The sequence below is a fragment of the Balearica regulorum genome, chromosome 26 (assembly GCF_011004875.1).
Source record: "Balearica regulorum gibbericeps isolate bBalReg1 chromosome 26, bBalReg1.pri, whole genome shotgun sequence".
In the NCBI taxonomy this organism is placed as follows: domain Eukaryota; kingdom Metazoa; phylum Chordata; class Aves; order Gruiformes; family Gruidae; genus Balearica; species Balearica regulorum.
The window spans coordinates 1,426-117,599 of record NC_046209.1 but is presented as its reverse complement, the minus strand read 5'-3'; the positions used below and the strand labels follow the sequence as shown (position 1 = coordinate 117,599).

General features: G+C 49.4%; 8 protein-coding genes across 16 annotated transcripts; 5 read left to right on the top strand and 3 right to left on the bottom strand.

Annotated features, from left to right (window-relative positions):
• Nucleotides 1-6,103: 6,103 nt before the first annotated feature.
• Nucleotides 6,104-10,309, bottom strand: LOC104633749 (chymase). The gene is made up of 5 exons (XM_010300051.2): nucleotides 10,123-10,309; nucleotides 9,862-10,009; nucleotides 7,878-8,019; nucleotides 7,509-7,742; nucleotides 6,104-6,804 (listed from the first exon to the last, which is right to left on the bottom strand). Exons 1-5 carry the CDS (start codon nucleotides 10,307-10,309, stop codon nucleotides 6,667-6,669), a joined length of 849 nt encoding a protein of 282 aa, XP_010298353.2. The 3' UTR covers nucleotides 6,104-6,666.
• A 3,003-nt stretch (nucleotides 10,310-13,312) lies between these two features.
• LOC104633746 (mast cell protease 1A-like) lies at nucleotides 13,313-15,382 on the bottom strand. The gene is made up of 5 exons (XM_075776521.1): nucleotides 15,301-15,382; nucleotides 15,059-15,203; nucleotides 14,731-14,866; nucleotides 14,156-14,407; nucleotides 13,313-13,792 (listed from the first exon to the last, which is right to left on the bottom strand). The coding sequence occupies exons 1-5, from the start codon at nucleotides 15,356-15,358 to the stop codon at nucleotides 13,658-13,660; spliced, it is 726 nt and encodes a 241-aa protein (XP_075632636.1). The 5' UTR covers nucleotides 15,359-15,382; the 3' UTR covers nucleotides 13,313-13,657.
• Nucleotides 15,383-22,864: 7,482 nt separating this feature from the next.
• S1PR4 (sphingosine-1-phosphate receptor 4) lies at nucleotides 22,865-27,702 on the top strand. Of its 2 annotated transcripts, none has more exons than XM_075776685.1 (3): nucleotides 22,865-22,971; nucleotides 23,304-23,426; nucleotides 23,899-27,702. In XM_075776685.1, the coding sequence occupies exon 3, from the start codon at nucleotides 24,089-24,091 to the stop codon at nucleotides 25,313-25,315; it is 1,227 nt and encodes a 408-aa protein (XP_075632800.1). In that variant the 5' UTR covers nucleotides 22,865-22,971; nucleotides 23,304-23,426; nucleotides 23,899-24,088; the 3' UTR covers nucleotides 25,316-27,702. The 2 variants fall into 2 exon arrangements, with proteins under 2 accessions (XP_075632800.1, XP_075632801.1); XM_075776686.1 differs by having other exon boundaries at nucleotides 23,950-26,983.
• Nucleotides 27,703-28,492: 790 nt separating this feature from the next.
• NCLN (nicalin) lies at nucleotides 28,493-42,338 on the top strand. Of its 2 annotated transcripts, none has more exons than XM_075776704.1 (16): nucleotides 28,493-28,763; nucleotides 31,644-31,834; nucleotides 32,049-32,193; nucleotides 32,832-32,926; nucleotides 33,159-33,239; nucleotides 33,455-33,558; nucleotides 33,910-33,998; nucleotides 34,177-34,316; nucleotides 34,747-34,925; nucleotides 35,125-35,212; nucleotides 35,307-35,345; nucleotides 35,461-35,621; nucleotides 36,253-36,306; nucleotides 36,397-36,475; nucleotides 37,866-37,965; nucleotides 41,502-42,338. In XM_075776704.1, the coding sequence occupies exons 1-15, from the start codon at nucleotides 28,583-28,585 to the stop codon at nucleotides 37,923-37,925; spliced, it is 1,686 nt and encodes a 561-aa protein (XP_075632819.1). In that variant the 5' UTR covers nucleotides 28,493-28,582; the 3' UTR covers nucleotides 37,926-37,965; nucleotides 41,502-42,338. The 2 variants fall into 2 exon arrangements, with proteins under 2 accessions (XP_075632819.1, XP_075632818.1); XM_075776703.1 differs by having other exon boundaries at nucleotides 28,494-28,763; nucleotides 35,458-35,621.
• A 910-nt stretch (nucleotides 42,339-43,248) lies between these two features.
• On the top strand, nucleotides 43,249-46,539 carry LOC104632656 (activated RNA polymerase II transcriptional coactivator p15-like). The gene is made up of 4 exons (XM_075776714.1): nucleotides 43,249-43,413; nucleotides 43,702-43,818; nucleotides 44,042-44,150; nucleotides 45,945-46,539. Exons 1-4 carry the CDS (start codon nucleotides 43,348-43,350, stop codon nucleotides 46,019-46,021), a joined length of 369 nt encoding a protein of 122 aa, XP_075632829.1. The 5' UTR covers nucleotides 43,249-43,347; the 3' UTR covers nucleotides 46,022-46,539.
• Nucleotides 46,540-52,014: 5,475 nt separating this feature from the next.
• CELF5 (CUGBP Elav-like family member 5) lies at nucleotides 52,015-94,747 on the top strand. Of its 4 annotated transcripts, none has more exons than XM_075776708.1 (13): nucleotides 52,015-52,399; nucleotides 59,854-59,936; nucleotides 73,481-73,529; nucleotides 81,095-81,223; nucleotides 81,819-81,898; nucleotides 82,938-83,084; nucleotides 88,650-88,794; nucleotides 89,467-89,613; nucleotides 89,844-89,906; nucleotides 89,994-90,077; nucleotides 91,171-91,314; nucleotides 91,428-91,592; nucleotides 92,632-94,747. In XM_075776708.1, exons 1-12 carry the CDS (start codon nucleotides 52,126-52,128, stop codon nucleotides 91,553-91,555), a joined length of 1,473 nt encoding a protein of 490 aa, XP_075632823.1. In that variant the 5' UTR covers nucleotides 52,015-52,125; the 3' UTR covers nucleotides 91,556-91,592; nucleotides 92,632-94,747. The 4 variants fall into 4 exon arrangements, with proteins under 4 accessions (XP_075632823.1, XP_075632822.1, XP_075632821.1 ...); XM_075776707.1 differs by having other exon boundaries at nucleotides 73,481-73,532; nucleotides 93,091-94,747; XM_075776706.1 differs by having other exon boundaries at nucleotides 73,481-73,532.
• Nucleotides 94,748-96,504: 1,757 nt separating this feature from the next.
• On the bottom strand, nucleotides 96,505-106,247 carry HSD11B1L (hydroxysteroid 11-beta dehydrogenase 1 like). 4 transcript variants are annotated; one of them, XM_075776713.1, is made up of 9 exons: nucleotides 105,876-105,959; nucleotides 105,131-105,178; nucleotides 103,691-103,786; nucleotides 102,301-102,431; nucleotides 100,768-100,879; nucleotides 99,739-99,830; nucleotides 98,449-98,542; nucleotides 97,442-97,607; nucleotides 96,505-97,140 (listed from the first exon to the last, which is right to left on the bottom strand). In XM_075776713.1, exons 3-9 carry the CDS (start codon nucleotides 103,773-103,775, stop codon nucleotides 96,954-96,956), a joined length of 867 nt encoding a protein of 288 aa, XP_075632828.1. In that variant the 5' UTR covers nucleotides 103,776-103,786; nucleotides 105,131-105,178; nucleotides 105,876-105,959; the 3' UTR covers nucleotides 96,505-96,953. The 4 variants fall into 4 exon arrangements, with proteins under 4 accessions (XP_075632828.1, XP_075632827.1, XP_075632826.1 ...); XM_075776712.1 differs by having other exon boundaries at nucleotides 103,691-103,869; nucleotides 105,876-105,939; XM_075776711.1 differs by lacking the exon at nucleotides 105,876-105,959 and adding an exon at nucleotides 105,538-105,867.
• MICOS13 (mitochondrial contact site and cristae organizing system subunit 13) lies at nucleotides 106,162-109,686 on the top strand. The gene is made up of 4 exons (XM_075776715.1): nucleotides 106,162-106,311; nucleotides 107,414-107,570; nucleotides 108,332-108,383; nucleotides 109,468-109,686. Exons 1-4 carry the CDS (start codon nucleotides 106,283-106,285, stop codon nucleotides 109,563-109,565), a joined length of 336 nt encoding a protein of 111 aa, XP_075632830.1. The 5' UTR covers nucleotides 106,162-106,282; the 3' UTR covers nucleotides 109,566-109,686.
• Nucleotides 109,687-116,174: the final 6,488 nt, after the last annotated feature.

Genomic DNA, 116,174 nt, shown 5'->3' with positions numbered 1-116,174 from the left:
ATAGCTCCTGGCCATGGAAATAAAATGGTGTTTGTGTCCCTCCTGCTATGCTGGTTGGTATACTCCCTCCCAGCGGCTCAGGCCTTCGATCTCATTGTAAACAGCCGACAGCTTCAATGAGGCTCTTTGCAAAGTAGAGGTGATACAGGATGAGAACATCCTTGGAATTCTTCTGGAAAGGATTTGGCGGCCTGATTAGAAAAGAAGTCTCAGCTCAACGTCAGCTTTGCAACACTCGATTCAGAGCAGATTAAATGTTGTAAAAGAACCTTAGGGGAAAGAGGTGCCTTTCTCAGTTTAGCCACGAATTTACTTCCAAACTGCAATTTTATGCTTTGCTGAAAAAGGGTTTTGCAGAGGTAAGTTTTAGGGACCAATTCAGAAGCTGTTTAGACAGAGCCCTGAAGAACACGTCCTGTTGCTAACCCGAAGAGGGCACTGTGTGCACGTAAACCACACAGGACAAATGTGTTCTCCTTGCAAAATCATCTGCAGCAAAAATCACTCATAACTTTGTTCAGTTATAGCTTTTCTTAGTCACGTGAATGACCTGGGGGGGGGGGAGGCTTTAAGAAGTTTTTAATTACTAGGTTTGGAAAGGATTTGGAATCTTAAAATCTTTGGTCTAGTGTTTTGCATCCAACGCTGCTGCAGGTATTATTTGGGCTCTAACAAGTCACTCTTAGGCAAACGTGAACATAAGGAAAGGCGAATACTCCCCAGAAGTACATCTTGTAATGCAACAAATTAAATCTTACTGCTACTTTTCAAAAACTTTGGAGATTGTGTTTCTCTAGTCATGAAAATTTTGTTGTAACCTGCAAACTGATGTGTACCTATAGACTTAAAATGGTTTAAGAACAGGAGCTGGTTGGTGAAATTGGGCTTGATTCAAACTTCCAGATCAAAAAACAAGTTTGGATTCAAAAAGACAGACGTTCTTATGAGTAGCTTGGTAAACTTTGTCCCCTAGTCTTTGATTATTAGAATTTCATTTATCAGTTCTAATCTGAAGAAATATATCGAATTCCTGCTCTTCTAACAGATTTTTTTTTTTCCTCCTCCTTTCTCTGCAGTTAGAAGAATGCAGATAGTGTCACATTCAAAAACTCTATGTGCTACAAAACTATCTGGATCCCTCTAATAACAGAGAGTCAGATTTTATCCCATTTTTCTCCAATGGTTGCTTAAATGTCTTTAGCTGTCTGACTGCTTTTTCTGTTACTGGTACATCCCCACTGCTTGGGTATGAATCAAGCTCTGCACCTCAGCTGGACAGATTTCTCTCAAATTCATCTCATCTCTGGAGACTCAAGTTCTGTTTTTCTTAGAGCTGAGTCCCTCATTCCCCAGCTGTAAGCCCGCAGCGACAGTTAAGGCCAAAGTAAATGTGGCATCGCAGTAAATGAGATGTTTGTTCTGTGGGTGCAGGCTCAGATTTTCTCCTGAGTCCGGCGGTGTCATTGCAGCACGACGCTCACCAGCGTTCCTGTGCCTCCCAGCTCTGAGGTCCTGGACCTCCAGTGGTTGGGTGGGAGCGTTATTGCAGCCAAGAGACAAACCAGGTCTGCTTACAGCTCAGGAAATCCACATAAACAGAAGATTATTATAACACTTCTCTTCTCCTCCCTGCCCTGCATTAGGCTTGGATAGACTATGAAATTCTGCCAGTTGTCCTACTTGGGATGCCAGTCAAAACTGGTATGTCTGGAAATCTGCGTGGGGAGAAAAAGCAAGTGGAGTTAGTGTTTTCCTACTTGTTTGAAGACAAGCCTCAAAGTTATAGGTCTTGGAATGCTCTTTGTCCGTATAAAATAGACTACGTTCACCTGTCCATCACGGTCCTTCCCTTGCCCTCCCCTATCAGCAGCAGTTACCTTGTGCAAGATGTCCAGCTGGCCAACATGGATTGTACAGGCTCCTTCTTCATTCTCACTTCAGCATGGTGTGCGTGTCTGGGGAAAGGCTCTCTCAAAACAGCTTTCTTCTGGCTTTTCCCCTTGCAATTCTGTAGAGAATAGAAGAGGTTCACTGTCACTTCTTACTGGTAGGAAGAGTCTGCGCTTCTGTGATCTGAAGTTTTTACTCAAAAAGTTTCTGGCTCTGTTTCTCGCTTTCAAAATCTGGGAGAGGAAAAGGTTCTCCCCGTTCATCCTGTTTGCCTGTGTTTCACTTCCATCAGATGAATGCAGAAGCTGGTTGATGGCCGTTAAGCCTGGACTGGATGCCCTGTACTTGCAGCTGGCGGACAATAGTGGGCTCTTTCAGATCGGCTGGTTTGCTGATGCGCAGATGCCTTCACCAATTAAGATTAATTCAATTAGTCTGACGTAGTTCAGGGTAGGCCAATGAGCAGCAGGTTAACCCTGAGCACCTGTGGTGACAGCGGGAGTGCCTGCACTGTGAGATCTGTTTCTCGCTCTGTGCAGTCACAGCAGGGTTTCTGCGCTGTTCTCGTGGGTGAGGAACCCCTCACGGCAGCAGGTCTTGGTGCGTGTGGGGGAACTGAAAGCACTGGCTCACGGCCATGCAGAGGAGCTTCCTTGCCTCTTGGGCTAGATGGCTCTGTTTTTAAGAGCCTGAACCTGTAGATGTCAGATTCCATTTCCCTCCCCTCCTCGGGGCAGAGGTGGTAGTGTGAAAGGTGTCAGATGAGGAAGCAAGAAGCTGGGTTTTTTTTTTTTTTTTCCTTACGGTTGTTATTTTCTGAGCTGGGGGTGGAGCAGGGAGGGATGAAGCTGGAGCCTGCCTGGAACTGTGCTCTACTCTGAAGAGCTGAGCTGCTCCAGCCACCTTCTCCCCGAATCCTGCCCCCCCCAGCCTCCATGGCTCCGTGCTCCTGCTGCCATGTTTGCCTGTGTTTCCTATTAGAGGAGGATAAAGCTGTCACTCTGATCAACAACAAAATCACCAAAATACCGAGGGAGAAGAGATGAGTCCGGCAGGAGCGGAAATTGCTGCTTCTTGGCAAGTTGCGCCGGGGGAAAGATGCCAGTTATCTGTTGAACGACAGCCTGGCAGAGGCGGGATGGAGAAGAATCAAAAAGGGCCGCAGGGTAGCAGATGTGATAGAGGGAGGAAGTCCCTCAAAGTACCAGCTGGAAGGACCTGGGAGGAGCACACGTGCCTGACTGCATGTGAGGAGAGGCACTGGCTGACTAGTGCAGAAACGCTGCTCTAGATGCTGAGGTGGTTCTCCCAGCTTCCCCGTTGTGCAGCCTCGAGCAAGTCCACGCCTCTATTGCCTTTAGTCATGTTTCTTTAGCACCTTCAGAGTGAGGACTGATTCTACTGCGTGCACATACTGCACCTTGCATGGGAGGATCATTGTCACCGGGGCCTTTGACCACTACTGTGATATGTAGCACCGAACCATCTCTGATTTTATGGGTCACCAATAGCTAATGCCTACATCTTTCACTCTTTTTTTGCAGTACGACCAGGCACAAAAATCTCTTGAATCTTTGGGTGTGATTTCTTTCCTGACGCACCAAAATTGGAGCGGACTTTGTGGGGTTTGTGCCTTAGTAACACAGTGGTTGGATGTTATCACAAGCTACAGGACCTTGTGGGAAGAGAAGGGTGGTGATATGGTTAAAGCATGGGGACAGGAGTACTACTCCCAGTTCCGTTTCCTTTATTGCCACAGATTGACTTTACCCTTGTTTTTGACTGGCACAGATCTGAGATAAAAATCATGTATTGTAGTAATGCCTTACAACCTTGGCACGAGGCCTTGGTGTGCAAGGTGCTGCTATCGTCTTGCTTACAGTGAGGGTCAGCGTTCTGCGTTCTGGCTGTCCACATTGTCTGTGGCTTGAACCAGGACCAAAGCCTTTGCTTCTAAGCCAGTTGGTGCAGCCGACTTGTGTCCAAGCTTCTCGGGGATATTCACTTCTGGAATGGACTGGTTGTATCCATGTGGCACAGCAATAGGTCTAGATCTCGTCTGCACCCTCCATTACCCATGGTCAGAAAACACACAGGGCTTTGGCTTTTGTAATTTTTTTTTCTCCTGTTGAAATCTGAAAGAAAGAATGAAATGGTGGTGTCATAGCCCTATAGGATGTTGTATTTATACTGTGACATCCAGTGGCACGAGTGTATGCCTGCTGTGGGAGATGGTGCAAAGGTGCATGTGAAGGGGGGGGGCAATTGAAGGCATGAAGCCTGCTGGACAACTCCAACACTGGCTACAGGCAGAGAAGTCAGATTTGGTGCTATCTGCCCCCACGCTGTCTATCTGGGAATGCACTTGTCTCTTTGCTGGAGGAACTGACTCCAGAAGAGAACTGGAAGTGAGCTAGTGTGTACGCTGTGGAGGACGAGGGGAACGTGGCTTGAGAATGAGCCAAACATATGATGTAGACGTGCAGCACAGCCCTGTGGGTCAAAGGGACAGACTGCCTCCTTGTACCACGGCTCCCTGCAGTTTTCTGTCCAATCTGGAGTGGATAGCTGAGGTCTCTCATATTCCCACTGTTCAGGATGTGCTGCAGAGCCAAATGCCTATAGCTGGCAACAAGGAATGACACTTCTCAGTGCAGAATGGGACGTTAAGGTGAAGCTCTTGTAAAGCAGTCAGTCTTTTGAGTGTGTCAAGTGCATGGGATTCCCCTTCTCCCAAACAACCGTCCTGCACGCTGCCTCTTCCTTCTCTTGTCCTTGGGCTGTCTCTCTTGGCTGCATCTTCCTTCCTCAGTGGGAAATAAGGCAGCGCCTACCGTAGTATCCTCTGCTTCTGCTTGGGCTGGGCAGGTGCTGTGGTTACCAGGAAGCAGAGCCTTTGCACCTCTGTGCCTTCTCTTGTTCAAAATGCTGCCTGCATCTTGAATTTCAGGTAGTTGAATTCCAGCTGGCTCTGGTGCCCTTCCTGTCCTCTGCCCAAGAGGTGGCTTGGTAAGACTTCTGCTCATTTGCCTTTGGCAGGCTAAGAGTGCATTTGGGATTACATTTAGTAACTCCCTTGATAGCTGGTAACCTGTTGAGATGTGGCAGCACAGTCCAGGGGGGGGGGGCTCCAAGTCCGTGATACCTGTCAAAGCCATGGTCCCAGGCACTGCCTGCCCGAAGGGGAAAACATCACGCTCCTGCCTCTGGCTGACCCTCCATCCTGGCAGGATCATGGATGTAGGTGGGCAGAAGTCAGAGCAGAGGAAACGGATCTGCTGCTTCAAGAGTGTGCCGAGACAGCAGTCTCTGCATGTGCCCCCTTCGCTGCAGAACGGGATGATGGAGAGCCTGGCTCTGCTCGGGGCTGCCCTGGTCCCGGAGCACACCGGTGAACCTCTTTCTGAGCAAAACAAACCTTCTGGAGAACACGATTGCTGCCTGAGACACGGCCCAGTGCTTTACCTCCTCCCGTGATAGCGCGCTCCTCCAAGGCAGCTGCACGGCTGGAGCAGCAAATACGTGTGTCATCAACGCGAGCTGCTGCTCCCTGGGTGTCTGAGGACTTGAGCGAGCTGGAGGCTGCAGGCGGCTTGGCACAGCCCCGTGACACGGCTTGTCGAGCAGAGCACTCGGGCACTGCAGGGGCTGGAGCCTCCGCTGGGTTCCTGAGTTTGCCGTGCTCTGCTGGCAGGCTGCCCTGTGATGAGATGGGCTAATTTGGCTCCTGTGCAACACAAGGGAGCCCTGGGGACCCTTTGTGCTCAGTGTCCCCTCCCCTGTGTAGTTCTTCTTTCCTGCCTGCTCACACTGCAGCAGACGAGGGGAAGATGCACTCCTGCCGGGAGACACGGCTGATTTACCCTCTTTTTCAGTTTTGTCTGAGCACTCCACGCTGGGGAGAGGAGGCCAAGAGGCTTCCCCTGCCCTGAAACCCAGGCTTGACACCTGTTCTGGAGGGTTAGGTGGGACAGAAAAATGGAGGCCACTGGTTAGGGTAGAAAGGTGGGACAGAAAAATGGAGGCCACTGGTTAGGGTAGAAACTTCCAGCTTGGGATTCAGCTGCTCGAGCAGTGACTTCTGAGCTGTGCAGGAGTGCAGCCAGGGGCGAAGAGAAATCCAAATCACAGAAGGACAAAAGCTCTCAAATGCAGATGCAATTTATTGGTTTTATGTGTTCTTACAATACTGGAGCTACAGCAAGAGGGGAAAAAGGAGGCAGCAGGTTTCAGAGGTAGGGGACAGCAGCAGCAGTAGTGAAGCAGGAGCTGAAAGTGTCCTCCTTGGAGCTGGGGCAACCTTCTCACAACATGGCTTGGGCAAAGGAGACCCAGGCATCCGGTGTCACAAATGCAAGGGGCAGGGAGGAGACTGCTCTTTGGATCCCCCCCAATCTAACTGTACTGCCTTCCCCAAAGGGTGGCAGACATCCCAACAGCTACTGTCACCTCACTCAGGGCTGTCCTGCTGCTTCCTTTCTGGAGCTGTAGCCACAAGCAGCTTGACAAAGGGGTAAATCTGAGCAGCAAAGTGTGGGAGCATGCACTGTGTAAATGGGCACTCAGTAGCTTGCACAGGGAACGAATGCATTTGAGGTGCAATCTCTGTGCCAGATCCCCCACTGCCACAGTTCGGCTTTGCCAGAGAGAAGTCCTTCCCATGTCCGTGAAGATCAGTGGAAGATGTTTCCCAGGGAGAAAGGAAGAAAAAGCAGGTGAGCACGGGGCCCTGAAGTGTGAGTTTTTCAGGGCAGCAGCTGTGGGGGGAGAGTAGGGTCATGCTGACTTCATGACGCTGTTGACCCAGGGAAGGTAAGGAGCAATGTGTGTGTAGAAACCGGGCCAATTGTTATGCCTATAAGAGAAGATGCCGTAGGCTTTGTTGTTGCAGATGAGCGGATCCCCAGCATCACCCTGTAAAATGGAGGAAGAGAGAGATCAGTGTTGATTTATGTGGGGTCTCCAGGAAAAGAGTGCATTTGCAAAGAACAGAGAGGCTGCAAATATCAGGGCAGAGCCTCCTCAGGAGAAGCTTGGACTCACAATGGGTGTGGACAGCTCTGGGTCCAAAAGGGACCGTTGGCAGTTTTGTCTGGGACTCAGCATGGGACCCAGCACAACTACGGCTGGGCAAATGCTGAAGCTTAAAGTATCGCTGCATTTCTGCCCTTCTGCTGGCTGCAGAGCACTACAAAATGCATTCAGACCAGCTGCGAGATTTAGGGCAAACCCCTCTTTGGTCAAGCTATTGTCCTGTTGTGCTGTTGCAGGCTCCTAGGTCCTCTGCTCTGGGAAGACAAGGATCCTCTTGTCCCTTCTGCTTGTCCCAGGGCTGAGCACAAGAGTGATGCCTGCAATCAGCAGGAACACTGCTGATCATCTGAGGGTCCGATCCTTGGAGATCAAGACCCAGGCCATCTCTTGTGCCAGGACAGCAGGAGAGAGGGATGCTGGTGAGGAAGCATGGACTGAAGCAGGGGAAGGAGAGTGAGGGGACAACAAGAAGCAATTTTAGACAGTACCTTTTCAATGAAGTTTTTTAGCCCAGATCAGGTTTGTGCCCAGCACCTGGCTGAAACCTCCCCTGCAGCCTTCTACTCCCTGAGTCAGAGACTGACCTTCTCAGGTACCCCAGCAGATCCACTGCGGCCACAAATCAAGTTGTCAGCAAGTCCAGGATAGTGGCTGAGGCAGTCCCTTTGTTTGATGATGGTGATGGTGGCTTCACGCAACGTGGCAGCAGGTGTTTTGTAGCCCCAGCCGGCTATACTGCATGCAGTCCCACCAGGGACTTTTGATTTTTCAAAGGAAATGGTCCTAACGTAGCTGTTGCTGGTGGCATTGCCTTTCAGCTGGGCAAGGGGACAGAAAATACAGAAATAAGTGCTTGATCTGTAAATGCTCTGTGACGAAGGCTCCCCGCCCACTCCAGGGGCCCTGCACATTGGGCAGACGGGACCATGCAGGTGCTCCAGGCAGGTAGCTACCTTCAGCAAGAGGATGTCATTTCCCTTCTTAGGACTCACGAAGCCTGGGTGGCAGTGATACTCTTGGACTTCGAATGTTTGCCAGCTTTCCTCTCTCCTCTGCATTGTGTGGGCTCCAAGGATGACAGTCAGAGGTCTGTGTCTGGTAAAATCAAGCAGTATGTCATTAGCTTTCTCCTGTCTTCCCTGGTAACACTGAGGCACATCTTCCAGGGGCATGGCCAGGAGACACTGGCTGGGCTGTAAAGAAGAATGGTGGGAGCAAGGAGCTCTGCCAGTGAATCTACCCAGCCAAGAAGCAGAGCAAGTTCCCGACTGACAGACCGGAGCTCTGCAAAGGTTACTTTACCTCTGGATCTTGAGCTGAGCAGATTTGGTCCAATCCTGCTGTTGTGTACTAAGATATGTGGACTGTTGGTGCAGGCTTCGTAGGCCCATGGAAGTCCATGGCACCAAGGAGGGATTTCTAAATCAGGACCCTGCTCTGGGCCAATGAACCTTAACTGGCCTCTACATCATCTTTAGAATCATAGAATCATAGAATCTTGAGGTTGGAAAAGACCTCTAAGATTATCAAGTCCAACTGTCAACCAAACACCACCATGTCTACTAAACTATGTTCCCAAGTGCCATGTCTACACATTTTTTAAACACCTCCAGGGATGGTGACTCCACCACCTCTCTGGGTAGCCTGTTCCAATGCCTGACTGCTCTTTCGGTGAAGAAATTTTTCCTAATTTCTAATCTAAACCTCCCCTGATGCAACTTAAGACCATTTCCTCTTGTTCTTTCGCTAGTTACTTGGGAGAACAGACCAACACCCACCTCACTACAACCTCCTTTGAGGTAGTTGTAGAGAGCAATAAGGTCTCCCCTCAGCCTCTTTCTCCAGGCTAAACAACCCCAGTTCCCTCAGCCGCTCCTCATAAGACTTGTGCTCCAGTCACTTGACCAGCTTCGTTGCCCTTCTCTGGACACGCTCCAGCATCTCAATGTCCTTCTTGTACTGAGGGCCCCAAAACTGAACACAATATTCGAGGTGCGGCCTCACCAGAGCCGAGTACAGGGGCACAATCACTTCCCTGCTCCTGCTGGCCTGCGCTACTCCTGATACAAGCCATGATGCTGTTGGCCGCCTTGGCCACCTGAGCACACTGCTGGCTTGTGTTCAGCCGGTTGTCAACCAGCACCCCCAGGTCCTTTTCTGCCAGGCAGCTTTCCAGCCACAGAAGGGGCTGCCTTAGGAAAATCGTGAGGGAGCCTGGGTATGGGTAGGAGTCCCTCTCAATCTAGCAGGTGGGACTTTGGCATCTGGGCTCCTGGGTTCTGCTGATCCTCCTTTCTGCTGCTCAGGTGACCCTGCTGAGCCTGGGTTACTGGCAGTGGGGCAGAGCTGTCAGCCCTGAGTGTACACCCACAGTCATGCACATCTAGAAAAACCCTCCTGCCTCTCCACGCCCCAGTTTTTCCAGCTGGGGGGGGGATGGAAGAGAGCTGGGCAAGCAGCTTGCTCATAAGAGATTATTAATTCTGATAACAGTCTTGGAGGTCTTTGGTGGCAGAAGGGGCAAAGCCTGACACCAGCAATCCCTGCTATGCCAGCAGGTCAGTGACAGCAAGGGAAGAAGCCGGTCTGACTTCTCGTCGTTGACATCTGGGAAGAGTAAAATGAGTCATGGAGGGGGAATAAAAAAAATAAAGGTAAATATCTGAACATGGGCTGGGGAGGGACATGGGGAGGGACACGGGGAAGGATGGCTTGAGGGAGAGCTGCGGACAGACCCCTGCTGTTTTGGGGCTACCCCCACAGCCTTGCCCGGTCCCAGCAGTGCAGCCTGCGCTCCCTGCTAGGGAAAGCGTTTGGCCACCGCCGTGAGGGAAGTGACTCAAACTGTTAGACCTCCATCTAGGCGGCGTTACTGAGATCATGGCAGTATGACAGTCCCGTTGTGCCAGGTGCTGTACGAACATAGCAAAAACTTACACGAAGCACTGAGCCGCTGTCATCACCCAGTTCGGGGCCACCAGGAAGCCTCCGCAGAAATGGTTGTTCTTTCCTTGCAGATAGGCCACGAAGGGTGTGGAGTGGGTCTTGGCTTCACCTCCTCCCTCCATCCGATTCCAGGAATAATCTGCAATGGATGAGACTGAGGATGAGGGGATCAGAGGACGCAGGGGACAGGATGTGCTATCTAGGACTCTTCCTTCCCCAGCCCTCTCCTCGCCTCCAGACCGCTCTACTTACTGGCTTTAGCTGGGGGGCATGTCACCAGCAGGAGGGACAGCAGGAATTTCTGCAGGTGCTTCATCATAGCGTCTTCGGCTTCGGTGGATCCCTTGGAGGTGAGGCTACAGCTGGGGTCTCTTCCTGCTCCCAGCAAGGTTTTATAGCCCGAGACTAGACTCCAGGAAACCACAGAAGTCAGACTCATCTGATTAATCTATCTGCAAATTGCATGCCTCAGCGATCTGAGAGGGGAATTCAGTCAGCCTTAGCCTTGGGCATCAACCCACCTTCATTTTGGGCCTGATCTGGGGTATGTGACATCCTTCTAAACCCAGAGCCAATTTTAACCCATTGCCTTTGAGCTGGAAGCTGTAAGGAGCATACCCACCCCGATCACCTTGTCTGCCAGCGCGCTCTTCCGTTGCAGCTTGTATTTGTTGTTGTGCACTTGCAAAGTCTCTTGATTTTTATCACAAACCCTGCAAGAATAAGATTTCTTTCACTCGACGTTCCAGTTCCAAAGACTGTGCAGCGGCAGTTCAGGACCCTCCAGCTCTCAGCAGGTGTAGTCCTGGATAATAGAGCAAAATTGTTGTGAGTGCATCTGTAACACCACACCGGTCATGGTTATGTGAGGGCAAGAAGTTGTTATGGCAGCTTCGTGAGCATGGCCCACAGCAGTGTCACCGCTGCTGTTGCCACAAGGTCTCTGTCCAGTACCAGCCGCTGACTTAGGACTCTGCTTTGTACAGCAAAAGATACCATTTTAAGTGTTTCTTTCTAGATGTAATTGTTCACTGTTAAATTGGGGAGTTCGGTGTCTCTACCAGCCAGTGTGAGAGAAGACAGGAGGACACTTCCTTGACCCTGGGTCAGGGGCTCACTTTCCCTCTGATGTGTTGAGGGTGGATGGAGACGGGGATGCAGGTTTGGGATTCTGCCCCTTCTCTGGTTAGAGATAACCTGGTGACACATCTCCCTGAAGCTGGTTCTGTTCCTCTGGGAAGGGTCATGTCCAGGTGTGTCACAGCCAGCGCTGCCCCCACCCTGCCAGGCACTGATTTTTAAATGCCAAACAAGTGCCAGGTGCCTTTCTGCAGTGCATGGCGGAGATCTGTCTTTCCTAGACCAGGCCCAGTGGCAACTGCACCTCCTCATCCTCCAGCCTGTGGTGAGAGGGACCGTGTTGGAGGAAGGGCTGGTGGCAAATCGCTGAAGGCACTCCCCCCACCCCTGGCCCCTGGGATGTCCCTTGCCTCCCCCGGCACCAGTGCATGGCTTCGGCAAAAGGTGGAAGCGGTTCCTTCCTTCGGCTGTGACAAAATGGGACTGATACGTCCTTGCTGCCCTCACTGACTGCCGGTAAATTTGCTTTCCTATCTGCCCCCAGTGCCACAGAGCAAACCCCATTTTTAAGCTAAAAAACCCTGCCATTCTCGTGCAAAGACTGCAGTAGCTGGAGCTTCAAGGAAAACCGTGACGTGACAAAGGTTTGTACTACTCAGATAAGCAGCTGCAGCCTTTTCACTTGCAGATCTCCTAGCTGATAGCAGCTGTCAGCAGAAGCCCAAACCATGGACCCTTCTCAGTTTCCCCAGGGTAGCATGGGTGCTGAAGGCAAGGGTGACAGTTTCCCTTTGTCCCAGGCAAGACCAGGGAGAACATAAGAGCAGACATCCAGGGCCAGACTGCAAGCAATCTCTTCCCTCTGACAGACGTGGCTAGTGAGAGCCACAGAAAGACTATGAGAACAGGGCAAGCACCTCGTTCCCTTGAATTGCATATAGTTTCTGTATGTTTAAAATTTCCCACTGGGTTTCCCCACCGCAAACCAGTCTGGTCTCCTCTTGAACTTGCACAGGCATCTGTCACCCTGCACCAGGGAGTTCTGCAGCTCAGTTATCTACCAATGCACTGTCTCTGCCCCTTGTCATCTCCTCCAGGAAAGTGTCTAGCACTCTCCTGTCTGTATATGAGCGACACCATCAGAAACTAGCTGAAACAAAGACGACTAGGGCTCAGAGTTTAGGCAGGTTGTTTTGCACCCATTGCAGGCCATGGAAGGAGGGGCTGGTGCGACTTATTCAGCCTCTAGTTCAAGGGCTGTCTGAAAATGGTGCTAGAGCATCCTTTGTGGGGAGGAGAAGCTTGCCTCTGAGCATCACCTGGCTGAGGGGAGAGTCATAAGCCCTCTTGGTTTTGTGCTACTGTTAGAACAGTCTCTGCGCACGCTGTACTGCTGGGGCTGGGCTTGCCTTTCTGAGGGACAGAAACATGCCAATAGGCTCCAAGGCAGACAGCTCCCAGCTAGGACTTGCCCTTGCCTTCTCCAGGGAAAGAGTTGGGTTCTCCCGCTATAGCTGGCATGGAAGGGAAGGAGGAAGTGGCATGGCATCAGGTGCTTTTGTGAACCCAGTTCCTTTACCAACCCTTTCAGTACAATCCTTTCAGAGACTATATCAACGTCTCTACTGAGGGCTGTTCAGGAGATGGAGGACTGTGGCTGCTGGACAATGGCAGAGGCAAAGACTGAAAGCACTGGTGCGCAACAGCTGGGATTTTGAGTATGTCTCCTCTCTGGGAGCCTAAGACCTGTCTGTGGGATCTCAGCCACCACCTGCCCTATGCCCATGGCGGGGCGGGGAGGGGGGAGCGTAGAAACAGCACAGTCCACAAAAAATCCAGCTCACTTCACTTGCTGGAGCCTCTTACAGCTAAGACAGCTGAAAAGATTAGTCTGGATTCCCCTCTGGCACAGCCTGCTGTCTTGGCTGCCCTACATCCAACATAGGTGCACACAACATCACCCAGGCACGAGGTCCCTGCAGGGGGTACAGTCGTTACTTTGCGGGGAATGGCAGCTTTTGACCCCTGGTACCCGCTGGCACACCACATCCTGGCTGTCAGCTTCTCCCAGGCAGGTGGTGACGTTGCTGAAATTGGTGAACGGAGTGCATGCACATCACTTTTCCCAGCCCATTTCTACCCAGACAGTTTCTCTTCCTGCAACACACTCATCCCCATGACCCCAGGAAGGGCAACTGTAGCTCTTGTCCTCCAAGTCTGCCAGCAATTCAGTGGATGCAGAGCTATGGCTGCCTCTGTCCCCACAGGCTGACTCCTCACTTGTGCCAGCTAGATGCTCCCTCCCTTCTCCCTGGGGCAAGGTACGAGAAAGAAGACATACGCTGGGAAATGCAGCTCCAAGTTTACTGCGGGTGTTTCAAGGGCAGCAAAGTTCAAGCAGGGACAGGGTTAGCTCTGAAGGAAACGGGGTCCGTTGTAGCACAGCCGCTTTCTGGTGCCATCTGGGACGATCCCTGGTTCTGCCAGGGCGATTTAACATGGCCCTGAAGTGGCTGCCTGAGCTGGGCAGGGGATGGGGCAGCCAGCAGCCTCAGAACAGAAAGAAGAGGACCCTTGTGTGCACGGAACAGGTCACTCAGGTTCCCAAGGAGAGAGGAGGGAGTCAGGACTTCAGCAGGGATGGGAAGAAAAACAGTGCAGTCTCCAGGGCCGCACAATGCTGGAGCGAGTGCTGCTGCTGCTGCTGCTACTTCCTCAGGGTTTTTTTGATCCAGGGCAGGTAGTTGGAGATGCGGGTGTAGACCCCGGGTGGGATGGCGTACCCAAAAGAAACGATGCCTTGTGCCACCTTATTGCATACCAGGGGCCCACCAGAATCTCCCTGAGGACAGACGAGAGACTGGTTTTAGAGGCCTAAAAGAGAGGTTCCCACTGATCTCCAGACCTGTGGGAACAGGTTTCCCCTTTGTGCCTCCCTGCCCAGGTGCCGTTGGTGGGGCCGTGTGTCTGCTCCGGATCTGTGGCTCTACCCCTGCCCCGCACACCCACCGAGCTGGAGCAGAGAAGCTGGGGCTTTACCCCGGGACTGCGCATGGACTGTGGTGTCAGGGCAGCCAGAGAGCTAGTCCACACGGGAGCTACAAATCAAAAGCTTGTCACCTCTCCTGGGAACCAGCTAAGTCTGTGCCAGCAGCAGCCCCTGCCTGCCCCGCGGCCAAGCCCCCAGCCTGTCGGCAGCCCGTACCTGGCTGGAATCTCTGAGCTCGTGGAAGCTGCCAGCACAGACCATGCCAGTGTCGAGATGAGGATAGAAGTGGATGCATTTCCTGCGGCTGTAGATGGAGACTTTGGTTTCAAAGAGCTTGTTGGTCACCTGGTCTTCATCGATCAGGCCCCACCCGGCTATGCTGCACTTGGTGCCCGTGGGGAGGTCGCTGCCAGTCTTGGGCAGCGGAATGGTCTTGATGTAGTCATTCAGAGTGGCCTTCGCTGAAAGCTGGGAGAAAGCAAGGTTTTTGGAGAAGGCTATGAGGAGAACAGCTGAAGAACACTTTGCGCACAGAGGTAAGGGAGTTCTAGCAGAACATACAGCACTGCAAGTTCTGGTGAGCTGCTGCGAATAAGGCATGTGGCTCTGAGCCCTGCCCATGTTCCCTCCCAGGTCCCTCCCATTCCTGTCTGCCTCCAGCACTCACGGGCAGAAGCAGCTGATGGTCTGCAGAAGGAGCTAACAGCAAGAATGTGCTCTGCCCAGAACCCTGCTAGACCCACAGCTCCACTCTACCCTCTGCCCCACTGCCTGCTGCAGGACTGCCTTGCCTTGAGTAGCATGATGTCGTTAGAATAGGTGTTGGGGTCGTACTCAGGATGCTGGTGGTATCTGAGAACTCCCCGGATCTGCTGGGTCGTTTCTGGTTCGTTGATGTTGTGAGCCCCCAGGATGACTGTGGCATTCCTGGCCGTGGCAGCAGAGGAGAGAAGGGGGAAAACAGGTTGGGTCTCACCTGCATCCCTCCCATTTTGCAGGCAGGTGGGGAGAGCTTCTAAGCACAGGTGGAAGAAGGACCTACTCCAAAATTGCTCCAGTGATGGACCTCACAGGTTAGGGGAGGAAGAAGGGGTTAGAGCCCCTGTATGAAGTACTCACCCCATGCAGTGTGCGGCTGTCATCACCCAGTCAGGGGCCACCAGGAAGCCTCCACAGGCAAACATCCCTACCTTCAGGTATGCCATGTAAGGGTGGGAGTGGGGCTGAGCCTCATGACCCCCCACAATCTGACCCCGTAGAGCATCTGCAAGACACCCCACCACAGGATGAGCCAGTGGTTGCTGAGGTCAGAGCCCAGACCACCAGCCTCACTCACAGCAACTTGCAGCACCCCAGCTTACTGGCATTGGCCCATGGGCAGGAAAGCAGGACCAGCAGGGCCAGCTGGGGCTGGCACATCTCTTCACACAGGTGGACACTCCTTCCAAGATGTATGGAAGTCTGAGTCTCCTAGTGCCCAAGAGCTCGTTTTATACCCTGGGACCAGCTGTACCCAGCAGCCAGGAAACCATGTGCGATGTCCTGATTGTGCTAATCAGAGCAGTGCAGCATCCCTGCAGGTCTATCTGCATCTCTGCTGCCCCAGCCTGCTCACTTCCCCCACGTGCCCTGAGGTTGTGATTGATGAGTGATAAAGCAGGACTAGAAAGGCCAGGGCAGGGAAGTCATGGTATGCCACAGTCCCAAAGCCTCAGGGATACTGACTGGGAGAGGTGTCCTAGGGTATTTTTGAGGTGTGATTTAGCCTTTCTCCCATAGTTTGGCTGCAAGACAAACCACATCCACCTGCTTCAAAGCAGAGTGTCTTCAATCAGGCTGTCTCATACTGTACTCATACAGTAGGTCATGGCACTTGCTCCTGGGGGTGGCCAGGTCACTTCAGGCTTTGTCGGCAAGCACGATGACTGCAGATGCTCTTTCACCTCTATGGTTTCCCCACTGCAGCTGGTCTGGCCATGGGCACATCTGTTCAAATGGGACCAGGGGAAGTCTTCATCTGCCCTGCTCTGGATTCTCCGCACCCTCCCTTCCCTGACCTGAAACTGCCTGCAAACCAGGCTGCAATTGGTGTCTTCACCTTGCCCCTAGCAAAGTGTGGTTTGGTTAAATGCCTAACTGGGCACCAATCCTGCTGCGCTTGTCCCTTCCTGACCTTGTGGTCCTGAACAGAAACTGCCATTGGGGTGCCACAGATGACCCTGTTTCAAAGAGGTGACCAAATCTTTGTGCCAAGGGCATGGACCTGGCGCTCAGGACACCTGCATTCTTCCTATTCCTGGCTCACACACTGCTTAGCTCGTGGCTGTCTGCTCTTTCCTTCTGACCTTTGGGCCTCCAATTGCCTAAGTGTGTCCTGCCATGGCAGCTGAGACTGTCCTTTGTAGAAAGAGCTGCCTGACTCTCAGGCTGCAAGCTCAGAGGGAGCTGTGCCATACAGTCCTTTGTTGTTTAAAGTTGTCCTTCCTGTTTGCACTTCCTAGCCCTTATCTACCTTCGTTTTCCCCACTGCCAGGTTGTCCCAGTTTGCTGCATTGTTTCTCGCTCCCTGGAGATTGTCTGGGCAGTTGTGTGCCCACAGCAAAGCGTAAATCTATTAGAATGCTGTGTGAAGTGTCTGCTCTGCACACTGCATACTGGAAGGACATCTTTTCCATGTTCACAGACTTTCAACAACTCTTGACTCTGCTCCAGCACGAGTTGTTGTCCAATGGGTTGGGGACAGCCACAGCAGAGAGGGGCCACAGAGCATGTGTCAGAGTGCCGCACTGGAGCTGTGCAGCCTCTCTACTGCCAGAAGGACACAAGCTGTCATGAGAGCGCAGTCAGGTTCTGCACTCCTCCTGCACCCAGCCTCATCCCTCCTCTTTTGAGTGTTGTTCAGGATTAAACCTTCCCTCAGATGGTCTCCAGAAATTTACTCTGAGCCTGAAGTCCAGCCCTTTCTGCTGCTTTGCCCCATCGGCACCGAAGTTTGGCTTACGGGCAAACCAGCAGGCAACGGCCCCGCCACAGCCACTGCTCATCCCCAGAGGCTGTGCTTATGTGACAGGAGGGACAGAGCCCAAGAACGTGGAAGTGCCACTGGCTCGTATGAGCACTTGCAAGGTAGGACAGCCAGGTCTCTGGCCAGCATGCTAGTTGCTAAAACTGCTCTCCTTTCATGATGCCCAGTGAAGCTGTGGGCAGCTGCTAGCTATTCTTAAGCAAAGTAGCTACTCCAAAACACCTTCCTACTGTGCAGATGAACAATTTGCTATTGAAAGGATGGGGACAGCTGGGAGGTAGGGTGTAAGGTCTCCTTTTAATCCCTGGAGTACTTTCAATCTGGTTCACCTAGGCAGGAATCCTCCCAGAAGCTCTGGCTGAGGTCAGTACAGGTTCTCTGTAGACGTCTGGTTTAAATAAGCTAATTTGGGCCTGTAACTGCAGCCACGAACTGATGAAAAAACACAACAAAGGCAACAGAACAATTAGCACTCTGAGGCTTCAGTGTTGCCCCTTTTCCCCCCCACCCCCCCAAATCCTTGGTTCTGCTATGGGGGATTTTTCTACCCAAAGACCCTGTCTGTGTGCCCATTCCCTGGGACATTTTCTGCCAACGCTCCTCAGGGGCCTGCGCATCGCTTGAAGAAAATGAGGCTTGCTTTAATCCTAAATCACCATCTCTGGAGCAGTCTCTGGTTACCTGTCCTAATGTAGGTCTGTGAGAAATGGTTTCAATTCAGCTGTGCCTGCCCAAGACATGATACCAGCTTTGCTTCCTGCTGAGTGTGATTTCAGGTTAAAATACACATACAGCTCCAAGGCTCCCAGCAACGGAGAGCGGATCAGGAGGAAGACCTGTCCTTAAAAACCCTTTTGGCACGCAGTAAGGGTGCCGCTTCGTGTAGACATGCCCTGCACGGGCAATGCTGCCGGACCTGGCACAAGCACAGTGCTTAGGTGCTGTCGTTGCCTCTGCCCTCAGCGTGCCCGGCGAGCTGGTGCTGGTTTGATTTTGCCATCTTGGGTAAGATACATCCAGCACCTGCTCACAGGTCAGAGAGGCACACCACTTGTCTCTCCCAGCCCTTCCTCCCCTGGCCAGTACTCATTGCTCCCAGCCCGTGCTCGAAGCTGGGGGACTCTGGGCAAGCTGGCAGCAGGGTACCCATGCTGGGGGCACACGGGCAAGCTGCTGGAGGGCACCAGGGAGGCAGTGAGGCTGATCTGCCGGTTAGTCTGCATTGCTGGGAGGAGGGCATTTGAGGGAGAGCTGTGGTATGAGAATGGAAAACCCCTGAAACGGTTCCTGGAAATAAAATCAGAGTATGTGTGTAGGTATAAACAAACCAATAGATAAATATATTGCTCTCTTACTTCCCAGAGCAGTCTCCAGCACACCAGAAGAGCCACTGGGCTCATGGTAGGGCTGTACTAACTCGGGCAGGGAGCGTGGACTATCCTGCATGCTAGTCCTCGGGCATCAGGATTTTTGTTTGATTAAAACCTTACTCCCAAATACAGGGCTCCCACTGCGCTCTGATCCAAAGTTTCTCTCTGTGAGCAGCAGCTCTCTCCATGAGCCTGCATCCTACAGTAGGGAGGACCTGTGCAAAGGTCTTGCTTTCTCCTTGATCCCAGTGGCGCTGAGCTGAAAGCTCCAAGCTCGGATGCCCAGAGCCATTTGAGTTTCCTTATTGCTCTGTAACAACCAGTGGGTCAGCAGTACCAGGGCCAGTCTATACTACAGACAGTAGAAACCAAACAGCAGTTCTCTGCCCCAAACCGCTTAGAATTCTTATGTATAACAAGCAGAGAGGAGAAACAGCAGGTGGAGAAAGCGATGCCCAGGATGTTAAGCAGCAGAGCTTGGGATAAATTTACGCTGTCCAGACACAGTTCAGCAAGCACCCGCCCTGCTGCCGGTAAACACATTGCCCCTGCCCCAGCCAGGCAGCACTAACCACAGGGAGGTGTGTTGCTTGTCCTTCCTCAACAGTGTTCAGATTGTTTCAAACCAGCCCGATTTCCTCTGCGTGATGCTTGGCACCACACCCCTGCCAGCTCCCCCTTGCGCAGGCATCACCCTGCGGTTTGCGCTAGCCCTCCCTGGCCCGTTTCCTGTGTGACGACTGGTTCCTCCCTGCCATCCCCTTGTGAACTTTGGAAGAAACACCTCTCAGCTCTGAGCCTGTGGGGACAAGTCTGGCATTGAGCTAGATCTTGCCCCAGAGGGTGCAAAGCAGCGTTGATGAGCTCGCGTGAGGGATTTTATGGGTCCTGCACAGGGCACCCTAAGCCAGAGGCTCCAGACAGATCTCTGGAGCAGCCTCATGGCCTTGGTCACACCATGCTGACCATGGCTGGCCATGCCACGCTGAGTGGGGGTGGCCCTCCCTCCTGGGGCCGTGTCTGCTCATTGGAGATGTGGTTACAGGGCAGAAGACGCTAGGGGAAAGCTGAGCTTGTCCCAGGAACAGTAGGACTGCCAGTGCTGGGCATGGTTTTGGAGACCAGGTGCTGAGCTGGTCCAGCTTCTCCAGCCCCTCTGAGCTACCCAGGCCAAAATCCAGCCCCAGGCAGGGGAGGAGTTGCTTCTCAGGCAATTGTCAGTGGCTGTCAGGAGCTGCATGAAATGCCATACTGTAAAGACGAAGTGAGACTCAGGAGTTTGCATTTGTGGCATGCTCGCTCTGGAGGGATGCTGAGGGCTGAGCGCCTCCAAAGCTCCCATCCTACAAGCACTGAGCACTGGAAATGCTCAGTACCTTTCACTGCAGATCAGCCAAAAGGTCAAAATCTCAAACCTGTCACAAAGGCGGGAAAGGTTTGACACCATGGGAGACAGGGTCTGGGCTGACCCACTGATGATGTGTTTTATTGGGATGACTTCCAAGTAACTATCTTTTTTTTTTTTGGGAGGGGGTGGGGGTGAGGAGGGGCATTTTATAAAGCTGTTTGCTTTCTGTTTATTATTTTTGCATTGAGGAAATGCAAGTTTCTAAAGAAAAAAAATTGACAAAACTTTGCCATTTAAGGTCATTAATATGGTCTAAAGGAGACAATCCTGTTCTCGTTTTCCTTCAAATACAGAGATGCAGTGCAGGGACTCTTTGCCTACAGAGACCCACCATCACCACCCCCCAATTTCAATGAACTGACACTCAGGCACAACAACTGTGCCTGGGACAATTTTTTGAGCGCTGTGAAGGGCCAGGTCTCCAGGGTTTGGTGTCAGCCCAAGTCAGAGAGGCTTGCTGGCTCTTCCCAGCTCCTCTGAGCCCAGAAGCATCCCGCCACGTTGGGGACTGGGATGTGCCACTGGAAAGACGACCACTTGTTGTTGCACAGTAGAAGAGACCAAAGGTAGGAAATGCAACCAACCAACTGCCAGTAGCAATCAGTCATTTTAAAACCAGCACAACTCCACCCTTCCTGGAGCAGAAAAACACCTGTGGGCAAATGGATGCCTTGGCTGATGTTGGGCTGTGCTGGGGCCACACAGCGGGGACAGGATGGGTGGGCAGGGAGGTGGGGAGGTGTGGGACAGAGATGGGGATGCCAGCTGTCTGTGAGCCAGCCTGGGAGTTACCTGGCTAGGCCCACCAGGCAGAGCTCTCCACAGAGCTTCACCCAGGGATTTTTTTTAATCAGAACGTCTGAAAATACAAGTTTTAATCAGGACTGTGCAGCAGCACAGCAGGAAAACCTCAACAGAAATCATTGATATTTTATCTTGCATTTGTAGCTTGCTGTCTTTCCCCTGCAGCTGCTCATGGCCCCCCACAATCTGGAGCTGGACATCCTCCTGGGACCAGACAATCTCAGAGCAGGAGTGACTGGGCATGCCCCTGGCCACAAACCCAGGGAGCCAGGCTCCAGGCAGCTCCTGCCCTGCTTCTCTCTGGGGGTCCCTGTCTGTGGACAAACTCTTCCCTCTGGGGCCGAGGTGCTTTTGCCTTCCCGTTGTCCTCGGTAAGAGCAGACTGTGGAGGGATCTAGGGCTTCTGCTGCTAAGGTGCCCCATCTCAGCATCCGTGAACACCTACTGTGGCCATGGCTCTGGCAGAGGGTTCAGGGGGCTGCAGCTGGCCCCCATACCTCCCCTGGTCCTTCCAAGCCCAGCACTCAGCAGCTATCAGACAGTTTCAAGTAGATTGTGGTCTTGATCTGAAGGAAAGAGATGAGAAACGCTGCAGGATGGGGTGTCCCTCCCCCGCCTCCCTTCATTTCAAAGAAAGAATGTCTGAACTGAAACGGCAGCAAAGGAGAAGTACCAAGATAAAGCTCAGCCTGTGTCTGTGCAGATAGCAATGGGGAGCTGCTGCAGAACAACAGGAACTCTGCCTTGTGTGGGTGCCCAGCTGAGGGGGAGCCTCGGTTGCCCCCAGCCATGGACCTGGGGACTCCCTGCCTCAGGCCTTGGCAGCAACAGCTCTGAGGGGACATGGGGCCGGATTTGTGCCAGCCAGCGAGGCCCTGCTCTGCCGGGCTGACTCCACGGAGCGGAGGGGACCCAAGTCCTCCCAGGCTATGAGACTGTGCCCTGACTTGCCAGTGAGATGGGAGCAGCAGTGTTGGAGGTGTGTGGCGACTGGCCGTGAGGCAGGGAGCTGGGCAGGCCGTTGGGGAGCAGAAGTGCGAGGGTGCTGGAAGGGCGGCAGCGAGGGCTGGGACATAGCTCAGGCAGCTTCCCAGAGCCGGTCCCCCTCACAACATGCTGTGAAACTGTGGTGTGCCTCACAGGTACCCAGTCCCCTCCACTGTGGAGAGCCAAATGAGCCGGGTGCTAGGACAGAGCAAGGAACAAGATTTTTGTCTCACTGGAACAGCTCTTGACAAAATAATCAGCCCTGCCTTGTAGGCTGATGTGCTTGTGGAAGGGGCATTAGGAAGAGCCTACGATGTTTTGCTGGTCCAGAGGACCTGGCACCCCATGGATGAGTGCGTTGAGCTGTCCCAGCTGCTTATCTGCCTCAAGCCTTCCTGCTATCAGAAGCATTTGCCTCCCACCTGCCACAGGCCCTCCGCAGATCTCCCTGACAAAAAGTCCGTTCCTGTCAGATATCTCTTTTCTGAGACTGCTCACATGCTGCCAGCTATTTGAAAAGCTACTTAGGGCCCCTGGAAAGGCAAGTTTCTTCATCCTCTGATCTTTTAGGGACACCCAACCAGTTCTGTCCTGAGCAAACACATTAGCTGGAGGCTCAGCCTGAAGCAAGAATAAAGCAGGGGTGATGTGCAAGAATCACATTGACTTTTGATTCCAGTGCTGTGCTGGGACCATCTGCCCAGCCCACTTGGGAGTGTGTTCTTTGTGCTAAATGCGCAACCTTGCACTCCTCTCCTCTGGATTGAGCTGCGCTCATGGCCCAGCCTTCCTGCTGATTTCCGATCCTTCAGTCTTGGGGTCATCTGCTGACTTTACCAGCATGAGTTTCTTTCCACGCTGCAGACAGAAAAGCCCAAAGCACCAGTTGAAAGGGTGAGTGTGGAGGATGGAGCCCTCGGCTTTTGATGGGAAACGCTCTTGCTTGCACACGACCTCCTGCAGCAGGAACCTGCTTTGCATTTTCCATTCGTCTATGCTGTGATCCAGACTAGGATGTCTCCACTCATCAAGCAGTGGATGGACAACTCCCTGCTTGCCATGCTGATGGAAGAAATCACTGCTCTTTGCTCTCAACCTGGGGACCTCTCCATAGCTTTGTGCCAGTCTGGAGCGAGAACGCAGATGAAAGCAGAAAGCAGGGGCATAGCTTCTGCTGTGATCCTGAGTTAAAAGGTGCTCTGTCTGTCTTTTCTCTACGCCGCTTTGCAGCTGTTTTGGGTGGGGTCCGTCCTGCACAGAAATGTGGTTGATGTTGTAACTTCCCTTTTCCCACTTCGGTAGGTAGAAGTCTCACTTATTTTGCACGAGGAGCCCTCCCCACCACCTAGTCTGTGCTGGGCTTCAGACAAAAGCTGGAGAGCACTGCTAGCTGCTGAACCTCCCTCTGGCAGCAAGAGCCTCGGGCCCACCATGACAGGTGAGTCATAAAGCAAATTCAACAGTGTTGGTTGGGAATAGCACATTGCAAGACTTTCTCTCCAGTCAAGTTTTGCAGATGCAATAGGTGAATGATAGACATTAACATTACAATCATGTCAAGACTCCTGGGTTCTGGTCTCAGTGCAGCCCCTTGTGCCTTCTGCAACACCAGACAAGAGGCAGCAGCTTTTTGCCTCTGTTTCCCTGTCTGTGACCTAGACAATGGGAAGATCCTGACCCATCTCTAGCAGGTGCTTGGAGAGCTGGAGGTGGATGGTGCAGTGTCAGGGCACATGCAGGGCTTTGACCAGCTGGTTTCCTTTGAACTAGGTGGAGCTGAGCACTAGCTTCAGACGCACAGGTGCCTGGACTTGCTGCGTTAACAGGGCAGGACTTGGATGGATGTGTCCTGAGAGACTGGCAAGAGCTGGGCCCACAGAAGAGGCCAGAGGGGTGAGTGTATGGAGCTTCCTCCTGGAGAAGGATGTGTCTGGGCGTGGGTGGTGCACAGAGCAGTTGATGAAGAGGCAGTTGGTCTCTGCCAGGCTCAGGGGTGAATTTAATGGCACAAAAGGCAAAACACTTAGTGCTTCAGGCTGTCTGGGTGCTCTTACTAGCACTTGGCTTCGTTCAGTTCAACAGACCCTTCCCATCAAGGTGGGAGGTGTGACCCCATTCGACACAGCCTGCCCTGGCTCAGAGGGGCCTGACACATTATTTCATTTATGTCCCATCTTCACAACTACAGCAAAGCTGAGAATAGCCAGACCCTTACTGAGAAATGTTGACAGCTGAGAAATGTTGACAGCTGTTAGAAACGATGTCAATGCTCTAGCTCACAACAGGAAACTTTATTAAACAACAGGAAGCCTATGCTCATGCACGGACTTACAAAACACCTCACCCTCTCCCCTTGTTCTTTCAGTGCTGCGGGGCTGGCAGGCAGGGCTCTAACTCTCATCTCCACGCTGGGCAGGGCTGCTGGGATCAGAGCCAGTCCTGTGTGGCAGAGGCTCACAGCTGTCCCCAGCCCTCAGAGGGTCTGCTCTGCTCCAAACCTCACCTCAACCCTTGCTCCATCGTGCATCCCTTGGCTACTGACCTAGACTCAGAAGATGGGTGGTCCAGAGCTGAGCTCGCTGGTGAATCGCTCCCTTCACTTTGCACTGGGCTCTGCTCAATATCCTGAGCTCAGACTTGACCTGCTCTACAGGAAAGGTTACTGCCTGCAGCTGGCTGCCATGAGGAATGTGAACATCATCCTGCAGCACTACAACTTCACAGGCAAGCTGACCAACCGGCAGTCTGGGGATGAGGGCATGGGTACCATCCGCACAACCTTTGTCATCATCAGCTGCATCATCATCCTAGAGAACCTGCTGGTGCTGCTGGCCATCCTGCGGTGTCTGCGAGCCCGCCGCTGGGTCTACTCCTGCATTGCCAGCATCACCGTGAGTGACCTGCTTGCAGGAATTGCCTACCTTTCCAATCTCTGCCTCTCAGGCAAGAAAACCTTCCAGCTTTCACCTCAGCTTTGGTTCCTGCGGGAAGGTATCCTCTTCATCGCACTAGCTGCCTCCACCTTCAGCTTGCTTGTGACTGCCATCGAGCGCTACAGTGCCATGGTAAGGCCGATTGCTGAGAATGAAGCCAGCAAGACCCTGCGCTTACGCAGCCTGATCATTTCCTGCTGGCTGCTGGCCTTCATCATTGGACTGCTTCCGCTGCTGGGCTGGAATTGTCTGTGCAACTTCAATGCCTGCTCTGTCCTCCTGCCTCTCTACTCCAAGAACTACATCCTTTTCTCCGTAGTCATGTTCAGCATCATCCTCCTGGGGATCATAGGCCTCTACATCTCCATCTTCCAGCTGGTCCAGGCCAGTTCTAAGCAAACCAGTTCGCGGCACAGCCGCAAACGGTCCCTGCGCTTGCTCAAGACTGTGCTGATGATACTGGGTGCCTTCATCATCTGCTGGAGCCCCCTCTTCGTCCTGTTGCTCTTTGATGTCTTCTGTGAGACCCAGACCTGCGCACACCTCCACAGCCTGCACTGGACCTTGGCTCTGGCCATGCTTAACTCAGGCATTAATCCCATCATTTACTCCCTCCGGAGCGTGGAGGTGCGCCGTGCTGTGGGAAGCCTGCTGTGCTGCTGCTGTGTCAGGGTTGGGCTTTGCAAGCCTGGGAACTGCTTGGTCATCACAGATATCAACTCTGGCTCATCCACCGAGAGCTCCCTGCGCTACCGGGAGAGCTTCCGCAGCTCTGTAGCATTGAACGCCCGGCCCAGAGCACCTCTCTCCAGCAACTCCAGCATGATGAGCAATCTCCCCAGCCTCTGAGAGGCCACGGGGAGTGCAAGAGATGCCAGACAGCCCACCAGGACCTCATGCTGCTGGTGGCCTGGCAGAATCGTAGCCTACATGCAGCTCAGGCTGACCAGGTGCAGTTGTTAACTGTGGCCAGGCTTTCCAGTCCCTTCAGACTGGGATGTTGCTTCATTGTGGGTGCAGCATGGGCATTGGCATTGCTCCTGAGATGGAAGTGAACGATATGAGAACATTTTGGGATCGATGCTCTGCTGAGACAACTGCTGTGCCTAGGTTATAAGTGGACCCTGCTCTGTGTGTGCGTGTATATAAATGCTGTACTTGCCCAGATGAGGGTATTTTGCCCCAGGGCACAGTGACAAATAGGGTCAAATATCCCCAACAAATAGACAAATATCCCCAGATAGACAAATATCCCCAACCAGACTGCCCCCAACCCCTTGGGATCAGGCTGGGCTGGCAGCGCTGCCACTGAATGTCCATGCAGGGCTGGAGGCAATACTTGAGTCTTCTCCTGCAGTTTACAGCCTTCTGGAACTGCTGTGATGGGCACAGCCGCTGGGAAAGGATGCAGGCTTGATGGCTTGCCGGGAGTCAAGAACAACTGGGGTTGCAAATGCAAGTGTGTGCAGCTGTGGGGCAGCTCAGAGCCCCCTGGCCAGGAACCAAGTGCCCACCTGTAGTAAGGCACAAACCAGCCACAGGATGGCAGAGGGCTCCAGCAACAGCCGGGTCCCTCACCAGAGTGCAGAGACTGGGCGCTGTGCCTGGGCAAATGCTGTGACAAATGATGACAGCCTGGCAACAAGAAGTAACAGCCCTGCCGTGCCTCTGGACGTGGGGCTGCACCTGCAGTGACAGCCCTGGCACCACCACGGGCTAAGGGAGGTACCCTCAAGTGACTGAGGACTCTGGTGCCATCCTGCACGGCAGAGCTACCTGCTCCCATCTGGCTGAACCTCTCAGGTGACATACGCCTGTACAGCAGAGGCTTCGCAGGGCTGTGCCCTCCCAGAAAAGTGGGTCATGCTCTGGCAAATCTGCCAACTTGTAAGGTCCCTGCACAGGAGGAGGTGCCCATTGCAGTGGGCACTGGAAGGTTGAGCAGCAGCTTCTAGGTGGCTTTGCGTTCTGTTGTCTCCGATGGGGTTTGGCTCACACCTGAACAGATGCGGCATGAATTGTTTCCTCTTCCTTTTTGGGCCAAAAAGGCTGCATCCTTCCAGAAACCTTTCTAAAAACAGTGTTTGCCGCAGAACAGACTTGCAAGAATCACTTCAACAGCCTGGAACAGAGTCATCACCCAGAGGCAAGAGTGGGGTGGAGGCTGCCCCCAGCCCTTTGGAAGTTCGGCATGGCTGGGAAAAGGAATGGAGGGGTCTGATCCTAGCATGTTTGCTCTAAGTGCTAGCACATTTGGAGAAGGGGGGGGCACCCACGCTCTGCCAGGGAAATGTGCTGAGGGTCTCCACCTCCCTGTGAGCCAGGCAGCATCAACAGCAGAGAAGGTACCTAAGGACCCCAGGAGCTCACGGTAGTGACACAGCGATTCTCCCTGCTGCCCCAGGGCTGCACACTGCTGCCCTGGCCTCTTTGAAAGCCATGCCTTCTCTCCCCTGAGCCTGCAGGTCAGTGACTGCCTGGCGGCAGCTTCCAGCCCTGTCACTTTGCCGGTTGGTATCTCTGAAGCAGCAGGAGAGATCCCAAGTTGCTGCAGCTTCCTGGGCAGGAAGCTTAAGAGGCCGCCAAATTGTGGATGGACACAGCCCAGCTGGCAGCAGAAATGGACGTTTCCGTGGTGAGGCAGATAGCTGTGCTGCACGAGGTTGGGGAGGGGGGGGGGAACTGCTCCGGGGGCAAGGCTGGGGCTGGGGCCAGCAGAGGCTTTTGCAGGGCTTGGGGACCTTTGCGGCAGGGCTGGCAAGGCTGGGGCTGTGACTGGGGGTCAAGCAGCTCCCGAGGAACCAACAGAACACGCAGAATGCCCGCTGGCACAGGGAAGGGGAGACGGAGGGGCACAACGACACCCATGTGCCAGGCCTGCAGGATGCAGAAGTTCACTGGGGCCAGGCTTCATCCCTGGTACCGAGAGGACTGTTCTGTGCTACGGGAAACGGCTGGCTCCAAAATAGCCCCGTTCCTGCCTGGGTCTGATAGAGACGCAGTGGGGCCCAGAAGGCAGCTTCCACCTCAGATTCCTGCTCTTCTATTCCCTAACCAAGTGAAAAATCAGAGCAGCACCCAAATGCCTCCTCTCACCATGCAAGGAGGCCAAAGCCACCCAAGCACCGGGGAGGAGAATCTCCTGACGACTTAAAACCCGCTGGCCCAGCCCCTCAGCAGGAGGTGATGAGCTTCCAGCCCGTTTGTTTTGCAATAAATCTAGATGATAAGAAAGCCTCCGTTCGATTTGCTCTGATTTTATCTTCCTGCAGGTCAGGTACCAACGGCTGGTCCCGTAGGCGAAGGGCCTCCAATGCAGCTACCTGGAGGTCTGGTACCGCCAAGGGAGGCACCAAGGCGGCCGGTACGGGACAGGGCTCCGAGCTGGGGCAGGGCCAGCTGCGGGCTCCGGGCTGCCCTCGGCAGGGCCCCAGCTCACTGCTTGGTGCAGACCCTCGCCCGCTGCCCCCCTCCACGTTCAAGCGTGCGGGCAGGAGCACGCAGACATTCCCCGTAGGCCCGGGACAGCCGGAACCCGCCGTCCTGTTCTCGGTGTAACGGGATCACCCCACTCCCGTGGGCGGCGGGACACACCCCCGTCCCCGTCCCGTTCCCGGGGCGGCAGAGCCGGAAGCAGCACTGCCCGGGGAGGTGCTGTGCCGCGCCCCGCACACGTGCCGGCACCGGGCACTTTTTGGCCGCCGTTTTTTTCAGCGACGCGCGTGACGTGGCCCCCGCGGGTTGTCCGCCCAGTTCCCGCTGCCGCGGGCGCTCAGCAAGCTGCGGCGGGCGCGAGCTGCCTTACCGGTCAGCCCCGCGCGGGATCCTGCGGGAGGCAGCGCGCGCCCCGGGGCGAGGGGCGGGGCCTGGCGGGCCGCCGGATCGCGGCTGCGAAATCCCAGCGCCCTCTGCGGGTCAGGCAGGGCGGCAGCGGCGCTGCACAGGCCGCCGCGACTACAGCTCCCAGCGCCCCTTGCGGCGGCGCCCGAACTACAGTTCCCGGCAGCCTGCGGGAGACGCAGGCGGTACGTGCCGCGTCGCGTGTGCCTCGTCGCGCCGCGTCGCGTCGTGCGTGCCGGTGGAGCAGGCCGCAGCGGCGGGGCCGGGGCCGCGGCGATGCTGGAGGAGGCGGGCGAGGTGCTCGAGTCGGTGTTGAAGGCCTCGTGCCTGCCGCTCAGCTTCCTGCTCTTCGTCCCCGCCGTGCTCCTGCTCCTGGGCCCGCCGCCCGCCGCTGAGGCCGCCCACGAGTTCACGGTCTACCGCATGCAGCAGTACGAGCTGGGCGGGCAGCCCTACGGTGAGAGACTGCACGGCCCAGCCGGCCTCGGTTCGGCCACCGGCCTTCGCCAGGCCTCGGTCCTCTGGGAGGGCGAATCCCGGCAGCGGCCCCCTTCAGAGCCGATGGGGAGGAGCCCAGGATAGGCGGCGAAGCTGCAGGCGGCCCGGGGAGGGCGACTCGGCCCAGGGGGGAGGCTGCAGGGGAGGTCGGAGGGCCCCGAGAGGCTGCGGCTGGGCCCGGCCCAGGGGAGGCCGCAGGCAGGCCCCGTCTGGCTGAGTTTTACTGCTCAGTCTCAGCACGAGCAGGAGGGTGCTGGGAGCTCCCACATGGTGACCTAGAGGTGGGCAGGGACCCTGCTGTGTCCTTGCAGGCTCCTGTCTGTGGCCAGAACTCCCTGTGTTTCCAGTAGTCCAGCTGCAGCCCTCTTGTGTACTGGGGAACTTGGTCATGAGCTTGGTTTTGTTCTCTTGCATTTGACTCCTTCATTGACAGGTTGATTCTTCTTCGCTCTTCAGCCTCAATTAGCAGTGGTTCTTGCTCCAGTGTCTCCTCATGTGAGAGTCCTTTCTTTTACAGTTCTTCCTTTATGTTATGATTGACCTTCAGTTCCTCTGTTCTGTTGCTTCCAGGCTGCTGATTGTGCAACACCTTTCTTTGAGTCAGAAACATAACCTGTTCTGCGAATCATTGAAGTGTTGTAACCCGCAGCCTCCACACCGCCCCCCCCGCCCCGTACTCACTAACCCAGAATCAAGTGTTGTTCCTGAATCTTCCATGGATATTTTATTCTAGATCAGGGCATGTGTTCTGTCCGTGAGTGACTCTTCCTGCTGTTTTGTGGTCTAAGTTTCAGACTTATGTTAACAGTCTGACATTACAGCCCCACATTTATTCTGTACTGTCCATGAGATTCGATCTCTAAATCTTTCAGATCTTCATAAGATCAAACATCAGAAGAAGTTATGAAATGCCAGCTATGCCTGCACACTTTGTAAATATTACATATGCTACTGGTGGCTTCTGAATATCTGAAATTATTTCTATGTTCTTCCATCGCAGTTTCTCAAAATGTGCCCACATCTTGAGACCTCTATTGTTGAGAACCTCAGCAGAGCTGAGGTAGTCTCATGGTATCTCTTGTCTCATGTGATGGTACATATTTGTTGGCAGGCTTACTGGGGGCAGGAGGCATGTGTTTCAGCTGGCTTTGATTGCCTGAGTGTTGTCTCTAGCCAAGTACTCACAACATATTTTGGAATATTTTGTGAACTCCTGAAAAGCCACACATTGTTTTTTAAGATGCTTGCAATTAACTTTTTATGCTGTTTCTTTTTCTGGAGCCTTTTAGCTCAGTGGAGTATGTGTTCCCTTTCTCCTTGCCAGCCCCTTTGGGCAGCTGATGTTCATGTTCCATGTGTGTTCTGAGGCCAGATCTCCTTCAGGATAAAAGCTATTTGTTCTTCCAGATTCTCATATTCTTTTCCAAAAAGACCAAATAGAGATTGCTGCTGAGCTTTTTCTTGCAGAGGGGAGAAGAGCTTTTTGTCAACATCAGTCACAGGGCAATTTAAACTTGGACTTCCTTTAATGCTGTTAGAGTTCTTTAGATTGTAAATGAACGATTATTAAACAGTTGTCTATAGAGAAACTGCAGAAAATCAACTTGTCTTGCTGTGTTATCAGAAAATACTGGGAGGGGGTGGGTCTGCTCTGCTTAGATGTCAGAGGGTTGTGCTGGGAGCAGAACTCTGGATCCACAGTTTGCTCTGTGTACACATCAGTGTTTTGGGAGTAGTGGAGGGATTATCCTCGCAATGGATTATTTGTCTCTGATCAGGGGGTGGTGCTGCTGTTAATATTTGTTTGTTATGCAGTGTAGGAGCTCTATGTGGAGAATTTAAATTGTGAATTGTGCCTTAACTCTGTTTGGGTGTATGGCCTTCACTGATACTATGCAGTGGAAGTACATATTTTTCTTGGTTAGGTGATTTCACCTTTGATGAGACCAAACTAATGTTAGAGTTAAGTTAAGCCAGGTTTAAATCTAACCTTTAGCAACGCACCTGTTTGGCATAGGCTGAGATGCCTTCTAGAGCACCTTGCTCCTTCCCTGGCTGCATGGGGACCCAGTATGATGAAATCTTCAATGTAGGTGTCAGAGTTATAGGAGAAGAAATTGGTTTTGGAGCATTACAAATTGTAAGGTGGATTTGAGTGCCTTTATTTATACAAGATGTCCTTGTGGTCCTCTCTTGGAGAATTCTGGAGCTGCTGGCAAGCCTCCAGACTGCTGTTCTCCCAGAGGACTGCATTTTCCTGTGGGGGATTTAATATGCTGAAACTGAGAGTAGGAGAGAGTGAGCAGTTAGAAGCAGCCTGCTCATTTGTAATTTTCTCAGCCACAGAAACATCTCAGTGGGTGAGCTAGAACAGCCCTTTGGAGGGACATGGGATATAGCCTTGTGCCCTTTCACAAAGGGGTTCTGCACAGCTTGTGTCCTCTGCTTACAGACACAATCCTACAGCTGGAGGATGCAGTAGGCTGCATTGCAAGAAGCAAGGCTTTCTCCAGATGTATTGCTGTCTGCATGTATTAGGAGCAAACAGGTAGCCCGCATGGTTGCGGTGGGGGGGAAGACTGGAAGGTGGTCCGAGCTGCGTAGTGCTGGAGTAAGGGGAGCCTGGCAGGACACGTTGCTCTAATGGATGCAAGTTAAAAACACAGATCTCTGTTCCTTCTTGGGCAAGGGGGAAGAGGCAAACTTAGCTTTCTGGAGGTCCTGGCTGCTCTGAAGTTCTTCAGACTGCCACCATGACTGTTCTGAGAAGGAGCTAGGCTCAAGCAAAGGGGCTGCGATGAAATCATTTACAAAACCTCTTGCTGTTCTCTCCTCACAGGCACCAGGAGTGCAGTGCTTAACACAGAAGCCCGCACTGTAGAAGCAGATGTCCTGAGCCGCCGTTGCGTCATGATGCGGCTGGTGGATTTCTCCTATGAGCAGTACCAGAAGGCTCTCCGCCAATCAGCTGGTGCTGTGGTGATCATCTTGCCACGATCTATCTCTTCTGTCCCACAGGATGTTGTAAGGGTAAAATAACATTCCCTTTCTCTTCCGATGGGAGATGCATTTGAGAGGGAGAGAGGCTTGGGTTGCTACAGAACTGAAAGTTCCTGTTGTAATGCACAACAAATCATATTCTAATTTTAAAACTTGCCTTTCTCTCTCTGCTTTGGTTGTTAATTTTTTCTGCTGTCTTGCTTGGTTAGCAGATGCTAAGTTTGCGTCTCACTTAAATCCTCAGCAATTCATGGAGATAGAGCCAGAAATGCTTGCTATGGAAACCATTGTGCCAGTCTACTTTGCAGTGGAAGATGAAGAGCTGCTGTCTATCTATGAACAAACGCGGGCTGCTTCTGCATCGCAGGGTTCTGCATCAGCTGCAGAAGGTGAGTTCTAACAAGTGGGGGAAAGATTTAGAGGAAGACAGGCCTGATCCCACCTCTGGGAGCAGTCTGCTGTGTCATATGCACTCTGAACCAGTGTTTTGTTGCCTTCATGTTTATTCTGTCTTTGTTAAAGTGCTTTGAGATTTAATGGAAGAAAAACACAGTATGAGAGTATTACATGACTATATTTGGAAATATAGTTGCACGGAGTTGAGTTCTCAGCTTCACACTGTTGCAAGATAGAAAGCAAAACTCAGGTTAAAAAAAAAAAACATTGAAAATGTTAAGCGACTACAGTGTGTTGGTGGAAGCTGAAGCCTTTTGTCTGATCACAAGTCAGTACAGTGCTTCTGTGTATTGCCCTGTAAATAACTTTACTGTCTTACCGACCTGCTGCTCATGATTAACTTTAGGACTGCTGGAGAAAAGTTTTTTGCTCTAGCCAACTCGATATTTTGATATTTCAGGACAGGATGAAAATGCATGGTCACCATGATTCTGTGTCAGTGCATATACACAAGCAACAAGTGAGAAGGCTTAAATGGTTTATAGCTTGGTTTCTCCAAAGCACACTTAGCAAGGGAAATAAAAGGATGAACCTTCCCCAGGTGTACTTTTTTTTTTTTTTTTGATTCTAGTTCTGCTGCACACGGCAACTGCCAATGGCTTCCAGATGGTGACCAGCGGGGTTCAAAGCAAAGCTATCAATGACTGGCTCATACCCAGTGTGGAGGTAAGTTGTATATGGATTCAAACTGGCAGCATTTGTGGGATGCCTTCTTTTATTGGGACTTCATCAGACATTTGGGCTGATTGAGACTCCCCTGACTTTCCCTGCCAGGTAAGTATCTGAAGTCCCCAGAACCGAGGCCACTGCAGACTCAGTGAGCATGTAGAAATCAGGCTGTCTTTGTACAGGTGCACAAGAGGCGATGCTGAGTGACTCTGATCTCTTTCCTCTGCAGGGAAGGCTAACGGGGCTGGGTGGAGAAGACCTACCCACTGTTGTGATAGTTGCCCACTATGATTCTTTTGGAGTGGCTCCAGTGAGTATTCTTTCTTCCTGCAGCTCTCTGTTCCTCTCTGTGTGTTCCTGTCTATTTTCCCATGTGGCTTCTGCCCCTATGTTTTTTTTTCTTGGCCCTAGAGACGTGGGGCAGTTACAAGTAGAGCACGGTGGTGTGCTATCTGGAAGGCTGTCCTGATATGTAAGATTAAGTGTAGAGTTGTCATCTTGTCTCTGTCCCACTTCATCCTGCAGTGGCTGTCACATGGTGCTGACTCCAATGGCAGTGGTATCTCAGTGCTACTGGAACTAGCCAGGCTGTTTTCCCGACTCTACACCTACAGACGTACCCATGCTGGGTAAGAAATTGCCGTATTCTTGGCTGAATGTGTGTAGCTGAGGTCAGATAAGGGCTTTGGCTCCAGACCTGTAGAGCATCCTGTGGTTTCTTTGCTGTAGCTCTGCTCAAGCCTGGGGACAAGTGGAGGGAATGATGTGGGAAGTAGATTCCATCCTCAAGCACTGGGAACTCCCCTGTTTTTACCCCGTCCTGCTGTTACCTTAGTATGTGGCATGTAGGAAGTGTTTGTTAAGGGAGAGTTTGCCTTGAATGTCAGGTGCTGGCTTTTGCGATTTCACCACACCTCCAAGGCTGAGTTCTGTAGCCATGGAGTGCAACATGCTAACACTTTTCTGTCTTCTTTGGGCAGGTATAACTTGCTGTTCTTTGCATCTGGAGGTGGCAAGTTTAATTATCAAGGAACCAAGCGGTGGCTGGAAGACAATTTGGACCACACTGGTGAGTAAGGGGCTGGCATTCCAGCATATTCTGTGGCAAGGCCTCTGTTAATACCATTGTGTTAAGTGTCTTGTATGTCAGCCCTCCTGTGAGAATCTCCTTGTGTGGGCCTTGCTTTTTTGGGATGGAAGTCCCAGCACAAAACATAGCAATAAAGGTCTGGATTTTTCTGTTCCAGATTCCAGCCTGCTGCAGGACAATGTAGCATTTGTTCTCTGCCTTGATACTCTGGGCCGAGGCAATAGCCTTCATCTCCACGTCTCAAAGCCTCCCAAGGAAGGGACCTTGCAGCATGCGTTTCTGAGAGAACTGGAGATGGTAATGAAAAGCATTTTAGGTAGATGGGAACTTGGGACTTACTATGGGGAGCTGCAGCTCTCTAAGAGAGGAAGGAAGGAAGATGTGAAGAAAAGGTGTGCCATTGAAATGTTTCATGTATTGTTTATAGTTACTTGATTTGAAGTGCAGTCAAATCCTCATGCCACAGTCCCAAATGAAGTGGACTAGATCTGCTGCATTTTCCACTGCACTTCCTTAAGGCTTGTTGCTTGCAAAAGCTACCCTATAGTGACATTAAAAAAAGCTTTTTTTTGACATTAAAACAACTTTTTAATGCCAGTAACTGCACCTTAGAGGTGAAAGTGTATTTAGCTGCTGGAACACAAAAAAATTGGGTCTAGGTGGCAGTGCAAGATGGGACTATGCAGTGGGCAGCATGACACCCTGGATGGCTTGTCCTTTCCCTCAGGTTGTTGCCGGCCAGTTCCCAGAGGTGAAGTTTTCCATGGTGCACAAGAAGATAAACTTGGCTGAGGACATGCTGGCATGGGAGCATGAACGTTTTGCAATCCGACGCTTGCCAGCATTCACCATCTCCCATCTGGAAAGCCACCGGGACAGCCTGCGCAACAGCATCATGGATAGGAGGTTAGAGGCCGTAGGGAAGGCTGCAGTTGAAATCCAGCCTATACACAAAGTGGCCTCATGACTGCTTATGCTGTTCTGATTGAAAAAACACTGGTAGTTGGGCTCTGGATTCAGGCTCCTGCTTGATGCAGTCATTAAAGGTGTTTTCTAGAGGAAACTGATCCCGTTGACAAGTCCATAATCCTCTATTTTGCTTTAGGGCACGAATAGACACAAAGGCACTAACGAGGAATACTAGGATCATTGCTGAGGCTTTGACAAGGGTCATCTACAACCTAACTGACAAGGTAAGAGCTGCCCATCGTGCAGTGCTAGCCAGATTTGTCCTGCCCAACAAAGCTTGCCCTTGCCAATAGCCTGTTGCTTTTTTTTTCCTTGCAGGGAGCACCTGCAGATCTGCAGATCTTCACGGATCAGATGGTGAGCACAGTGCATTTTTGTAATCTGTGGGAAGAAGGAATCAAGAGTCTGGGAGAGAGGTCCTGTCTCAGCATATGTGTGGTTGACTCTCTTTGGTGGTATTTTTCTGCAGCAGATCCAGCAGGAGCAACTAGAATCAGTGATGGACTGGCTGAGCAGTCAGCCCAGGGCTGCCCAGCTGATTGATAAAGACAGCACCTTCCTCAACACCTTAGAATATTATATGGGTCGCTACCTGAAGGATGTCAAACAGCATCATGTAAAGGCAGACAAACGGTGAGAAAAGAGATTAAAGAACCAGCCAGAACGTGCAAACCGGCTTCCCCCTCCAATGAATTTTGTCTCTGAGCTGCAGCTTTTCTGGCTTCTTGGCATGTCGCTGGAAGTGATTGCGCTTTTCTGCTCTTCTGTCACTTTGGTTCGTGCTCTCTGTTCTCCCAGAGAAAGCTCTTTATCATTTCTCACAGCACAGTAACAAGTCCCAGAAGCTCCCTCTTTCTGAAGAGCTTGTTTTTTCACTGTTTTGCTTCCACCCTTCCCACTCTTGAGAGCTGCTTCTCTCTGAATGCAGGAAAATACTATGGTCCCCTAGAAAGCTCTCTTAATTGCAAAAAGGCAGCTTCGATCCTGTCTAACCTGCTCGGGTTGAAGCAGTTTAATGAACCTAGTGAGGATCTTCTGTGTGTCTCAGAAGAGACAGCTGAACAGCATGTGTTCTGAAGTGTATCCTTAGACTTCTGATTGTAGGAGAAGAAAGACTTGACTCAAATCAGTTCAAAACTGGTATGCATCGTGGTCGTGTGTACGTGTCTTTTGTTGGATGAACTCCTCGGGAAGGGAGATCTGGGCAGTCCTTACTGCACTGTCAAGGTGTAATACAACCTGAAGAATTTCTGTTTTTTCACAGAGACCCTGAGTTTGTTTTCTATGACCAGCTGAAACAGGTGATGAATGCATACAGGTATGGAATTCCCTTGAGCACGTTGGACTATTGGCTCACTCTGTGGCAGTACCTGCTGCAGCAATTTCATGTGTTCCTTCTTTGTCACAGGGTCAAGCCAGCGATCTTTGACCTGCTTCTGGCTGTCTGTATCGCAGCCTACCTTGGTGTTGCCTATGTTGCAGTGCAGGTAAGAGAAGCAGGAGACAGATGTATTATTTTCCTCATAAATCACGTTAGCTACGGTAACTTGTGTTCACACAGTCCCAGCACCAAAGTTGGAACAGTAATGCCACCTCACTCTAAAAGTAGTAATCCAAAATGGTGGCTGTTTTGATGTGTATGTTTTTGAGTATCTCAGTTGGCTGTGCTGAAGGCGAGCTTTTGCTATTCTAGTGAAAAACTATTTTATAGAGCTTCTTTTGGTCAAGGACATACACAGTTGTTAAGCTATTTTGGCTGAGAGTTTCAGACTGAACTTTCTCAAGGTAACTAAAATCTGCTGTAGTGTTAAAGGTTTGCAGCTTGTAGTAAGTTGTGAGTGTTAGGAGATCTTTCCAGTATCTGAAGTTGGGATGCAGCTTAGAAATGCACCTTTGGGGTTTAGGTGTTTCGTTTGTTTGGGGGTTTTGTTTGTTTTAAATGAAGCCATAAATACATCGTCTGTCCCTACTCCTGGAAATGTGATACTCCATGCTTTGGCCAGCCAGCTTAAATTTAGTGGTTTTGTTTAAGTGTTAACAAAACCACTGTGAGCTAGGCTTCTGATCCTGGCTGGGTTCTGTGAAGAACATGAATGAAAGGGAAGCATTTTAGGTCAATCTAAATTTTGATCTCTTCATGATATTTGTGTTTGTTTGAGGAAACAACAAGCATTTAAAAATCCAATGTAACAACATGAACAGGAGGGAAAGCATATACTTTGACTTCTGTCAGCTATCTTCATTACGCTTGTTATTACAAATTATTTGAAGCCTGGATCTTGTTATATCTGTCAAATATCTGAAGTAGCTGTTATCAAATCAAAATGCAATTAATCAAAGAAGAATCAAAAGAGGAATTATGTGAATTTCTAAGTCACTGGTGAAATGGTGAAAGAGAAGATCCAGTTAAAGGACTGTGAAATACTGGGAATCTCAGTGTTTGCTTGGTTCATTTTTACATTCCTGAAACTGCTAGCAGTAGTGTTTCTGTAGTGACCAGTATCATGCAGGTGTTGAAATCTGAAGCTTCATCCTCCCCTTCAGAAGGCACAGAATTGCTTCAAAAAATGTAACATCTTTAACAAGTCTTTGCATCTTCACGATGAGGGTGATACAGGCCTGCACAAACACTTCTGTAAGCTGTCGCTTTCTGAACAACTTCCAAGCAACTGGCTTCATTGTAATAATTCCTCCTAATTCACTAAGTCCCACGCTGTCTTCAGGATGAGGGTGCTAGTATATGATCCAAACAAGGTATTGCATTTGCACATTAGTATTGTTTTAAGCCTTCTCATAAGTTTTCTCTCTGTGTAGAGCACAGTCATTTTATTAGCATTTATAAGGACACATGGTTATTGATATTCCTTCTGTTTCCAGCACTTTGGCCTCCTGTACAAGATGATACAGAGATTATCCCTTAAAACCAAGCAGCAGTGAAGCAACAAGTCATCCCTCATACAGCAGCACTGAGCCATCGGTGAGCCCATCAGGAACCTTCTGCCTTCCATTGAATCCTGCTGTTTCTCTTCCTCTGCCTCCTCTTTGCTACTCTATAGAGGGAAGGAAGGTGGAAGGAAAATGAAATTTTAACTCTTGTGCACCTTTTAAGTGCTTTTCTTCACCTTCTTCCCCTGACTTGCATCATGTCTGTTTTCCTTTGCTTTTTTGCGAGGGAGAGGCTCAGAGACTTCAGTAGTTCCTGCAGGTTGTTTAAAAGCTGAGCAGCTGATTCTGAGCAGCTTCTGTGAGCGTAAAACCGAGTCCAGCACCTTCACGGACACATGTGCCATACAGCCAACCTGGAAACTGAAACTACAGAGTAGAGTGATGTGTTATCTCTCCCCAGCAAACAAGGACTCAGAGCAGTTGTTAAAAAAAAAAAAGTGCACGTGCAAATTAAAGAGAATACTATTAGCATGTTTTCTTATGACACCTTTTCCTTAAGTTCACTGCCTGGCTTTAGGAAGGTGTGCTGAGCAAGCAGTGTCTGCAGCAAGCATCTTCTTGCATTTTGTTTAGACTGTGAAATTACTCATTCCCTTTTAGGAGGTGCACTGTAAATAATCTTGACTGTTGTTGACAGAATGAGAAAAGATTGTTAGAACGGGTTCCTTGCATTAGTGTTCTTGCCAGGACAGGTTCTCTCCTGAGAGATGCTGAGTTGGAGGATGCATTTTGCTGTGTACTTGATTTCTCTTAAAGATTGTGGTCCTGGAACAGTTCATGGCTGCCACCACTCTGTGCTAAACTCTTGCTTGGTTTTTAAAGGGCGTTCTACAGTCCCAACTCCTGCAGGATCATGTTCTGGGCTGTTCCATGTATTTAAATGAGCTGGTTATATTAATAGCAACAGCAGCCCAGCTCCTGCTAAGCTCTTGTCTGTAATCCCTTCAATCTTCATTCCTCGGTTTTCACTTCCAGATGGGTTCTGGATTTTGGGGTGTTTTCCCATGTTCACCTGCATCTCAGGGTCTCCATTCACATTTTTCAGCTCTATTATTTCTGGAAACACTGTTCCTGGCCTGCACGTATGAGCAAGTTCCTAAAGTGTTTGTTGCTATCCTTTCATGTGCTGCCCCCAGTATGTATTAAGGGAAGCAGGTCACTTAGCCATTAAAAAGCAAAACAAAACAAAAAACTGAAGTTTTATGAATGTCTTTTCAAACATGGCTGTTTCTAGAACTGTACCTAAGAGAGTGTATCTTGGAACACATGCTCTCTGTTACTTTTATCCTTTAGTAAGCCTTATTTTTAGTTTGCTGATGCTTCTGGATGGAGAGAGCTATGTAGTTGCCCAAAATAGTTGCCAGTGTTGTGCAATGATCAGGAGAGCCAGGTAACCAGTTGCTCAAGCATTGTCATCATCTTAAGTTTAAGTCTTTCCTGAATTCCAACATCCGAGGTAAGCAGGATACTTGTCACCACTTTCTGGTGAGAGCTGAATGCCCTTTCTGGGCAGCGTTGCACTTTGATTACCCTCCAGTTCTTCTGGAAAATGTATCAAGATACTGACTACAAGTCCTAGGCTAGTTGTAGTTCTAGAAGATGTCCTGATTGAATACTGCTGTCCTGCCACTCAGCAATGTTTGAATCCTGTCTTAATCTGTTCTATGCATATGAGGTCTCTTCACAGGCCATGGTGACTACCTTTTTTTTTTTTTTTTTTTAAAAATGACTACTTGTATTTAAAATAGCATCTTTTACTAGGCTGAAAAGCTCTTGTGGGTTTGAATGAAGGTGTACTCTCTTTTTGTATGCAAGGAAGATTCAAGCTGTGCATCCTTGTCCGCACCACAGCTGCGTTGTTGTGGCCAGTTACTGTCCTAGTCCTTTGGATGGGAAGTAAAGCACTGATTTCTATCCATCTTTCTTTATTTCACTGTAGTCTCCTTCTCAGAGTACCCTTACCCCATGATGTGTGCTTTTTGCTACTTTAAATATGTAGCAACTTGTTCTTTAAAGGGTCTTGTCTTTTCCAGGAGAACGTGCTGATTGATGTCAGTGGCTCACTGTCATATCAGCAGGTGGCATGGTACCAAGCACTCCTGAAATACCAGCCCTACAGAGAAACTTGCCTTTTTTCTGCTCCTTTGAGTGCTTATTTAAAATACATCTCTCTGCATGCCTGAAGTGTTCATGCCACTCCTCTGCCAAATGAATTCATAATGACTTCAGAAATTGTTGGGAGTAGCTTGAAAACAAGCCTTGATTGTTTTCCACTGGCTTTTATGCTCTGCCTTTAAGAGACCGCATACATTGTGCTATGGGAAGGTGCGTGCTCTGGACTGTGTAGGTTCAGAACATGCACAGTACAATGGGTATCTGAAGAACTTCTCTGTGGGTTCTGAATATCTGGGAGTAGTTTCAGAGGCCTCCAGTGCATCATGGATTTCTAGTGCGTTACACTTGGAGAGAGGATCTTCCCTCCAATCCAGCAGATTACTTAACCAGGCTTAACGAAACTCTGTTACTTCACTGAGAAAAATAGAAAAACCAAAATCATTGGCAATCCTGCTGCAGCATGATTTGATGCATATAAAATTTGCAAGTTGTGGGCAAGAGAGAACAGAACAGGCCTGGAGCATTCTTCCTTGCAGTGGAGACCGTCAACCTTCAGTCTTCCAGATGAGGAGCTCAAAGTTCGGAGTCAAAAACTTCCACCAAGGCAACCCAGTGTGGTTGCAGCTATGTCCCTGTCAAGGTTGTAGTGTTAAAGCAAACACTTTAGTTCCTTGTGGTCTCAGCAGGAAACTGCTAACGCTCTTGATGCAGTGCCAGAAGCCAGTGGCAGCTATCTAAAAGAAAGGTGGGTAGAGGTAAATGAGGAGAGTTCATAAACGTGAAGGGCAGTTGGGATAGTACATCGCGCTCTCCCACACGAGGGTAACTTGTCCTATAATCTGATTGGATGCATTTTGTGTATCTCCAACTGGCTGCCATAGAAAGTAGTTTTTACTCCAGATAAGGGTTTATGCTTTTGATCAAAGTGCATGTGCACTGAAATACTCAAATCTGAGATAGTCAGATTCCACCTTTCTCACAGCTGGAATAGAGTGCCCATCCTGGGAATGAATTTAGTTCCCACATTGCTGTTTCCTTTGGGAAGATGACAGAGAAGCTTGTAAATAGACCTTGCTATTCTGTTAGCTTTTGAAAAAACAAGAAAAGTGGTGCTCATCCATACTACAGCATATCTGATCAATGCTGTCACCAATACAACACACAAAGGCAGAAAGCCAACTGCTGTTCTGGTAAAATAAAAGTTCTCCGCAACATTGCAGAAGAGCTCTGTGTAGCTGATTCTTGTTGCCCCTATTTTTACTTACCCTTTTTATCAGGAGTTTGCCTGGCCTGGAAGGAAGAAGCATGGAAAGCATATGTCCACATATACACAAGGGGCTAGCAGTTGATGCTTCTAACCATAAAACAATTTTCTTTGCTATCTGTCTGACTTAATGTGTTGTCCTGGTGCTGTCAAAATCTGCAGCTCCCAAAAATCTGTTTTTTCAACAGGATTTAAGCACTGGAGCTGTTGGTTCCTTCTGTCCACTCCCACCCACACAGGCCTAACGGGGATTGTCTGCGAGTAGTTTGGACTATTGTAGTTTATCTCCCAAGTAACAGAGGTTGGTTTATTGTTATAAGTACTACTGTGCAATATGAACTCCACCCTTGTACTCAGTGCTAAGAGGAAAGACCCTGAAGCCAAAATGGAACGAGGTACCCCACTATCTGTGGCTGGAGGAGTCATGACAATCTATTTAGGCATTTAAAACCACAGATACCCAAAATTGTTGTGGGGCTTGGTTTGGTGGGGTTTTTTTTGTTGTTTGTTTGTTTTAAATTGTGCCCTCTCGTGTTGTTCATAGCACAAGCCAAAATCCTGAGTTTCTCCTGCACCTTGTGGTCAAACTGGGTTTTACATTTAAGAGCCATTCAGTTTTCACTTACTGATCTGAAATAATAGAGGTGCTACTATATGCCTCAGTAAATTGGGCCTCTGGGTACTCAAACGTGGGCTCCTGCTTGCTCATTTTGATTTGTTTAGTTTCTGTTTGTAGTTATTGGATAGCAACTTCAAAGTTATAATCTGGAATATTTGCAGCTCAGGAAAAAGAGTTGATTTATCTAGTAATGTTAACTCAATTATTTATCTCTTGTGTGTCCTAAAGAACAAATGTATATCGAGGTGGATATTTAAAACCTAATAGAAAATTCAATGCAGTTGATTTACATATTTTTTCTGACTATAAATGTAATAATATTTAAGTATTTTAACATTTTTCATTTCTTTATTTGTTTGTCCTTTTTTCCCTTGGAAAAATAAACCGAGTGAGTAGGTTTGATGAACAGATTTGTTGGAGAACTATTTGCTGCCGCAAGCTCAAAAAAACTGGAATCTCTTTGCGTTATTTGAAGGAATAGACCTGCTCCAAAAAGGGAGAAAATGCACGTGTTTTAAGAGCTTACATCATCCCTTCTATATAGTCAAAAGTAAAGTAGTATGACAGAAAACATTTACAAATCCTAAGCAAATTTCCAGCACCTTGAGGTGAGCAAATTCCCATTTATTTGAAAGGTTCACGCTGATCTGAAGCAATTAAAGTTTCTATGCAAGGCATCTTCAGTACCGTGAAAAACCAACGCAGCGTACGCTAGTGGTAGATTGTTGTGCCTCTTGCCATTACCAAATGACTTCTCGAACACTTACACGCTATCGCTTCCCATTGTAAACACTGCAAGACGTCAGTCCGGGTCTTACAAACCGCGGTGCTCACAGCTGTAGAGTGGGAAACTCGAGCTAACCACAACAGGAGGGGAGAGACGAGGTTATCCTTTACCTTCTGCCGCCTCGTAGTGGCCGAGCCTCTGCTGCCGAGGCCCCGGGAACGCCGTTCCCTGATGGTGATTTGGGGCAGGGCTGGTTCCGAGGCGGCTGGAGCACGTTCTGGTGCCTGCGGGCAGTACAGCTACACGCGCCCTGGGCTCAGCCCGGTGGCGGTTGCCTGCAGTCCGGGGCCCCGCGGGCCTCCGGGGTACCGGCCCGGAACGGCGCCCTCGGAAACCCAAATCGAGCCCGGGGTGGGGGGGCCGCGGCCGGGCCGGCCGCAGGGGGTGGGCGGGTGGGCGGGTAGCGCCGCTGCGATTGGCCGGATTGGGAGAGGGGGCAAGAGCAGCCAGGCACGGGATTGGCGGGGCTCGGCTCTTCGAGAAGGCCGCGGGCCGGCTGCTTGCTGCAGGCGCCGCGCGCTGTCAGATAAGAGCAGCGCCAGGGAGGGCTGGCCCCGCCCCTCTCCTCTCCTCTCCTCAGGCGGGCCCGGCGGTGAGGCGCGGCTCTTCCCGCGGCTGTTCCCTCAGGATGCCCAAGGCCGAGGAGTTGGCGGGGACTAGCGGTTCCGAGAGCGGCCCGGAGGGAGAGGGGAAGGTACTGCCATGCCGCGGAGAAAGGGAGAGCCGCCAGCAGAGCTTCCTGGTCGGGTCTTGGTCCTGAGGGCAGCCCCGCACCGCGGGGCAGGCAGGGCGGTGGCCTGGTGGTGCCCCTTCTCCCAGCCACCGGCAGCAGAGGTGCCTGGCAGTTGCGGTGCGCCCGGTAGCACGCGTGTCTCACCCGTGGACCCTGAAACTGGTGTGCTGTGGAGGCTCAGGCACGGCCCAGGAGAAAGGCTGTGACTTCTCAGACCAGGCTGTTCAAACTGGTGGTCTCTCTTTCTAGAAAAGAAAGAAAGAAATGTCTTCTAAGTCAGAGAAAAGGCTGAAAACAGAGGCTAAACCTTCAAAAGTGGCAGAAAAACCTCTGGAACGAGGCAGTGAAGAGGAGGGTATGTTCCAGGTATGGAGGGCAGGGAGTCGCTCTAGGGTCTTCCTCCTTTCACAGGGCTCCCCTCTACCTGCTCTCCTTGTAGCAGAGCATTTTTGTAGCTGAGCTGGCTGCCTGGGGTGCCCTGCTGTTCCTTCGCTAGGCCTCTGGCACATTGAGTGACCCAACTGGCCCTATGGGCTGAGGAGCAGCTTGTTGCAGGGCTGGGTTTAACTCAGGCTCTGTGTTGCCACAGATTGGGAAGATGCGTTATGTCAGAGTGTCCTGCTTCAAGGGGAAGGTTCTTGTGGACATCAGGGAGTTCTACGCTGACAAGGAGGGCAACATGAAACCGGGGAGGAAAGGTACAACTGCGTTCGCTAGGCAGCAACTGGGGGCCGTGCTGGCCTCTCTGACTCGGCTGCTGGCTCTCCAGCTCTTGCTTAGTGTGTCTCCCTTGGTGGCAGGGAGACCTGTGCATGCCACACTGAGGGACTGGGGAGCTGAGCAAACTGCATGGGATGGGTTTAGCGCTTTCTCAGCTTGGGTGGCAACCACTGAAGAAAAGCACAAAGAACAAGTGAGTGTGAGCCTCTGGTGAGATCTGGAGCTTGGCAGGACTGCTCTGAGAACCTGCTGTGCAGGACTGCTTCCACCTCTGATCACCGGTCCTTTCTCTGGCTGTTGGCAGGGGCAGAGCTGCAAGGTGGAGGAGTGGTGGCTGAAAACACTGGCTCTGATGTTGCTTCCTTGTGTCCTAGCTGACAAACTTGTGTTTTGGTACTGGTGATGCCTAGGGCAAAAAGGTGGCATTCTGTGTGTTTGCCCCTAATCTGTAATGGTGGAGCTGTGCTTGGCAGGGAGAGCATCCCAGAAGTAAATCCATCCTTCCCTATCTAAGTGGGGACAGGAAGGTTAAGACCCTTCTGGATCCCTACCAAGACACACTTTTCTCCAGAGCTCTTCAACTGATGAGTCAACTTAGGCCTTTTGCTTTGGGACTTTGACAGTGACTTGCCAGCTTGCCTCATAGGTCACAGGCCCTGGACTCTTTTCACCTGTCCTGTGTGTTGTGCCCAGCAAATATTCAGTTAATGTGGGGTTTCTTGAGACACCTTTTGATCCTTGCTATAGATTTTTGTGTCAGGGCAGACGAATTTCTTTCAGCTTGGTTTGCTTTGTAACCACTAAGCATGGTTTTCCTTCCAGAAATTAATTTTCTCCAGAGCAGTTACACGTATAAATTACTCACTTAAAGGGAACTATGTACACTGTAATGAAAATGGGAAGCAAAGCCCTGAAGCTTTTCTGTGCCATTGGGGGGCAGAGAGGGAAAGGAGCATTGTGGACTCCTTCCAGGCTGGAAGAAGCACACCCACAATGTAAGACCAAAGATCTGTCAGTTAAAACAGAGATCATGAAGAAATGTTTTTTCATTTAAATACTGCCTCTGCTGTTTTTCTCAGGAGTCCTTGGTCCCTGATCTTTATCTAGAGAATTTAAGAATCACATTAAAGAACTAGGGCCGAAGTTTTATTAACAAAGCCAAAAGGAACAGGTTGACAACATCTGGCTGGAACCTGTACAGCAATTTGACTACTGTCTTTGTTTTGTAAAGGAGAGGAACAGGACATCAAGACCTTCTCTGCTGGATCTGAAAAGAAGCCAGTTCTTCTCTAGTGTTTAAGCCACACTGATGATTTCTTGTTAGCAGCAGGGGATTTTTTGGGTTTTCTTTGGGTTTGGGTTGTTTGTATTTTTTTTTTTTTTTTAAATAGAGCTAGAGTTGGCATTATTTCTTTTGGGCAGTTGAAAGGATGATGTCCTAACTGCTGTGTGGAGTAAGGTTCTCCTAAAATTTCTTCCCAGCTCATGTGGGTGGGAATTTGTACTAGGAAATAGGCTATAAGGGGACTCTTGAAAGGCAGTTTGAGCTTATATTCTCACATTGTGCTTCAGTGATAGCATTGAGTACTTCTCAATATGGACGCTGAAGTGCTGGCACAACTGCCATGCCTTTTAGGCTGCTTCTGTTTCTGGTCCGTGCCTCTGCTTCAGATTCTAACTTTTCCTTCTGTAGCTAGTCTGAAGGAGCCAGTCTGGTGTGCTACTCAATGCTTACCAAGCGCCTCCTCTGAAACCTCTCCCACTGTTTCTAGGGATTGCCCTGTCTGCAGAACAGTGGAACCAGCTGAAGGAGATCATTCCTGAGATCGATGCTGTGGTCAAGAAATAATAAGATGAAGAATCTTGGACACCTTTGATCTGTTTCCTTTCCCTTAAGTGCACTGACAACTATAAAGCTAAGGATTCTCATCTGGAGCCTTCCCCTCACCTTGCTGGGGTTTCCTCACTGAGCTGGCGATCATGCTGAAAAGACCAGAGACTCTTCTATTTTCAAGAAGTAGCCTGTAATGAGCACCTGGAACTAGAGCCAGTGCTGTGAAATGAGGCAGCAGCACCTCTGATCTCAAGCAGACTTGGTCTGTGCTGGTGGGGGACATGACCTTGACCTGACTTTCCAGGGGTGGCTGGCTTCAGTCTGCCTTGTGGGATGCTTTAACTGCTCTGCATCTGTTACTGCCTTTCATTTGGTTGACTGTTGAGTAAGATGGTTGTATACCTCCCGTTGACATCCTCTATGTTTCCTCCACATGTCATTCTGGCTATATCAAGTACTTTATGTGTTGGTGAGGGTGGTTTGGTCGGTTTTGGGTTTGGTTTTTTTTAAGGGGAGAGGGGGTGTTGTGGGTTTTTTTTTTTGTTTGTTTTGAGGGGGTTTTGTGGGATTCTGGGGGGGTGCTGGGGGGGTTGGGATTTTTTGAATGAAGAAAGGGATTATTATACTTGAGCAACTGGTTTGTCTGTAGAGGTGAATATGCACAATAAATGTGTTTGCATTATAAAAAGGAGAGGCATAGTGTTTCGCAGGCTGGCACCTCAACTCGTTGTTTCAGGCACCCTTCTTTGTAGGTTGCTGTTGGCTTTCCCTTTCAGAAGGAGAGTGCTGTGTAGATATGTTCCCAGTAATCCTGCTATACAGAAGCAGTCAGACAGTGGACTACTCCAGGTCATGGAAAGGGCAAGCTAGAATGTGAATCATTCAAAGGAACTGGTAATTAGGAAGCCTGTTAAATAGAGGGGAAATTAAAGACCTAAGGAGGAAAAAGAATATTCCTTTCCCTGTGGCAGAGAAAAATGAGAAGCTAAGGAAAGAGTGGAGAGAGGATATTTTATGCTTGAGCTCTAAATGGATCCCACTCTGGGATCAGCTGCAGCGAGCACAGCCTTCCTCAGCAAGACTTTTCCAGACTTTTCAACAGCTTGCGTCTTCCGTCTATTTTTGGTTTTTCTCTTGCCCTGGTTTCCATAGTATTTGAATGCTTCATGCTCTTAAATATATCTGACACTTGCAACACCTTGGTGAAGTAGGAGGTACTAAGGCCCTTGCTATAGAGGTGCTGGGGCTGTAACAGCTCAGGGTGGTGTGGAAGATGTGGGGTGGAGCAGTGAATTGAAACTAGGCTTTCCTAAATGCTGAATTTGTAACTGTTGGATTAACCTTTCATTAGGGATAGCAGGAGGGGGGGAAAAAAAAATCTTTCTTCATAAAACTGTCTCTTAAACAAAATTTGAAGGGCTCAGTGCTGTAGCTGCTTGGAGCAGGGTTGGAGATGGGTCGACTTGATGACTGAAGCCTTCTTCTCTAATCCTGTGTTCAGCTATTTTTTAGTCAAGTGTCACATCTCTCTCTCTCAAGTGAGAAAGCATGAGGATACTAGACTGTGTCCCGAAGCCAGGTTGCTCACGCTGTAAGCTTATTCCCATGGAATGTTTATCACATAATGTCTTAATACAGTGTTCAGAGACTAGAGGTAATGGGAAGATAACTTACAAAAAAGAAAGATGTGCAAGAGAAGCAGATGGTGTAGGTATGAACCCAAGATGCTGGGATGCTCAGTCCTTTTATTTTGTCCCAGCCCTGGGGTAGCCAGGCTAAAGCATGTGACAGAAACAACCATCTCTGTGCATGATGCGTGCTCCAGGAGTGTTTGGGGGGCAGAGGGAGAAGCCAGATCAAATCAGCAGGGCTTAATATCTTTGCTGATTTAAAAACAAGACCAAAATGAACTTGATAAGCTCAATTGAATGTCGCATGGTTCTAGAGCTGATGAGTGGTCTCCCCTTAATTGGGAAAGGAAGGCCATGTTCCATTGTTTTCTGACTAGCTTGCTTTCAAGTGTTGGAAGAAACAGTTTGCAAATAACACAAACTTTTTGTGTAACAGGCAACAAGGTGTTGTTTGTTTGTTTTTTAAATCCTCAAAGAACAGCTGCTCTTGATCAGGAAAGTAGCTGGAATCTTTGATGTTCATTTCCAATCTACCCACTGTTATAGACAGCTTCTGGTCATAAAATGCACAAGCCTTTAAAACTTTGTTAATTTTTGGTTGCAAAGTTAAAATATTTAAAAAACTTAATCTTAAATTGGTTGGGATAACAGATATCCAATGAAAGGTAAACAGCAAGGCCTTGGTAAAGAAAAGAGGATGAAAGCTTATAGCAAGTTGTACTCTTTTACACAGAGAGGGTGGTTTTTCCCTTAAGCTGTTAATCTGGCTGTCTTGGAGCAGTTTTCTCCGCAGAACCTTTTGCTCCAGACCAGAAACAGTCACATTACAGGAATGAACTTTTATCTTCTTGAGATACTACATTGTTGCTTGGATATTTTCTGCCAGGACTCTCTTCACTTTGGCTCTTCAGCCTGGGGAGCAAATACATAAGGGAAGGCAGATTGTTTTGAAGGATCCTTGAAAGATCATTCCCCCTCCTCTTTGGGCCGTTGTGAGGATTTCCTGCCTCAAGTGCAGTCGCCTAGGTGATGTGGAAATTCAGAGCTCCAGCTTGTATTTTCTCCATCCCTCAATTCCTTTAGGAGCTGGAAGGAAAGGGCAGGCATTCCTAATGCAAAGTGTATCTTGCTGTTCCTCTGTCCTTTGTTTGAGCCTTTCTCAAATTTGGGCTACTGGACTAGACCTCTTCACCTTTTATGTTAAGCTGCCCCCCCGTCTAAATACAAACACTCATATGCCACAAGAAGCCAGGACAGTACAGATGTGCTTAAAGAAAACACCCTGGTTTGTGGGGGTTTTTTTCACTAGCAAGTGTCTCTCTGCAGAAGAGAAACTTCCTGGGCACACAATGTAGTTTTCTTTTAACAGTTCTTTTTTGAAGCAGCATCTCCAGTTTGGGCAGAATCCGTTCCTTCATCCTCTGGGAATCATACATCTGAGCTCTGCTGTGCCCCTTCTAGCTCCCTCTTGCAGTCTCCTCAGTGACAGATGCAACATGTTTCTTAATCTGCAAAGGTGACCTGTCATTTCCCTTTTTCATTCTCTCTTAGTGCTATGACTATCTTTTATCTACCCCTTAATCCTGTTACTGTGGTATATAATTCTCTGTCTGGCTCTGTAAACTCTTTCCAGGTGCTGATTGACAGCTGTTCCAGTTTTCATTTACCAGCAGTATCTTCATGTCTGTTTTTCTCTACTGCAGTTGGGGTGATTATAATATGTCCATTCGTGGACTCTAAAAGATACTGGATATATCTTTCCTTCTAAATAGACACTTTCCACCTGAGGCACTGGGTGCCTCAAGCTGCAACAAAAGCCTAGAGCAGCTTGTGCTGCAGCAGCTGACATGAAAAAGCAGGCTAGGTATAGAAAGGTGCTTGAAAACATTAATTGCTTAGCCATGATTCATCCAAGGTGAGGTTTGCTGCTGTTATGGTAAAGGTCTCTTGTTTCTAAGATTGCCTTATCTGTTTGCAGCTGTTAAAAAATGAGAACAGCTTGACTTGTCATGGGCTTCCCAGCTGATGCATCTGTGGCTTCCAAATAGATGGCAGAACCCCGCAGTCTCTGCAAGAGATGTAAAAAGAAAGTTTGACCAGTGTGGGGAGTTCTGTTTCTTTAGGGTGATTTTTTTTTTTTTTAGGAGTGGTAACATCCTCAAACACGAAGCAGCTCTACAGTAAGAGTCTTGAGACACCTTGCAATGGCCCATGGGTTCAGGCAAGGCTGCAGAAAGCTGAGGGCCTTTTGAGTCCATTTCAGTGAAAAGCTGATGCAAACTGCAGGCTCTTGTACCTGCTGGCCCTGAATAAGTGTTCTGGCAGCTCCACACACAGGTAGAAACAATAGCCAGGGCTAGAGAAAGAAGGGTGCAAAACTGTAGCTTGGAGAAGGGTTGAGATTCTCTGCCGAGCACAAGAGAGGAGGAATGAATCCAGAGTGCTTTCCTGCTGAGGGCCAGCAGGTGCCTCTGGTTCTGCAGGGGCATCTGTCATTCTTGCCATGACTTTAGTCTGGGAACCAGGTGGGTGCTCATACAGTGAACAGTATTCTCAGTTCCTCCCTCCGCTCCCTAGGATTGGGACCCCTCTTCTTCCTCTAATAACCCACCCCCTTTTTCCTAACCTTTCCTGCAGATATCAGCATTGAAACCTGCTGCAAGTAGCTCCTGTTGCAGGGCCCTGGAGTCAGCCCTCTACCTTTCTGGGTAAAAATCAAGCGTAATAGATCTGGGTAGTGTTTGAGCCAGTGCTCTGGGAGGTGAGCTGTGTGAGCTAGTATGCGGGGAGGGGGTAGGAAGGAGGATGGGACTTGGGGAGCAGGCAAGAGGGCAGTCTGCTGAATTGGGCTGCAGTGTGGGAGCACGGAGCTGTTGTTGCACTGGGTATATGTGTTGGATAGCAGGGTCCCTTCCTCCACTCACTGCCTCCACCTATCTGTGGGATCCAGGGCATGAGTAGTGACTGGGAGGTGGCAGAAAGCTCCTAGCGGAGCGATAAACAAGGGGAAGAGAGGCCGGGTTGTGCCTGCACCACAGTCCTTTGTAACGCCTCAGGCCTGGCACGCTCAGCAGAGCACCTGGCTCTGCCAAAGCTATCTCTGCAAACAATCCATCAAACACACCCCTTCCCTCCTTCCAGCACGAGGGCACAGAAGTCCATTCATCAGGGGCACCGGGGCAGGATGACAGGCCAAAATGTATGGCGTGATGACAAGAGCTGTGCATGCAGCAGAGGAAATGCCCTGTGGGATGTGCAGACGGTGCGTGGCTGTGGGCGGCAGAGCTGAGTTGGGCTGTGTCCCTGCAGCTGTCCTGCTGAGGGCAGCCGCTCCTTGAGGAGTGTGAGCTTTGGGTGCGCTGTGCCTCAGCATCACCCTGTCGTAACAGAGGTGGAGTAGAGAGATGAGGTGGCCTGGGCCACCTGGACTGCGCTGCTCAGAGCACTGACATCCCCTGCTGCCTCGCCTTGTCTGTCAGGACTGGACAAGCTGGTGGGAGAGCAATCTGCATCCTTGTGTGAAGAGTCAGATTGGACCCTGGTAGCAATAATGGCTGCTTCAATGTGGATACGCGGCCAGCTTCTGACCATCTGGCACAGTCTGAATGGGACCTAGCTGGAAATGCCTCTGCCAAGCCACAGTTAGGAGGGAGCTGAGCTTCTCAAAAGAAAGGGGGCTTTGCCCCACGAGGGCCTGGGGCAGAGAGACCTGGCCAGGGTTGTAGACCTGGGGCCGTATATTGCTTCCCGTGGCAGCTAAGCCCCCTCCAGGACTGGTGCTCACTGCCCTGTCACTTTGGGGGAGGACTGTGTTAGAAAATGTTGTGCTTTAAATATTTTTTTTTTTTTCCTCCAGACCCTGGTGCTGAGATACTGAGAAAAAGGGGCCAAACACTGATTTCTGATATGGATGCCTTGTCTCTTGTTAGCTGTACAAGAGCAAGCTTTTATTTTGGAAGAAGTTCTAATGCCTAATTTCCTGACAGCTGATGACAATTTGTCCTTCTGAGATAAGTACCAGGTCCTACAAATAATGCCTCCCAGTCCTGCTCAGCACACATGGCCTATTGCTCCCAGGGCCTCAGTGTTTCTGGAACCTAGGTCCTAGACATACGCCTCTTCTCTTGCCCCAGAGATGGGCGTTGTGTCTCCTCCTCGGCCCTCAGGATGCAGGCGAAGCTGCCTTGCCCCTTCATCCATGGCTGCAAGCGCTTCCGTAGCGCTCCCCGCCAAGGGGACCCCCTCTTGTCTCCCTCCCCCCCCCCCCCCCCCCCCCCCGCGCCCCTCTTTCGGGGGTCCCTCCGCCCCTCCCCTGGGCCCCGCGCCCCGCCTTGGCCCCGCGCTGTCGCCCGCGGGCCGGCAGGGGGCGCTGCGGAGCGGCTCTTTGTGGCGCCGCGGCGGCGGCGCTGGCGGCGGGGCCGTTCCCAGCCGCGGGGCCGTTCCCAGCCGCGCTGCCTCCCCCGTCCGCAGCCGCGCCGGGCGCGGGGCATGGCCAGACTCACCGAGGGCGAGGCGAGGAGGCAGCCGCCGCCGCTCCCGCCAGCGCCGCAGCCGCCGCGCCGAGCCTCCCCCATGAGCAGCAGCGGCGGCGCGGAGCCCCCCGCGCAGCCCGACAGCATGAAGGACCTGGATGCCATCAAGCTCTTCGTGGGGCAGATCCCGCGCAACCTGGAGGAAAAGGACCTCAAGCCGCTCTTCGAGCAGTTCGGCAAGATCTACGAGCTCACCGTGCTCAAGGACCGCTACACCGGCATGCACAAGGGTGAGCCCGGCCCCGCACGGCACGGCCCGCTCCCCGGGGCGCGCACAAAGGGCGGCGGGTCCCACCGGCCCCCGCCCGCCCTCGGGTCGGTTCACGCGTGACCCACCGCGGCGTGCTACCTCTGCTCCCCCCCGCCCCCCTTCCCCCTGATCCGCTGCCCGGGAAAGAGTCTGCATCCCCGGCGCCCCCGGGCGGGGGGTCGGCACCGGGGCCCGGGTACGATTCGGCATCCTGGTGCCGGGGCCCGGCGGTGCCCGCGCAGCCTTCCTGCCCCGGTCCCGGCACCCCGCTGGTAGCCCGGGGCCTGGCGCCGGTCGCGCCGGTGCGTGGGGTGCTGTGACAAAGGCGCCGATGGTGCGGAGTGGGGCGGACTGAGGATGCTGCAGGTCGCAGCAGCTGGGGCTGAAACGGGAGCTCTCGGTGAGCGGCCAGCCGTCCTCCCTGTGGGCTCAGACCTCTTCCCAGGCAGGAATACGGCGCTACGGTTTTAAAATCCGCGTAACAAAGAATATCGGCCGCAAATCTGCTGTTGCCAGTGGCATTTGGGATAGAGAGGGGCCTTCTTGATGACAGATTGGGGTAGATGAGGGGGCTTTCTTCGCTGAAAGACCTTTAGTGTGTGCTAAAAAGTTTGAGGAGGCTTGTTTAGCTGCACTTATTGTTGTATTTGAAAGCTGTATTTTGAAAAGCTGTCGCGTTCGGGATGTGGAGCGGCTCCTGCTCACCCCCAGCAGGTGTTTGGGATCTTGTGATCACCACAGCTCCAGCCGTGAATGGGAATTCATGGAGCCCATTTGCTGTGAGATCTGAGAGAGCGATCGCAGCATCGTTCCCTGGCACATGTAGAGCAAGCCTGCGGGGAACCTTCAGTAAGTGCCTTGAAAGCTGTCAGTGCTCAGGCTGGGCCTGTGTGCCCCAAAATGCTTCGTGATGGGGACATGTGTTGGTGCACGCTGGAGGGAGTATAGGTTGCATTCACTCCTGATGCCTCTGGTTTCAGACTTAGGAGGAAAGGTAAGAGAAACTGTGAGTGCTGTGGCAGCTTGAACCGTTCTAGACTGAACGGAGAGGGAAGGGGACAATAGAAAAATAAGTTTCTTTTCAAACAAAAGGCCAAATCTAACCCCAACACAAAAGGAAGACGCTTCCTCGTGGAGCCTGTGGGAGCTGGGCTGGCTTGAATGTAGCTGAAGAAGTATGTCTGGTTGGGACTTCAGAACCAAAATGCCATGTGCTTATGTGTCTATGTGTGTGGGGGACTGACTCCAGACCTGCTGCCATCTGACAGTGAGTTGCCAGGTTTCAAACCCAGTGAGAAGGAGAATGGGCCTGAGGCAAGAGGCAATTGCACTTTTCATTTCAGTTGACATATTAAATATAGACTGTGTGGTCTGAGGTCAGGTTCCAGGCAGGAGACATATTCTAGGGATCTGCCACTTAGATATGGAAATTAGAGGGGGCAGCACTGGTATTAGCCAGATCTGTGTGACATTAACTTGCTGCTAAATGCAGGATTCCTGCAGCAAAAAAAAAAAAAAAATCCCTTTGGTTTTGACATTTTTGAGCGGATGCAGGTGTTGGTCAGGGGTTGTTGGTGCTCTGTTCTGTCCAGAAAAGGCCATAGAGATGTGTAGGTTCTTCTGGTGGCTATTGTACAGTCATTTCCACCCATCTTAATTTTTCTCTGTGTCGTTCCCCCCCCATTTTGTACTAAAGAAAGATTAGGATTACTTTCCTGGTGGCATGGGTTTACATGTAAACCCTCAACCTGGTTTGGGAATAGGCAATATACCTCTCAAAAGAAGTCATTCCTCCACAAGGATGTGGGGAGTGTTTAGCATGCAGCGAAGAAATTAAACCCATAATCCAGCCAGCCCTGATCCTAGCCGTCCCCTCCCATCTGATCAGGTCTGGCTGTGGTGGCTTAGGCTCCAGGCAAGAAGGCCAGCCTGGCGAGGAGCTGCTGCTCCTGTTAGCATCAGCAGGCCTGGAGGGTGCCGGACCTGACTCAGAAGCCACAGCGGCCTGAAGCACTGCCACAGGAGCTGGCCAGGGCTTCACAGCCCCTGGTCAGGGGAAGGCTTCGGCAAGTCTGGGTAGCTATGCGCTCGTTCCTGCGCCATACTGAAGCTGTAATGTTTCTGGGGCAGTTGTAATAGCAGATTCAGTTTTCTCTCCCCATGTTCCCTGATCTGCAGCGAGATCCAATTGACAGCTCACATGCAGCTTCCATCTGCTTTTTCCCTTTCTTTCCCTAAATGGGGAGAAACAGTTGTGTGAGAAGTCAGCACTGCTGGTAAAGCCCAGAAGCTCCTCTTGCAGTCCCTTGCAGCTTGACATGGAGCTGAGCCACTGCCTCTGCCCCCAGGGAGGAAGGAAGGGTGGAAAAGGCTGGCCAGGGGCAGGAGGGGGTGAGTTGGGCTGCAGAGTCTGAGAGCCCAAGACTAGCTAGGGCTGTCCTGTACAGGTGCTGAGAACTGATGAATTCACTGGAGGCAGAGGGGGATCTTACAGGCCTGCCAGAAACATGAGCACCGTTATGAAATGGTTTTGTTAGTGCCCGACTATTCATGTCTCAGCAACCTGACTACTGGTAGTTGATACTGTTTCAGCCTCCTAATATTGTTCACGAGGCAGTTTTTCTATTTATGTTAATCACAGATACATTTGCATGTTAATGGCAGTGTTTGTCTTAAAGCTAATATTTTCATGGGAAGAGGCATTTGAGCAGGCTTTTGGAGGAGGAGACCGAGCAGGGAGAATCAAGTGGAAATTTTTGGCCTTGTGTTCCAGGATTGGGCAGAAGGCAGTTCCTCCACGAGTGTCAGCTGTGCACTCCTGCATGGGTTTCCTATCAATGCCCGTGGCAGGGAGAGATTCTGGAAAGTGAGATACTATACTGAACTGCAGGGGGGTGGCAGGGACAGGAGCAGCCTTCTTGCAGGGCGTGTGGAGAAGCGTACAGCGTGTAGGCAGATGGGTGGCTTTTCCAAAGGGCAAGGAGGCAATAACGACCTCAGCCTAACTTGCCTCACTGGCAGCTGAGTTTTGACTCAGCTTCTGCAGGCTTGTAGATAAGCTCACCGCTGACTCCATGCTTCCCCTGCTGAAGTATTTGATGTGGTTTCTAATGCTAAGCTGAATCTAGAGACCCCTCTCTTCTGCAAACCGACAGCCTTTTCTTGCTCAAGGCTTTAGACTGCTGATATCTGGAGTAATGTTTAGGATCTGAAGGGACTGTAAATCCCAGAGTCAGTGTGTGGTTTGTAGGGAGGATCAGGCACAGATTTATTTTTTTTTTTTCCCCTGCAGTCTCTTGCAAGTGGAACTAGGCTGGGTTCTGCTTATAGGGACTTGGAAACTCTCCTGGAGCCAGTGGGAGTAGGGTGGTATCACCCAACATTAAGGAGACATACCAGTTCTTTTAGGGATCCTTGGCAGAATTATGATGGCACTAAGTCATAGTTGCACTTAAAGCTTTATTTTCTTAACAGAATGTTATGATTAGTATAGCACAGAATTTATTATTAGAATGGCACAGTATTTCTACAAGCAGAATCACTATAGTACAATCTCTAAGTAGTGTAATACAGAATTTATAATACAACTTATGATTTCTAATCACTTGGGCCTCCTGCAGATCGGGTCAGATTTTAATATTGGTTTGCTGTATCAATACAACAATCATAATCTAGACTCGAAAATCATATCAAAGAAGTCCTCGGAGAAAGCAGACAGTGGTGGAGGTGTCCCTGGCCAGTGGCACTCGCAGCTCTCACTGTCCAGCAGCAGCTCTGATTCAAGTTCCCCCACGCAGGACTTGTAACAGCTTGATTTTATAGACAGTGCTCTGGGTGCTGTTGTGCTTCCCTGTTCCGTGACTGGATCATCAACAGCACCCAGGCTGGGTGCCTGGGACCTTCAAGGCTGGCACTTTTTAACACCCTGAGCGCTTTTTAACACCATGTCCTATGTCTCAGCAGGCATAACTGACTTGGTGTTAGAAGTGCCCAAAGGGGCATGAGCCTGTTGACCTGAGTTTGCTGTTAACTAAAGCAGGAAATGCGGACGTGAGAAAACCTAGTGAGAGTGACTGGACCCTTTGCACCTCTGTGGACATCTCACTGTTGAGTGAATCCCTGGGTGACTCTGTCAGGCTCAAAGTTGTAGAAGCCTGAAGAACCCATGAGAGACATGGTAAGCAGGGTCCTATCACAGCATGGAAATCCTTCTTAGCTGGGAAAAATGTGGCTTTCCTTGAGCCTCTGGTACTTCTGTATGCTTTAGGCACCTGGGCAAAGGCAGGGGACAAGAGGAGGCTGTGGAAAAATGCCTCGTGCTTCACTTGCTGCATCCTAAGGAGTAGCTGAAGAGTTAGTTTGCAAGAGAGAACGTCCCTTCAGGAAGGAAGATTCTTTTTCCCAAATATTTGTTTACACAGGCTTAGAGTGTAGTGTTTCTGCAAAACCCCTTTCTGTATTGCTGACCAGCACTTTGCAAAGAGAATAGAATTGACTTCTGCATCTTACCTCCAAAACATCTGGCTGTGGAGGACAGTAATCATGTTTTCCAAAGGACATAGGTGACCTCTTTAGCTCCTTCCTTTCCACAGCCAATACAGCCTCCCAAATTCCTGCCATTTGGGAAGCAGGAATGAGATTAAATGAATGAGCTGAAAGTCCTGAAAGCTTAAAGACATGGAGAGCTCAGGGATGGAGAAGTGGACAAGGCTGTCCTGTGCCCATAGGCTTGCTTGTCCAGCCCAGACACAGCCTGGTGTTAGAGACTGCCCAAGTGCTGTTTATGCCTGAGTAAAAGGAGGAAGTACAAGCTGTCTCCTGGTGAACAAATGTCCACATCACTGAAAAGCAGGACAGCAGCAAGGATTGCCCTGGGAGTGAGACAGGAGGTTTGAGTGAGGCATCTTCAGACCCCATAGCTGCAGGATGCTTCTGTCTCCAGAGGCTGCTACCTCTTGGTACAGATACCCGAGCACCTAAAAGATGAACAATATTTTAGGCTGCTTTTGCTGGAGGGTTCTAGGGAGAGAGGATTCATGGCACTTTTTGGATTGGTGCTGATGTGTGTAGGTGTTGCTGGGCTTTACAAATCCGTGATCTGGCATGATGACAGTACCTTGCAAAATAACTCTCCCTGCGTGAAGAGTGTCTCTCCTTTATCCCCACTAAATGGTGCACCTCTGTCCAACCCTCATTTTATCCTTGTCCTACCATGGCTTGAGGTTTTTGAGCCTGCCAGTGTGCATTACCTCAGTTTTGATGTTCCCGAGCCCTGGAATTGGGACTCAAGGACTGGGTTTTAGTGCTCAGCAGGTAGATTCATGCAGACTTATTCCTCTCCTATCCTTAGTTTTCTTAGGTTTGATAGCTATTTCTCCTAAGGCAAGGATGGTGTCTTTGTTGCACGTGGACATGGTACCAATGCATTGAAGCTCTCGGTGGAATAAATTGCTTATTCCAATCTCCTGACTTGAAATTTTTGTGTGCTAAACCTGACCCTGATTATCTTAGAATGGGTCTTGTGTGACTTGCAAAGTAGCAGACTGGAGCAGCAGGTGGAATCAGGCAAGCATCTGCATTTGGGACTTCGGTGACCAGGCCTCCAAATCTGTTAGAATTAGGGTTTGGGCTTTCTGGCTATACAGGTGCTTTTGAGGCTTTTCCTGATGCTTGACATCACAGCAGTCGGCAAGGGGAGAGCAAAAGCAAAGGGGTGCTTTCTCCCCCTGCCCCCAGTAGAGCTAGCAGCCTTTGCCATGAGAAGTGAAGGTTACCTGCATACTTCCTGGCCTCACCGCATTTGTTAAATTATCCAGTAATCCCACGTCTGGCCTTGCTGCAGCATTCTTGGTTCAAAACCTGGGCAATAAGGAGCTTTAATTACCTGTTGGGGATATCTAATACTTGTGTGCTGTTTGTGGAGGGTTGTTTTTCCCTAGCAAGAGCTGCGAGGACAGATGTGCTTTGCTTAGCTGCAGCAACTTAGTGGATTTGGGATGGAAGAACAGTATGATCTTGTTGCCATGGGTTGGGATTGTCCTGAGCAACTGGCTTCCACGTGGCCTAAAAGCGTTGTGTACCATGGAGTCACTCTGAGGTGGAGGGGAGAGATCCTGACAGCCCCTGTCCTGCATCCACCTTTGCATCCATGGAGACCTGAAGCAGCTTTGGAGTATCCCAAGCCAGGCACAAGAAGGTGCGGGCAAAAGAACAGGCCTCTCTATTTGGGCCGTAACAATGCATCTGCAGCCCCAGCACAACAATATGGACATGGACATTAAGCAATAAGCTGAAGGGACGTGTCCTGCATTTGCTTAGGATGTGAAATGCCACTGCGAATAGACGGGGGATGAGTGAGGGGGTCAGATGCATTCTAGCATTTGAGTCTCTTCTCCAGTGCTTTGCCCATCCTCATCTGAAACAGCTCAAGTGACAGAGCTCCAGGCACTTCCCTGGGGAGATCATTCCACAGTCTAATAAATCTCTCTGCTAGGAAATGTTTCTTGATAACAAGCCAGTTTTTTCCTTTGCTTAGTTTCATTTGATTATTCTTAGCATCAGAGCACCCAAAGATGATCCTGCTTCTTCCTGGAGGGGCTACAATTCCTCCCCTCCTCCCTTGGCTCCACTGTTAGGCTAAGATGTTGAGTCAACTCTTGACTAAGAATGTCAGGATCTGGCCTTTTCTATGTGCTTCTTAAGTTGGCCCTTGCAGAATCCATTATGCTTTGCTGCTCTCTGTATTTCCCTTGTCACACTTACGTGTATTTGTGTGTGCTTGTGCACATTGTATGGGTGTATGTATGGCACAGCTCCTTCTGTAGCTTTCCATGATTCTGTGAATCTGTATCATGGAGCTTTCATGTGAGCCTAAAATCCCAGTGCTTTTCCTCTTTCCTTGCTTTTTTTTTTTGTATCAGTAATCATACTGGTCCTTGCATCTCCTCTGATGCTTGTGTTTTGGGTTGTTTCTCCCACAGGCAACGTGAGCTTGTGTTTTGCTCTCGTGTTGCCTCTCACCTTGTTTAATACCTGTTTCAAACCTAGCTGATTCACTGGGACCTTTTCGCATGACTTCAACAGACCTTGGATGGGGCCTGCGTGTACTTTAATGTTGTTTCTTTGTCTTTTTTCCCTGGTGTCTTTGACACATCCAAGTCATGTAACATTTCCAACTTTAATTAGCAAGCAAATGCACGCATGTACGTGCACCCCCCCCCCCCCCCCCCCAGTAAAATAGCAGGGTCTCGCACAAGGGCTGTCCTAGTCACTTCCTCTGTACCTGAGCAGAAACGTTGGGGTGGAGGTCTGCTGGAACGGGGCAGCATCTGTAGTTCTTGTACTTCAGTCACCTGCTGTTACCAAAGAGGAACGTTGTGTCGATGTGCCTCTGCAATTGCGTGTCTAACTTGATGCTTACTGTGTCCACTGCAGGTTGTGCGTTCCTCACGTACTGTGCCAGAGACTCTGCCATCAAAGCCCAGACAGCACTGCATGAACAGAAGACTTTGCCAGGGGTAAGTCCCAGTGAATTGTGCCTGGGGCTCGTGCCATGGGCGGGCGAATGGGAGATTGTCAGGGGAGGGGGTGAGAAGTGGCTTAGATTAATTTTCCTGTTTCTGAAAGAGAAGTGTGGTTTGGGGGTTAGAACAGGGATGTGGGAGCCAAAGCACAGCGCTGCTTTTCACAGAGCTGCTGCTCTTTTCTCCACCTTGCCAAGACTGCCCCGTATAAGTCCAGCCAAGCGAGTTTCTGTGCGGCCCTTTGGTCTCTGTGGTGTGACGTGACATCTTCAGCTGTCCGTCCCTGTCACTAGGGAGCTGTGGGCTTTGGGATGAAGTGTGTGGGCCCAGCCTGCACGGTGGGCACGCTGGGAAGCTGACAGGAGACAAGACAAGGTGTCTTCCTCCAGGCGTGCAGAACTTCCTGGTGCATCCGCTCTTAGTCTGCTGTTGCCCTGCAGGGTGCCTGGACAGTTTGTTGGGTGGCTCTGTGCAGGACCCAAAATGACTTCTAGTGCAGTGGCTGAGTTGGATCAGCTTCTCAGAAGAAAAAAATACACTTGCCACATCCCGTCATTTGGAAGAGAAATGGGTTATATAGGTGAGACCGAGACTGCTGAAATGACTGTGATGTGTTCCTGGGTCCTACTCGCTCCACAGCTGGTGTCGGGAGCAAAGTGCAGTGGGGATCGGAGGAGACCGGGCGCTGTGGAACAGGTCTCTCCTCACAGGGAAGTCCTCTGCCTCCCTGGGTCCTGCTGGTGAGCTGAAAGGAGTTCTGAGTTGTTACCGTTCCCATTTTGGTATGATTTGAGAGCTTTGGGCAATTCCCTTGCTGTGCTGAGGGGGTTGATCAAGCGTGTTGGCAGGATTCATTTGGAGGTGAGTAGGCGGAGGAGTTGGGTACTTATAGACAGAAGCTCACAGGAGGCCCTGAGTGCTCAAGGCAACAGAATAATTAATGTAAACCAGGGGTCTCTGGAGAGGGGTTAGGAATTCTTAACCATAACATTTCCTTTTTAACCCATACAGGTCCAAATAGCTTCCCTCACCTCTCCCAGCCCCCCTCAAGACCTCCACACGCACACATCCTTCTCCATGTTTGTTTACCTGTGCTCCCTTTTTACGTGGGCCTGTGTTGGCATTTGAGGGCTGTAAAATGCACGCAACTTAATTACCATTTAATAGGATCTTTGCTGTTTCAGGTTATCTCAGGGCAGCAAGGGGGGAAGAGTGCAGATAACCAGGTGCTCAAATACTGTTTGAGTTAATTTCACGTGAGGGGAAAAGGTCAGTCTTTCAGGCTAAAGCAATGTAATTCTCTGTATGTGTTGGTCCAGGGCAGAACTGACGGTCTGTAAGAACAGTTCAAAGGATGGCGGAGCAGCAGTGATGAGTCACGGTACAGTGCTGTAACACAGCGGAGAAGACAGGCATGTCTCTGCCTAGTACCTGTAGAGGGGCTCTGAAAGGTTCTTCATGTGAGGCTCAGTGGATTCAAGGCAATCTCAGTTTTGCTGCAGTTCTACATCAGGAATTTGTTGCATGTTTCACTATGTTCTCTACTGTTTGTGCTCTTGGTGGTTATAGAGTGCTGCATGGAGTTAGTATTTAAAGCAGCAATTTATCTGTGATGTGGTGATCTAAAGGCTTTTTATGTTAAGGGGAGGTGTAAGAAACTGGGAACAGTAAGAAGTCTGTGCTAGCTGAGTACTTTTGAACATGTTTGTCTGGAGACAGTTAATGAGCAATGTGGTGTAATTAAGCTTCAGGATTAAGATGAAAATGAGCTGTGCTGCATTTGGAGCTGTCTATTTTCAGGCTGGCAATACACTCCATCACATTTAGTTTATCTTTGGAAAGTCCCTCAATAACCAAGAAGGCAAGATTCTCTCTCTTTGGTCATTTTAGTGGTCTTTTAGAGATGGTTACTACCAGAATGGAACAAACTTCCATCCTGATATGCATAGAGTTGGTCTTGACATGGGCTGGATGACCTGAGGTAGCTTTCAGCCCTTTTTTCTTAGCCTGTTTGCTTGTGTCTGTACAGTATCACCCATTCCTCTGACCCCACTGAATACAGAAAATACTGTGGAAATGAGTCACAGGCAGGAGTGCTAGGTAACTGATTGTTTCCTTACTTTGGGAAGAAGGCTGTGAAGTTTCGTCTCTGTACATTTGTATCTAGCTCATCTGATGAACTCTGTGGCAAAGCCTCTCACTAGAAATATAGTCAGGACCTTGGCACAGGACAGAGAGCAGAATGTACCGGACTACACTGCTGGGATTTCAGTAAACTGGCTATAGCCTGGTAAACAAGTGATTTCTTGTTCATTTTAACCATTTGCTATCTCTTTATTGCCTGTAGCAATAGCAGGAAGAAAGCTTAAGAGTGTATGACATCAACGTAGGGTGACACAAACTGTCATCTGAATGCATGACCAAGCATCAGCATGTTTAGAGACAGCAAGGGGTCAAACCGGCATAGAAAGGATCTTGTTGGTATTCCTACACTTGCCATTGTGTTGCAAAGCAACATAGATGCCACAAGTACTTGAGTACCTTCCTTGGTTGATGTCAATGCAGAGACCAGTGGTTGATCTCAACAGTTCCTGAACCTGGATAGACACAAATGGCTTTCTGAGTCTAGACTGGGGATTTGGTAAGGACGGACTTATGGAAATGCTTTGATGTGGTTTCTGGTAGATCCTTAGGCTATGATGGGGCAGCTGGAGCAGGAATTCTGGGTTCTCTTCTAAGTCCGTCACTGGGTAGGCTTGTGTCCACAGAAGTATTGCTTAGGCCCTCCAGATCTGATGCTACCAATGTCAGCCCATCTAAGAATGCTGCCACTTTGTTCCTGTAGGGCAGTACCTGCAGTGTAGCTTTCCTGAGGTGTTATATTTATATTATTTATATTTTAGGTTTTCCGCATAAGTCAATAGGAATCACTATGGTGTCTATTTGCTTTTATGGTGTTTCTGGCAAGTTCTCCTTTTGAGAGATCAAAATTCTTGTTTATTTTTCAATTGAGGGCTGTTGGATGTATGGTAGCTAAATAGAATTTAAACTCAAAAAAGCTTATTTTTTTGACAGTAAGACTTAGCATCTTTTTTCAAAGGTAGACAGATTTTTGGCTTTCACTGCTTTTGTAAGGGCTAGTGTGCTCAGGGTTTAAAGCAAGAAGACTGTCAGCTGTATATTGTATTATCTAAAACACCTGTGTTGCTTTCAGAGCTGGTGAATTGTATCGGTGCAGTCTGGAAGTAACAAATGCATGAATCATCCTTTGGGGAAGGAAGGATGGAGCTTCCTAGAACAGAGAGGTAAAAGTGCATCCTCAGTGAATTAAGAGAAGTGTCTGATCACCCAGGCTTGCTAAGGAGCTTAAAAGGATGCCAGGTATCTATGCCCTCGCTGTTAGCTGGAGTAAGCAGGAAGAATCCGCTGCTGTGTGACTGTGTGGGCAGGGAGCCTCTTTCCACACACTGTGGTATGGACAGCAACCTCTGAAGCTCAGCACAGCCAAATGGCTGGCATGCAGCAAGGCAGGTTTGCCCGTTGCCTGTCACCCTTGTTGGTACACGTGACAAGCAGAAGCACATCGCACCTTGCTCGCAGCAATTCATGCCGTGCAGCATATAGCCAGCACCAGCATTGTGGCCAGTTCTCTGCCCAGCACCACCTCCTAGCCAGCCTGACACACTCCCGCTCCCTGCCCTTCACAGTACTTTCTGCATCCTGCACGTGCAGAGATGCTGGTTTGTGTTCCCTAGTTTTGCTCCCTGAGGACAGGCTGGGGAACCGCACAATTAAGTCTGACTCAGTCCCAATAAAGCCGTTTGAGTGACTCCAAAGACTCAACAGAGATGGAGGCAGATCTGCCTGAGGAACAAAATAGAAACCAGCTCCCTTTGTGGCCTGAGTCCACAGGGCTGGGGGAAAGACACACAACCCATGGAGGCTGAACAGAGGCAAAGTCTTTGGGTCTGAAAAGCAGAGAGGCAGTCAAGGCTTTACACTTCTTCCTAAATCTGGTGTCCTCTTCAGCTGCCAGCCAGCCTAGCAGTGCAGTGTTTCACCTTCTCCACGCTCCCTGGCACACTCCTCCCTGGCTCGGTGAAACGATATTATATCTCAATAACCCATGCCTTTGATTCGTGATTGTGCCTTCACTTTGCTGAGTTCTGAAAGGAATCGGAGAGGTTATTAATGACACGCAGTGATCACACACCAAGTTAAAGCCTCTTGCTAAGTGAAATTTGAGGGAAAAGCAGCCAGCTTTTCAATATTTCGCAGAAACGCTTTGTGTCTCTTTTCATTTGCAGCTAGACAGTTGCAAATTACATAAAATTGCTCCTGAAGAAGAAGAGGAAGAAGAATAGAGGGAGGAAGCAGAGGGGGGGAGGCTTAAAAAAGTAATTCTTCTGACAAGGTACAGTTACAGTTTATTTCTATGCAGAACAAAGAAGGGCTTGCTGAAAGGTAGGCAAGTAAGTGGCAGAAATTGGTATTGATCCAAGCTGGGAATATGGGCAGTTTAAGAGCAGTGATGGGGGTACTGAAATGTGGCTGCATCAGGGGGAGAACTCATGGATGCAGTGACAGCTTGGGAACGCAGGGAAACAGGAATGGAAAATTACAGAGAGCAGCAGCATTAGAGCAGAGAGAGATTGGGAATGCACCAGGGGTTGAGATGCTGCAGCACTAAGATGGTTGAGCAGAGATGAATGCCCAAAGATGAATGCAGAGACCCAGCAGAACCTGAGCAGAGGGCATCCCTTGTGGGCAGGCTGTCTCCTGTGCTGCCAGGAGCAAGGGCTCACCATGGGCCATCTGTCCAGATCCACAGCCTGTGATGATGTAAGGGCACACAGGTAACTGGAGGGGTTTTGGTAGAGAGGTCAAAGCATCTAATTCTCCCCTCCACTCTCTTTTGTACAAATGCTGGTGTGAAGCCAGCCTGGACCAGTATTTCTGAAAGTTTCTTCATGTGAACGCTACAGGATATTGCAGCTGACAAAGCTGGGAGACATGCTGAGCAGTGGAGTAAGGGCCCTGATTGTTTGGCTGGGGGCTTAAGCTGGACTCTGGTCATTAATCTTTCAGGTGGCCTCTGCAGTTTGAACCTTTGGACAGGGCAGGGTGAAGAAGTTTTTCCTGTGTCCATCCTGCAGGTTTGGTAGACAGTATCAGCAAATTCATGAGAGCCATGCAACATTATCAGTAGAAGGTAGCAATACAGAGAGCATGTCAAGGCTCTCATTTAAATGGCAGCACCAGGACGTGAAGGTGCTGGGTTAAAGCAGCCCATGGGCAAAGAGCAACAGAAGTGTCTGTTCGCTGCAGAGAGAATTGCAAATGCTTATGCTGGTGGGGGTTTGTCTTAAGGGGGCTGAGAACTACCAGTGAGGCAAGGCAGAGCAGCCCTACAAGGTACATACCTTGAAGAGGCAGGGGGAGAGCAAGCTGCCAAGGCAAACATTGGCTCCTGCTGCCTATGTAATTGGAAGGATAATGAAATTAAAGATCAGCACCCATTCCCACTTGCTGACCAAACGCACACATGCAGGCTCTGTCCTGTACACAAGGGGCCTCCCTTTCTCCCTCGAAATTGCTGCACTTTGCACAACCTGGCACTCACATCTCCTTGTAGCACAGAGCTTAGACTTTTGTCTCTCAGAGCTGGCATGTTTCCTGGTGAGCTCACCTGTGCTTGTGAACACACACACGTACCTGTGCACCAACCCACACAGACCTTCATCTTTGCAAAGGCACCCACGCTCCTGAGCATGACTGCATTCCCATTTTTCCAGGGTCATATGGGATGTGTGCATACACACAAAAGGGTGTGTGAATATGGATATAGGATCACAAAATAATTCATGTTGGAAGAGATTTCTGGGGTCTCTGGTCAAACCCCACTCAAAGCAGGGCTAACTATATCAGATCACTGAGGACCTTCTCCATTCTGAGTTTTGAATATCTCCAAGGAGATCCTGCAATCGCTCAGGGCCTCTCTTCCAGTCTGCGAGCACCTCCAAAGTGAAATAGTTTATCTAATATCAGCCATAACTTTTGCTGTTCAGCCCAGAGAAGGGATGGCTCAGGGGGTTCTCACGGTGGCACTGGGACTTGGGCCCGCTTTCAGTGGGTTTTCCGTGAGCATGTTGTTATTGCAGGAGGTTTTGCACCCCTTGGACCATTAACGGTTGCCATGGGAACTGGTGCACTCAGCCTGTGTGCAGCAGCTGATGCGGAGGGTCTCTGCTGCCATCTGCTTGGCCCTGTCCGCTGCCACCAAAGTGTGTTAAATTAGCAGCAACCTCTTTCCCCAGCTGCTGTAATTAACCTGCCATGGGGGGAGAAGAGGTGAGAGCATGGCTGCATTGAGGAACTGCCAGTACCCCTGGCTGTCAGGCCCAGACTGACTTCAGCACATCCATGAGAGGCCTGTGCAAGCTCTCTGCAGACCTGGCTGTGTCTGTCAGCTCAGGCTTCCTGTGGCCCTCGTTCTGCCCTTTGCCAGTTTGCTGAGGTCCTTGGAGGCTCCCACTTGTGCACGGAGAAGCACCTGAGCATGTTCATTGGACCAGCAGGGTCAGTGGTGCTGCACCAGTGAGCACAGGGAAAGATGGGTGTTGGATGTCTTCTCCAAACAGCTGGACAGAAAGATCAAAGCCAGGTGAGTGTGGCAGCGCTCCCAGCTTTCCCTTCTGCAACTGTCTTGCACTTGCTCAGAGTAATTTGGTGACCCATCCCATAGCATCTTATGCTTGCTTTTTGTAGGCCTCCTAAGCATGTTCCACCTCACTTTGAGCTGCGAGTGGCTCCTGCGATTAGGGCCTTCTTGGGCAAGCCAAGGACAGCAAGACCCTGTCTCTGCCGAAGCAAGATCCTGCAGCTGACGCAGGTCTATGGGTCTGAGTACCAAGTTGTGCCTGGGTCCTCAGGCCTGTGGCTTTCTGGGGGCCAGAATGATCTCTTGTGGTCTTGATGAACTTGCTAGAGGAGCTTTTGGGGCTTTCAGTTCCTTCAGCCTTGTCTTGCAAGAGTGGGAAGGAGCAGGAGGAAGTTTGGGGCCAAATACTACTCTTCTTTCCACTGCTGAAAAGCCCCCTTGAAACCAGAAAGGTACTCGCCTGAATTTGGCCCGGGATTTTTCTTCCTCTTGCCTCTGGGGGAAACTTGTTCTAACACCTGTAGAAAAGGATTTGAGAAAGTTGGCACTTTCCTTTTCTCGCCTAAAAGCTCCTTTGACCTTCAGTGGCACTAATCACAAGTGACAAAAAGAGATCAGGGCAACAGGGAAGATTGTTTAATGTCCTCCTTGATGCACTGCCCTGTGGTACACTGAAACGTCAAGGAAGGAGCCCCATGAGGACAGGTTGTCCATGGAGTCCTGAGGACCACACTTAAATGTGTCTGCCAAACAGTCACGTACGTGATAGGGGCTGTAATTGCTATGGTGGGCTGGCCTCCCTGCTGCTGTCTGATGTTAAAGCACAGTAATGGTGCTGTCGCTTCTGTAGAGATACCAGGGAGATCCAAAGGCTTTCTGAGGCCTGGCAGTAAGTTGCTTGCCTTCCTCCCCGAGCAGCACTAGCTACAGTGGGGACAAGTATGTCCGACACCGTTAAGGGAGAAGGAACACAGCGCAGTAGAGAGTCCAAGAGGCAAAGCAGCCAGTCCACGTGTGTTGTGGCCCGCACGCCGCTCGAATGTCTGCTTGCTGATTCCTGCATGCACTCAGCTTCGATGGGGAATGGGGGGATAACTTCGCTGCTCTGCCTGATTTGCCCTTTGTGCTGGGGATAGGGAAAATACTTCCCAAAGAAACTTGTGAGAGGAGTTGGAGTTTGAGTCTTCTTGGTGACACAAAGCATCTGGGTGAAGTCCTCCAACAATCTTCCTTGCTCATGGAAAAAGAGACGGCCTTAGGCATAAAGGCAGGAGCTGTGTGGTTTGGACTCTGGACTTCACATCCTGCTTCTGCCACAGACTTCTTGCATGATCTTCATCGTCACATGCCTTGATTCTTCCACCTGGAACACAGTACTCAATTATCCTTGTCTCCTTCAGAATGGGATTGGATAGAGTGAATTCATGAGGAGCCTTTAGAGCTATGCTGGAATGGTGCTTGGTGCTGATGTTGCTCAGTGAGACAACTCGCCTTTCTCAGGGAAGGATGGTTCTTTTGGATTGGACCAAGGTACAGTGAGACATCAATGGAAAGATGCAAGCAGGAGACTCGAGCACTGAGACTGGCACCAATCTATCACTGCTTGCATTCCCAACCAGAAACAGAATCCAAATGAGCAAATCAGTATTTAGATTTGTGCTCTGTAGAGCTAGAAGTGGTTGTGATCATTCAGGCAGGGCATTTTTAACTGGCCAGAAGAGGACTAGCCCATAAGTTGCAAAGCCTAAGAGCCCAGGACCTAATTCTGCCAATGGCCTTGCATGCCTTTTGGTTCCTGATGTCCCAGAGGAGCCAGCCTGCATTGTGTTTCATGCTCTCTGCCTCTGACCCACTTAGCACTATGAGGTTCCCCTGCATTGCACCTGAGGGGCTATTTTACATCACTTACTCCTAATTAATACAGAGGCTCGCCCTGTCATCCCACGGGGCTTTCTCCCTCTATTCAGCTTTTGCAGTTTGAAAGCTGAGGAAGCGAGAGCTAGGGGTCACTGCTCCTCCTTGGAGAACATGGCTACCAGGTTGCTGAAATGACAGCTCATGCTGGGCAGCACTGTAAATGTGGGGAGCTAGTTCACCTCCAGAAGGGCTTTTTTCGGGTGTCGTGAGAGAAATGGTGCATTTTGGCCTTGGTGAAACCAATAGCAAAGCTTTCTCTGAGTTTAGAAGGCCAGGAATTTTCCTTAGATCCTTGATCCCAAGAGTGCTACAAGGGTGGGGGAGCATTTCCTTGAAAGCAGGGAGGAAGCCCAAACAGAGCATAGCTCCCTGTTTCTTTATGCTGACCAGATGCTGGGGATGGGGTGGGATGTAATCTGGATGCTCACCAGCAAGGCCTCACACCCCTGCCTTGTTCCCTAGAAACCTCGAGGCTCCTCTGGGCTGTGGTGACTCTCTTATCACCAGGTATCTCCTCGCTGCTCCCTAAGGGGGGCTACGCAGGAAATGTGGCTGCCGTCCTTTGTAGCATGTAACTGTGCGTGTAGCTCCGGTGGTCAGTGTAGCTTCGTGCCCCCCCTAAGGCTGGCCAGTTGCTTCCCACCAGTAACCTCAAAGAAAGCAAGCTAACAAAGGCTGCATGCTCGTGAGAAGGAGAGCGATGCAGACAGAGAAACATTGTCTGTGAGAGCTGGGGGGGGTAAACATGGCTGTGTTTGGAAAGGGAAGGTGTGCATCCAGCCAGGAGGACAAATGTGAGGGAGAAGCTGAAGGCGGGCAGTGGGAGCTGTGCTGCCCATCTGCTGTCCATTGCTGCGTGTGACTCCAGGTTTCTTGAGTCCAGCGGGTCATGGAGCTGACAGCTCTTAGTCTGTCATTAGCAGCGGGTTGGAGGGACCGTGAAGCGTGGGGGTGAGGGACTCAGGGTGGGGGACATTTGGCCCATGGTGTGGCCTGACAGCATATGCTAAAATGTTTATGTGGTATTCTTCAGAAATGAAGAATAATAACGCTTAGCTAAATAATTTAATGATGACAATAAAGCTCAGCTCGTGAGGCAGGCGCAGGCTCATAAATAATTTGCTCAAGTTCTCCATGCCTCATGTGTGTTCACATATGTTTGTGTTCTTGTGTGGTAAAGGCATGCGTGTCTGTGCATGTGCATCTACTTGGCACTTGGAATTTAAGGCACGAATGTCCTGACTGTTGGATTCTGGGCCCAGCTGGGCACGTACAAATACGGCTTTCTTGGTCAGGTGTGTTCTGTGATTACTGTGCAGCTTGAGATGATTACTGGAGGCCAGAAGAATTTCTGCTTCCAGAGTTTGATGTGCAAGCCAGAAGCATGTCCTCCTTGCTGACTGGTTAACTCTCTCTCCCTCAGATGGAAGGGCTAAAGCTTGACCACCCTTCCTGTGCGTTGAGTTCCTGTAGGGAACAGAGCTCTTTGTCTGAGACCTGTATACAAAGTTTAGGACCCCACAGGAACACTTCTCGAGGCCTTGTGTCCTGTGTTGTTGAGTTAAAAAAGCAACTGTGGACTCCCATTTGTAGGCTCACACCTCTGCTTGAGAGGCCTTTGATATTTTGTTCATCTTTAATAGCGACATGGGACTTAGAAGGACTGAAATGGTGTTGTCCTGTTTGTGGAAGCCTCTGACTGTCCACTTCTCTGCGAGGAGGACCATGCCTGCCTCTGCCTCCGTTGGGAGACCTCCTGTTTCAGGAAGCAGCAGGGAGAGAATCCTCTTGTTCTTCTCTAAGCCTCACCTCTGGACAAATTTCTTGTATCTTGTTTTCTCCTCTTTACCCACATCTTCCAGAGCAGATGTAGACCAGCCCTCAGTTCGGTGAGTGTCTCAAAGTCACTGGAGCTTGTAAGGTCTCTGGAAATGGGCAGCGCCTTGGCCAAGGGCTTGGTCTGACATTGGCCCAGGTGCGTCTTCCTGCACCCTGCCAAGGTGCTGTGCCAAGCAGGCAAGAGAGAAGCTGTGGCCGCAGAGCAGCCCACTTGCTTGATCTCACCCTAGGCAGCCCCGCTTCCTTTTGTTGCCGCAGCCAGACACTGCTTCCACTTGCATCAGTGCTAACCCATGTCGCTGTGCTGGCATCGGCGCTGGCACCTCTACCACCAGTGCTGTCTTGCGGGCATCGTGCTGTGGCCCTGCTGTGGGCATGTTGCCCTGCTTGTGGGTGTGTGACCCTGTGGGGTACACTTCCCCATGGTGGGCAGGTTCAGTCATGGCTCGCTGTCCCGGGGACGGGCTCTGCAGTCCACCCTCGCTACGCAGCAGGCCCTGGGATGGAGGGGAGGAAAGGGGTGGACAGATGGGTAGAGGAAGCCCCCTCCCCAGAGATCATATCAAAATGTCTCTTTTGTGCAAAGCAGAGGGAATGCCCCCAAGAGCTCGTTTCCATGGCAACCACAAATGTCAGGTTCCATGTGGTGAATAACCGTTTCCATGACAACACCTCCTTTACCCTAGGTGCTGGGAGCTGGAGTGACAGCCCTGTTGGGGGAGGGGATGGGGAGATGTCCTCAGGTACTTAACCCCCTCTCTCACCTCCCCCCATCCTTTCCAACTCCTCGCCCCAAGCCCTCAGCCCCAGCATCCCTGGGTGGGTTCGCCTTCTACATGGGAGCGTGATGCTCTTGGCTTCCGCGGCATCCCTTCCTCCCTCCCTTCCCCCAAATGTATTTGCTCCTCGTAGAAGCTGAGATCCGAGTCTGTCCCTCCATCTCCCTCCCCATCTGTTTAGCTTAATCCTGGTTTTGCATCCTGGGTAGGAACAAAGCTATTTCTCAGTGCTGTGAGAGCAGTGGGGAGTGAGGTCGCCAGCTGCCCCTCTTGGCTCCACACCGAGCCCTCTCTTCGGAGCACACATCTGGGCTGCCTGCCCTCTCCCACCTCGCCTGCTGCCGAAATGCCTCCAGCCTTGGCTTGCACAGGCATATTGCCAGAGGCTGTGAGTAGTGGTAGGAGCCACTGCTTCTTGGCAAGGAGATCTGAGGCTTTCTGGAGCAGTATCTGACCCCATCCTTCTGAACCCCTGCCCCACAGCCCACTCAGCTCATGGGCTGAAAGAGATGCCTGGTCCTTGCCAGCTCATGAGGGGAGCGGCAGCCCAGAGGCAAGTGCCAGTGCTGCACGTGCTGGAGCCACGTGGCAGCAGAGTGGGATGTTAGGAGCTCTGCAAACCATGCAGCTGATAGAGAGTGGGAAAGGGACCCTCAGCCTTTCCCTGTCCCCCAAATGACACAGCAAGTACTGGGAGATGGAGATGGCACTGCTGCCTACTGAGGTGCAGCGTGGCAGCAGCTTGGCCTTCCTTTGGGGAGCTGCCAGCCAGTCTCTGGCTCTGCCAAGCAGCCCCACGTCACTCCTTGAGGCAGGGCTGGTCCCAGCTTCTGCTCATCCTGCCTGAGATCCACCAGTTGGTGGAAGTCAGCTTACAGCCCCCAGCTGCCTCAAGCGCTCTCCTGTGCCCAGTGGTCAGGCTTCAGCAGCAGCGTGCTATGCCACAGCAGCCTGTCACCTTCTGGTTGGCATCTCTGTCCTGTGAACTGCAAAGGTACTTCACGAGTTCCCTCCAGCTGTTGTGAACGTGGGCTCTGCCGCTGTTTTCTGGCCAGTCTGGCTCAGCCACCACTTGGAGACTGAGAGCAGTCCACATTTTGCATGCTGGCTCCTAACCACATTTCAGTTGGTGACTTTTATGGCTCGATTCGATTTTCTGTTGTGTTGTTGTTGCTCTTTTTCCTGAGGGTGTTTCCTAAGAGAGGGGCCAGACTGTGCCTGGACCTGCAACTTGTGTGCAGGTCTTACCTGCAATATTCTGATTGTTTTTTATTATGATTGTCACTGATTGAAGTCACTGTCAGCCTCTGTGAATGATGCTGAGAGACACGGAGTGAGATGTGCTGTGAATGTGGAAATCTGCCTTGTACGCCATTCCTCAGAGGACATTCTGGCTCAATTGGATCCTGCTAGCCTGGGAGGGAGGCTACAGCTTGTCAGCTGCTTTTCCAGGCAGTATAGGACACATGTTCCAGCAAAGAGTTTTGCCCTGCTTTGCAAATCAGACAGTTAAAACTGTGGGTTACTTAGTGCCGCTGCTCCTGGGTAGAAGTGTTCTGTCTTACCTGGAGAGTCCCCATATCACGGGAGCTAAGCTCCCCTTCAGGCTCGTTGCTTGTGGTTGTATTATTGCCGATGACGCTAATGGGTGTAAGAGAGGTAAACGGCTCTTCTCCACAAGCAAGCGAGTGGAGTTTTGTCACTTTCAGTCTGAGCATTTCCCTTGTGGACAGGAGATGTTGCTGGAGAGCGGCACTGCCCTTCTTTAGAGCCACTCTGGTGCACAGAGCTCTGACTGCATGAGGGTTGGGGAAGGGGAACCGTAACATGCCTGCTTGCTGTACTGTTCCTAGCCAAGTTCAGAGGCAGTCTTTCCTCCCTCCTGCAAGGCAAGCGGCTCGACTGGGTGAGGTGACCATGCATGCACCAAGTCAGGGCGGGCATAGGAAGAGCTTCCAAGTATAGTCTCACCTTAGGCCACCCTGACCACTGTTCAAGCTCCAGTCTCCTGATGATGAGGTGCTTCCTTGGAGTCCTTTCTTTGCCGCTTGCGGTATCTGAGGAGGCAGAGGTTTACGCATAGTGGGCATTTGCAGGAGAGCTGTTCCCTGAGGCAAGCAGTTGAGCAGGGCAAAGCACCAGGTTTACTTTTGAGAAGTCTGAAATCCGTGTGGTCCCTTCTCCAAGGGTTCTGGTTGCAATCATGATGTCTTGGTTCCCTTCTGCCACTCTGCTACTCTGCACAGCAGGCAGAAAGGGGCATCCTGGTGCCACTGCCATCAGCACCGTGTGCCAGGCAGATGGGCCAAACTCTAACCCTCTGCATTTCTCTTTCATTGCAGATGGCGCGCCCGATTCAAGTGAAACCTGCAGACAGCGAGAGCCGTGGAGGTAGTTGTCATCTCTCCTTGTTTCTCTTTTGGCGGCTTTGTGCTTGTGAGGGGGACCAAGCAAAGAGACAGGACCCTGACCTGGCCTTCCTCTCCCTGCAGTCTGTATGAAGGGGTGTTTGTGTGTGGCAGGGATTTGGGGGGACAGGAGAGGAGGCTAGGGATAGGCCTTCAGCTATGGGGAGCCTTCAGCTTGGCACAGCAGGCAGCTGAGAGCCCCCCAAGTCCTAAAGGTAATAATATGGCTGCCCACTCCACTCTCTTTCCCAGCCTTTTGAGGGTACTGCTAGCCTGACAGTGTCTCGCCCAGGAGGTTACTGAAGCAGGCATGCACTTTGGTGTCTCCAGGGGTCCTGGAGGGTGTAAGTAGTTGGGAAGAGGTTTCTTCCTCCTTAGACCTGATCAGCCCAATAAAAGCCAGATCCCTGCAGCAGCACCGGCTTTTTAAGCTGTTCAGCTCGCTGCTCTGCAGCTGACTCTCTTGTCTGCAGCTCACTCCTCTGCTTCCCCCATCACTGTTGGACTATCTCAGCCTCTCCGTTTTCAGCCCCCATCACACTTGTCAGGGCCCAAGTGCTGTTGCAGAAAATAGCATGTGATGGGGAAATAGTGTCTGAAGGGAAAGGATCCTGAGTTTAGGCCTGACGTGGAGGTGCCATCAGCCTGCGGGGGACCAGCGTGGATAGCTGGTCTACTATGCAGCATATACTGCATAGTTCAGAGCTGGAAGATTGGGAACAGGAGAATCTCTGTTAATTTAATGGGGAGCTCACAGCAGCTCAGATGCCTCCTCCAGGTGGAGATTTGCAACTCCAGCCCTTTCCAAATGTATGAACTCATTTTGCTGCTTTTCCTTGTCTTACGGATACATTTCTTGTCCTCTTCTTTCCCTTCCTGCATCTGCTTCGCCATGCCTCGTGCTGCTGGCGCTGCCTCTGAAAGCAGTTTAGTAGTGAGGGGGAGAATTTATGTGAGACTGTTTGTCCTGTAGGGCAGCGTCTCCTGCATGCTTTGTTTAGATTTGGAAGGCTTTTGTTTTAAATTTTAAGGGGTCACTTCCAAGCAGTTTGTAGTAACTTTCAGTTATTGCACTGGCAGGAAGATGAGACATACTTGATAATATTTTATATGAATGTGTGTATTTCTGGCTGCGTGATCCTCCTTTAAAAAAAAAGCGTATCTGTTTAAGTCAGGTAATTTTTCTAAATAGAGTCTGTGATGCTTCATTATTACTTGAGGGATAAGACACCTGACTTCTTTTACAGAAGCCTGGGCATTTTTGTTCCTCGGGCTATACTGAGAAGCCCAGGCATGCCACCTATAGACATAATCCTTTTGAAAAGAACTGTGGCTTAAGCCTTCAGAGAAACTAGCATGCCTAAACCACATAGGACTGGATTCATCTCACCTTACTTCAGCCCCTGGGTTCGGGGTTGAGTTGAAGGTCCTTGTCCAGGGTATGGATGGTAAAAAGAGACCAGTGCCTTCAGGGTGATTCACTCTCTTATTCTTGACACCGATATTAAGAGTGGATGAACTGTGCTTTAGAGGTGCCTGCAGTGAGGACAGAGGAAGCTAACTGCTCATTAACACCTCGTATTGCCTCAAGATGCAACCATTAGGTGGTCAATCCTTCCCCCACCACATTGTTTTTAAAAAATTGCACCCCAGATTTCTAATTAATTCAGAAATTGTGCATTGTATCTGAGGTTATTCCTGATGAGTCTTTAAAAAAAAAAAAGAAAAAAAAAGGCATAGGAAACTGGGAAGGCCTTTGCCAGTCATACCAATAACTCAACATCACAAAACCATTACATGTACCCACACTGGCACATCCCACGCACGCTCAGGCCATAAGACATGGCTGCATAGCAACCCTCACAGCCAACACAGAGACATAGGTAGATGTACCTAAAGATGACGCCCTATGTGTGCCCACTTGACACACACATTCATAGGCAAATGTGTGCATTGACCTTCACCAGTACCGCCCATGCAGTAAAACCAGACCAAACAGACAATTGAGGCTGTGAACAGACTGACCACTACAGCTTCGTTTTCTTAACGGTTTGTGTCTCTTTGAGTGGCGCTCCGGAATCTCTGGTGTTTAAAACTAGGCTGAGGTTATTTCTGCGGTCCTTCTGTTGCTGGTGGGGTACTACTAGGGACTCCTTTCTATACGCAGCCACCTAGTATCAGAACATATGTTGGGACTTAACATCTCTGATGCCTCAGCTCCTCTGTCAAATTGAGCTGAAATAGGCGAACAGGTTCGAAACCAGGATGTTGATGTGGAGGCAAGCTTTTGGTCAAGGCACTGGACTCTGAAATCTGTAAGCTTAGGAAAAGTGCACCGTAGAGATGACTGCCAACGTCAGGGCATCAGCTCTGCTTCCCATGGAGAAGGTCATAGAAGAAAGCAGCCTTTGGATTCTGAACACCTGCTTCCCTCCAGACCATGTGCCTAGCTTCCTTCCAGCTTTGTTGCAGAGCTCAGAAACGAGTAGCTCCCGCAGGATCCATGACAAACTGGATTTTCTCCTGAGGCAGAAGCAGCATCAAGACAGCACCCTCTGTTGCTTTTTCCAGAGGTTTCTGACGTGATGCTCCACTTGTCAGAGAAGTGGATGAGCAAGTTTGCAAACATGGGAAGAGCCATTCCCTGTAGCAATAGCCCCACACTGGCAGGAGGTAAAAGATTTGGGGCAGGGCAGAACTGCTTGGACTAGGAATTTATCAAGGGAGCAGCTGCATGCGTCAGTGAGGCCCTGCTCTGTATTATCCTTGAAGAGAACCTCTTTTATCCTCTCTAGGGACTGACATCTCTCAAATTAAGCACCCTGAATTAAGTACCTGAAGTTAGGGCACCGGAATTTGTCTCCTGGTCTAAGAGATGCTAATTTGTTTGCCCAAGGGGCAGTTTTGGCTAAGCCCTGTAGGGGCTGCATGGGGATATCTGGATGCTCGGTGTTACTGCACCCTACAGAAGGAATTCACTAGTAAAAAGATGCTGCCTGCGTTAGTTCAGAGGGGGACCTGTGATTCTGGCGCAGCCTTTGTCAGCTCTTTCTTCCTTTCCTTTCCGCCTCTGATGTGAGCCTGGGAGAGCCAGGAGGAGGCAGAGGAGCTTGTCTGTGCTTCTTGTGAGACCTGGAGCGCTCTGCTGCACTGATGTGATAGGACAGCTAGCCCGAGCCCATTAGCACTGCCTTAGAGACAAGGAAGCTCTCTGCATAGCCAAGGAGATTTGCTGCGTCCCATCCACAGCCAACTGCTTGAGCGGGCTTCCTCCCTCTCCCTGCTCCTTGCTGCTGACAGCTGCTGGCCAAATGACCTAAATCCACTGAGTTTAAAGAAGAGCAGTGCCCAGTGCTTGCGTGCTCTCCTCTCTCCCTCGTGGCCGAAGCATTCAGCCTTAACTCCTCGCTTGTTCCCCTAGTATCTTCATCAGCGACCCGCTCTGCGCTGGCCCTCCTCCTGCTGCCTGGGTGACTGACTGTGCCCAGAGCATGTTTCCATGGGAACTCAACAGTCAGAGATCTGAGACGATTTTCCTGGTTGCTGGACAGCATGGGAAATTGCCAATCCGTGAGTGAAAAACAAGAGCTGGAGAGAAAGTGAAGGAAAAATGGCAGGAGGAGGGTGTGCTGTTACAAGCGGGGGAGAGAAGATCCTCCAGCGCTGCACGAGTCCCTGCTGGGGAGCCAAAGGAGCCAGTGACCCCCAGCAGTGGCTTGAGGATGCCAGCTGATTTGGGATCGACAATTTTAAGAGCGGTGACAGCAGACATCAGAGGTGAAAGGGCTTGCAGGGTTTCGACCCAGTTGTGGAGAAACGAGGCAGCTTGGTTATTGGTAGGGGAACACCCCTGTTTGGAAGCTGCCTGAAGTGAGAGGGCACTAGATCATGGGTTGGGCTCCCGGACATGGAGAGGGAGAGAGGTCAGCAGCAGAGGAAGCCCTTTCCCAAGTCCCCAGTTGCTGCAAAGAGGCATCCGAGGGGAACAAGCCTGGATCCTTTTCCTACGTGCAGTCTTGGGAACAGGGCTGCATGAAATGAAAATAACTGTGGAAAAAAATCTTTCTCTTATGTTGTCAGTGACTTCACCCCCTTCTAATATTGCCGTTCTGGGTATTCAGAAAAGAATCAAACCCGATAGGTGTGTTTCTTTATATTTGCCTTTACAGCTTGAATCCGTAACGTATCACAGTTTTAACCTGTTCTGCGTAGCCAGGAAGGCTGGCGTTGTTGTCTTCCAAATTCAAAAAAGAAAAGCTGAAATTCCCCCACAAACACAGGACTTCCAAAACGTTCCGTTAGTGAGCCATGTCAGACAACGGAAGACCTGCAGTAAAACTGCAAGAATGGAAACTAGCATCCACTGTTTCAATGGAACTTTCCCAAAGAAAAATGCTTTTGATCCACAGAAATGGTATGAGGATGAAACCACAAGAATTGCCCAGGAAATTTCAAAGCCTTCTGAAGGAGAAAACAACCAGTAACTCATAGCGTAATGTTGATTTGATTGCAAATTGCTTCCTTTGCAAAGTTGTGGCCTCTTGCATCCATTAGACTGTTGCTTGACGAAGGCTTAAGTTTTGTGTGGCTCTGGTGGCCATCAGGTCTTTGCACTGAATTAGTCATCAGCCAAAACTGGAACCACTTGCCTGACTTTCCACTGGTTACCCACTATTCTTCTGCAAAAACCTCACTTTATACAAAATCAAATCCAGAAGCAAAAGTAACGAAAGTAACATTACATCCGTGTAGCTGTATGTTCCCCCACCTAGAGTTCCAGCTTTTTAAATTTCGAATATAACTGACTTTTCCAGTTGTCTTGACACCCTCCTGCCACCCTGACCCCAACAGCCAGAGAGTCTGCTGGAGTCCCTAAAGAGCAAGGAAAGATCGTCAAGTGCATTTCTGGCTGTTAAGTCTTAGTCCACAATTATTTGCTTGTTGGTTCAAAGAGCAGAGGATTATTTTAGAGCATCTGAAGTCAGTACAAATATTTCCCAGTGTGTTTCTCCCCTTTGCTGATGTGTTTTTTGAGGAACTCCTGCCGTGTTTGCAATCCAAAGGCTGCAGCGTGGTGCACATCTGAAATAAGGCCTGCTTGCAGCTGCAGCGTAGATTGAGGGTAGAGGAAGGGAGAACATGCAGAGCTCAAGCGTCCCCTCCCATAGCCAAAGTGGGATCACATGTGGCATCAGGTGATGTTCCTGGGAGCACAGAGGAGCTGCTTCTTTAGTTTCCATTCTCCTCTCTGCCTCCCCATAAATATGTTCCTGACTAGTCCCTTTTTTTTTTTTCCCCCCACTCTCCTTCCAGTCAGATTTTTCACCTTCTCTGTGTGCTATTTTTTGGCTGGTTTGCCCACCAGCATTTCTGAGCTGACCCTTGGGTGGGGGCAGATGCTGCCTTACTGCTAAGAAGGCAGCTGTACAGCACGTGGATTTTTAGCTCTTGTGCCTTGGCTGGGGATTACTGGGCATTGTCAGAGCACTAAATTTTGGATGGACTCAATCAGCTGAAATAGTGTCTCCAAAATGCAACCATTGTCATGCAGGTGCAGGGAGAAACGTAGAAAGAGTTGCAAGGAAAATGGAAGGGAATGAAACTCCCGCAGGTTTAATTATCCAGGGAATCATGAAAATGGAGAAGCTGGGAAATTTAGCCTTTAAAAAATACGCAAGGCCATATATTTCGGCCACTTCCAGTGACATAAATCAGGAGTATCTGTTTGGGACTGGGTAAAAGCCTTAGATCCAGCACTTTTCACCCTTTATCTGTGATGGATCAAAGTGGCATCTTTGTTGCATGTATATCTAGTGCCTAGTGGAGAGCTGTGCCTGCATGAGCTTGTGCTTGGACTCTGTGGGGTGGTGCCGCCATACAAAGAGGCTCCCTGTGGCATCTGCATGGTGGAAGAGTGCATCTGTCCGCACATCCCTCTTGCTCACTGAGGAAGTTGGTTTCTGAAGGCACCTGCTGGGGCTGGGTCAATGTGCAAGCATGAGCCTATGTGTTTGTCCATTAATGTTGTGTGCATGCATTTGCTTTTGTGTAAGGGACCAATGGTGCATGTAGACACTTCCTGTATGTGTTCCCAAGTGTGTCTGTATGTGGCAGAGCGGTGGGCAGGAGGCAGCTTGCTTGCTTATACCTGGATGGGAACCATCCCCTAGGCCAAGGGGAGCAAGGAAGGGGTGGGGTGGGGGGGCTTTGCCAGCAGTGTGAATGTGTAATGTGTCATCCATTCCTGCTATACATACACACCACCACCCCTGCAGCCTGCTCTGCTGCTGTAGCTCCAAGACCTGTTGTTTTTCAGGTCACTGCACTCTCAAACAGATAGCAGCTTCCTTGCTATTTTCCCTGACGTGCGTCACATTACATTGGTTTTGTTTGAAGCCAGCCCCTCTGATCCTGTCGCTAACAATAAGGAGTCCTCTCTCACTGCTCCTCCCAAGCCATATCCTGACACATTCGCTCCTATGGGTCATGTCTCCCCATGTGTGTTTGGGGCAATGGGGAAGGGTTAACTCTGTAGCTGCCACAACTATCTCCTTCCAAAAATGGAGATTGGGCTGGCGTTCAGGCTGGGATTTTAATGTGCTATTTTAATAGCTGTTCACAGCAATCTGTGGAGGATGTTGCCGCAACCACTGCTGTGTTTGTGCATGACTGGATGGCATCAGGCTGTGTGATGAGCCCCTGTGTGTACTGGCGGGGGTAGAGACGGGGAGAAAGCACTGTGCACCTTTCTTCCCACCTCCACACTTGGCCATCTCAAAAAACCCCATAATCCTCACTTCTGCCTTCTGATGGAGGAACTCAGAAGGACCCTGAACTCAAAAGTCCTGGATGTGTTGGCCAGCCTTCCAGCCCCCTGCCAGTGTGACACAGGTACAGAATGCCCTTGGATTAGGGGCGAGTGGGGACTATGGATCTGTTTGTTGGTCCCCACCCAAATGTCTTGCGATTGGCTGATGGTGAGGCAAATTGGGATCCAGGATGCCAGGGTTTATTCCAGGTATTAGAGGACAGCTTGCTAGACACACTGGTTAGGCTGGGGTAGGAAAGGGCGAATTCAAGCTAAGATGCTTGGTTACATATCTGTGGAAACAGTGGTCTTGGAGAGAAGGAAAAGGAAACAGAAGCCTGGAATTTATTCACCCTGCCTGGGCTGGTCTGCTCTATTTCCTAAGGTACTTCTTGGGCTTCACATATTGTTCAATAAGGGTATAATTGCCCAGGCAGTTTTTCTTATTACCATTTGTGTTGGATCATTCAAAGGAAGGGGCTAATGAATAGAAGGAAATTATTAATCTTTTGTTTTCCTTTGGGGAGGGTAGGACAGGGGAAGCCACAGAAACCTTTGCAGGTGTGAGGAGCTTGGGAGGACCCTGCATACTCACCCCTGGAAGCATTTCAGCCAACAGCAAATCATTTCCATGCCAGGCATGTTTTCAACACTAGGCTGTTTTGTGCTTAAGTGTCCCTATCCTCCTGCTTTGGACTGTAAGCCTCATAGAAGGTTGATGTTTCTGTGTTTGCCCCTAGGGGACAGGAAACTCTTTGTGGGCATGTTAAATAAGCAGCAGTCTGAGGATGACGTGCTCCGGCTCTTTGAACCATTTGGGGTCATTGATGAATGTACGGTGCTCCGTGGACCTGATGGTAACAGCAAAGGTGTGAACCCCTCTGTGTGTCGCGCCCTTTCTCCCTGCTTTTCAGGTAGCGCTCACCTGCCTCACCACCTGTGCCTCCTTTCCCCTGGGGCACTTATTCCCCCCCCTCATCTTTATGGGAACCCATGTAACAGCCAGACATAGGAAGCAGGGCAGGAAGAGTTGTCTGCTGTAAGGAAAGACTGGGGAAGTTGGGCAGAGACTGAGGTGAAAGGAGGAGAAACAGAGCACGATGAGTAGCTGAGTTATCGGGATCATTAGTGAGCCTGTTGGCACAGTCTGGGTCTGCAATTTGAAATGTTTGTACCCACAATTAGGAGTGCACAGAGAATTTGGGGAAGAGGTAATCAGGGGCAAGGGTGGAGATGGTGACATCACCTAGAGTGTATCATTGAAGTAACAGTTTGAGACCCTTCTTGTTTTTCCAGGAGAGAGAACTTGGGGTGAATCATCCTTTTTGTTCCCTGCTTTCTTGGGTTGGCTTTCCTTTTGCCCCTCCTGAGATCCAGATATTGTCTCTTGTGCGATGATGGAAGGGGCACTTTCACAGCAGTCCTGTCACTGCAATCTCCTGTGCTCTTTCTGTCCCTTTCCAGGCTGTGCTTTTGTAAAGTTCTCATCTCACACAGAGGCTCAGGCAGCAATCCACGCACTCCATGGCAGCCAGACAATGCCCGTGAGTATAAGGCCAGGGTACCTACCCTCTGCCTAATTGTCTTCCCATCACCCTGTTGAAGGGACTTCCCCTCACTGTCCAAAACCACGACAGGTTCAACTGCAGTTTCCAGCTGGTGTGGTTCGGGGGGTGTGTGTGTGGGGGTGTGTGCGCGCGCGCGCAGGGGGGTGTGTGGTGTGTGTGGGGTGTCTGTGCATGCACACACACATCTGTGCTCCTGTCTTTGGAAACCATCCTGTCTCCTGGGCTGGTGTGTGTGTATCTATGTATGTCTGTCTAGACTGGTAGTGACGGCACTTACAGCTATAAAGGTTAAATAAAAGAGAGCCAAGAACCAGGCCATGAATTTGTCTTAGAGGCAGCTACCGAGAGCAGTGAGCAGGGTGCACGCTAACAATTAGCAACGTGAACAGTCAGGACTCCAGTGTCTGAGCACACTCCCCACCTTCTCTTATTCAGGCAGTAGAGGAGGCCTCTGGGGCAGGCTGGGTGTGGATGGGAATGTTTTGTGCATTGTGTGGGGTCGTGTAGCTGCAGCTGTGCCTTCTTGAGGAGCTGCAGTTGTGATCTCGTCTCTCACCATCTGTAACCTGGATTGGGGCACCTTGCGGGCAGGACAGTGCACTGCTGCAGCAGGGGTATTTCCACCTGCCAGGAACTGCTCTGCCTATCCAGCCAAGCTCATGATGGTGGAAAGAGGGTGCTTGTGGCTGACAATGTCCTGGGTGTTCCTGGCTGCACCATCGCCTGGTGAATGCAGCCAGGGATGTGTGCACCCACTTGTGCAGCTGTGCAAGGCCCAGGGTGCGAGGGGAAGGGCAGGAGAGGGAAGGGTTGGATGGATGGATGGATGGGGAAGGGCACAGCCTAGGTTCCAGGCAGGTCCCAAGCACTTTCACGCCAATATTTGCTCTTCTGCTCCTCTTCCCACTCCTCTCTGCTGCCTGCTCTGCCCCACCTTGCCTGACTGCTGACTCTCTGGCTGTCCCACGGCTCTTCTCCCCTGCCTCCTCTCTCTGTCTCCTCTCTCTGTGCCTAGGGCGCCTCCTCCAGTCTAGTGGTGAAGTTTGCTGACACAGATAAGGAGAGGACCCTCCGTCGTATGCAGCAAATGGTGGGGCAGCTGGGGATATTCACTCCATCTCTCACCTTGCCGTTCAGCCCATACAGCGCCTATGCGCAGGCTGTGAGTATCACGCGTGTGTGTGTGGGGGGAAAGGCTGCCCTCCTGGCTATGGGGCAACACCATACCTGGGCTGGGAGACCACAAACGGCTCTCTAACAAATGTGTGAAAGCTTCCCGGCACCTGGGAGTTGTTCCTGGCTTCAGTTTATCCAGTCAGCAGCATAGTCTTTGTGCATTTCTGTCCTGGAAGGGGTGACAGGGGAGAGCTGGGACCTTCTCAAAGTGAGTCTGGATTTCTCTGATGTGGTGTAGACTGGCGGAGGTGTCTGGGAACAGGTCAAGCATGACCCAGTGTCTTTCTGTCTTGTTTTGAGGACAGCTCAGAGCCATGATTCCTGGGTGATGTCTGCCAGACATGGCAGTCTGTCAACTTGTGAACTCTTCCTCTGGATCTGTGGACAAATGTGTCTCTCTCCTCTCTGTTTTTGGAGTACCATGAGAGCTCTGAGCCCAGCTTCATGTGTTTATTTCTCTGCTGAAGTTCTCAGGAGAGCCCTAATCCCCCCAATGCTGTCCTGCTTCCAGGGTTTTCTCTTTTCGCTAGTGTGACTGTGGGGTTTGCAGGATGCTGGAGAGGGAGCAGCAGGTAGCAGAGGGTCAGAGGTGTTTCGGCAGTCTGGCGTCCTCTGGCAAGACTGGCTGTGCTTTGGATCTTAGTGAGAGAACCTCATTGCCTTGCAGTGATGGTGGTGATTGCCACTGATATTTGAGGTAGGTCCCAAACTCAACACATCCCCGATCAGCTGTGGTGGAGCATCTTTTGGGTCGTCTTGGTGTCTGTCACATTTGGGTCTCTGCTACTAAGTATAAAGCCCATGGAAGGAGGCTTAGAAATTGCTCAAGGGATGAGAGATGCTTCTGTCAAAGAACTAACTCAAAAGCAGATACTGTTACTGAAAGTAATTTTCCAGGGATTGGGGGGGCGAAGGTGTGGAAATAAGCCTGTTCTCCTATATATTGACACCTCTTTCACCTCTGGCTTCAGTGGCTACTTGGTGTGTCTCCTTTGCATCCACATGACAGAGAAGAAACTGCTTCTCAGTTGTTGGCTGTGTCCTCTCAAACAATCCCCTGAAACGGCTAATTAAGTGTGTGGCAAGAGCATGGAGCAGCAAAAGAAAAGAGGCAATACATATGAGACTCCATACTGTTGGGGAATTTTGGAACCAAATGTAGAATTTGTCCAATACAGCTTATTTGGTTCTTCTTGTTTAATGAGGCTGAGAATAGCTATACCATTCCAAGCACCAACGCTTCCAGCAGAAGAATGGTTTAGAGGGGACAACCCTTTCTGAACAGACAGCAGTATCTCTTGCCAAGACCAATCCAGCCCTGTAATCCACAAGACAGCTATACCTGATGTCTAAGGTTATAGGTTAGCTCAGCTGTGGGTCAGCTATGAGATGATCATTCTGGTATATCTTCTGCTGCCATGGAGATGGCGCTAACTTGGGCATGATATGATGGTGAAGGAGGCAGGAATGGACCACACAGTGAGGTTATGATGGCAGAAAGTATTTTATTAGCTTATGGTCCAGGATGTGTAAGGAAGGAGAGCAGTGGGACCTTCTAGACTTGGTCTTTAACTTCCCTCCAATCTTCAGAAACTCCTGTGATGACAAGAAACCAGTCAGGCCTAGGCTGTGCTCCTTGCGTATCTGCATCTTCTTATTCCTCAGTTGTGTCTGTAAATTTGTTGCTTTGTCTATGATTCTTCACTGTCCTTCCTGCTCTGTGACTTTATTTTGGCTTTCCCCTTGACTCAGGACTCAGCCTGTCTTTGACTCTTTCAGTTTTTTTCCTCCTTTTCCTTTCCACTGATTTTGATTCTCTCTCCTTCTTTGTGAGGCACTGACCTCACACCTGATTGTTTCTTCTCTTGTGTCATCCCAGTCTTTGGTCTCCCTTCTCCCAGAGGAGAGGTCCTAGCCAGTTCTCATATGCATACAGTGTCCTCATCAGAGGGAAAGGGTATCATCAACCCTTTGAAATGCCATCTAATATCTCTGGAAGTGGGGACAGAAAGGAGGGATTTCCTTGCTGTATCTCCTTACAGCACCTCCAAATGTCCTGCCGTGGGCAGCTCTGGGGAGCTGGAACCTCTGGTAAGCGCAAGGGAACTCCAACATAGTTCATGCTTGCATGGTGCAGGACTTGGAGCAGTTGATGCGGCACTCAAGGTTACACACAGGCCCAGGAGATGCAGCTAACAATTATCATAGAATCATAGAATGGTTTGGGTTGGAAGGGAACTTAAAGATCATCCAGTTCCCACCCCCTGCCATGGGCAGGGACACCCTCCCCTAGCCCAGGTTGCCCAAAGCCCCATCCAACCTGGCCTTGAACACTGCCAGGGATGAGGCATCCACAACTTCTCTGGACAGCCTGTGCCAGTGCCTCACCACCCTCACAGTAAAGAACTTCTTCATAATATCTAAGCTAAATGTACCCTTTCAGTTTAAAGCCATTCCCCCTTGTCCTGTCACTCCCTGCCCTTGTCACCAGTCCCTCTGTAGCCCCTTTAGGGACTGGAAGGGGCTCTAAGGTCTCCCCGCAGCCTTCTCTTCTCCAGGCTGAACAACCCCAACTCTCTCAGCCTGTCTCCATAGTGTGTGGTTGAATTGGACTGAGAGGAGTGAGTGCTGTTGGGGTGAACTGGTGCATAATAGGCATTGTCACAATTTAATACGCCAACAACTTTCTCCCTGTCCCTATGGAATTTGCTGCCTCATAAAGCCAAAGCAGTCCCCCAGAGTCCCCAGCCTAGGAACAAGTTTGCAGTCTGGGTTGTTTGGGGGTTTTTGTTGGGTTTTGTGGTTTGTTTTTTTTTTTTTTCAGTTGGATGTTTTAAATTTATATTAATTGCATTTTTCTTTAAAGAACTATTTCAAATTAAACGTGAAATAATCACAAGCTCTGTTAGGTCTAAAGTTATTATGATCTATTCAAATATACCAAATAAGATATTAAAATAGTCAAACAGTACATGTTAGCTGATACAGTTTGTAAGAAAAATTCTCATACTTCTCTGGGAAATACGACTGGCTTAAGCATCTGGAAGCAGTTTATTTCAGTGCTTAAACCAGATTTACATCCCAGGTGCCTCTTCTGCAAGTGAAAAATGAATATTTCCTTCATTTCAATTTATTCAAGTTGAATTCAGCGATTAGTTTAGGTGGAATCAGGGAACTGATTGGGAGCTGAAAAAAAAATCATCTATCAATACAAGAGAGACCTGAAGTCTTAAAAAATCAGCCAGTGCAATTTACTAACTGCTTATAATGCTTGACTATGGCTTGTATTTCATAAATCAGTTCTAAACACAAAACAGTTTGTTCACACACACCTTTTCTTTCTGCTCTTATGGATATTATGGTAATTTTATTTAAGTAATGAAAACAATTTCAGAATGCTAGTCTGGTGCATGTGCAGTCGGATGCAGGTCTTGTTCCAGCCAGAGCCTGGCACAGAACAGACCTTAATGAGAAAAAAGAAAATCAATATTCATCAAGTAAATAAGAAATGCATTGGTTCCTGCATTCTTAAATGGGGACAGTGTGAAGATAGGACTAGGAATATGTGCAGACTGCTTGCCACAGGGACGCTTTCCTTAGCAGAGGTTCGTGCTCTCAGAAGGCTGCATTTTGCTGTAATCCTGGCTCGGGGTGAGTGGTTCCCAGTAACGTGAGTGAGTCCTGCTTCGGGGGAATGACTCCAAAGACAATGTGGTGGCGAATAGATGAGATGATTTCAGGGCACTTGCTTTCTGGAGTCAAGCGGCAGTGAACCCCTTTGCTGTCAGTCAGTCTTGCCTGCCTGCAGAGACCCTGCTCTGCGGGGTGCCTGGGTGTCCCACCTCCGCCCCTATCCCAGCACCACCCTGCGGAGTCAGTTCCACCCCAGCTGCTTTGCCTGTGCCAGCTTATAGAGACAGCAGTGCCACAAAATGAGGTAATTCCTCTTCTTTTTACACAGCAGCAATAATCAGCTTCTGTGTGGAGGAACTTAAGAGAGGTTTAGCTAGCTATGAACTTTTCACAGTTACCAGATTCTCCAGCTGAGACCCGGGACAAACTGGCTTACTCACTCAGCCATTTGTGGATGAGGCAGGTTACCCGAGTGGTGTGTATTTATGTTGTAGAGCAGACAGTGGGATACGGTTGTAGTTAATGTAAGATTTGTGTTTTTCTTGGGTTTTGCCATGTACCAACCCCCAGCTCATCTTGGGGAATTGTAGTTTCCAGAGAGCCGTGCCTGTGCCTCCCCTGCTCTCCTTGCTTGATGGAGGAGACAGCCCTTATAAAGGGGCCAGATAATTTTGCATCCAGATCTAAGCGTTTGTTGCCACTGCACTCTGTGCGCAGTCTGATTTAATCTTATGCTCCAGAGCACCGATGGTCAAATAGGACCAGAAGGATTTTTTTCTTCTTCCTCCTAACCCTCCTCCCAACCTCGTGTTTGTTTCACCCACCTTCCCTTCTTCCCTCCCTCCCTTTCTTTTTGCATTGTGCATCTCTGCCTAGTCAGGTGTGTTACGGGGCCACGAGGAGCTGCCATCCCCAGGGTGCAGGCCGCTGCCAGAGGAAAGACAGAGCTCAGTGGATCATGGGGCAGACCTCAGACGGCGAAGCATGCCGTAAGAGCTGGGCCTGGACGGACACCTGGTTGTACAGCAGGGTGCATGTACCATAATGAGCTCTGCTTGTCTCCCAGCAGCATTGTTGAGGGCTGGGCAAAAGGAGACCGATTTGGACCCCATTCCTCAAGGCAAAGCTGCATTAATACCTGGGCCTGTCCCGGGAGAAGCGGCAGTGCTCAGAGAAGGGGCTGTGGCTGGCAGGAAATGTCGTTGCTGTGCCTGACAGACAGTGGTAGGGCCTGTGGTGAGAGGGTGCTGCGGGAGCACACTGCTTTCCCTGCCCCCTTCCCCACTGCAGGAGCTCTCGGAGCAGCAAGGGCCCATCCCGATGGCTCGGCGCGTAGCTGAGTGAGCGAAGACCCCTCAAGGCTGCTGGCATGCGGAGAGGGTGAGGGTGGGTGGAGAGCTGCCCCGCTACGGCCCTGGCTTTGCGGGGGATGCCCGCCCAGCCGCGTTCCCTGCCAGCGCGGGAAACACTCGCGGGCTTCCACGCGTGGCCTGGCCCGGGCTGCCGACCCGCCTCGGCAGGGGCAGCCCCTGCGTGAGTACGTGGCCGCAGGGAGCTCCGGGCACGGAGACCGTCAGCCGGGTCTTCAGACGACGGTGACGCTGCCGCCCGCCCCGGCAGGTCCCGCCGAGTCGCGGGAAGCTCCGGGGCGGGCGGCGGGGGGCCGGCGACCCCCAGTGGCGGCTGGGGGAGATGGCGAGGCCGCAGCTTCGGCCAGTTCCCGGCCACAGGCAAACGGCGGGGGAAGGCGGAGGCCGGGCGGGGGCCGAGCTGGCCTGCGCAGCCTCCCCGAGCTCCGCCCGCGGCTGCGGTGGGGCCGTGATGGCGGGAGGGGTGAGCCCCCGAGCCGTACGTGGCTCTGAGGGGAGCGAGACCCCTGGGCACCGTGGGGCCCTGACTGCACGGTCCTGCTTTGCAGCTGATGCAGCAGCAGACGACGGTTCTCTCCACCTCCCACGGCAGCTACCTGAGCCCCGGCATCGCCTTCTCCCCATGCCACATCCAACAGATTGGTGCCGTCAGTCTCAACGGCCTGCCAGCCGCTCCTATCGCACCAACGTCAGGTGAGGGCCTGGTGCGGGCCAGGATGCAGCAAGGCCTTCCCTAGCAATGAACCTCCTGCCCCAGTACCCAGCACAGTACTCAAACAGGTAAAACAGTTCCCACATCCCTCCGGGCTCTGCATCTGGATTGGGCCACTCTTTTCTAACAATGCATCCTCTGAGCACAGCAGTCCCTAGTTCTGCATGAATTTGTGCAACCTCCGTCGCCCTCACACGTTCAACATGCGTTCTCTTGGCCTACTGCTGTTGTTCTCTGCTGCAGTTTTTGATACAGTAAAGAAGGACCAGGCTCCCAGAACTGCACCTGACTCTAACAGTGCTATTATTCATTATCATCATCCCACAGTAATAATAGCAGCAATAATGCATATTGGGTTTGAACATCTGTCGAGAACAGAGCTGTATCATGCTAGGTGCTGTACAAACCTGGATTAAAAATGTTATATCCCAAAGCTCTGACAGCAGCCAGGACTAGCAGTGCTGCTCACACTTTTCTCACTAGTGCTGTCTCTAATTTTGTGAAGGCTCCAGCACTAGTCTGTCACCTCCGCGTGCCAACTAGAAGAGGTGATAGCTTCACACGCAGCAGTCTTGCCAGGCGGGTGGAAGGAGGGAGAGTGGGCTTTGCAGGACCTTGACTCTCACAGGATGTTCTCTCTTCTTGCTCTGTAGGGCTACATTCACCGCCTCTCCTGGGAACAGCAGCCATGCCGGGACTGGTGACACCCATTTCAAATGGATTCACTGGAGTGGTGCCATTCCCAAATGGGCATCCAACCTTGGAAACAGTCTACACCAATGGCCTTGTGCCATACTCAGGTACAGAGAGCAGGAAAAAAACCCAAAACCAACCAACCCAACATCCAGAGACCTCAGGAACTGCAGTTAGCTCCTCTTTTCTGGATTCCCCACACAGAACACTTTTTCTAGCTCCCTACCAGCCAGGCACTGAGACTCACTTGGCAGGGGGATGGGGGAGAGAGAGAGAGACAGAGAGGACACATGAATGAGTCCCTTTGCTGTGCTTCTGATTATGCTGTTCTCTGCAGCCCAGAGCCCTTCAGTAGCAGAGACTTTGCACCCAGCCTTCACAGGAGTTCAGCAGTATGCAGGTACCAGCTTCCCTTGTCTCCCTCAGGCCCTTGTGTGGCTGGCCAGATCCTCAGGTAACCAGTTTGTTCTGTCTCCTTGGAATACAGCTGTGTATCCAACCACCACCATCACCCCCATTGCTCAGAGCATCCCTCAGCCACCTCCCATCCTGCAGCAGCAGCAACGAGAAGGTGAGGATCAGAGTGGGAATGTGTGTGTGCGGTGGGGGGGGGGGCGGGCAGTGCGGTGGAATTTGTGTAGCTTGTCTTCTGCACCACAGAACCAATGGAGAGGAGATAGCACTGATCTTTGTCCACTGTAACCTTTAATATTGGAGCTGGGTTACAGAACCAACGATGTTGCTGCAGTCGGTGGACTGGAAGGGGTCAGAGGATGCTTGTCATGCAAACTTTCTGAGCTCATCCCTGGCCAGATGCTGCCAAGTACAAAGGGGACAGCAAGCACTAGAACACCAAGGATGTAGAGTCAGCACTTTTTGCCTATGCAGGCAGGGGAAAAAAGAGCACTTCCGCCCCATCTTTACTGATGCTAGAACCACACTTGATACCAGTCAAACCAGCCTCTCCAATGCACTGTCCTCTCTCTTCAGCCTTCCCAGCCTCATGATTTTTTTTTTTTCCAGCTTATTTCAAAACTGATTTGGACAGAATTTGGAGGCAAAGGCATTCTTTGTCTGCTCCTGCTTCGTACAGCAGGTGTCAGCGAGGGAACAGCTCTTTGTGCTCATCAGGCTCACAGGGACCAAGTGAAGGAGTGGGCAGGACCAGGTCAGCCCTTAAATCGGGTGTGTGACAATCCAGGAGATTTCCAGTTGGGGCTGTGGCTTATAGGCTGAAGGCAACCACTACATAGCTGTGGGCAGGCAACACTAGAGCAGCAGCTTTCGCATAGCAGTGTCTGCTGCTCTCCTAGGAGTAGGAGAGCTATGAACAAGAAGCTGTCACCCAGCTAATTTCCTTCCAGCATAATGGCACCCTGACACTCACAGAGTTGTTGTGTCCAGCACCCCACATGGGAGCTGGGCAAGCTATGAATCTATTCTCCAGAAACTCTGGCTCTGCATATTGCCTCCCAGCTGCTCTTAGAGAGCCCTCAGAACCCTTCGTGGACCAGTGACCGAGACAAGCAAGGGAAGGTCAAGACAGAAGGAGGCAGTGCTGGGGTTCTCCTCCCGTGCTGTGCTCTGAGTTGAGCCCCTTTCTCTTTCCCTTCCCTCTGGGGCCTCTCTGTTTTGTCCCTTCCCCATTGCCCCCATGCCTGCAGGTCCAGAAGGCTGCAATCTCTTCATCTACCATCTCCCTCAGGAGTTTGGAGACAACGAGTTGATGCAGATGTTCCTGCCCTTTGGAAATATCATTTCCTCCAAGGTGTTCATGGATCGTGCCACCAACCAGAGCAAGTGTTTTGGTGAGTGCTTATGCCAGCAGGCAAGGGAAGCAAGATGGGTAACGAGGCCACTCATGCATTGGGCATGGCACCAACAGTGCCGTTATTATCCATGCCTGTGTCCTGTCCTTTAGGTTTTGTAAGCTTTGACAACCCATCCAGTGCACAGACTGCTATCCAGGCCATGAATGGGTTCCAGATTGGCATGAAACGTTTGAAGGTCCAGTTAAAACGACCCAAGGATGCTAACCACCCCTACTGACAGCAGTGAGCAAGCAGGAGTCACTTCTGCAGCACAGGTAAAGCTGGCACCGTCACAGCACAGTTCCCATGCAGTGCTGGCCAGTGTCAGGGGGCAGCAAGGTCTGGCTGCTCCCTGCGGGGTGGGAAGCCAGGAGCTGAATGCAGTAACACAGCTAGCAGGGCAGAGGCCTCACCTGCCAGGGCCCAGCCCAGCACCTGGGCCAGGCAACCAAGGCAGGCCTGGAGATGATGGCCAGGCTCAACCAAGAGTCTGGATTGTATCAGGCAAGTTTGTGGCAATGAGGCAGGCCCAAGGCCAAGCCAGAGTCAATCCACAGGGCAAGATCAGGATCAGGTCTGGTGAAGGTAAACAGGGTCATAGTCCAGTGATTGCCAGGCAGGTCTATAATGAGAATAATAAACAGATCTGACATCAAGATGGGAAGACAATCCAAGGGTTGGAGTCCAGATAACAAGATCTGTGGACAGGTGGAGACTTGCACTTCCATGATGTAGATCAGACAAGGACCGAAGGCATGGGCCTGAGCTGTAACGCGACTCCTGAGCCCATGGGCAGAGAGTGTGGACAGAGGCTGCAGGTGAGGCTGGTCAAGGCCATTAAGGCTGTTAGTGCACTCAGGGCCCTGACAGGCAGATGGGTTCAAATCACCTGCCTGTGATCTAAGCAAAGTTTCAGTCTACTTTCTGACCACTCCCAAAAAGTGTTCATCTTCCTAAAAAGTTTTAAACCCCAATAGTTTTGTTTTCAGTTGTTACATGTACCCTGAAATTAGTCTGCAGAGAATGCTTTCCAGGGTAAGAAGGGACAATCCCATGATTCATGAGGATCACAGAAAAGCAGAGCAAAGGTGAGACCCTGAAGAAGGGTCACAGAAGAGCTGCCTGACCTGAGAGCTGGCTGTCAAAGAGCTAGCTCCTACCAGCCAACAGACTGGGATCGAGGGAGGGCTGATCTTGGTCCCTTCTAATTGGGGTCATCTTCCTCCATGTTTAAGCAACAGCAACTCAAAGCCTGAGGTTTGCATAGATGTCCTCCTAATCTCCCAATTCCCTCCCTCCTCCCTTTCTATTCAGGTGAAGGGAAAGTCCAGAGGAAGAATTTCTGCTTCAGGTTGATTTACAGAGAGGCCAGTACATTTATCAACTCTTTTGACACCACCCCTTTCCTTCCTTTGCTCCCCACCTACCCACCCCATCCTCCTCCTGCCCTCCTACCCAAAACATGCAATTAAAGAGAAGGCTCAGTATCTGCCCAGCAGGAAGATTCTTGCCACGATGGACTCGCATATTTGCTGCTAATGTGGTGCATAGCAAAGGGACCAGAAAACCAGCAGCCCCTGAGGACCTGAAGCTCTTCCTCTTGGGGTATGCCTGGAGTACATGGACCAAGAAAACCCACTGGTGTGTCTCTAGGTTACTGCAGTGATGTATGGAAACTTAGCTTCGTCCTGTCTCTCCTGCCCCATCTCCTGGCCCTTTCATAGATAAATATAAATATATATATATATATACAGTCTCTATTTTTTTTTAAAGTGGCTCACAGGACCAAACTTTTCCATTCAGAGACTGACTCCTTGCAAGAGGGATTGGAAGTTAAGGGTTTACCTTTGCAACAGTGTCTTCTCAGCAAGCACTGCAGATAGGCCTGAACATTTTGTGAGGATGACTGGATGGACAGAGAGCGAGAGAGAGACGGCGCATCTCTCTGCTCAACATTAGCAAGGAGAAAGAGAACTACATACCTCCGGGGTTAGGGCACAGCCAGCTGCTCAGCTCGAGTCACTCGTCCACCGACCTTAGCACCAGCCTGGTAAAGGATCTCAAGAGCTCTCAGTCTTACCTTTCCAAGGGCTTCTGCAGACAAAGCTCCTGGAATTTGGTGCCAAAGCCTATCCTGAGCATTCCTCGATTAGGCTGAAAGCACAGGAAACCAGTCCCTTTACCTACAGGAACTGTACTGCCTCCCCACACGTGGCACAGATTTGTGTTTCATAGCTCTCCACGGTAATGGAGCATATTCTTGATCAAGGCAAGAGAAGATGAGGGAGCGTGAGCAGATGCCATCTCCAAAACAAAGTGATGGAAGCCTCCCAGGGGCTACACACTGCCTCCCCGTGTCGGAAGTAACCTAACGCTGGTTAGCAGGCAGTTCCAATTCCCAGATGAAATGGGACATTTTCTTGATCTGAATTTAGCAAGAGGACTCACCTCTTACACCCTCTGCAAAGCTTTGCCAAGCAGACACAAGGATAGTATGATGAAAGAGGGTTGCCATTCTGTTGTTTTCCCCACCACCCCCTCCAGTGGACAGATTATACATTATGCAGCATATATAGATACTGCTATATACACATATACTTAAGCACAGAACATAGTTCAGAACTGGATTTAACAAAGATCCCCTTGGGGGTGGAGGGGTGTCATACTGACAAGGCATATCCCTTTAACAACTTGAAACTGTCTCTTTTTCTACCAAAATAAGGAAAGAAAAATAAAACAAACCAACCAACCCCACAAACCTTCTGAATGATTAGTTTCAATATTCCAGAGTTTGATAAGAACTGACAAGAACCTCTGTGTGTGTGTGTGTGTGTGTCTGTCTGTCTCTGTGTTCAAACATGAGCAGAGGGTTGGTGGAGAAAGGCTGATGCAATTGATACTGAAGTGAGATATGGGGACTTAAGAGAACCTCAGCCAATTCTCCTCCTCCCGTTTCCCTTTGTTCAGCTGTTTGTAGCACAGTTCAGCTTCACATCTCCTCAACCACCTTTCTGTATCTGATGCTAAGAGTTTATGAGAGATGGATGAAGCTGTGTGAGTCTGTGTGTTTCTATAGTCCATGTTTACTTATTGTAAATACCATTTTTATACTTAACATCTATTATGTACGTGATTTGTATAATGTACTTTATTTCTGCTACAAGTAATTTCATGAAGTTTAAACTTAATCTAATTTTGAACAAAACAAACAAAAAAAAAAAGACCAACAAATGCAAAATGGGAAAAAAAGGACTTTGGAAATTCTAGGTCAAGCTGGTTTAAAACAAGCATTTACAGTTGCTTCCATCACAGTTACTGATGTGACTGTACGATGTTACAGGTGTGATACAAGCTTCGTCAATGTCAAATTCCTCACTCTGGTCAAAAAAAATCTTAAATTTATTTAATAAAAGTTTTACTTGCTAAGTAATTGAGGTTTTACTTCACGTCTTAGTTGCACCTGCTTTTAGATAATGCTTACACTTGAAGATACGCACCACAGGCCTGAGGCGAGGAAAGTCTGTTTCCATTCAGCAAATCCTCTGGGCAGTCAAGTTAAAAAGCATTTCACGGGGATGGATGACAGAGCCTGAGTTCTACAGACTACAACCCTATCTTCCTCTCAACACCACACAGTGCCTCTGTGTCTCTAAGGCGGCTGTCTGTGGATTTTTATTCCAGTCTTCAGCATATGGTCCCCAAAATGCAAATTTCTTGTATTAGCCCAATTGCAACAAATGAGTTCAGCAGCCAAGCTCCAGCAGAGCTAAACACAAACCAGTTACAGCTCTTGTGTGCAGATCCCAGACATCTTTTAAGAACTCCTGTGTACTCTGCTCACACCTGAGAGACCAGAATTGGTTCTCTCAACAGCACCTTGATGGAAATCAATCTTGAGCCAGAGGCCAGCCCATCTGGTGCTATGCATAGAACCAGGAAAAGGGAAAGCAAATCCACAGACTCCTCATCTCTGCCCTGAAGGTGAGGAACATGCTTGTGTTGGTAGAGAACCAACTATTTGCCATGCCTCTGGTTCAGCCCCTGCCTTCTATAAAAGCAGTAGTCCCTGGGACTTTCTTCTGCTTTGAAATCCCTATTTAATGGTGCTGGAATGAATGAAATGTAGGGCTACCTCAATTTTTGATGCCTCCTTGCCCCTGCACAAACACACACAATTCTGCAGTGACTGAGCAAGGGGTATACTACAAGCTGTCATGAGAAGCAAGCAGGTGTGTGTTTTAGAAGGGGCAAGTTCAAACTCCAGAGTTTGTGGATTGGGGTGAGTTCTTATTTCCACACAGCTTCGTAGAAAGCTTTGTCCTATCAAAATCCAGTCAATGGCAAGGAGAGAGGAAGGAAAACACTCAGCTGGTGCCTGTTCTTATAAATAAATGTACTTGCAACTGAAAGTGCCACACACCATTCCCAGTAAAAAGAATAACTCAAGCTGCAGTGACATCTCTTGCAGGTAGACAAGTTTTTATATTTAGCTTAGAACAAGAGTGCACTTAGTCTAGTACCTAGCTGTCAACTGAGCAAAGAAGGAGGCGGGGAACATGCAGTGACCCTTTCCCAGGAAGCTGCCTCTCACCAGTTAGAACGTACCCTTAACCTGCTTTTTTTCTCTCCTTGGAGAAGACCAGCTATGCTTGAAGAAAGACTGCGATTGGCAAGGCTCTGCACACTCCATTTTAGTTCTATATTCCCTAGTCAAGCCTGTCTTTTAAGCAATACCTGGCTGTTCGAATAAATTCCAAACCTGTTAACCAGTTTCTACAAAATGTTCAGCTTTCAAAGCTCCTTCAACTTTCTTCAGGATTTATCCACTGCGGATGGGAACAACACACAAAATAACCATCCCCTCAGACACCAAGGAGCCCGCATAGGATCTTTTATCCATCCCCAGCCCAGGATTCAAGCAGAGACTGCTTTTTCTTAGCTGCTAGAACTTAAAAGCAATGACATATCCATAGGAATAACGTGTTAGGGAAGAATTCCCTCTGTGTTCTCCCTCCTGTTCAGTGCAGCAATCGCCAACCCATCTTGGCATTTACAGCAAGGAAGAGCTGATTTAACAGGTCCCGTGCAGTCAGCAGATATTACCAACAGGCCTGTGCTCACAGAAGCCAGGTCACCAACCTTCCTTCACAGAAGAAGGAAGTTAGAAGGAAGTTACACTAACACATTAAAAAAATAGTTTAATTAAAAATAGAGATTGAAATTCTATTTATAGGAAGCAAGGTTCACAGAATTCACAAAACAACGAAGCAGTGGAGCAGGATGCCCCAGGAACGTACAGACGTTCCAGAACATCCTGTACGGACAGAGGTTAAAGCTGGAGCTGAGAGAAGACTGGAGGCAGTAAAAGCAGACAGGCGAGGCTGAAGGAGGGGAGATGGGTGGAGGGCTAAGACAGAATGAACAGTGGGAAAGATCTCTGACTGACGGGTAGAAATACAAGAAACGCTGCTGAAGCAGGATGAGAGGGAGGCCAAGAAGAATGTTAAGAGCTAAGGTTACTTTGCTGCCCTGCTCCTGCTTGACTCCAGTGGTTGAATGGGATGCTTAGTGGGACTGGGAGAATGTGATTAGAAGGGGTGTAGAATGGGAGAGGGTAGACTGACACCGGGCATCCCTTAAGGACTGCTGTAGTTATAGTAACTCTGTAAAACCTGGTCCCGGTCACTGGGGGACAAAACCCAGAGGCAGCATATGTGCTGCAGCCACCATGGGTAGAAAACCTCCTGCACCCGCGTGGCACTCCCCTGGATGATGGCAAGTGCAGCTTCAGGAGCAGGAGAAGCAGTTAGGTGCACTTTGCCCCTGGAAGGAAAGAGTCAGAGGATCACTCAAAGCCAGTCAATCTTTGGTGTGATTTTTAACTGTGCAGACTGACTGCCACAGGGTTCTGCATGCTCATGGTCCATGCTGAGGTGGACATGCAGAAACCCCATGATGTACCCAAGCAGATGCACTCTTCCCAGTAGTTTTCTTGCACATTCAAACAGATACACACACCATCTTAAACACAGTTGTGGTGCATTGTTTGCATGCTTTCAAGAAGAGACATGTTCCTGCAAACACACTCCCTCCCAGACTCCTACATCGTCCTCCAAATACATACCTGGTATTCTCTAATGCTGTATCAGTATCTATCAGTCCCAGGATGCACAGTGTGATAGAGACATTTCTCTTCTGCATGATGAGTTCATGGCGCAGTGAGCTGAAGAATCCATCCAGTGCAAACTTGGTGGCAGAATAAGAAGTGGTGAAGGGAGTGGGTATTTTCCCTGGAAAGGAAAAGGAGAGAATGGAAACCACCAGGAAAGTGTCTGTAAGAAGGATGGTGCCATGGAGAGGGAATCTGGGCAAAGACAGAGGCTTTGCCATCCTGTATCAACTCATGTTCTGTTCAGGTGAGCGTCCCTCTATTTCTAGTCACACACAGGCACTTAGAAAATTCTACCACTTTGTGTGACCAGATCCCAGCACAAGAGCCACCACATATGTGGATAAGGGGAGGAAATTTTTTTTAACTTACACAGTAACCAGGTCACATGCTGGTCTACCTGCAGCCATCCCCTCCCCATCACATGCAAACATATGGACTGGGTCACACGCTGGTGCATCTGGCCATAACATTTCCCTGACACCAAAGCATGTTACATCACAAGGCAAGGATGAGCCATAGGCTGAACTTGAGATGGTGATGCAGCTCCCTTGAGCACACACTGAAGACTTTCTCCTGCCTTTCCATCCTGTACAGTAGGTACAGCTACTCAGTAGCCTGCTGTTTGGGTGGGACAAAGCCAGAAGGCCTTAGAGTGGCAGGATGGTCTTAATGCTGTGTCAGAAATGCCAGAGAGATGAGCCTGGCTGTGAGGGACAGGAGCCAAACAAGCAGATCTGGGCACATGGTGAGCAAAGACCAAGGTTCCAAGAGAATGCAAAATGGTGCAACACAGAGAAGTGCTTCCAGAGAAAAATAAGGCCAGCCAGCCACCATCCTGCTTGCTACTATAAAACACACAGCTTGAAAATGTGTTGAGGGGTTGAAGGGCACAGAGAAATATGATGAAATATGAACCATTGTCCATAAGGCCAGCACTTACGACAGTTAAAGACACTAACCTGTGAGGGAAGAAACAATCACCAGAGAGCCTTTATTCTTCTCCAGCGTGGGAAGAGCTGCTGTTGCGAGTGCCACATAACTGAAGAAATTCACCTGGAATGATGTAAGTGGACATAGAAGAAGCAAGAGGTTTTGGAGGGAAGGTCAGCATGAGCCAGAAAGCCAACAGAGTGGTCAGAAATGGAAAGGAGCATGTTGGATTTGATTTTTTAAACATCAAGCGAAAAGATTCATCTCTGTGAGGATGGGGACAAACATTGCATCCATGAGACTTTCAGATTCCAGAAAAAGCAACGGAGAAGAGTCAGAGCAAAGGCTATTCCTGGGCTTTAACATTTACATTTCTTGTAGCTGTTCCTGATTTCTCTATATGCCATTCTTTACTCTGCAATCTCTTTCCAGCAACAAGGACACCAGTAGTATCTCAATTTTCTCCCTTTTTAAGTTTCTCTTAGAATCATAGAATGGTTTGGGTTGGAAAGGACCTCAAAAATCATCTAGTTCCAAGCCCCCTGCCATGGACAGGGACACTCTCCACTAGACCAGGCCGCCCAAAGCCTCATCCAACGTGGCCTTGAACACTGCCAGGGAGGGGGCATCTTGACTGAGCTCAGACTACAACAAAGCACAACATTCAGCGTCTCTTCTGAGCTTGACTGCTCGCTAACTTTTAAGAAATTTCTTACCTGTGATCCCAAGTTCCCTACTGTCCAGCAAACAGGCTCCTTCCAACATGAAATAGAACTAATATGACCCACCTGACCTAAGACGACTGAATCAAGAAAACAGCTCTTCATCTTCATGGTCCCAAAGCCTGGTACCAAGGTGATTCTATAGGAAAACTCTGAATCTGTGAGCAGAGACTCAAAAGGCAAACATAATTTCAGAGAACCTTATTGTGTTCTGCAATGATGTGTGCTTGCTTAGTAGATTAGTAGGAAGTGCTTGATCCTCACTTATTAGCCTTCCTAAACCAGACATCTATTGCACAACTGCCTGTAACTACCTATTAATCCCTAAGAGTCCAGGCTAATGGGAGATAGGAAGGACAGAAGGAAGGAGAGAAGTGAAGTTCTTCCCAGACATTCCTCTGCACACATATACAACAACTGAGCAAAACATCTGTCTAGTAACAAAACCTCCAATTTGACTTGAAACACAAATTAAATAAAAGCTTTGTTCTCTATCATTGCCATAGACATGAATTTGCCTTTGAGCTTCCCAAAGCTGTCCCCAGAGAAGCAGACTCACCCAATTCCACGTGAGCTCCTCCTGCTGGGAAACCTCACCTGCATGAGCCAGTGGGTGTACTCCACATTTCCAGCCCACATCTGGAAACAGGTCATGCCAATGTGGTTCAACACCAGGTAATCCAGTCCCCCTGTGGACAGGGGAAAAAGCAGTCGAAGGGGCCGTCCCCCAACTAGTAACCAAGGAACTCAGAAATGCCAGCAGGAGAGCTGAACCAACCAGCTGCTCTCTTAGAAGGCTAGGAAGTGCTTTACCATGAAGATAAATGAAATATGTCCATCAGGGAATGGCTGTGCCTGTTCCTCAAGGGTAGAATTGGAAGGAAAGCTGTTCTTCAACAGCAGCTCTCTGAAATTATGTTTCAGGGTAATGCAGACTTGGAACTTAGTTCTGGTGATACACTCTATTTTCAAAGTTAAAAGTATAGAAATCTGTAACAAAAAAATTATGATTGGTATGGGAATGTATATGTGCAAAAGCATCAGCAGAAACAGCAGAAGGTTTAAAAGAAACGTGTTAATTGATGGCTACTGGATTGGCAGGTCATCCATATCACAGCACACTTGCACACAGTTTCTTAAGACACCCACATCAGGAAAACCAAGAGCATAATGAAGTAATTAAGACACTCAAATAATGGAATTGAGATCAGATTTAGAACCCCTTCTCCTTGCTCTGCTCACCTGGTTCTGACCAGACAAGCAGCGAACATCAGAAAAGTCAAAGATACCTCTTCTTCCACAGCCTCCTGAACTCAAACAAATTACAGAAACCTGCGCCTTTCAACTCCAGGGTTATCAGAGAGGAGCCAAGATCGGCAGGGCCATAGGAGCCAGCATAAGAACTGTGTCATCAGGCTTATCTCTTCTATCAGGCTTATGCTTATCAGTTGCATAAAACTTGCATGCCAGTATGAAGCATGATGTAGGTTGAGAACTATAATCTCTGAAGCGTGACCAGGTCAGGTGTAAGCTAAACCTTTATTGAAGAATGGAACATGATATAAACTGGAGTGAGAAGCAAATTTTGTTCTCTTTCCTCAGTATCTCATTTTTTCTTCTGCTTACCCAGCTTTTGGACAGCAAACTGAACCACCCTTTCAGGCTCTGAAGGGGAACACATATCTGCAGGTATATAAAATATTTTCTTTGCTCCGAGTGTCAGGCATTTCTCTATCACCTTGAAAAAGAACACATGTGCAAAAATTAATATGGAGTGTGGGGGGGGAAAGAACAGAAATAAGGGTACTGTAAGGCAGTGTTTTTTCCCCATACGACAGTCAGTGAGAGTAAGTCCTGGACAAAGAGAAACTTTAATTTTACATCTACTGCTACCTGACCTACAGAGAGCTCATTTTGCATCCAGACTTTGTTTAACCAGACAGTTAAACAGAGGTAACTCTTAGCAGGATGCAGATTCAATCTACCTTGGAAAAGGATCAAGATTCACCCAAAAAAAGAGAGTTGTCTTCAGCAGAACTCTTCTGGAATAAGGGTTATGCTTTACATTAAGTGCTGCTTTTCATTCCAAAATACCTGGTAAGGCTCTAGCAGTATTAATCTTTCATAGTTCCTTTGCTATGTTGAGTATGTGAAGGTGCCCAGTAATGATATGCAGTTTAGCTATTTGCTGAAACAATGCCTTCCAGGCATTAGGAACTATCTTTATGCTCACTGTCCCCAACTCTCCTTTTGTGCCATTTCATAGCGAAGAACTTTCCTTGCAAGTCACCTATCCCCACAGTTTAAGAGATACCTTCTCTAAATCTTGTCCCGGTTTATAAACTACAGATAAAGGAGTCCCATCTATTCAAGCTGGTCAAAAATTACCTCACCTACAAAAAGGTTTGAGTCTTTAACAAAACAGCTACAAATAGAACTGTCTGGTCTCTGAAAAGCTGCACAATATTGCACAGGAATTGTAGTTCATAGAATCATACAGTATCTCGAGTTGGAAGGGACCCATAAGGATCATTGAGTCCAACTCCCTGCTCCTTGCAGGACTTCCTAACACTAAACAATATGACTACGGGCATCACCCAGATGCTCCTTGACCTCTGACAGACTTGGTGCCGTGACCATTTCCCTGGGGAGCCTGTTCCAGTGACTGATCACCGTCTCAATGAAGAACCTTTTCCTAATGTCCAATCTGAACTTCCCCTGACACAGCTTCATTCCATTTCCTCCTGTAAATGTTCAGGCACTATAAAGTTCAGGCATTGTATATCCATCTTCCTGTACAGGCCAAGCTCCCTTCTGGGTTGCATGTCCCCAGTGTGCAGTGTTACTGCCTTTTGGTAAGAAAAAACAGGGATATTGCAGCAGGCATTGGTGTATGGCAACGCAAAGTAGCCCATCCAGGATATCGGTTACAGAAGAATGGCACAGGACACTGCCAGCAAATCAGGCTCAAAACATGTCACTGGCATGTTCCATCTTTCTACGTAAGTGGAAAGAATTTCAAAACTAAGCAAGCTGGTTTTGCTCAACAATAGTTCTGAAGGAAAATTTATCATGCTGACAACTAATTTGTTGTTATTGGGGTTTTTTTTGTAAAAGTCCAAATTTCTTATGTCTTCCCTCATACAAGGAAGTTCTTACCTTCTGCAGCACAGCTTCCCTCCTAGCAGTCAAAACAATTTCAGCACCAAATCTGGCATAATGGTATGCCATCTGCTCTCCAATCCCAGCACTGGCTCCAGTCAGGAGAACGCGGGCACCAGACAAACTCTCTTATTTATGGGAAAGAGAATAAAAGATATAGAAGAAAGTGAAGGAAGCAGCAGAGGAGCTGCCCTTAACTATTGTCAGAGCTCTAAAGTAGAAAGGTGTAAGTGCTCAAAAGTCTTGATGTCTTGATGTTTCTCCAAATCTGGGAGAGGCAGACTGATGTGAAGAAGCCATGAAATTATCAATACCTTCCAATTCTTGCTAGACTGAAAATAATAAAAAAAAAATCACCTAATCTTTGAAGAATGAGCTATTTTTCCCCTTCTGACAGGTGCCTACAACAAAAAGATTAGTCATCAGCCACCTCAGGTCAAGTAGCTAGCTGTACTGATCTGTTTTGGACTGGGTCACGGGAAAGCCTGGCTAGCTCAACAAGCTCCAGCAGGTGGCCATCAGCTCGACCTAGCTCCACTAACATGCAACAGCCAGTTCCCTCCTCCATCCTGACAACCCCCTGGTTCGTAATTCAGTCATAGAGCGGGAGGCTCAGTGTGACCCTCTTCACTCAGACAGCAACTGGTTTGCTAGAAAGCAAACAGCCAAGCCGTGCTTCACCATTCCCTTCCCTCCTCCCCTGCTCGGCATTCTTCCATGGAGTTGGATAATGGATAAAAGCATGCAGCCGGCATGGCTCAGTTGCCATGGAACAACCCCCAAGCCCAGCTTCCCAAATGATGTGTTCTTTTATTACTGCATGTTTGTTGTGGACATTATGCATAGGCTAGCACTGCCAGGGAATAGTGATATGATTATGCAAGCTAGCTGTGTCACATGCCCTTTGCCTGGTTCCTAGACCATTATCTTTCAAGGATGAAGTTGGTTTTCACGTTATAAAAAGCTGTACAGCATAAACCAGGCTCTGGGCCTCCTGCCTTTTGTGTACCACTTATTCTTTGCCATCAGTTTGGAGACATGTCAGCCCTCTTGTGCTGGCACTGCACATCTGTAGAGATGGTTCTTGACCCCAAGGAGTTTGCAATCAAAACAAAAAAAAAAAAAAAAGAGAGAAAGACAGTGGCAAAGTGCATGTCTGTCTTCCCCACATAGACAGCAAGATCCCTTGTAAGTGCTGTTAGACCATTTTGTCTTCCTCTTTGTTTCAAGCTTCTCTTTATTTCTGGGAATGAAGCATTGCTTTGGGGCTACCAACTCTGGTAAAACTATGGGCAGGAATGAGACCACCAGTCAGAGTTTGGAAATTCAACCTCTTCTCTTATGTGATTTATATTCCAGATTGGAATTACTCCCCTGGTGAGCCTACCTGGGTTAAAAGGGTCTTTCCAGAAGAAAGCTACGAGCCCAGCTACGATCCCCGTAGCACAAAGCACTTTTCCAATTGGCTTCATATCCCTCCAAGCTGTGAAGAACAAAGTGAAGTCTTGAAGCTGAGCACTCTAGGCAAAATACTGTAATCTCCTTCCTCCGATGCTGGAAGCCAATCTGCAAAAGGCATGTAAAGTCCTCTTCTGTCCTGCATATAAGAGAGGCACTGTGTAGAACCGAGACTCCACCTGAGAAGTCTCTCCACTGGGAGCCAAAGTCACCTTTGTCAAGAATGAAAGACAAGGAGGACACAGACAATCAACACTCTGATAAATTGCTGTTTCCCTCTTGGGGGAAGGGAACACCACAGTCCTGTGAATGGTTTGCATTTGCCCAAGAAAGTTTAGGGCTTGGCTGTGCCAAGCAGTGCAACTCCCTGTTCAGAGGAAGTAACCCTGGCAGGAAGAAAGATGTAAAGCTCCAGCCCTGAAGACAATGTCATCTGCTTTCATATGAGAGGAAGGGATCTAAAGAGGGCAGAAAACAGGTCTGGAGAAAGCTCAAGAAATCGTCTCATCTATCTTCCTGCCTTGCTCAATTACTGTTTTCTCAGCCTTTCATTTGCTCCAGGACAGCTGGTCTGGGATTCACTCTGTCTTAAATGAACTGGACTGGGGGAATTATTTTTAAAACACCTGTACCGAACGGAACACTCCACAAACTTGTGGAGTCAGCACCAATTCCTCATTTAAACCATGACTTGAAAGTCCGATTTTACAGCAAAAGCCTTCTGCATTTTGTATTGCTGCATTCTATTTCAGATTCTCACAGATATATTTGATGTAAAAACAGATCAAATCTCAAGAGCAAAATTAATTATTATCTCTTTTCCAAAATAATATATTATATGCAGCTGTTGACAAAAATTGAAAACAGATATGAAATAGTGCTGACAAATTACATTTAGATGTGCTTTTCCACGCTTTGGGAATTATACATGCCTGCCACATGTAAAATGGTGTACCAGGCAGGGAAAATGTTGAGGGATTTATTTCTGTACTTCTTCTTTAGAACTTGTCCTGCAAATGGAAAATTCGAAACTTAAGTCAGTATCAAAACTTACTGATACTAATAGCATTCACTTACCAAGCTGTGCATCATTAGCCAGTACTCTTGCTCTATATTTTCCAAGTTTTTCTGTCTTCACAAATTCTTTAGCAGCCAGAAGCAGTTAGATACAGTGAATATAGGAGGCATTAAAAAAGAAATTTTGCAGTAGTTCCAGAAGCTGTCATCTGCAAAATTCACTTCGTCAACTTCCATAGTTCTGCAAACATGTTTAAAACTAGTTGGGGTTTTTTTTGTTTTTTTTTTTTGGAGGGACAGCATATCAGGATATGGCCAACACTTAGTGAGATAATTAAATTAATGGTCTTACCCAGGGTACAGAGACAATCATGGACAGAAGTCTTTGCAGGATTGGGGCCTGGAGAAGATAAAAGGCAAAAATGGGACAAGCATGAACTTCAGTAGCTGCAAGGTTCTTAGATAATATGGTAGATATTCTTCAAGTGGAGAAGTTGACAGGTAGATTTGAAACTCAAGGGTTTTAAGTTAAAAGCATAATGTGATTTGACAATGCAACACATGTTTTCCATTTCTATTCATTGTATCTATTTCTACTCCCCTATTATGAACAGGGGATCCAGATCAGCTGAATATCAGCAGTTCAGACCATCTAATATTTGCTTAAAGGTGGATAAAACAAGAAATATATTCTGTTTTGAACCTGTCTGGATTTTCTTAGGGTTAAGAAAAAAAAGAAAGCGAGAAACAGATGCTCACACTGAGAATTGTGATGGTTTCCAAACACAACAGGCACCCACGACAAGAGTTGGCTTTGTTTTGGCCAAATTTTATGTAACATGTACAAGGACTCAAAGGTTTCATGACTAAGGTCATTTAAAAAAAAAAAAAGAAATGAAAGAAACAAAGAGAATACAGCTGATTCTAAGAATAAGATCTTTCACTGGCAATTCCCACAGCTCTCTGAACTCAGAGTCAGCCTCTACACCACACTCCCTACTCTACAAGAGAAGGAAAGCCTCACGTCGAATCTTACAGAACGTTTTACTCATTAAAGAGTGCTCCTACCTGACAACATTAACCACCAAAGGCCGTACCTCAGGATAACCGGCGCTTCTTACCGCACAACGCAGAAACGAGGCAGCAGAGCTGACAGGATGGAGCAGCGGGGCCGAAAGCCCTGGGCGAGCCTCAGCCGAGATGCGGAGAGCAGCAAGACGCGGTCCGCCGCCGTGTAACGACACAGCCCGAAAGGCCGGTGCCGGCCCCGCCACAGGGCGGGGAGCCAGGCCCGCAGCCCCGCGCGCCTCCCGCCGCCACCCCGACCGCGCGCCCGCCCGCAGGCGCAGCAGGTGGCGCCCCTCAGAGCCGCCGCGTGACCTCCCAAGCGCCGGCCCGGCTGCCATGGCAACTGGCGTAGGCGCCGCGCCGAGCAGGAGGCGGGGACTCCCGTGACCGACTCCCGAAGGTCCCCGCGGCCGAGCGCGCTGCCCCTGCTGCAGTCATGGCCGCCAGGGTGTTCCCCGCCGTCAAGTGAGTCCCTGCGCCCGCGCTCCCCTGCCCGGAGAGCTCGGCCCGAGTGCTCGCCCTCCCCTCGCACGCAGCGCCCGGCCCGCGCCCCCTTTGCCACCGCGGCTCACCGCGGGCGGAGGGGGTGGGTGTGTGTGTGGGGGTGTGTGTGTCTTCCCCGACTCTCCCGGGCCTGTTTCGAGGGCCCCGGCCGGGCCTGCTGGCCTTGCAGCGCTGCGCCCTTGGCCTCGTCTGCCCCCGTGCCAGGCTTGGCCTCCACCCGGCAGCTTCTTTGTGTGTCTCCACATGCCTGGCAGGAATCTGGCGGTTTTCTCGTGGCGACCATGAATATGTAAAATAAAACCGGGCAGTGCCGCCCTAAGGCTCTTGTTGCTGAGGGAACGCTTTCGGATCTGGACATACAGCCCGCTCGAAGGGAGAAGGTGGTGGAAGGGCGCTTTTGGGAGCGAGTAGTAAAATCTTTAACAGAGAAATCCTTTTTCCCCCAAAATACTTGCTAATACATGGATTTAAATAATGACTTTTCTCATGCTTCTGTCAATGCCCGTATCTGTCATATATTCTACTACTGCGGTATGTTATCTGGCAAGTTTTTGGTTGCTTGGTTTTCTTTTCCTGGGTGTGCGATAGCTTTGTGGGTTTGTTTGGTTTTTTTTTTTTAAAGGGGAAACAACTCTCTGGCCTTTATTTGGAAAAAGTTGGTCTCCCCACATCTCTTGTCTATAATGAAAAGTAAATAAAGGTTAAATATTCTCTTCCTGTCTTCCATTTTGCAGGTTGTAACTACAGCTGTAAAGCTAGTGTTTGCACACCATGCAAACCGGGAAACTTTAAAATGTAGGAACAGGCATGGCCAGGTGTTAACTGGACTGTTGTGAGCTTACCAAGAAATTGGTGTCTGTCAAATTAATCAGATTACTTGTTAACAAGACAGCAAGAACCACATCATTAATGTGCTTTTCATCTGTAAGAAGACATTACAGTAGAGTATTTGTGACCCTCAGATTTCTTTATCAATACCTTCCCTTTGATGGTCGCAAGCTACCGAGAGATGCATTGATAGTCATATTGTGAACTGAACTGTTCCTGCTTTTGATTCTTTCAGGTTTGTCATCAAAGGAAGCCTGGCGGGAGCTGCTGTGTATGTGGCATATGATCAGGGGCTGCTGGGCAGTGGCACACAAGGTGCTGAAGCCCTCAAAAAAGCTCAAGCAGCACTGCCTCCAGCTATCCATGAGTGGACAAGTTACATAGGCTGGGAGGTGAGGACTGTGCAGATTAACAGAGCAAAACAAACGCATCCTCTGAATGAGGAGGAGAAAACATTTGGGGTGATATTCTGGTTCCAGTGATGCTGGCAGGAGTTCTGCTGTTGAAACTGGATTTCACATTGGGAATATTTTGAAGGGTATTGAAATGGAAGGAGGATAAATTTTTCAATTTAGGGGAGAGACATTGCTCACAGATGTTATTTCAAAGGAGAAGGGGTAACTAGCCTATGTGGGGTCAAGGAGGGGATTGCAGGCATGCTCTGGGAGATATTTCACTATGTAGTGGTATTCCTAAGCTTGTTTTGAAGGATCCTGTGTGCTTTTAAAAAATTAATGGAAAGATTCTCCTCCCAGTTTTGTCAAGTTGAATTTAAATTGCCTGAAGAGGCCCTTCTCATTGAGTAATTCTTAGTTTTTAAAATTCTCAGATCAGGAGAAGCCTTTGCTGAAAGTTTGAAAAGCATTTTCATATTAAAGACTATTCTAAACTAATAGATAACTGTATGGAGACAGCCATGGAGATGATTCTTCAGGAGCACCCAAATGATAAGTACTGCCTTCTGCCTCTACTTTATACAGGGGGAAAGAACAAAGTCCAGACTTTAAGCCTCATGTCTGATCCCTTTTGAGACTTATGGAGGGTAGGCACCTAAGTATCTTTGAGATCTGAGGTCGAGGCTTCTCCAAGGTGATGTGAATCCTGTTATAAGTGAAGCCCCGCAAGTGCTGATACTTTGTCTCTCTCTTTCTAGCTCCCACCCACTCCAAAATTTGACTTTTCCCCCTCTGATTCCTGGAATAAAGGTAAAATAACATCTCGCCAAACTGTGAAAGGAGCAAGGGGCCGAGAGCAATGTAGCTTATGCCAGTCTTGTTTCAATACTGTCCTCCTAAATTGAATGATGGAGAAGGAGGTGATAGATGTTACACTCTGGTGCAAGGAGCGTTGGGACTGGGGCTAAGGAAGTGTATTCTCTAGGTTTTACCACTAGCCCACTCGGTGACTTTGGACTTAATTTCTTGTTGTTCCAGCTGTGAAATGAGGAGGATGTGTGTCCATAAACCTGTCTGCCTTTTCTAACCAGAGGAGCTGGTGTTTCTTTTACCTACAAAGCTTGCTGCCCACCTGTGCCCCAAGACAGGCATGCCTACACTATCGTAGAATCTAAGATTGAATGTTGCAGTGAAGTGTTTGGGGAGGCCTGCGGCCCCCACAATAAATAGACAGAGTTTATGCACCAGTGAGTTCATTAGCACCGGTAGTGATCAGGGAAACTAGAGCGTAAAAATAAATGACGACTTATTCTTAAGAAAGGTGAACCTTTGGTTAAAGATTGAAGAGTTGATAAACTCTTCAGATGCTGGTATGTCTGAACTCAGCCTCTGCCTTTTCAGGAGGGACGAGTATTCCCATTATTGCTAGAATTTTAGAGATCTTGTTTGAAGGCCAAAGCATGTTATAAATACCTAGTAAGTTAATTTATAGTTTTTACAGTGCAGCGAAAAGTCTTCATGTAATTGTGGGGAAACATGGACCACAAATATTGTGACATGTCCAACATCACCCGTGGAGTCTGTGGCAAGGCCAGAAATAAAATGGAACTTAGCTCACTTCTTTGTTTCATTGTTGTAATTGTCTATCCCTTCTACCGGTCCTGAAGGTGGAATTTCTCTGTTTCACAAATGCTACTGAGACAATAAAGCTGTACATGAACCGAGGATCATTCAGACCTCGGTGTGTTTGAAAGCTTCTGAGATAGAGCTAGATTTTTCTCTCTGTGTTTAAAGATATCTAGAATCTAGATATATAGAAGTGCTAGAATAACATTAGGAAATTTGGCTTGAATGACGCTCTTCTTGGGATAATTGTTCTCTGCTTTCCTTGCAGGAGTGCAGACAGTCATGTCTGCCTTGTCTGTAGCTCCCACCAGGGCCTGTGAATACACTGTGGAAGGCTGGAAGTATGTAAAGGATCTTGTCAAATGAACACGTTCTCCAGGGCTCATGATTCTCTCCATCCTCTGTTGTCTTTGGGATGATGCGTAGTCCCTCTCTCTAGAGGGCAGCTCGGCCATGCAAGGGCTGCAATAAAAGACTTTGGAACTTCCATTTGTATTTGGGTTGGTTTTAGCATACGGCCTTCAATAATTGCTTTCTGTCTTACCAGTGATCAGAGGCTTCAGCAGAGATCATGGATCAGTTGTAATGAAGTGATGGCCATATGCTGAGGTAAACCCTCTGTTCTAAAGCTGCCAAGCTTGCTAACTAAACAGATTATTCTGAAGCTGAATTAATCTTGAAGGTGAATGCCATCTAATTCAAAACAAGCCAACAAGAGTTAAAAAAAATAAAAATCCAAGGTAACAGTAAAAGATGTCGTTTGAAGACAAAGCACTTGTCTTCAAGCTAGCTGAGGAAGGAGTGCCTCTGTCAGACAGAGAGCACACTGTTGATGTGAAAGCTGCTTCCCAGTGGTCTGTGACCTATCGCACAACTGGGAGTAGCCAGGACTAGCTGCAATACACGTTGATGACAGTGTGCATTAGAAGGGAGGTTATAAGTCTGTGAAGCCATAGGAAACTTTTAACACCCCCACCCCCGTCTATTTGGCTTATGGATATTGCTAGTGTTCCTAGTACCTGAGCTCGAACAGCAAAATCACAGTAGCGTTTAACTTTTCCAGCAACTGATCCAAATATGCCCTTGGATGCATATGGTCAATGACCAGTAGCAGTGTCAAATTTAAACCTGTATCTGAATTCTCAGCTCCACAGCATAGATTATTTGGAAGCAAGGGTTTAGATTTTAAATTTTACCAGCTGTTGGCTGAAACTAAGTGGATTCAGTTTGTGTCTTGACTTGAAAAAGTATTCTCTGTGCTATCTTCTTTAAATGCCTGGAATTACCTTTAAGATACTGGCAGGTCTGTGTGTAAAGCGTTTTGGCAACTGAGCAAGAGAGAAAATGGAAACAGGATCTCCAATCACAGCAGACTCCCCATGGAAGGGAGAACGAGGCTGACTTCCTACTTCATCTAAACCTGCTGCCCCATGAAGAATTAGGCAAAGGTACCTCAGGAACATTGACTGCAACTACGTCTTTGTGCATTATAAGTTCTTTGCAAAGGAACAATGATATTCTGCAGTTGAGCTATGAACAAATAAACGAACATGAGCTAAACTCGGAGCTGGTCACTGAATAACTCTGCAATCTGCATGGACATTTTTGAATTTCCTTATTTTTTGAATGCCTAGAGACTTCAAGTTGTGTTTTTCTAACAGACTGTCTCCTAGTTTGTGCATGAATCAAAACAGAAATGTGATTTTTTTTTTTTTTTTTTTAACCAGAAACCTTGGTTTGCAGATAAGAAGCAATACAAAATGGGAGATGGGAAGGGAGATTCCCAGAAAGCAAGAATATTCTCTTGCTATCCATGTCTTCTTCCACAGGAGACGGATAACTCCTCCGAAGAGGAAAAGGAGCAAAGATTACAGTGCCCTTGTCAGTTCCCTGCCAAAATCCAAGTAGGTCCAGAAGGTGCTGAAAGAAACAAGTAGCTGTCAAACCAACACAAGAAATAGGGTAGATTTCACTCTGGCAGGGACCATTATGAACAGGTGACTGTGTATCAGGGGCATATGGAGAAAAATCGGAGTTAGCAGTGAGAAAGCTGTGTGCTGGTAGTAGACCTGTAGAAGAGGCAGTCAACACTTTTTTGGTAGAACAGAAGTGTGCAACATAAAATTAAATTAAGGCCTGAGCAGAAAGTGGATTCCTGGCAACTCATTCCTGCCATCAGTTTTCTGACGATTTTTTTTCACGTGAGCAAAATGAATTTCAGTATCATGACGGGTTAGATACTAACCTTTTGTTCTCATTACTGGTGGAGACGTGCAGGCAGGGATGAGGGTTGCTGTAAAAGCTAAAGAGATGTTTTATTACAGTGGTGTTTCTAGAAGGATGTAGCATGGCAGGTTTGGAAATCAAAGTAGCTCATTAGCAGCACGTCCGCAGTAATTAATTCCAAAATACTTGTGATGTATGTCTTCAGTCCTGCCTTGTGTCCCCCTCAAGCATTAACGAAGTAGCTGGGACGCAATTTCCACAGCTCCTACAACACTGCGACAATCTCTGCATTGTGAGCTTGTTTGGTTTGGTTTCCCTAGAACAGGCCAAGAACTACATCTGTTGTTAGTGCATGTTACTTTTTAACCTCTGCAGCTATGTCCAGGACACGAAAAGGCTTGAAATGGAAGAATCAGTTATCTGCAGTACTCTCTTACCTTTGCTGCTATGAAGGGTTCTTGCAAAAAGGAAGACAGTACCAGTTGTTGCCAAAGTGAGGATTGACAGAAGCGCAATCCAGCAGCATGTCCAGATGACAAAAAAAAAAAAGAAGACATGTTAAGGACCAATTGTCTGCAGGCTGGACTCGAGAGAGAGTCTGGGAGTCACATAGCTTGGACTTACCAGGTCCTGACGGTACGTGTCTGCAACTCCCTTTCAAGTGATGCGTACTTCGTCATAGACTTTTGGAGGTGCCCTTTGTACATACCCGCTGATTAGATGGCTAATAAGTTTTCTCCTGAATCAAAGTTTACGCAAGAGGAATTATACCCATAGAGAGGCGGTTTGCCAGACTCATGGTTCAGCAGCAGCGTTGTTACAAGAAGTTGTGAATCTCGTCACCTTCATCGTGCTTTAGCCTCTCCTTTCTACTGGTGCTTTTGAAGCTGGTTCGAGGTGGAGAGGCAAAATCCTTCACTGATGCTCCCCTTCAAAGTGGCAATGTCTTCCAACTCAGTAAGAGCTAAAATGGAGTTGCTCTTGCTCTGGGTCCATCTTCATCCACATGCTGGCAGATGTGAAACTTTTCAGAGTGTGCCATCTTACCTCTGCAGCAGGAAGCTGGTGTCTGCAAGAACTGTGTGGCATTGTAGTAACATAGCAGAAGAGAAATGGATGGGTTGGCACATGTGCCTGCATCGCCTAAGATGATTATACAAGCATGGGGAGAGTAATTGAGCAAAGTGTATCTGCATGAAACATTTTGCTAGCTTGCTCCTGTTTGTGGACTGTGCATGCTTTAATTTTAATGATGAAAACTTTCCCAAAGTCAGTTTTCAATCACAGCCGAGGCACATAATAAGGAGCACTGATGGACTAGAGGGCATCAGTATTGTAAAATGGAGTTATGGATTGTCGTGGTTTTACCCCAGCTGGCAGCTGAGCACCACGCAGCCGCTCGTTCACTTCCCCCGCCCCCCCCCAGTGGGATGGGGAGGAGAATGGGAAGGAAAAGACAAGACCTGGTGGGTTGGTATAAGGACAGTTTACTAGGATAGCAAAGGGAGAGGGGAAGACAAAACAAAACAAAACAGTACTTAACAGAGTATACGAAACTGGTGATACAGAATGCAGTTTCTCACCCGAGGACCGTACAACTCAGACCGCACGCTCAGACCTGTCCCGAAACCGGACTGTCCCCGAGCCACGTGTCCTGGAGCTGCTGCCGCCCCTCCCCGGCTAGCCCCCTTTTATGCTGAGCATGATGTCACATGGTATGGAATACCCCCTTTGGCTAGTTTGGGTCACCTGTACTGTCTATGTCCCCTCCCAACTCCTTGTGGACCCCCAGCCTTCCCACTGGCAGGGCAGTGCGAGGAGCAGAAAAGTCCTTGGCCCCACGTAAACACTGCTCAACAACAGGTCCATAGAACAAAAACATCTCTATATTATCAATGCTGTTTTCAGCACAAATCCAAAACATATCCCCACACTAGCTACTATGAAGAAAAATCAATCCTCTCAGCTGAAACCAGGACATGGATTTATTCTGTATTTTTAACCCTTTCGATGGAATTGTGGCATGAGGTTGCAGAAGTCATTATGATATGGTGTAGCATCAGTATGAAGCTGTTTCATTTTCACAGGAAGCATCTGTATCAGATGGGTTGTTGTAAATACACAGCTTGTAACCTGTGTGTCCTCAGGTCTCTGTCTCTGAGCTGCTGCTCAGGCTTCCAAAACTAGGCACAAAGATTGTTGTGGCTGCTGACAGCAGAGGCAGCATTTCTCCCACACTGATGTGCTAACACAGTCACATTGTTCTAGTCTGGGTTAGTTACAGAATGAGCCAAGACACAGCTACAGGACAGGAAATAGGCAAGGGTAGTAGGAAGAGTAGGATGAGTGCTTACTCAGATTAGGAAGCAGATTTAAAACACAAGAAGGAAGAAGGATTTACAGAGTTTTGTTTCCTTTTTTAAGCAAGTAGATACATGATGAAACAATGCCAAGAGATTTCAGAGGATTTGGCTAAGGTATAAATAACTTTAAAAAGCGCTTAAATTAATCCCCGGAAGATGGATCCATCGGTGGCTCTTTAACCTAATGGTCCAGATGGAAGCTGCAGCTCAGTAAACCTTGGAGTGCCAGACACTGGGAGTTTATCACCCGATGAAGGATTGCTCTACGTGCATCCTGTTCAAACATACTTTTCTTTATGCACCTGCTTCTAAAAGAGAAAGAATACTGAGTGGGAAGGACTTTTTCATCTGACCCAATACATCTATTCTCCTCTTGCTACATCTTGATGACAATGTGTACATTCAATAAGGGACCAAGCCTTTCATACAATTGCTAGATTTAAGTCGAATATTTTGGCAAGTCTAGTTTGTGATCCATAGAAATAATTGTAGGTAAGACAGTGCTAACACAGATTCCTTTGCTGAGCAAAGTGGCAGTGTAGAAACGGACTTGTTAAAATAGTACCTGTGCTGCAACTCACAAAATCATTGAATTTGGAAGGGACCTCTCAAGATAATCTAGTTCAACCTTCAAGCTCAAGCAAGGTCAACTAGATTAGGTTGCCCAGGACTGTGTCCAGCCAGATTTTGGACATCTCAAAGGATGCAGACTCCACCACCTCTCTGGATGACCTATACCAATGTTTGACCACCCTCAACATAAAAAAGTGTTTTCTTTTGTTCAACTCACCCAGTATCTTTTCTCTTTCTGAACATGGTGACACTGGATACTGCCAGAGTGGTCTGGTGCCACTTCACCAAACAGTTCTGGAATATCTTCCTCACAAAAAGAGTTGGCATTAGCTGGGAGGTCTAAAAACTGCCCAGTGCATTTTGTAGTTCTGTTCTCTATTTTTGTGTGAATATCCGGTCTTCCTTTCCAGTTTTTAGCTTTTCGCCTCATAGATGTTACCGGAAAGCGGCAAAATAATTCACTCTTTAAGACTTATTTTGAGTTTTAGAAAGCAGGCATTCTTTATTGCAGCGCTGGGTGCACGAGGGATAACTCCACCTAACGTGCACACCCAAAAGACAAAACTAGCAAATATTTATACTATGTTAATATACATATTCAGTATATTTCTGAGTAGTCCTTATCGCATTCATGGATTTTCTGGGAACTTGTAGCATATGCTAATGTCTTTCACCCATGTTTGTTGGCACCTCCGGGTGGTCCTTGGGGGCCTTCAGACTCAGTCCTGGTATCACATACACCTTAACCCTCCAGGCTGGTTTTGTGATCACCTTGTAACTTTCTTATCTTTGCATATCTGTTCTTCCAAGGCTGAGCTGTTTAAAATGAGATTGTTCCAGAGCTTCTTATCTTACAACTAATTATTTTCTAAATTACAATGGTTTCCCTTCTGTTTGGTTACATCTATTGAGCAATGGCTCTAATTGCTTGAATTGATCTTAATATTTCAATATTCACCAGGTATCAGTGTGGCAGCAGAGTGGGATGTTAGGAGCTCTGCAAACCATGCAGCTGATAGAGAGTGGGAAAGGGACCCTCAGCCTTTCCCTGTCCCCCAAATGACACAGCAAGTACTGGGAGATGGAGATGGCACTGCTGCCTACTGAGGTGCAGCGTGGCAGCAGCTTGGCCTTCCTTTGGGGAGCTGCCAGCCAGTCTCTGGCTCTGCCAAGCAGCCCCACGTCACTCCTTGAGGCAGGGCTGGTCCCAGCTTCTGCTCATCCTGCCTGAGATCCACCAGTTGGTGGAAGTCAGCTTACAGCCCCCAGCTGCCATCTCTGTCCTGTGAACTGCAAAGGTACTTCACAAGTTCCCTCCAGCTGTTGTGAACGTGGGCTCTGCCGCTGTTTTCTGGCCAGTCTGGCTCAGCCACCACTTGGAGACTGAGAGCAGTCCACATTTTGCATGCTGGCTCCTAACCACATTTCAGTTGGTGACTTTTATGGCTCGATTCGATTTTCTGTTGTGTTGTTGTTGCTCTTGTTCCTGAGGGTGTTTCCTAAGAGAGGGGCCAGACTGTGCCTGGACCTGCAACTTGTGTGCAGGTCTTACCTGCAATATTCTGATTGTTTTTTATTATGATTGTCACTGATTGAAGTCACTGTCAGCCTCTGTGAATGATGCTGAGAGACACGGAGTGAGATGTGCTGTGAATGTGGAAATCTGCCTTGTACGCCATTCCTCAGAGGACATTCTGGCTCAATTGGATCCTGCTAGCCTGGGAGGGAGGCTACAGCTTGTCAGCTGCTTTTCCAGGCAGTATAGGACACATGTTCCAGCAAAGAGTTTTGCCCTGCTTTGCAAATCAGATAG

Bases quoted from the DNA above. Each gene is read 5' to 3' on its own strand.
- LOC104633749 (XM_010300051.2), bottom strand. From the start codon at position 10,309: ATGAGTCTGACTTCTGTGGTTTCCTGGAGTCTAGTCTCGGGCTATAAA. The intron at 8,020-9,861 runs GTAAGTTTTTGC...TGATTTTACCAG, and splicing joins ACAGCGGCTCAGTGCTTCGT to ACACAGACCTCTGACTGTCA. The intron at 7,743-7,877 runs GTAGCTACCTGC...CCCCTTGCCCAG, and splicing joins ATGACATCCTCTTGCTGAAG to CTGAAAGGCAATGCCACCAG.
- MICOS13 (XM_075776715.1), top strand. From the start codon at position 106,283: ATGGCCGCCAGGGTGTTCCCCGCCGTCAA. The intron at 106,312-107,413 runs GTGAGTCCCTGC...TGATTCTTTCAG, and splicing joins AGGGTGTTCCCCGCCGTCAA to GTTTGTCATCAAAGGAAGCC. The intron at 107,571-108,331 runs GTGAGGACTGTG...CTCTCTTTCTAG, and splicing joins CAAGTTACATAGGCTGGGAG to CTCCCACCCACTCCAAAATT.
- S1PR4 (XM_075776685.1), top strand. From the start codon at position 24,089: ATGGGTGGTCCAGAGCTGAGCTCGCTGGTGAATCGCTCCCTTCACTTT.
- NCLN (XM_075776703.1), top strand. From the start codon at position 28,583: ATGCTGGAGGAGGCGGGCGAGGTGCTCGAGTCGGTGTTGAAGGCCTCG. The intron at 33,240-33,454 runs GTGAGTATTCTT...TTCATCCTGCAG, and splicing joins ATTCTTTTGGAGTGGCTCCA to TGGCTGTCACATGGTGCTGA. The intron at 35,213-35,306 runs GTAAGAGCTGCC...TTTTCCTTGCAG, and splicing joins TCTACAACCTAACTGACAAG to GGAGCACCTGCAGATCTGCA.
- LOC104633746 (XM_075776521.1), bottom strand. From the start codon at position 15,358: ATGTGCCAGCCCCAGCTGGCCCTGCTGGTCCTGCTTTCCTGCCCATGG. The intron at 15,204-15,300 runs GTAAGCTGGGGT...GGTGTCTTGCAG, and splicing joins CTGCCCATGGGCCAATGCCA to ATGCTCTACGGGGTCAGATT. The intron at 14,408-14,730 runs GCAAGGCAGTCC...GCTTTCTCCCAG, and splicing joins ACGACATCATGCTACTCAAG to CTTTCAGCGAAGGCCACTCT.
- HSD11B1L (XM_075776710.1), bottom strand. From the start codon at position 106,184: ATGGCAGCCGGGCCGGCGCTTGGGAGGTCACGCGGCGGCTCTGAGGGG. The intron at 98,543-99,738 runs GTGAGGTTTCCC...ACATCATTCCAG, and splicing joins ACACCCACTGGCTCATGCAG to GTGAATTTCTTCAGTTATGT. The intron at 97,608-98,448 runs GTTAGTGTCTTT...TTTCCTTTCCAG, and splicing joins GATTGTTTCTTCCCTCACAG to GGAAAATACCCACTCCCTTC.
- LOC104632656 (XM_075776714.1), top strand. From the start codon at position 43,348: ATGCCCAAGGCCGAGGAGTTGGCGGGGACTAGCGGTTCCGAGAGCGGC. The intron at 43,414-43,701 runs GTACTGCCATGC...CTCTCTTTCTAG, and splicing joins GCCCGGAGGGAGAGGGGAAG to AAAAGAAAGAAAGAAATGTC. The intron at 44,151-45,944 runs GTACAACTGCGT...CACTGTTTCTAG, and splicing joins CATGAAACCGGGGAGGAAAG to GGATTGCCCTGTCTGCAGAA.
- CELF5 (XM_075776707.1), top strand. From the start codon at position 52,126: ATGGCCAGACTCACCGAGGGCGAGGCGAGGAGGCAGCCGCCGCCGCTC. The intron at 73,533-81,094 runs GTTGTCATCTCT...GTTTGCCCCTAG, and splicing joins CAGCGAGAGCCGTGGAGGTA to GGGACAGGAAACTCTTTGTG. The intron at 81,899-82,937 runs GTGAGTATAAGG...CTCTGTGCCTAG, and splicing joins ATGGCAGCCAGACAATGCCC to GGCGCCTCCTCCAGTCTAGT.